The sequence below is a fragment of the Mercenaria mercenaria genome, chromosome 7 (assembly GCF_021730395.1).
Source record: "Mercenaria mercenaria strain notata chromosome 7, MADL_Memer_1, whole genome shotgun sequence".
NCBI lineage: Eukaryota > Metazoa > Mollusca > Bivalvia > Venerida > Veneridae > Mercenaria > Mercenaria mercenaria.
Genome location: NC_069367.1, coordinates 74,137,888 through 74,282,066, shown reverse-complemented (window position 1 = coordinate 74,282,066; position 144,179 = coordinate 74,137,888). Strand labels below are relative to the sequence as shown.

The 144,179-nt window shown below is 35.7% G+C and overlaps 3 protein-coding genes and 1 non-coding gene across 4 annotated transcripts; 2 read left to right on the top strand and 2 right to left on the bottom strand.

Moving 5' to 3' along the window:
• Positions 1 to 79,361: 79,361 nt before the first annotated feature.
• Positions 79,362 to 80,323, bottom strand: LOC123553915 (MKRN2 opposite strand protein-like). The gene has a single exon (XM_045343661.2). It carries the CDS (start codon positions 80,321 to 80,323, stop codon positions 79,667 to 79,669), a length of 657 nt encoding a protein of 218 aa, XP_045199596.2. The 3' UTR covers positions 79,362 to 79,666.
• Positions 80,324 to 80,462: 139 nt separating this feature from the next.
• On the bottom strand, positions 80,463 to 90,900 carry LOC123553916 (mediator of RNA polymerase II transcription subunit 11-like). Its single transcript, XM_045343662.2, has 3 exons — positions 90,743 to 90,900; positions 86,472 to 86,612; positions 80,463 to 80,666 (listed from the first exon to the last, which is right to left on the bottom strand). The coding sequence occupies exons 1-3, from the start codon at positions 90,825 to 90,827 to the stop codon at positions 80,473 to 80,475; spliced, it is 420 nt and encodes a 139-aa protein (XP_045199597.1). The 5' UTR covers positions 90,828 to 90,900; the 3' UTR covers positions 80,463 to 80,472.
• Positions 90,901 to 100,827: 9,927 nt separating this feature from the next.
• On the top strand, positions 100,828 to 141,440 carry LOC123553917 (very long-chain specific acyl-CoA dehydrogenase, mitochondrial-like). The gene is made up of 18 exons (XM_045343663.2): positions 100,828 to 100,982; positions 103,039 to 103,090; positions 103,449 to 103,512; positions 104,521 to 104,585; positions 105,336 to 105,444; positions 108,410 to 108,504; positions 110,083 to 110,214; positions 112,971 to 113,084; positions 113,928 to 114,013; positions 115,885 to 115,979; positions 117,315 to 117,523; positions 123,320 to 123,406; positions 123,844 to 123,906; positions 125,596 to 125,795; positions 127,682 to 127,763; positions 134,789 to 134,861; positions 135,231 to 135,379; positions 139,939 to 141,440. Exons 1-18 carry the CDS (start codon positions 100,909 to 100,911, stop codon positions 140,074 to 140,076), a joined length of 1,887 nt encoding a protein of 628 aa, XP_045199598.2. The 5' UTR covers positions 100,828 to 100,908; the 3' UTR covers positions 140,077 to 141,440.
• Positions 118,321 to 118,393, top strand: Trnas-uga (transfer RNA serine (anticodon UGA)). Its single transcript has one exon. It is a non-coding gene; the product is annotated as a tRNA-Ser (tRNA).
• Positions 141,441 to 144,179: the final 2,739 nt, after the last annotated feature.

Genomic DNA, 144,179 nt, shown 5'->3' with positions numbered 1-144,179 from the left:
GCAACTGACAGAACTTCGGATAAAACTTAACTCAGCAGCAAATCAAAAGTAGTCATTCGTGTCCAGCAGTATGCAGAAGTCAGGTTCAAAACACAAGGTTATCCTTTGTTTTCCACCCTTTTCTCATTATTCCGAGCTCCTTAACTTGAGCCGTGCCATGAGAAAACCAACATAGTGGCTTTGCGACTAGCATGGATCCAGACCAGCCTGCGCATCCGCGCAGTCTGATCAGGATCCATGCTGTTCTCTAACAGTTTCTTTAATTGCAATAGACTTTGAAAGCGAACAGCATGGATCCTGACCAGACTGCGTGGATGCGCAGACTGGTCTGGATCCATGCTGGTCGCATAACCCACTATGTTGGTTTTCCCATGGCAAGGCTAACTTGTATTTCAGTTCTTGTCAGTAACAGATGCTACAGTTTGATACTCTGACATTTAAACTTAACAAAATAGATCCCCATGACGTAAAATTCTAAGGATTGCTGTAAATGCATAATCCAGGCTTTCACATGTTGAAACAGCCAGATTTTCGTTGAACGAAGATCTGTGATCATTTGTACTAGCTTTCAAAACCTAAAGCTGTCTTTTTGAAAAAATTATTAAAAACAGACGTTTTAATTGTGTTTGCAGACAAAAAAGTTTTTAAATATTAAGTGGTTATTGTTTCCTACAAGTAATTTATATATAGAAGTTATTTTATTACCCAAGTGAATTAAGATAAGCGAATTTTGTACAAATATTTTCTGTTGTGTCTATTTCTATTTTAATGTGAATACAGAAATACTGTATTCTTTTAATTTCTTTTCAGTTGTCATATAGTTTGCCACAACATGCATAAAATATAGAAACAAGAAATATCTGCAAGTGCTAATTTTCCAAAGGCTCGTTTAAAGAGAAGGCTCAAAAATAAGGCTCGCAAGTATGAGAAAGAGGCATATTTCATGTTATTGTTTGGGAATTTTAAGAGCTAGTTCAATGAAGTTTGTTTTTTTAAATTTGGAGGGCATATCAATTTTTAGGAAGTGTCTAGCAGTATGGATCCATACCTCTACACAAGACTGTTAGGGGTTGTCTAGGGGTACGGACCTCATTTCCCCCACACATATTGGGATTATTTACATCTTAAATTTTGTTGAAAATGAAAAATCAAAGAACTTGACTTCAAAAATATTCACCTAAAACTTGAATCTAAATGGTTTACAGTTATCAGCAACTGCTTGGTTGTTTTGATCTTCTTTCAAAAAGTAAATAACCAAGGAACTCAAAATGAACATATTGTTCTGTGCCAATAACTTTAGATGATAAAGAATTAATGAGCTTATTGAATGCTTGAATTAATTATACAGGAAATCAAGTGGAAAAAATCCAAATTAATTTTTTAAAAACAAACTTTATGACATTATAAGGCATATGCACCATTTGTGTTATTATGTCTCAATAAATAATTGACACAGAGCAATTAGTTGTTACAATTTAGTAAAAGGAACTGCATGTTTGTGAAATCTTTGTAATGGCTATCAAATGAAAACATAAATGCCCTAATTATTCTCGAACAAGTGTGCCACACCCGTCGAGAGCTTGTTAGAAGTTTTTGTTACAGAACTGCACATAACATTCAAATATCATGACTGTAGCGTCAAAAATATGAAAACAAGGGCTATTGTTGAAAACAATGGATGCTGCCCAAACTCCATATTTGTCAGTGGATGTATAGCTAAGAATTTTAGTCTTAGTAGGTCTCTAGTCCAGGTACCAACACAACAAGTCTTGAGATTGTAGGTCAAAGCAATGCTCCTGACAAAGTTGTCATTCTTGTATCTGACTTTTGACCTGGTTCTTGCACACAACACTCTGTCTCATGATGGTTAACAATTGTGCCAAAGTATATCAAAATCCCCCCATGCATGAAGAAGAAATGCTCCAAACAATGTCATTCTAAAATCTGGACTTTGATCTCTGAGTGTGATCTTGACCTTAGACCTAGGGACCTGGTTCTTGCACATGACACTCCGTCTCCTGGTGGTGAAGATTTGTGCCATCTTACATCAAAATCCCTCCATGCATGAAGAAGAAATGCTCCGGACAAAGTCATTCTTGAATCTGAACTCTGACCTCTAAATGTGACCTTGACCTTAGACCAGGGACCTGGATTTTGCGCATGACACTCCGTCTCCTTGTGGTGAACATTTGTGCCAAGTTAAATCAAAATCCTTCCATGCATAAAGAATAAATGCTCTGGACAGTCATTCTTGTATCTAACTTTTGGTCTCTAAGTGTGACCTTGACCTTAGACCTAGTTCATGCGCACGACACTCCATCTCATGGTGGTGAACATTTGTGCCAAATTGCATCAAAATCCCTCCATGCATAAAGATTAAATGCTCTGGACAAAGTCATTCATGTATATGACCTTTGGCTTCTAAGTGTGACCTTGACCTTAAGCCTAGGGACCTAGTTCTTGCGCAATACACTGCGTCTCATGGTGGTAAACATTTGTGAAAAGTTACATCAAAATCCCTGCATGCATGAAGAAGAAATGCTCCAGACAAAGTTGTCATTCTTATATCTGATCTTTGACCTCTGTGACCTTGACCTATCTACAGACCTGGTTCCTGCACATGACACTCCGTCTTATGGCGGTGAACAATTGTGCCAAGTTACATCAAAATCCCTCCATGCATGAAGAAGAAATACTCAGTACAAAGTCATTCTTGAATTTGACCTTTGATCTCTAAGTATGACCTTGACCTTAGACCTTTTTTTTTGCAAATGACACTCCTCATAAAATTGAACATTTTTGCCAAGTTACATCAAAATCCTTCAATGCATGAAGAAGGAATGTTCTGGACAAAGTTTGTGAATAAAGCCTGCTCACCAAGAGCATTCCCATAATACGTCCTGTCTTTCAGACAGGCTTATAAAAAGGTCTGTCACAAGATAGTTGAATATTATTTTGTTCAATTCCTCGTGATAGATCAAAGTTTGGTGATCCTCAGTTATTTACATTTCAAAGAATAATGTCAACAATTGAGTGAATGCTAGTATCTGTGAACAATTAAGATTCAAGTTTTAGGTGAATATTATTTAACGTCCATTCTACAGATAGAGGAGCAACTCCAATTTAAACATGTCAGCGCAGTTCAGCTTTTCGTACTTTTTGGTATTATCATTATTTTGCTTTCAAAATGAAGGAGGCATGTTTTATACTGTCTAAAATCGCACTGAAATGTCCACTAGAGATAACTAATTTTCGAAATCAGATGTTAAACACATGCACATGAGGTCAAAAATCTATGTCGGCAATCTAGGGTTAAATTAAATTGCATGGTACTGAAATTTAGATATCGGGACAATTACTAAACTGTTATACTCAAATGATTAGTTAATGATATATATCTTGAACAAAATATCGCCTTTTTCAATATGTGTCAATCATGTGTATATTGATCGCATACCTTTTGTGTCGACAATTTGGACAACAGATACGTTACAACATCTACTCACTTCAAATACTCAGGTGCGTAATGCATGTTCTGGAATGACTATTGACAGTTTGAATGTTTAATGATATGATTATCAAAATAACATTTATTTATTAACGAAATAAACATATTGTAGAAAATAAAATAAGATGATGTTCAACTGCCACCGTGTTTCAATTTGTTTTTAACAGATACGTTACGAAGTGTTTCATTCAGCATACATTTATATTGCATTTATCTAGAAACGTTACTGGACAGTGTAGTGGAACATGTGTTTAACTTTGTATCCGAGTTAAAGTATTTATCTTTTAGTCCAGATTTCATATTTTTTCACTTGAGAAAACATATTAAAAACAGATACGTTACAAACAACAGATATGTTATACGTCTGTGCTATAAAAGTGTAAAAATGTTTGAATTATAAATCATCACCTTAACTTAAAGTTTTAGAAAATAGTTGATTACAGTTTTATTATTGATATCTGGAGTTAATAAGACATCATAAATATTGAATAAAACAGATATCTTACAATTTCTATTTTTTATGTTAGATGTTCAAATAAAAGTTTTTCTATACAAAACATAAACATTTTAAGTTATATTACTTTATTTCAAATAGAATCATATCAAAATATATGAAATATAAAGCAAATGTAACGCCAATTAAGCAATTTAAAAATGCGACAGATACGTTTATACGAAATGGGTAGACTATTTTCACCAAAAAGACTGTATTTTCAGATATATCTAAGAACCAACAGTTATATTGTTCATATAGTATGTTCCCCTCATCAATTCTAGTAGGTTAATCTGCATGACGATATAGATCTTATTTCATAATCCAATATGAAGTGCATTTTATGACAACTGATATTTGTGTAAATTACGTTAGTTTTTCCATACAATTTGATTTATTTTTTCGATCATAATATATAATTAACTTCATTTCTTATAAAACTATAAGGAGTATTTAGTCTGAACAGGTAAATAACAGACACAAATATTGTTATGTGTTATATTAAAATATTCTTTTGAATGAAAATTCGCACCGTAACGTATCTGTCGCTGATTTACAGCTATCTTTGTAAAATCAATGAAATAACGAAAAACTGTAGATAGTTAACTAAAATATTTAATATGTGTACTCTAAAGGCATGAAACAACTAAATAAAACCAAATCTGATTATATTTGGGAACATCAGATGTGGGGACATTTTTGCTGTCCAAGTTGCTCCTCTATCTGTAGAATGGACGTTAAATGGTAATTAATGTTTCATTTTCAATAAAAATAAAGATGTAAATTACCCTAAATATCTGGGAAAAGGAGGTCCATACCCCTGGACAACCCCTAACAGGCTTGTCTAGAGGTACAGATCCGTACCTCTAGAATCAGTTTCTAGATGTACTGATTCGTAACCCTGGACACTTACTAATTTTTAATTAATTTCTGATTAATTTTTAATTACAAGACAGACACATGCCTAGATACTCTAGCTGGTGGGAAATTTTATTTGAAACAAGAGCCGTCTCCGTAGGATGACACATGCCCCCGATGGCACTTTGAATGAATAGTTATGGCCGATGTTAGAGTTTAGGACCTTTGACCTACGGAGCTGGATCTTGCGCGCGACACATCGTCTTACTGTGTCACACATTCATGCATAGTTATTTTAAAATCCATGCATGAATGACAAAGATATGGACTGGACATGCCCATCAATGCACTATCATGAAAAATGATCTTTAACGTCTAAGTGTGACCTTGACCTTTGAGCTACGGACCTGGGTCTTGCGCACTGCACGTCGTCTTACTGTGGTACACATTCATGCCAAGTTATTTGAAAATCCATCCATCGATGACAAAGATATGGACCGGACACGCCCATCAATGCACTATCCTTTAACGTCTAAGTGTGACCTTGACCTTTGAGCTACGGACCTGGGTCTTGCGCACTGCACGTCGTCTTACTGTGGTACACATTCATGCCAAGTTATTTGAAAATCTATCCATCGATGACAAAGATATGGACCAGACACGCCCATCAATGCACTATCCTTTAACGTCTAAGTGTGACCTTGACCTTTGAGCTACGGACCTGGGTCTTGCGCACTGCACATCGTCTTACTGTGGTACACATTCATGCCAAGTTATTTGAAAATCCATCCATCGATGACAAAGATATGGACCGGACACGCCCATCAATGCACTATCCTTTAACGTCTAAGTGTGACCTTGACCTTTGAGCTACGGACCTGGGTCTTGCGCACTGCACGTCGTCTTACTGTGGTACACATTCATGCCAAGTTATTTGAAAATCCATCCATCGATGACAAAGATATGGACCGGACACGAAAATTGCGGACAGACCGACAGACAGACAGACGGTTCAAAAACTATATGCCTCCCTTTGGGGGCATAAAAAATTTATTTTAAATCAGATGGTAGGATAAATAGAACATTAGGTTTTCATATATGTGTTTTGAGTGTTATATTTCATTCATTTTTCATCAAATAAAAAGTTTGTTTCTTAATCTCTTGTTTGAGATGTCTTTTAAACACAATTTTTGACGACGGTCAGACGGACGCAGGCATGACACAGCGTGATCACAACAGCTCACCGTGAGCATTGCTTAGGTGATCTAAAAACTAAAACCTTTGCAATTTAAATCTAAAATTCATGATTACTTTAAAAACAACTAGAGATGCTTTTGAGAAAAGCGCATGTCTCCCTGAACTGCCTAATCATCTAAATAGTAAGTCAGTATATACATACTGCTTACTAACTACAAATATACCTTGGAAGAGTAAAAAGGCCAATTTTCGGAAATTTAAGGGCCATAATTCTGAAGTGCCTGGGCCAATTTGGCTAGTTATCTAACTTGGCTGAGGACTTATGGTCAAACACAATTTGTTCAAGTTTATAGAAGATCAGATGAGAAATGTTCAACTTCGAGCGCGGACCAGAGTAAAAAGGCCAATTTTCAGTAATTCAAGGGCCATAATTCAGAAGTGCCTTGGCTGATTTGGCTGTTTATCAAACTTGGCCGAGGACTTGCAGTCAAACACATTTTGTAAAAGTTTGTGGAAGAATGGATGAGAAATGTTTGACTTAGAGTGCGGACAAGAGTTAAAAGTCGATTTTCGGTAATTCAAGGGCCATTATTCCGAAGTGCCTGGGCCGATTTGGCTAGTTATTGCACCTGGCTGAGGACTTATGGTCAAACACATTTTTTGATGTCTGGTGAAGATTGGATGATAAATCTTTGACTTAGAGTGTGGACAAAAGTAAAAAGGCCGATTTTCGGTAATTCAAGGACCATAATTCCAAAGTGCCTGTGTTGATTTGGCTAATAATCAAACCTGGCCGAGGACTTATGGTCAAACCCTTTTTGTTCAAGGTTGGTGAAAATCGGATGAGATTTAGGACTTAGAGTGCGGAAAAGATTTGTGACAGACAGACAGACACACACACTGACAGGAGTAAATCATATGTCTCCCACACCACTGTGTGGTGGGAGACACAATAATTTTGAAATAAAAAATTATATCTAATGCATATGACTTTTTTTTTTTTTTACCTAATGGGTATTCATGAGACTTTCTTGATACTGTTTGTTCGTTTTGATGAAGTTCCGACACATGTGGGTTTGAAGAACATTTCCCCATGTTTCAAATAACACTTGTGGGGCCTCCGCTGAACCTTCCTGAAATATTTAAATTATATGTACAACAAATGCATCACAAGCCTTTTGGAGCCATTATCAATTCCTCAAAATATTTTGTTTAAAAATATACTGCAAAAATTTAAGGTAACTGACCCTTGATGACAATCAGCAATTTCTGCTAAATTACATACTGCTAAATAATGTATTCTGCTAAATCATGTACTTTGCGAAGTCATGTAACCTGCTAAATTATTTAGAATGCAAAATTACATATCCTGCTAAATCAAATATTCTGCTAATTTATGCATGCTGCTAAATTACATATTCAGCTGAATTACATACTACACAACATTACATATTCTGCTATTTAAAATTTAGATATTCTATGGCTGTTATGGAAAGTTATGGCATATACTTCTATGAGCTACATTAACAACTGAAGAATGCCAAAATAGTATCCGACTGTAAGTAGCTGAATGGAAATTGACAACTGTTATTACAGTTCTACTACATGTACCTCCATTGATACATGTAAAACAAGGCAGTCCGAAAGACAGCTATATCCCCCACCACTGTTATGGATCGTGAAAGGGTTGATGGTATTGGGTAGAACAATTAAACATCTGAGTTATGACCTTGACCTTAAGCTGGCACAGGTGAAATTTGAATCTTGATGAGGTGATCAACTGACCTAAGTTTCATGAAAATCCTTCAAGGGGTTTAGAAGATATAGAGCGGACACAAAATGGAAGGCTCAAACATTTGACGCCGAGTTTAGACCTTGACCTTGAGCCAACATGGCTAACTCATAAGTTCTGCACATCATCTTGATGAGGTGACAATTTAACCCAAATTTCATGAAAATCCTTCAAGAGGTTTGGAGATTCAGAGCGAACATAAAATGGAAGGCTCAAACCTTTGACCATGGCTTGTGACCTTGACCTTGAGCTGACATGGTTGATTCATAGGTTCTGCGTATCGTCTTGATGTGGCAATCACTTGACCCAAGTTTCATGATTATCCTTCAAGGGGTTTAGGAGATACAGTGTGGACATGAAATGTTACGAACGGACAGACAGATGGATGGATGGAGACCATTCCTATAACCCCCCACCACTCGTGGCGGGGGATTAACAAACACTGCATTTGTTTTCTTGTATATTCTATTTTTTGAAATAGTTGGCCAAAAAGTGGAATTTCAATGCAGATCAATCATACCACAACCATTTAGTCAATATGATTATCTTCCTTTTGTAAGTTAATATCTTTAACCCTTACCATGCTGGACACAACTGATTCTGCCTTTGTGACCAATGCAGATCATGATCAGCCTGCACATCTGTTCGCCATTCAGTCAGTATCTTTTTGGTATGCATCCCTTTTAACTCCAAACTGAAAGATGGACAAGTTCATTATAAAGAAATTTAGCAGGGTAAGGGTTAAAAATATCAAATTACAGTACAACCTCTGTTATAGACCTTTGAAGATCTAGTTAGTGACAGTCTCTTAAGTCAGATATTTTCTTTCCCATTCTACAACAAGATTTTTTATAGGTGGGGATGGTTATTTTGTCAGACATTTTTTTTAATTTTAGGGTGTAACGCTACACAGATACAATTTAATCATAGTTCAAATGGTGACTTTCTAGAGGTGGAGGAAGACCCCATCCATCTAAAGAGCATAATGATATGTAGTAGTGTGTATATAATGTATATAATTAATCTATGGTATCGATTGTCCGATTAGCTCAGTTGGTAGAGCATCTGACTTGCAAGCAGAAGGTCGCAGGTTCGAGTCCTGTATCGAGCTGCACATTTTTCCACTCCTATTACATTGGTGCCATGAGTGTGGTGACTAGCCTTGGAATCCTAGAGCTAGGGTGAAGCAATGGCTGTGTTAGTCAAAAGAATCTGAGTTTGAGAGAGGAGAGAGGAATGTAGCAGTGTGTATATAATGTATATAATTAGTCTATGATATCAATTGTCCGATTAGCTCAGTTGGTAGAGCATCTGACTTGCAAGCAGAAGGTCGCAGGTTCGAGTCCTGTATTGGGCTGCACATTTTTCTGCTCCTATTACAGATACAATATAGTATATATATTTTAACCTTTTTTCAAAGAAATCATGTGAGTAAACTTACAGGTTTTTTTAACTGTAACAGTTTATGTTTGTCAAAGTAAACCTATCATATTCATTTGTTTTGTGACTCTACTTTAATGCAAACAGTTGTTCCTTTCCTACACAAACCTATCTATAATTTCCTGGGAAAAGTACCAAAATGGACCTATTCAAAAGAAATAACTGAATTTAAAAGAATTTTTCACCAGAAAGGATGAAAATGACCATACAAAATGGGCTTTTCTTGTCTGGCAGCACTAAATTTTATAATAATTCTAACAGGAATCCTTAAGCACTTAATCTGCAAGGGTCTATCAAAACTTTGTCCCCATGGCCAGTATAACCTACCTTGTCATATTTGTTGTTATCATTCAGCCTCATTCTCATCTTGTGTTTGTATGTTTTCACCTCCTTTGGGGAGATCTTCACAACATATATTTGTCTCTGACCTTTCATCAAGACTTTGGCAGGCTTCAGAGAATGCACTAGAATTGAAATCAAAATAAACTGTATGCATGCACTTTATATATCAAACTGAACAAAGGCACAATCAACATCAAAGATTATGATGTTTTAAACCTAAACATACGTTTTTTTTCCAAGGTCAATTTTAAACTTTTTCAGCCTATTTTCTGCTAATGCCAATCAAAATATCCACACTGGGGGTGATGTTTAAACATTTTATAGACAAATCAAGGCCCCCACATGACTAAATTATGTCCGACAGACAGTAAATGATGCAGTTAAAGGTTCATCACTTTTTAGACTTTAATTTCATATGCAATTAATTAAGGCTGATATTGATCAAAGCTATATATACTCCTAAAATCATAAATTCTAACACGACCCATTCCATTTTCCTATTAAACAAAGAAGGCTGAAAACTGTGTCATTAAACAACAATTCATTTTTCTGACATCACAATTATGTCATAGCGTCTAACAACATAGCTGTGCACTGGTAAAGAAACCAACAGGAAACAGGCAAACATTTAATGAATGACGTCAAGGATGTACTTTAAAATCCTTGGTAATGTGTTAGAATCAAATTAATATATCTCAAAATCATTGCTGCACCCTCGTGATATAATTCCTTTGCATCTGAACTCCAAACAATGATTTTATTCAGCGACAAACCATTAAATGAGATATATTATTTCTTAAATAAAAACAGAATTATTTCAGTACTACATGCGTACCTTACTTTGATGAATCTCTCTCACGTTCAAACAATATCGGAGTTGTTCCTGTGCTTGTCATTAATATAGTCCTGTAGGTGGATTCTTTAGCATTTACAGCTGGGAATACGAGGCTGTCCGAGTCAAGGCTGTATTTTGGTAAGAAAGTCTCAAGTCTCGTTATCTGGCATAAAAGTATGACCTGAAATTCAAACAAGAAACTTCAGAGATTAACTTGTTACTGAGATATTTTACTTAACCAAACAAGTGAATGAAGTATTGCCATGCAATACAAAGTCCCCTACTGGAAGGCATCTTCTTTTTTCTACAGCAGTATAACATAATGAACTGATATCTGTCAATGATGTATAAACAGTATTGTACTATATATATACATTATGTTATAACAAAACACTTTGATTAAAATTTGCATATATAAAAGTCTACAGTTGGTTTCATATGCAGTTGTTTTGGCCAATTATAAAACAAGAGGGTCATCATGACCCTGAATCGCTCACCTGACTATATTGAACCACATGTTTCAAATGGCAAACTGATGCTAAAATATTAGAAAGTAGATCAGTAGGTCACATCTATGGTCACTGAAAGACAGTTTTTTAAAACTGTACATGTCATCCAATCTTAACTAGAGTGGTCACAAGCAAAAGTTTATGCATGTACACATGGACCACGTAGACCTACTGACCTAGTTTTTGACTGCAGTTGACCCAGTTTCAAACCTGACCTACGTATCATCAAGGTGAACATTCTAACCAATTTTCATGAAGATCCGTTGAAAGGTATGGCCTCTAGAGAGGTCACAAGGTTTCTCTATTTTTAGACCTACTGACCTAGTTTTTGATAGCATGTGACCCAGTTTCGAAATTGACCTAGATATCATCAAGATGAACATTCTGACCAATTTTCATGAATATCCATTGAAAAATATGGCCTCTAGGAAGGTCACAAGGATTTTCTATTTTTAGACCTACTGACCTAGTTTTGGACCGCACTTGACCCAGTTTCAAATTTGACCTAGATATCATCAAGATTAACATTATGACCAATTTTCATGAAGATCCATTGAAAAATATGGCCTCTAGGGAGGTCACAATGTTTTTCTGATTTTAGACCTACTGACCTAGTTTTTTGACGCGCGTGACCCAGTTTCAAATTTGGCCTAGATATCATCAAGTTGAACAATATGACCAATTTTCATGAAGATCCATTGAAAAGTATGGACTCTAGAGAGGTCACAAGGTTTTTCTATTTTTAAACCTACTGACCTAGTTTTTGACCGCACATGACCCAGTTTCGAACTTGACCTAGATATCATCAAGGTTAACATTATGACCAATTTTCATGAAGATCCATTGAAAAATATGGCCTCTAGGGAGGTCACAAGGTTTTTCCATTATTCAGGGTTCCCACTCTTTTCCGTGGAAATAATTCAAGGACTTTTAAAGGACTTTTCCAGGACATTTTCACAAAATTCAAGGACTAATAGAGCGCCTCGTGGTTCAAAGGTAGAGCGCCCAAACCTGATCCAGACTTTGTAGGTTCAAGTCCCGTCAGAAGTGAAATTTTTTCACTGCCTCTAAGATCTTTAACAGGTGCTATAACTTTAAGAAAATAAGCTAGAGCTATCCCTAAAGGGGATGAATACTTCTGCCTCGCTCACTGTCACTTGGTTAAAGTAGTACTGTTTAAGAGACATAATGGAAAATATCTAGATCCGAGTTATCTCCCCTATGCTAGATTATCTTGTAACATTCTCATGTCATACACTACCAGTCTGTAAAGTTTCAACAAAACCCTTCAAATAGTTTACAGTTAGGTTCACAAGAATTATGGACAGACATAAATGGACAGATAGACAGACTCATATATACCCCCTTTGAACTTCATCGGTGGGGGTATAATACATTTAAATTTAACTAGACTAAACAAGAAACGCGGCAATGCCACGAAACCAGGTTTTCAACACTTCTCATAAGAATAAAAAAGTATACTGAATCACAGTGCACCACTTTAAAGCACAACCCTAACTCTAACCTAACCCTAACCCTAACCCTATTTTTAGTAACAATGACCTTGACCTTGATCCCAGAAACCCCAAAATCAATCCCAAGCTACAACTTTATATAAGTTTTCTATACACCAAGTTTCATCATGATAGCTTATTCCTAAGTTAAGTTATTGACCGGAAACCCTTTTTCTATTTTAAGTAACAGTGACCTTGACCTTGACCCCAGAAACCCCAAAATCAATCCCAGCCTTTGTCTTGATATAAGTTACATACATACCAAGTTTTATTCAAATATCTTTACCGAAACAAAAGTTATTGACCGGAAACCCTTTTTCTATTTTAAGTAACAGTGACCTTGACCTTGACCCCAGAAACCCCAAAATCAATCCCAGCCTTTGTCTTGATATAAGCTACAAACATACCAAGTTTTATTCAAATATCTTTACTGAAACAAAAGTTATTGACCGGAAACACCAGTTTGACGCCGCCGCCCGCCCATCCGCCCGCCCGCCCGACCAACGACATACCCCAATCTAATAACTCGGTTTTCATTGAAAACCTGGTTAAAAACAGGACTCAATTTTTACCAAGCGTTTAAGACTTTTCAAAGTTGTCAGTAGGTTGCTTTTTAGACTGACTTCTTGTGCTGATAAGTATCGCTTCACCTTGTAATTCAATTTTAAGGGTGTCCTGCAATTTGTCAGATGTGTTTCAGTCAGATTATAAGCATGGACAATGCAGTCATCTGACAATATCGATTTATTGTCAATTTTCAGACTTTTGAGGTTGTTTGCCAATTTCTCTTCTTTGTAGGAAAGAAATCATTTTTCAAAGTGTGCCACGTTTTTCTTTCATCTTAATCACCAGACACTTTACAAAGAAAGACAACTCCGTATAGACTAAGTAGGTGTTACACCACTAAATCTCAACTGATGTGAAGAGTTGAAGATGCGAATTATGAGAACAGGGATAGCAATGCCGGTGTTCCTCTATTTAAATATGTTTGTTTTTTATGTACACTGGCAATATTGTGAGCATACAGAAAGAACAAAATTCCCGACTTTTTCCAGGTTTTTTGCTCTTTCTTTAAAATTCAAGTACTTTCAAGGCCTTGAAAATGAAATGAAAAATTCAAGGACTTTTCCAGTTTTCCAGGAAGTATGGGAACCCTGATTATTTGACCTACTGACCTAGTTTTTGATCGCACGTGACCCAGTTTCGAACTTGACCTAGATATCATCAAGGTGAACATTCTGACCAATTTTCATGAAGATCCATTGAAAAGTATGGCCTCTAAGGAGGTCACAAGGTTTTTCTATTATTTGACCTACTGACCTAGTTTTTGACTGCATGTGACCCAGTTTCAAACTTGACCTAGATATCATCAAGGTGAACATTCTGACCAACTTTCATAAAGATCCCATGAAAAATGTGACCTCTAGAGTGGTCAAAAGCAAAAGTTTACGCACGGACACACTGACGCACGATGCGCGACCACAAAAGCTCACCTTGTCACTTTGTGACTGGTGAGCTAAAAGCTTTCATATATTAAGTTATTTATAGTAACAACAAAGGAAAACTACTTTTGAGAAAAGCGCATGTCTCCCACAACCACCTTATCATCTAAATAGTAAGTCAGTCTGCGCTTTCTTGGACCAAAAATGTACCCTATACTACTTCTGCATGCGCTTTCTTGCACCCAAAACGTACCCTATACTACTAATAAAAGTAATATAGGGTACGTTTTGGGTGCATAAAAGCATGCGCTCTGAGGATTTTTAACTCAAGGGCCATAATTCTGAAGTGCCTGGGCCGATTTGGCTAGTTATCGAACATGGCCGAGGTCTTATGATCAGACACATTTTATTCAAGTTTGGTGAAGATCGGGTGAGAAATGTTCGACTTAGAGTGTGGACAAGCTTTATGACAGACACACAGGAGTAAATCAATAATCAATCCTAAAAAAAAACAAGAGGGCCATGAAGGCCCTGTATCGCTCACCTAGGCAGACATTACAAATCTGATACCACATGCCAAATATCAAGGTTCTAGCTATTATTGATTCAGAGAAGAAGATTTTCAAAGTTTCTTATATATAAGCCTATAGTATGTACATGTCAGACACAGGCATGACCATTTTATTGTCCTTAGGGCAATAATTTGGACAATCATGGTAGAGAATCAAACCCTTATATCACATGCCAAATACATGTATCAAAGCTCTAGAGAAAAGAATTTTTAAAGTCTGATAGCTGAAAACCTATTTTCAACCAAACAGACCCATATATTCAACTAGAGATGCTTTTGAGAAAAGCGCATGTCTCTCACAACTGCCCCTATGAAAAATGTTAGTTTCTCTAGATGTTTTAGACGAGTGGATCCAATTAGATGGTCTGGATGAGCGGATCCAATCAGTAATTCAAGGGCCATAAATCAAAAGTGCCTGGGCGGATTTGGCTAGTAATCGAACTTGGGTAAGGTCTTATGGCCAAACACATTTTGTTCAAGTTTGGTGAAGCTTGGATGAGAAATGTTCGACTTAGAGAGCGGACAAGAGTAAACAGACGGATATTTTCGGTAATTCAAGGGCCGTAACTCTAAAATGCCTGGACGAGTTTTAGACGAGTGGATCCAATTAGATGGTCTGGATGAGTGGATCCAATCAGTAATTCAAGGGCCATAAATCAAAAGTGCCTGGGCGGATTTGGCTAGTAATCGAACTTGGGTAAGGTCTTATGGTCAAACACATCGATTTTTCGATAATTCAAGGGCCGTAACTCCAAAATGCCTGGACCGATTTGGCTAGTTATTGAACTCGGCCGAGGTCTTATGGTCAAACACATTTTGTTCAAGTTTGGTGAAGATCGGATGAGAAAAGTTCGATTAAGAGTGCGGACGTGAGTAAAAAGGCCAATTTTTTTATAATTCAAGGGCCGTAACTCAAAAACGCCTGGACCGATTTGGCTAGTTATCGAACTTGGTCGAGGTCTTATGGTCAAACACATTTTGTTTAAGTTTGGTGAAGATTGGATGAGAAATATTCGAATTAGAGTGCAGACAAGAGTAAAAAGACCGATTTTTGGTAATTCAAGGGCCATAACTCCAAGACGCCTGGACCGATTTGGCTAGTTATCAAACTTGGCCAAGGTCTTATGGTCAAACACATTTTGTTCAAGTTTGGTGAAAATCGGATGAGAAATGTTCGACTTAGAGTGCGGACAAGCTTTGTGACAGACACACAGACAGACAGAAACACACACAGACTGGAGTAAATCAATATGTCTCCCACACCACTGTGTGGTGGGAGACATAATGAACCAGAGCCATTTAACAACTTTGAAAAAGGGCTACCCATAGATCATTTGTGTAAAATTTCATCAAAATACATTCAGTAGTTTTGGAGGAGATTTTGTTTAAAGAAATTGTTGGTGAAAAGTGACCACGCCCTCTGGCGGTCATGTTTTATGACGAATCAGAAAATTTTGAACAGTATTTGTAGAAGGTCACACAAAGACAATTTGTTTGAAATTATTTCAAAATCAAACTAACAGTTTTATACAAGAAGATTTTCTAAGTTTCTACTATATACATAAAGGGAAAAGTGACCTCGCCCCTGGCAGCCATGTTTTTTGACGAATAGGAATAATTTGAATTATCTTGGTAGCGGGTCACACAGGTACCATTGTGTAAAATTATTTTAAAACCAGACTAGCAGTTTCACACAAGAAGTTACCACTATATACATATAGGGAAAAATGACCATGCCCTCTGACGGCCATGTTCTTTGATAAATCAGAATAATTTGAACAATCTTGGTAGAAAGTCACACCAGGACCATTTGTGTAAAATTATTCTAAAATTGGGCCTGCAGTTTCACGCAAGAAGATTTTTAAAGTTTCCACTATATACATATAAGGAAAAGTGACAATGCCCTCTGGCGGCCATGTTTTTTGACGAATCAAAATAATTTGAAAAATCTTGGTAGAGGGTGACATAAGGAGCATTTGTGTGAAATTATTTCAAAATCGGACCATCGGTTTAGGAGAAGATGTGATTTGAAAATTTTTCTATTTTTAGCTCTTGCAGGCTTTCAAGCACTATTTGACAAAAAATTAAGACTATTTTTGCCAAAAATAAGGGCTACATTAGGACTAAATGCCCACGGGCAACATGTCGAACCAGCCCTTTGACCATAATAAATTATATAGTGTTGCTTTTCATCATCACCAGACCCTAATCGTCATGGCAACGTGCATAACGCCAAGAGGGGGTAGGTATGGGAGAGGGGCCTCTGTCTGTGTTGGGAAGAGTAGAGTCTCCATCTGAAAGTTTTTGATATACAGGTATGAAATGGTGACCACTGGTGTATTTTCTGGTCTAAATGCTGAAGTATTGGAGGGGTACTCTTCTCAATTCAGGGGGGTCAGGGTCTCCCCCTGGAAAATTTTGAAATACAGGCATGAAATGGTGGGCGCTGGTGTATTTTTGTTCTATATTTGAGTTACAGGAGGGTGTACTCACTGTCCCCTAATTTTAGGGAGGTCAGGGGTCAGCCTCACCCGTCCCCTCTCCCCCCCCCCCACCCCCCGGACAATTCTGAAAGACAGGTATGCAATGCTGGATTGTTGTACATTTTTTGGTCTAAATTTTGGTGTGTGGGAGGGGATATCCCTATAATTTTAGGGGGGTGAGGGGACTCTCCATCTGGAAATTTTTTAAATAAAGGTATGACATGGTGGTCTCTGATGCATTTTTTATCTAAATTTTGAGGTACTAGAGGGGTACTCCCCTCATTTAAAGCTATGGAATGGTGGCCTCTCTTGCGTTTTTGGGCCTAAAGTTTGAGAAAGTTGGGTGCAACTTTACAAAAGATTAGGGACAATTTGAAAAAAAAAAAGGGGGCTTTTTTAGGAATCTGGCCCCCACGACAGAGAGATCAGTAATCAGATACAGGCTTGTCCGGCTAACGAGCCTACAGCCTGGTTCTTTAACGTGCCCAGTGTATAGCACTGATACATGCAAGGATTGCCTGGGTTCCTGACCAGTACACCTCTAGTTGGGTGGGAAACACTGAAAAGCGTTTCTGAACATTCCCGAGTAGCTGCCGGGGATTGAAACCCCAACCTCAGGATTGGAAGGCCAGTGTGCAAACCACTGAGCTATCCGTCCACCCATGACACGTTGGCTCATCATGGGGAACATATGTGCCAAGTAATATTAAAATCCCTTCATGGATGGCAGAGTTATGGACCGGACAGAAAAAAAAGGGCCATGATGGCCCTATATCGCTCACCTGAGTAGAGTTGTTTGCTAGAACAAATTTCTTAGCTAAAGCTTTAAAAACAAGAAAATTAGGAGAGTGGGTCAAGGTAAAGACTATGCAAGATTACTTTTGAAATCTGTAAAAAAATATTACAGGTGATCCAAATCCTTTTGCTGTAGCTTAGAAAACAAGAAAGTTGGTCAGTAGGTCACACTGATGATCACTGAAAGTCTGTTTAAAGATTGGCATGCAAAAATATACGTCATCCAAATTTCAAAGCTGTATCTTAAAAAACAAGAAAGTAGGTCAGTAGGTCAAATTCAAGGTTACTGAAAATCAGTTTTAAGATTGGTGTGCAAAACTGTACATGTCATCCAAATTTCAAGGCTGTATCTTAAACAAAAGGGTCATGGATCGCTCACCTGAGTAATATGAGCTACATGTTTCAAATGTCAAACTGATGATAAAATATTAAGAAAGTCAGTAGGTCACACTCATGGTCAATGAAATTCAGTTTTACGAATTGTGTTGGCAAAACTGTGCATGTCATCAAAATTTCAAGGCTGTATCTTAAACAAGAGGGCCATGATGGCCCTATATCGCTCACCTGTTATCATTGCACTTAAGGACAAGTCTTCAAGGTCAAAAGATCATAATAGAAATCAATCAAAAGAATTATGAGAAAATATAGTTGAAATTTTCTTTAAGTAACTTTAAAAACAAGATTTGAAAACTTTTTGTAGAGGTCCACTAGGCAATGCTACATGTCAAATATCTAAGCTCTTCTGGTTTATTTTTAGAAAATTTTGAAGATTTTTCTATGTACAATCAAGTAACCCCATGGGGCAGGGTCAATTTGACCCCAGGGGTCATGATTTGAATAAACTTTGTAAAAGTCTAATAGGCAATGCTACATGTCAAATATCTAAGATCTAGGCCTTCTGGTTTATTTTTAGAATTTTTTTTTAAGATTTTCCTATGTAAAATCAAGTGATCCCTAGGGGCGGAGTCAATTTTGACCCCGGGGGACAAGGTTTGAACAAATTTTGTAGAGGTCCACTAGGCAATGCTACATGTCAAATATCTAGTCTCCAGGCCTTCTGGTTTATTTTTAGAAAATTTTTGAAGATTTTCCTATGTAAAATCAAGTGACCCCTGGGGCGGGGTCAATTTTGACCCAGGGGGTCATGATATGAACAAATTTTGTAGAGGTCCACTAGGTAATGCTACATGTGAAATATCTAAGCTCTAGGCCTTCTGGTTTATTTTTAGAAAACTTTTGAAGATTTTCTTATGTAAAGTCAAGTGACCCCTAGGGCGGGGTCAATTTTGACCCCCGGGTCATAATTTGAACAACTTTAGTAGAAGTCCACTAGGCAATGCTACATGTCAAATATCTAAGCTCTAGGGCTTCTGGTTTTTGAGAAGAAGATTTTTTAAATATTTTCCTATGTAAAATCAAGTGACCCCTGGGGCGGGGTCAATTGTGACCCCGGGGGCCATGATTTGAACAGATTTTGTAGAGGTCCACTAGGCAATGCTACATGTGAAATATCTAAGCTCTAGGCCTTCTGGTTTATTTTTAGAAATTTTTTGAAGATTTTCCTATGTAAAATCAAGTGACCCCTGGGGCGGGGTCAATTTTGACCCCGGGGTCATGATTTGAACAATTTTAGTAGAGGTCCACTAGGCAATGCTACATGTCAAATATCTAAGCTCTAAGGCTTCTGGTTTTTGAGAAGAAGATTTTTTAAGATTTTCTTATGTAAAGTCAAGTGACCCCTGGGGCGGGGTCAATTTTGACCTCGGGGTCATGATTTGACCAAATTTGGTAGAGGTCCACTAGGCAATGCTTCACACCAAATATCTAAGCTCTAGGGCTTCTGGTTTTTGAGAAGAAGATTTTTAAAGTTTTTCCTTTTGGTTGCCATGGCAACCAGTGTTCTGCATGGAATTCAACTCTTTGAACAATTTTGAAAGGGGGCCATCCAAGGAACATCCCTGTGAAGTTTCATCAAAATTGGCCTGTTGGTTTAGGAGGAGATGTTGTTTGAAGGAAAGTGTGGACGGACGACGGACGGACGTACAACGGACGGACGGACGGACGGACGCCGGACGGTGAGCGATCACAATACCTCACCCTGAGCACTTTGTGCTCAGGTGAGCTAAAAATAAGAAAGTAGGTAAGTAGGTCAAGGTCACAGTCAAGTGACATCATATTACTTGGGGTCATCAGGTAATTATAATTAAACAGTCTTGGAAATAGGATCAGATGATTTTTTAAGTATTTTTCCTATATAACTCACATAATAACTAAGTGACCCCAGGGCGGGGCCTCTTTCAATCCCAGGGGCATAATTTGAACAATTTTGGTAGAGGACTACTAGACAATGCATCATACGAAATATCAAAATCCTAGGTCGTATGGTTTCAGACAAGAAGATTTTTAAAGCTTTTTCCTATGTAAGTCTATATAAAACTTGGGACCCCCAGGGTAGGGCCTCTTTTCACCCAATAGGTACAATTTGAATAATTTTGGTTGAGGACCATAAGACAATGCTACACACCAAATATCAAAGGTCTAAGTATTGTGGTTTCAAAAGATTTTTAAACTTTTTTTCCTATAGAAGTCTATGTAAAACTTGGGACCCCTGGGGTGGGGCCATATTTGACCCTAGGGGGATAATTTGAACTATCTTGGTAGAGGACCACTAGATGATGCTACATACCAAATATCAAAGCCCTAGGCCATGTGGTTTTGTACAAGAAGATTTTCAATGTTTTCTCTATATAAGTCTATATAAACCATGTGACCCCAGGGCGGGGCCATATTTGACCCTAGGGGGATAATTTGAACAATTTTTGTAGAGGACCACTAGATGATGCTACACACCAGATAGCAAAGCCCTAGGCCCTGTGGTTTTGGACAAGAAGATTTTTAAAGTTTTTCCTTTTGGTTGCCATGGCAACCAGAGTTCTGCATGGAATTCAATTCTTTGAACAAATATGAAAGGGGCCACCCAAGGATCATTCCTGTGAAGTTTGGTGTAATTCTGCCCAGTGGTTTTCAAGAAGAAGATTTTTTTAGAAATTGTTGACGCACGACGGACATCAAGCAGTTACAATAGCTCACCTTGTCACTTCGTGACAGGTGAGCTAAAAACAAGAAAGTAGGTCAGTAGGTCAAGGTTACAGTCAAGTGACCCCTAATTACTGGAGGTCATAAGGTAGTTATAATAAAACAGTCTAGGAAATATGATCAGATAATTTTTTAATTATTATTTCCTAAATAACTCATATAAAAACTAATTGTGACCCTCAGTGTGGGGCCTCTTTTCACCCAGGGGTATAATTTAAACAATCTTGTTAGAGAGCCATTAGGCAATGCTACATACTGAATATCAAACACCTAGGCCTTGAACTTTCAGTCAAGAAGATTTTAAAAAGTTTTTTCCTATGTAAGTCTATGTAAAACTTAGGACCCCCAGGGCAGGGCCTTTTTTACCCAGACGCATCATTTGAACAATCTTGGTAAAGGACCACTAGGCAATGCAACATACCAAAAATCCAAAGCCTAGACGTTGCAGTTTCAGACAAGAGCTTTTAATTTATTTTCTTGTATAAGTCTATGTAAAACTTGAAACCCCCGGGGTGGGGCCTCTTTTCATCCCTGGGGCATAATTTGAACAATCTTGGTAGAGAACCACAAGGCAATGCTACAAACCAAACATCAAAGGCCTAGGTCTTGTGGTTTCAGACAAGAATATTTTCTTAAAAATTTCCTATTTAAGTCTATGTTAAACTTGAGACCCATGGGATGACCCCGGGGTGGGGCTTCTTCACCCCAGGGGCATAATTTGAACAATTTTGGTAGGGAACCAAAAGGCAATGCTACATACCAAATATCAAAGGCCTAGGTCTTTTGGTTTTAGACAAGATTTTTTAAAGTTTTTTCCTATACAAGTCTATGTAAAACTTAAGACCCCGGGGATGGGGCCTCTTTTCACCCCAGGGGCATAATTTGAACAATCTTTATAGAGGACCATTAGATGATGTCACATGCCAAATATTGAGACCCTATGCCTTGTGGTTTCAGACAAGAAGATTTTCAAAGTTTTCCCTATATAAGTCTATATAAACCATGTGACCCCCAGGCGGGGCCATATTTGACCCTAGGGGAATAATTTGAACAATCTTGGTAGAGGACCGCTAGATGATGCTACATACCAAATATAAAAGCCCTATGACCTGTGGTTTTGAAGGAGAAGATTTTTTCCTTTTGGTTGCCATGGCAACCAGAGTTCTGTATGGAATTCAATTCTTTGAACAATTTTTAAAGAAGACCATCCAAGGAACATCCCTGTGAAGTTTCATCAAAATTGGCCTGATGGTTTAGGAGATGTTGTTTAAAGGAAAGTGAGGACGGCCGGACGCTGGACGGTGAGCGATCACAATAGCTCACCCTGAGCCTTTGGCTCAGGTGAGCTAAAAAGCCCTGCAGAGTAGACGAACTCTATTAATTTTGGGGTCACTCTGCCAAAGGTCAAGGTCACAGGGGCCTGAAGATGGGAAACCATTTCTGATCAATAACTGGAAAACCACTCGAATATTGAAACTTCATAGCATGATTGGACATGCCGAGAAGATGATGTCTAATGATTATGGGACCACTATTAAAGATCAAGGGCACAGGGGCCAGAACATGGAAATCCATTTCCATTCAGTAACTTGAGAACCATTTGACCTAGGACCTTCAGACTTCATAGGGTAATGGGACTTACAGAGTAGATGATCCTTATTGTTTTTGGGGGCCACTCCATCAAAGGTCAAGGGGCCATGTGTTCGTCACACTTCATTTTCGATGAATAATTGGAGAACCATTTGACCTAGAACATTCAAACTTCATAGGGTGATAGGACTTACAGAGTGATGACCCCTATTATTTTTTGGGCTCAGGATCGAAGGTCAAGGTCACAGGGGCCTTAACATGGAAAACCATTTCTGATAAACTAGAACTGTCACAGGAGTGACTCATACCCCCACCATACTTTCTTGTCATAAGAATGGCAACCATAAGAAATCTTAAAAATACTTAGTCTTTGGAGTACTTCATCCTGGGCTTCCACATATAAGTAATACTAGTATAATACTAGTATAGAAATACTAGTAAATACAAAAAATCTCTAATATTAGAGATACACTAAAAGTGAATACAAAAAAAAGTCGTACCGACCCATGTTACCACAGAAAAATGTATTTACTTCTTACATAGGACTTATAATAAAAAAGTTAGAAAAATACCTAAAATATTGAAAATCTAAAAATAGGATTTCTAAAAATAGACTAATTCCTGGAATTTAAGGGGAAGAAACTCAGTACAAAAGTTAGAAAAAGGTTACTTCCCTTTGGCTCTAAGCCAATCAGAATGAGATATACCGGTAGTGAAAATACATCAAAATTATCCTTAAATTCTAGGTAAAAGGGGACACAATTCAAGAAAAATTGGTGTCAGAGTTATGCACCTTGTGTCACATGATGTGGGTGATGAGGTGGAACATCTATTTTAAGTCTGAATCAAATCCATTCAGTAGTAACTGAGATATAGTGAAAATACATCAAAATTAACCTTAAATTCTAAGTAAAAAGGGACATAATTCATGAAAAATTGGTGTCAGAGTTATGCACCTTGTGTCACATGATGTGGGTGATGAGGTGGAACATCTATTTTAAGTCTGAATCAAATCCATTTTGTAATAACTGAGATATAGTATAAATACATCAAAATCAACCTTAAATTTAAAGTAAAAGGGGACATAATTCATAAAAAATTTATGTCAGAGTTAAGCACCTTATGTCACATGATCTGGGTGATGAGGTGGAACAATATTTTAAGTCTGAATCAAATCCATTTAATAATAACTGAGATATAGTGAAAATACAACAAAATTAACCTTAAATTCTAAGTAAAAGGGGACATAATTCATGAAAACTTGGTGTCAGAGTTATGCACCTTGTGTCACATGATGTGGGCACATGATGTGGGTGATGAGGTGGAACATCTATTTTAAGTTTGAATCAAATCCATTCAGTAGTAACTGAGATATAGTGAAAATACATCAAAATCAACCTTAAATTCTAAGTAAAAAGGGGCATAATTCATAAAAAATTGGTGTCAGAGTTATGCACCTTGTGTCACATGATGTGGGTGATAAGGTGGAACATGTATTTTAAGTTTGAATCAAATCCATTTGGTAATAACTGAGATAATAGATTTCGGGACGCGACGGGACGGGACGTGACAAAACTGACTCCTATATACCCCCCTCAAACATGTTTGGTGGGGGTATAATAACTTAAGAAACATTTGACCAAGAATGTTATAAATTTATAGGATGATTAGACATGTAGGGTAGATGACCCTACTGATTTTTGGGTCGCTTGATCAAAGGTCAAGGCCACAGGAACCAAAACATGGAAAATGGCTTGAGAACCATTTGACCCAGACCCTTAAAATATCATAGGATGATAGGACTTACAAGAGTAGATGACCCTTATCGTTTAAAGGGTCAGGTGAGCTAAGGTCAAGGTCACAAGACCCTGAACATGGAAAACTCTTTCCCACCAATAAGTGAGAACCACTTGACCCAAAATGTTGAAACTTCATAGGATGATTAGATATGCAGAGTAGATGACCCCTAGAGGTTTTGGGGCCACTCCACTAAAGGTCAAGGGGCCAGAACATGGAAAACCATTTCCAGTCCATAACTTGAGCATTACTAGGCCCAGAATGTTGAAACTACATATGATGATTGGACATGCCGAGTAGATGATCCCTATTGCAGCCAACCATCAGTGTCCGACTTTCTCTGCATTCCCCTATTGACTTCTTGCCTATTAAAACTATGCATTGGGGGAGACATAAGCTTTTCTACAAAAGCATCTTCTATTAAAATTATGTAACCTAAGTAAGATTTGTAAAGATTTATGAATATGAAAATACCTGTACATGTGTGAGACACCAGGGTGGGTACTGTGTGGTACTTTCTACAAGTTTAAAATCTCTAAGACTCTTGTAGCATTCAAGTTCAGCACCAAATAACTGGTTAGGAGCATTCTGGAATGAAAACATCAACATTTTATTAGTCTAAAACACTTGGAATCACATAAGATATATATCTAAATACAAGTGTAGTTTAATTCCCAATACATTTAGTGTGATAAAACTGCATACAGGAATTGATTTTTAATTCTTATGAAATCAACTGCCTTAAATTGTAATACTCAAATGTCTGTGTTTGTAAACATGCTTTGTTGTTGTCATACGAGACTCAATGGCATGTAAAGAATGATCCTCAGAATGATCCCTGTTCAAACAACTGCAGTTAGTGGACAACTTGGTTGTTTCATGACTAATTTGTATGAAAAACTATATCAACTAAAATAAGTTAAAGAGGAATTATGCGCAAATACCAAACTCTTCCTGTTACCAGTATGAAATAATAAATTTCCAAATACAGATAACTCGCCAGTAGCGGGTCACTATCTAAACTTTTAGCATATAGCGAAGAATGTTTAGACTTGCATAATATCTAAACTTACTAACACTTAAAACTATTGCTCACATTCATATCTATGTTTGATTTATTTGAATCATTCTTTTATGTCTGAAGTTATGATGAAATATTTATACCGGTCTGATTTATCAATAGGGGGTCACTTTTGCCAATAGGGGGTCACCTAGTTTATCATATTTTCTATCCATTTAAAATAGTCTTTTTCTGACAAAACATGACTGTGGTATTAGAAATAAACATTTCAAGACAGAATATAATGAGAGACAGTATGTTTACATTTCAAACAGGAGATATTAAGTCAAAGAATATAGCACTAGTTTTCACAGTTGTATTTCTATGCATAATTAGCACCACCTATATCTAAAACTAAAATCAAAATATTGATTCACGGAACCTTATTCATTTATCTAGATTTGCCAGTTCAAACCAGTACAACATTAAATCAACCTTTGATTTGTATTTTTAAGCAAAATGAACAACCTTTTGATTATCCCTGAAATGGGTGATTCTCTATTGGCTGAATGGCCGCCTCTGTTTGATGGCACTTTTTTTCATCGAAGTCAGTCTAAAATTCATAATCATATTATTCCTATGAAAGTGTGCGTTTCACTCTTCAAAATGGTACCAGATTTGTGTGGTTTTATGTAAGAAATTGTGAGGTATGCTAAAAAATATTCTACTTTGAAGAATTCAAGAGTGCTAAAATCCAAGTCAGGAAACATGGTTGCAAGAGTTATCTACTCATGGAACTCAAACTCATTAGATTAGATCCATCTTCTTTTGTCTAATAATTGCTAAATGATAAGTTTATATAACTGGATACTTAAACATTGTATACTTTAATACGTTTAAGAGAGATTCACATTTTATTTTCAAGTGACCCGCTATTGGCAGTGATTCTCTATTGGCGAATTGACTGTATGACTTTTCTTATTTTGACTGGGGCAGTCTTTATAAGAGAAGTCAAACTGCACGCAGGAGTTGCTTCTTTTCAACTTCAGAAATCTTTACCTGTGGATTAGGGAGATCACTGTGTAGAAGATGAAGAAAAGAACTATTATTTTATTAGTCTGATTTCTTTATTTCTAAAGCATCAATTTCAAATAATTATGAGGCATTACTGTTAATTTAACACATTTAAAATGTACAGTAACCTATAATTGCTTTTATAAAACATTCATCAAAAACACACTATGTGCAGTAAGATGCGCATAATGCCACTTTAAGTGAAAGCCTCTTTTTTTGAAATATCACAATTCTGGTACATTTGTAGAAAAGAATCATATTTATTTCAAATGGTATGTCAAGTCAACCTGCTTATACTTAGGAGTTAGGACCAAGAAGTAATATAGTAATAAATTATTATATACTAGTAATTTAAACACTTCAAATCAGTTATACATTATACAAATATTTCTTTAGACATATAACCTCTCTGTCATGTTCAATTAATTAAAACACTTCTATACTATATTTGGGAAATATATTTCAGTTTTGCATGCTTTGTTGGTAAATCAAACACAGTTTTGAGATCAGATGTGAGGTAATCTAATCATGAAGGCCTGAGTGATTAATTACGATGCATCTGAATGAATAATCGCATTTTATTTAAATAAAATCTATTTCCATGCTAACACATTCAAATTGAATGAGGAAGGGATACTAACCTGAAATAAAATGCGGTGTAAGTACAAGGGAATAAACTGGAATATCCACAAGCAGCTATCGCCTGACGGTGTTTTGGCTGGGTTTTACAAATTAATAGGTGATAATAATGGCATATAATAAATAACCCCCATAAAATGAAAAGCAATATTGAAGGAAAAAAGAAGAAATGGACAGGCAGAAAATGTAATTAAAGAAATGAATTGGTGTAAACAAGAAGGCCATGAAGGCCCTGTATCACTCACCTGACCTACTGACCTAAAGATCATCAAGATTAACATTCTGACCAAGTTTCATTAAGATATGGTCATAAATGTAGCCTCTAAAGTGTTAAATAGCTTTTCCTTCGATTTGACCCGTTGACCTAGTTTTTGAGCCAACATGACCCAGATTCAAACTTGATCTAAAGATCATCAAGATTAACATTCTGACTAAGTTTCATGAAGATACAGTCATAAATGTGGCCTCTAGAATGTTAACAAGCTTTTCCTTTGATTAAACCTAGTGACCTAGTTTTTGACCCCACCTGACCCAGATTTGAAACTGACCTATAGATCATTAAGACCAACATTCTGACCAAGTTTCATTAAGATATGGTCATAAATGTGGCTTCTACAGTGTTAACTAGCTTTTCCTCTGATTTGACCTGGTGACCTAGTTTTTAATCCTACATGACCCGGATTCAAACTGGACCTTGAGACTATCAAGATTAACATTCTGACCAAGATTCATGAAGATACAGTCATAAATGTGGCCCCTGCAGTATTAACAAGCTTTACCTTTGATTTGACCTGGTGACCCAGTTTTTGATCCCAGATGATCCAATATTGAATTCATCCAAGATTTTATTGAGGGTAACTTTCTGACCAAGTTTCATTAAGATTGGGCCAAAATTGTGACCTCTAGAGTGTTAACAAGCTTTTCCTTTGATTTGACCTGATGACCTAGTTTCTGATTGTCCAAGATTTTATTGAGGGTAACATTCTGACCAATTTTCATTAAGATTGGGCCAAAATTGTGACCTCTAGAATGTTAACAAGCTTTTCCTTTGATTTGACCTGGTGACCTAGTTTTTAACCCCATATGACCCAATATCAAACTTGTCCAAGATTTTATTGAGAGTAACATTCTGAACAAGTTTCATTAAGATTGTACCAAAATTGTGACCTCTAGAGTGTTAACAAGCTTTTCCTTTGATTTGACCTGGTGACCTAGTTTTTGACCCTAGATAACCCAATATCAAACTCGTCCAAGATTTTATTGAGGGTAACATCCTGACCAAGTTTCATTAAGATTGGGCCAAAATTGTGACCTCTAGAGTGTTAACAGTCAAACTGTTGACGGCGGACGACTGATGGACGGACAACGGACACAGGGTAATCACAAAAGCTCACCTTTGAGCACTTCGTGCTCAGGTGAGCTAAAAACAAAAGTAAACAAGTGGGCCAAAATGGTCCTAGGTCGCTCACCTGAGAAACATACCATAACAGTGTAAGCATGTTTGACCTAGTGATTTCATGGAAATAAATATTCTGGCAAATTTTCATTAAGATTGGACCAAAAATGTGGTCTCTTGAGTTTAAACAAGTATTTTCTTAGATATGACCTAGTGACCTAGTTTTTGAACCCAGATGACCCATTTTCAAACTTGGCCTATATTTTACCAAGGTAATCACTCTGACCAAAATTCATGAAGATCAATTGAAAAATACAGCCTCTATTGCATACACAAGGTTTTTCTTTGATTTGACCTAGTGACCTAGTTTTTGATCCCATATGATCCATTTTCGAACTTGGCCTAGATTTTATCAAAGTAATCTTTCCGACAAAATTTCATGAAGATCAGTTGAAAAATACAGCCTCTATCGCATACACAAGCTAAATGTTGACAGACAGACAGACGCCGGACATCGAGCGATCACAAAAACTCACTTGAGCATTTTCAATGTTTATATCCCTGTGACCTTGACCTTTGACCATGAAATTAATGAAGGTCAGGTACACATCAAGACTAACATACGTATGAAGTTTCAAGGTCCTAGGTGAAATACTTGTCAAAATATTGAACAGAAACGATTTTCAATGTTCAGGTCCCTGTTACCTTGACCTTTGACCCAAGAAATCAATAGGGGTCATGTACACACCAAGACCAACACACTTACAATGTTTCAAGGTCCTAGGTGAAATACTTGTCCAGATATTGAGTGAAAAAAAGGTTAACATGTTCATGTCCCTGTGACCTTGACCTTTGACTCAGTCACCCTGAAATCAATTGGGATCATATACACATCCAGATCAACATACCTATGAAGTTTCAAGGTCCTATGTAAAATGCTTGTCCAGATATTGAGTAGAAATTATTTTCAATGTTCAGGTCCCTGTGAACTTGACCTTTGACCCAATGACCCTGAAATCAATAGGGGTCATGTATGCATCAAGACCAACATACGTATTAAGTTTCAAGGTCCTAGGGGAGATACTTGTCCAGACACTGAGTTTACGAAAAGGTTAACATGTTCAGGTCCCTGTGACCTTGACCTTTGACCCTGAAATCAATAGGGGTCAAGTATACATCAAGATCAACATATCTGTGAAGTTTCAAGGTCCTAGGTGTAATACTTGTACAGATATCGTGCAGAAACCATTTTCAATGTTCAGGTCACTGTGAACTTGACCTTTGACCCAGTAACTCTGAAATCAATAGGGGTCATGTACACATCAAGACCAACGTACCTGTGAAGTTCCAAGGTCCTAGTTGAAATATTTGTACAGATATTGAATATACAAAAAGGTTACTACTGTTTGCAAATCAAATTGCCCTTTTGCCTTTTTTTAAATGGATAGACTTTTACCTTTACGTCACTAAAGCAGCGATGCTGAAGCTATTTTTGGATATCATCAATACAGGTAACTCCGCCCTTTTATAGTATTTTTTTCCAATATGAGTTAAGAATACACTGAATGAACTTGTTTAGATTAGCTGCATGACTGAGAATTTTACAAGATAAAATGCTGATTTAAATACTGTTGGAACAGGTGTTTAACCGGAATGTAACAGATGTACCAGCTCTAATCTTCATTTGAAATTTAAACGAATCTTGCCACAATGCACACTATATTTAGGTAGCGTGGATGTGAAAAAAAAGACACCCTCCTATACATTATGTACAGGCATTTTTCTGCCTAAATTTCAGTACCTTTTGCTGCAGACTTGTATCTCGTGTTTAGCTTTCAACAATAATTATAAAACGCGACTGACTCGTGGTTTAGTTGTTCCTTTTTAGTTTAAAAAAAGCTGGTAATTTCTTACGGAAAATGCGAGTCTTAAGTCTCTATCCTCAATTATTTTGAGAGTTATGTTTGCGATAGAACTTATAAGCTCTGCAGATTTAAGAAATAATGAATATGTGCCTATATTTTATCAGTTAATAAAATATGGGCAGGAGTTCGGATGCGTAATAATTAAATCACGAGTGCGTAGCCAAACGATTGCCCATATTTTATTAACTGATAAAATTATTGGAACATATTCATTTTTTCGATTCTAACCATGCAAATTCTTCACATTTAACAGCACTATATTTTAGCTCGATATGTCATTCAGCTGGTCATATGCTGTTATAAAAACCTCCCCACGAATGGAAAGCGTTGCATAAAATGGAATTTTCCGATATTCAGCAAATTTTATTTAAAGTATTAAGTAGTTACTGCTGTAAAAATGTTATTTTCAATAACATCTAAGGTCGGATATAGAGATCAAAAGTAAATACTTCATTCAAAGTTTATATATGCAGTTTCTAAAAATAGTGCACGTCACCTACATGATGGCACTGAAACATACACGCCAGAACATTGCAGCAGCATATAAACACGTAACGCCCAATGTCAGTTAAAAGAGCATTTTCATATTTTTGCTGTCCCAAGCCTTTATTTTTAAAAGTATGCTACACATGGTGTCAGCTTGAGCATTTAATTGCAGAACAAGACCAAGTTTATCAGTATATATTGTTTTTACCAAATTAAAAACTGATTTTAATGAAATATTTAACAAAAAGTATTCCAAACAAGAGCTGTCTGATGACAGCGCGCTCGACTATTCGAAGCATTGATTGAAGAATGGGGTCAAAATATTTCCACGGATATTCAGACAAAAGAAATAAATAGATTAGACAAACAATGTTCCTGTATTTCTTTGATTTTGATTTTGAATGTGACATTTTCAGTGTCCTGGCTGTGGGGCTATTGTAAGTACGAGGTCAACTGAGTATAAATTGGTTATTTATGACACCGTTCTATCCCATGATTAAAGAAATAATGTTTGGAAAACATACTAATATTCTTGTATAGACTGTAATTGTGATAACTTGATTTTCATAATTATGTAATACTTGGGTGTCCCTGAATCTCACGTAAGGTACATTAACATATTTTGTGCCCGTGAGTCTCGTATAATGTAATGTCATTTAAACATGGATTATACGTATATGACATTTGCTTTGGTGATATTGAATGTCCACAATAGTTAAAGGAGTAATTCTTTTTCAATCAGGACAGTGAGAAGTCAACAATTTCAAAAGTTCAATTGTTGCGTTCATTTTACGTAAGATATGTTAACATTGAAGCAGCTGGATACAAAAGAATAGCATATATAGCATAATTCAGAACAGTGTTTCTTCATAGTCTGTGTTATTTTAAAAAGATATAAACTTGTACGATTAAATAACAATGCATGGACGTTATATTTTCATTGAAAACCGAATTGTTAGTAAGATACGTTAAAGTAAGATATGTTAATATATTTGTTGAGAATCGTTTTCATTTGCCGTAAAATCCAATATTTGGCTTCCATCACAGCTTATACCCTTAAAGAGTGTTATTACATCCAACAGAAGTATGCGCTGACGTATGATCTTCAAAGTTTTACAAGCGGGAGCATTTAAATTTCGGTATTTTATGGAGGCAATAAACGCACAGGTACGAAGGTAAGTTATCATGTTAGACTTAGTTATCATGTTAGACTTATTCTTTTTGCATTTCATGGCAGTATGTACCTTATATCTTATTCACAATTGCATTTTTAAAATCAGGCATGAGTTTTGGTGAAGAAAATGTGAAGAAACAAGTTTAACGTATCTTGCTTAAATTTAACGTATATTACACATGGTATCCAATATGTATTACATAATTTTTAGAATATTTAGCTAGGTTGATAAGTAAATACATGTTTATTAAATCTCTGAAGGATTAAATTCATACATTAAATTAAATAAAGATAGTTTCATTGGTTATAAAAGAGGGCTTTATTGCTGGTATACCTTAACGTATCTTACAATAATTGTGTTAACGTATCTTACTTTTATCAGAACTTTGCAGAAGGGACAGCCTTAGAAATAACCTGAAATGCTGAGATTGGCAGCATATGAAAAAAAGAAATCTGAAGTTAGAAAAAAAGAAAACTGTCCATGAAGAGAACCTATAGTTTTTCAAAGAAGAGCAAGTACATATACTGTCACACTGAGGAAGTATAATGTTTGAGAAAAGCACAACGGAGTATATCACGACTCAAAATCAAGTTACAGTTACAAAGCTGGTCTTGAACACGACCAAAGTGCCAACAAAAAAGAGGAATTAGCATGATGAACACGGAGACCACATTGGGAAAGGAAGGCAGATGAAATGAACGATGTCCCAATTAATATAGTTAGTTAGAAGAAGAACAATAAACAGACCGATGATATTTTAATGCAAAATAATTATGTCCCTAAGCGAAATTCCAAGGTTGAACAGTTCCATTTTAGGAGAACAGGATGAGAATAAAAGAAACAGAAAATGAAGAGGGTGCGAAGGTATCTTTATAGAGGGATGTAAGCATAAATATAAATTTAAACTATTTAAATGGCCACCTAAACCAGAAGTCAATTTTGCATAAATTGTTCGCAGTATATAAAATACCTTGCACTGCAAGACAAGATGAAGAGACAGTTCAAGTTTCATGATAAAATACTACTCATACTATCAATATATGGTAATAAATTGGTCATTTACTTTGAAATACACTTGTATTCATTTTACAACAAAATATTCTTTAAAAATTAAGATGGTGGTTACTGCGTAAGATACGTTAACATAAGTTGAGCTCGGAACATTGTAATATATTGTTCTATACGAAGTTCAATGCCGGACTTTTAACAATGCCTGAGCCATAACATGGTGTAGAAATAATGTACTTAAGGATTAATATATGGTTCTATGAGATATATCAATGTTTTGTTAATTCTGAAATGATGTGTAAGATACGTTAACAAGTTCTTTTCATGGCTTATTATGTATCATTTATTAGACTTCTAGAACTTTGATTTGCCGTGGCAAAGTCACGTTGTGATGAATCACTCATTTCATGTGTTCTTTTGGCATAAAATATTTCCTTACCCTATGTCATAGTCTTTGGTAAGATACGTTAAAGAGCGTATATTTTATCTTAAGGAAAATTATAAACTAACTGGCACATAAAGCAACAGTCGATTTCTTTGTGAATGGAAAAATAGTTAATTGATGTAAAGTCGTTGTTAACTTTGAATAAACTTAATTTTTTGTGAGTAGATCATAAACCGTTAAAACGACAGACAACAAAGAATTAGGCCAGCATTTTTTAATTTTCTGGTTTACGGGAGCGCCGACCCTGTTTTTTGACAAAACAAAATAAAAATAAAAGTCATTTTCAGTACTTTTATTTTCATTTTACCCGCCGACCGTCCGTAATTGCTGCTGCCAAAAATAAAAGTTTAACTGTATGGTAGAGGTTTTTAATCTAGATCAGTAGACGCATGAAAAATGGCGGCCTGCATAAATGTAAATTGTGTGAAATTAATTGGAAAAATATACAAGTTTACAGACAATAATCTTTGGAATGAATTGGCAGAGATAACAAGTGTTGTAAAGAAATTGGATCTGAGTAGAAATTACGGCACCTAAAGCCCAACATTAGGAGTAATCACCTACGAAAAATGGCCTTCACTATCAGTACAGATGTTGAAAAATCTGGCGTATCACATGTACAAGATTTGTTGTCTGTATATTATAATTGGACAACGATCGAATTCATGTGGGACTGTCAGAAAAATACCACAATTGATAAAAAGGAAAGAAACCAAAGAAATGGCAAAATGGGAGAGCAAAAGTGAGTATCAACTTGCTAAACATATTTTTTTTACTTTGATGTCTTGAGCCCAAGTTGAGGGTTAGAGAAGAAAAAATACTAATAACACATTTTCAGTAGTTCTGTTCAAAACAAAGTGCAATTTCAATGTAAAATGACATGTCCCTGCAAATGCTTGACAATGATACATGTGATAAAAGATTCAAACTAGTCAAAATGATTGGACCGTCAGATTAACGGTTGTTTAATATTTGTGACAGGCAATCTAATCCAGTGGAGATATTGGACATATATAAAAGATTATCTCAATATTTCCTAGGATCAAGTTCTAGCCAGGTACTATAACTCAAAAGATAATTATAAAACATGAAACTCCGAGCAATATATTGTCATGTTCACTTAATAAAGTATATCAACAAAATCTGTAAGAAGACCCTTTGAAAGTATGTTTGGGACAAACATTCAGACACTATATGCCACATGTGTCTTTGACACTGAGGAACACATAATGACATATCCAGTAATAAATTTTTTTTTCGGACTCATAACGTATTAATTCCAAGTCCCATCTCAGTGAAGGGTCTTATAAATCTCTGATAATGTTGTCTGAACATCGGCCAATAAGGTTGTTATTTTGTACACATTTTAGCTGAACCAAAATTCAGATTGTTTTGGCTTGTCGTACAATATAGGTGGCACTGACAGTCAGCAAAATATAAAACAATATTCAAGCCACTGAAACTTAACCAAAGCAATTTAATTTTAAAGCCAGTGTTACTGAGTGTGCATAATATTTATCAATTCATAATTTTTCATATCTAGTATGACAATGCCTGTCTTTTAAGACTCCATCTCCAGCCAGTCAATATGCATATATGCAGGATGCAGACCTAAAGTAGTCATTGCATATACCCATTTTAAAGCAGTTTTTATTCATGTTTAAATAATAAACATTATGCAGTGGTCTTAAGATATGATAATGTCAACTGTGATATATGTATATTTAATAATGAAAAATGTTTCCACAAGTCTATTTTTACTTCAAAATAGATACATACAAAAACACAAATAGTGCATATCCTTGGTGTAGACTTGAAAATGGCATTATTCATACAAGCTACACATGAAGAAAACAACAGTATACTGAGATGATGAGATATAAACCAGTTCAGAATAGGTCATTTGTGAGTGTGTATGCAATTTAAGCTTGCAAGCTTTCGTTTTCTGTGGTTTACAAAAAATAAAAAAATTGTATCCTTTTGGATGTTTTATTTTTATTTATTTGGTCGACTGCTCAAAATTGGGACTTTTATTTTTATTTTTATTTGTCCCCCCCGACTCTTAATTTTTTGAAAAATCTCCCGTAAACCAGAAAATAAAAAAATGTTGGCCTTATATTCTTATTTCTTTTATTTATTCATCAATTTTAAGAGTCTGACAGAAATTTAAATCAAAAGTCATATGGAATCACATACCATGGAAATGTTACCATGTATGATATGAACTAAATTTAATAATGTGTTTAATCAAAGGCCTGAATGGCCTGAGTCGGCTAATGATTGATGTACTGACAGTATAGTCTACCAGTTTCAGTTTGTTTTTAGTTTTTTTTCTTAAAATTTCATAACACAGCTCGATATTTACCCAAAATATTATATCCGGATACGATTACACTTTTCTCCAGTTTGAACAATATATTTTACAAATTGTGATGATACGAAGACATTTAGCAGCAATTGGCAGTATCTGACATTGAAGTTTACGGTTAAATTACCTCTTATTTAAACCTTTTCATAAAAAAGTTGTTTCGTTTCGCCAAACATAGACGATCTACTTTCGATTTCAAAAACTACAAGAAAATACAATTTAATGTTTCGCCGATTTGTTTATTTCTCGAAAATAAGAATTAAAATCATTTTTAATATCAGTAGTAACTAAACAAACCAGTAAGAGCTTCTTCTTCCGATAATTTATCCGTTTACTGACTGCAAAATTCAACCCACGCAAAGTTTATAGAAATCATACGATGCGTGTTTACGTTCAATGTGGGAGAATTAAGGCTGATCGGCTATGTTACCTAACGCATCCAGACGATTCAGATTTTGTTTTTAAAAAAGCATTGTGTGCGTTTCTGTAATTTTATATACGTTTTTATACGCTTAGAAATTATTAGACATGCGTATTTGCATTATTTCTATACGTAATTTACGCTAATACGCATCTTATCTGGAGCCCTGCTGGAACTATTTTTTGTCTTTCGCTGGATGTTACCCAAGCTTTGTAAGCCTGCGCAATTCTTAAAATGCACATTTATGCTTAATGAGTTACATTCGAGAATTGCACAATTACAAGTCATAAATATGACAGATTACATCGTATATTGGTCATAGCAAAGGGAATTGACACAACTTAACTTCATTCATGCAGTGAACTGTTTGAAGTTTGAGAAATCTAATGGAACTACATCCCTTCACTGTGTTATTTGGTCCATTTAGAGAATCGTTGGATAGCAAGGACTCGTCAAAAGGCTTTCAGCCTTTAGCCGACTCAAAAATGAAAATCTTTGTTATACCTTTAAGATGATTTATAGAATATTTAACGTTTCTTACAATGGGAACTATATATGTTTGTTTCAGTAACAGTCATGAGTTAGTGATTGCACAGACAGGGCCCCCACATGTGTTTTATTAACGTTCAAGGGTTATTTCTTCAGTTTGTTTTAATAAAATTCGAGAAAATACAAGTTGATTTTCATTCAATACTTAAAATGAAAATGTCCTTTTAACTGACATTTGGCGGTAAACACTTGAGTCTGGAAGATTGGAACATGAATTATAATTTATTTACTGTCAAAGTAGAATCTAGTTGACATTTGTGGTGCCTACAACGCAAAAATTGTAAACTGCACACACGACCAGACATAGATGCACTGGTGTTGAAGTTGAAACTTACCGGGCTGAAACGTTTTCTTACGGTAAAAGTATAAACAAATAAATTCATCAGTTAGAAATTGTTTGTTTCAGAAAATTTGATGTACTTTTTATTACTACTACATAGCACTGAAAAAGTCGAGTATTTAGTCGGTATATAACAGAAGCAGAGTAGAATCTCACAGTCGTGTTACAATCATAGGGTGGAATGGAAGAGCTATATTTTATCGTAGATTCATGTATAGGCGATTTCACTATATGTTTATATAGCAACTGCTGCGGATCATGTTAGAATCAATGATACAGTACATCTGCCTTTCAATAAAACAAATTTATTCGATAATAACTGTCATAAACAAACAAGAGGGCCATGATGGCCCTATATCGCTCACCTGTTATCATTGCACTTGAGGACAAGAAGGTCCTCAGAAAAAATATCTAAGTCCAAAGGACAGGAACAACAAAGGGAAGAAATTTAACCAAAAAGAAAAAAAATTCTTACAAGGTATAGATATGTCAAAATATACCTAAAAATTGGAGGTACCATCCATGTTGTACCACAGAAAAGTGGTCTCGGTTTTTCCCTATGGCCAATAATAAAAAAGTTACTAAAAATAAGCTATTTATAGTAACGTAAATGTGAAGTAATTAAAAAGAAAATATTATAAGTGAACAAAAGAAGGATCTGCCAAATAAATCTGTTGACATAAATGAAATTTCAGATCAGTATCTTCATTAGTTACGGAGATATACCCATTTTAATTTGAAACAAGAGCCATGTTACACATGGCTAATCCCCCCGCCGGGCATATTATAACTGAAGACTAAAGTTCCTGGCAAGTTAGTGTCTGAAAGTATTAATTTTGGGGAAAGCTTTGAAGAACCGTTTAGTTGTGGTCCGCATCAGGGGGTTTTAAAGATGTGGAAGAAAGAATAAGTCAGTTAAAAGTGAGGTGGTTTACTGCTAAATTTTATTAATTTTCATGAACAGTATAGCTATGATGTTTTTCTATATGGCTACTGTAAAAAGAAGGAATGGAAAGCTAACAGGGAACAAGAGTGCCAGAATGTCACAATATACGCCCGTCACAGCAAATTTCTTTACTCTAGCAGCTGTATTTGCAAATGGAATGTTAATTTTGTTTAGTAATCATTGTGTCTTTTGTTTTTTTTTAAGTCCACAAAAAAACTCCTTACCAGGTAAAGATACCTTATATATAATAAAATACACCTAAAATTGGAGAGTAACATCTATGTTGTACCACAGAAAAGTGGTCTTGTTTTTTCCTTACGGTCAATTATAAAAATGTTACAATATAAGTTATTTATAGTAACAACTAAGGGAAGTTAATCTTACAAAAAAAAAAAAAAAATTGCAAGTCCACACAAAAATTTTATCAGGTAGAGATTGGTCAAAATACACCTCAAAATTGGATTAAGCATGCATGTTGTACTACAGAAAAGTGGTCTCGAATTTTCCCTACGACTAGTTTTTTTTTTTTTTTTTTTTTTTTTTTTTTTTTTTTTTTTTTTAATTTTTTGGATTTAACGTCGCACCGACACATGATAGGTCATATGGCGACTTTCCAGCTTTAATGGTGGAGGAAGACCCCAGGTGCCCCTCCGTGCATTATTTCATCACGGACGGGCACCTGGGTAGAACCACCGACCTTCTGTAAGCCAGCTGGATGGCTTCCTCCCTACGACTAGTAATGAAAAAGTTACAATAAAAGCTATTTAAAGTAACAACAAAGGGAAGTAATTCTAAAGAAGGGAACTGCGCATGACACTTCGTCTCATGATGGTGTATAAGTGTGCCAAGTTACATCAAAATCCCTCCACGCATGAAGAATAAATGCTTCAGACGAAGTCATTCTTGTATCTGACCTTTGGCCTCTAAGTGTGACCTTGACCTTAGACCTAGTGACCTGGATCTTGTGTATGACACTCCATCTCGTGGTGGTGAACATTTGTGCCAAGTTATATCAAAATCCCTCTATGCATGAAGAAGAAATGCTCCGGACAAGGTTTTCATTTTTGTATCCTTTGACCTCTAAGTGTGACCTTGACCTTAGACCTAGGGACCTAGTTCTTGCGCAAGACACTCCGCCTCGTGGTGGTAAACATTTGTGCCAAGATATATCAAAATCCCTCCATGCAAGAAGAAGATATGCTCCGGACAAATTTTTTTAAGAAAATATGATAAAGGGGAATAACTCAAAAAATAGGCAAGGTAGAGTTATTGTTCTTGCACACTGCACTTCCTCCCAATGTGTTCTATCAGTGTATGAAGTTTGAAGAAAATCCCTCCAGTACTTTTGGAGTTATGCTCCGGACAAATTTTTTAAAGAAAATATGATAAAGCGGAATAACTCAACAAGAGCTGTCCGTAAGACAGCCAAGCTCGACTATTCGAAATATTGTCACAGAAGCTGGAAATTATTACCCAAAATGTTAAATATCAAAAGAGTTCTAAGTTCAAAAGGGGACATATCAGAGTTATGGGACTTGATGCTATCAACTAGTTTTATAACCCCGAAGAAACATGTTAAGTTTCAATTCAATATCTGCATTAGTTTTGGGGATAGTAACTTGCATGTAAAACTTTAACCAGAATTTTGTAAGTCCAAAAGGGGCATAATTTGCTCAAAATACATGTTAAGAGTTATGGAACTTGACCCAGTGAGGTTGGTTATTGACCTAGAAAAAGAATAAATAAGTTTCAAAGCTATATGCCTTTTGGTAATAGCTGTATGTACTTGCATGCAAAACTTTAACCAGGATTTTCTAAGTCCAAAGGGGGGCATAATTTGCCCAAAATACAAGTCAGAGTTATGGGACTTGGTGCTATCAACTAGTTTTATAACCCCGAAGACACATGTGAAGTTTCAATTTAATATCTGTAGTAGTTTTGGAGATAGTTACTTGCATGTAAAACTTTAACCAGGATTTTCTAAGTCCAAAAGGGGGCATAATTTGGCCAAAATACATGTCAGAGTTATGGGACTTGACCCAGTGAGGTAGGTAATTGATCTAGAAAAAGAAAAAATAAGTTTCAAATCTATATGCCTTTTAGTAATAGCTGTATGTACTTGCATGCAAAACTTTAACCAGAATTTTCTAAGTCCAAAAGGGGGCATAATTTGGCCAAAATACATGCCAGAGTTATGGGACTTGACCCAGTGAGGTAGTTAATTCATCTAGAAAAAGAAAAAATAGGTTTCAAATCTATATGCCTTTTAGTAATAGCTGTATGTACTTGCACGCAAAACTTTAACCAGAATTTTCTAAGTCCAAAGGGGGGCATAATTTGGCCAAAATGAAGGTCAGAGTTATGGGACTTGGTGCTATCAACTAGTTTTATAACCCCAAAGACACATGTCGTCACCTTGGCGCAAAAAGTGAATAAGTCCTTCTTTAAGTCAATGCAGTTATCCACTTCTTGCGTTGAGGTGACGATGTGAAGTTTCAATTCAATATCTGCATTAGTTTTGGAGATAGTAACTTGCATGTAAAACTTTAACCAGAATTTTGTAAGTCCAAAAGGGGGCATAATTTGCTCAAAATACATGTTAGAGTTATGGAACTTGACCCAGTGAGGTTGGTAATTGACCTAGAAAAAGAATAAATAAGTTTCAAATCTATATGCCTTTAAATGATAGCTGTATGTACTTGCATGCAAAAACTTAACCAAGGTGTGACGCCGACGCCGACGCCAGGGTGAGTAGAATAGCTAGACTATTCTTTGAATAGTCGAGCTAAAAAATAGGCAAGGTAGAGTTATTGTTCTTGCACACTGCACTTCCTCCCAATGTGTTCTATCAGTGTATGAAGTTTGAAGTAAATCCCTCCAGTACTTTTGGAGTTATGCTCCGGACAAAGATCGTTGCGGACGCACGGAGAGCATTTCTAATATCCCCTTCGCCATTGGCAGGGGGATAAATAAAGGGAGGTAATTTGACATAAAATCAGTACATAGTTATCTACCCTGATTGTCTCAGTCCAACTAATAACAATAATGAAATTTCAAATAAGTCCTGTAAGTATTTACTGATATAAATCCATATTTATTACAATCAGTGGAGGTAATCAGATATAAAATAACTCTGGAACCTACAATTGAATCTGATTTGTCATGGAATCCAAGATTTATTGTTGTTGAAGATATTTTGGAAGTTTGTATCAAATAAAACCATAAATGAAATCTCTATATGGCTGCAAAAGCCAAAATAGCCAATTTTGGACCTTTAAGGGGCCATAACTCTGGAACCTATGATGGAATCTGGCCAGTTCCATAAAGGAACCAAGATCTTATGGTGATACAAGTTGTGTGCAAGTTTGGTTAAAATCAAATCATAAATGAAGCTGTTATTGTGCAGACAAGGTCAAAATAGCCAATTCTGGCCCTTTCAGGGGCCATAACTCTGGACCCCATTAAGGAATCTGGCCGGTTCAAGAAAGGAACCGAGATCTTATGATGACACAAGTTTTGTGCGAGTTTGATTAAATTCAAATCATAAATGAAGCTGCTATTGTGCAGACAAGGTCAAAATAGCTAATTCCGGCCCTATCAGGGCCCATAACTCTGGAACCCATTATGGGATCTGGCCGGTTCAAGACAGGAACGAAGATCTTATGGTGACACAAGTTTTGTGCAAGTTTGATTAAAATCAAATCATAAACTAGAGATGCTTTTGAGAAAAGCGCATGTCTCCCACAACTGCCCCTATGAAAAATGTTAGTTTCTCTAGATGTTTTAAACGAGTGGATCCAATTAGATGGTCTGGATGAGTGGATCCAATCAGTAATTCAAGGGCCATCAATCAAAAGTGCCTGGGCGGATTTGGCTAGTTATCGAACTTGGGTAAGGTCTTATGGCCAAACACATTTTGTTCAAGTTTGGTGAAGATCGGATGAGAAATGTTCGACTTAGAGAGCGGACAAGAGTAAACAGACGGATTTTTTCGGTAATTCAAGGGCCGTAACTCTAAAATGCCTGGACCGATTTGGCTAGTTATCGAACTTGGCCCAGGTCTCATGGTCAAACACATTTTGTTCAAGTTTGGTGAAGATCGGATGAGAAATGTTCGACTTAGAGTGCGGACAAGAGTAAAAAAGGCCGATTTTTCGATAATTCAAGGGCCGTAACTCCAAAATGCCTGGACCGATTTTGCTAGTTATCGAACTTGGCCCAGGTCTCATGGTCAAACACATTTTGTTCAAGTTTGGTGAAGATCGGATGAGAAATGTTTGATTAAGAGTGCGGACATGAGTAAAAAGGCCAATTTTTCGATAATTCAAGGGCCGTAACTCCAAAATGCCTGGACCGATTTGGCTAGTTATCGAACTTGGCCGAGGTCTCATGGTCAAACACATTTTGTTCAAGTTTGGTGAAGATCGGATGAGAAATGTTTGATTAAGAGTGCGGACATGAGTAAAAAGGCCAATTTTTCGATAATTCAAGGGCCGTAACTCCAAAATGCCTGGACCGATTTGGCTAGTTATCGAACTTGGCCGAGGTCTCATGGTCAAACACATTTTGTTTAAGTTTGGTGAAGATTGGATGAGAAATATTCGAATTAGAGTGCGGACAAGAGTAAAAAGACCGATTTTTGGTAATTCAAGGGCCATAACTCCAAGACGCCTGGACCGATTTGGCTACTTATCGAACTTGGCCGAGGTCTTATGGTCAAACACATTTTGTTCAAGTTTGGTGAAAATCGGATGAGAAATGTTCGACTTAGAGTGCGGACAAGCTTTGTGACAGACACACACACACAGACACACGGACACACAGACAGACTGGAGTAAATCAATATGTCTCCCACACCACTGTGTGGTGGGAGACATAATGAAGCTGCTACTGTGCAGACAATGTCAAAATAGCTAATTTTGACCCCTTCAGGGGCCATAACTCTGGAACCCATAACGGAATCTTGCCAGTTCCAGATAGGAACCAAGATCTTATGGTGATACAAGTTGTATGCAAGTTTGGTAAAAATCAAATCATAAATAAAGCTGCTATTGTGCAGACAACGTCAAAATAGCTAATTTTGGCCCTTTCAGGGGCCATAACTCTGGAACACATAATGGAATCTGGCCAGTTCCAGAAAGGAACCAAGATCTTATGGTGATACAAGTTGAGTGCAAGTTTGTTAAAAATCAAATCATAAATAAAGCTGCTATTGTGCAGACAAGCTCAAAATAGCTAATTTTGGCCCTTTCAGGGGCCATAACTCTGGAACCCAAAATGGGATCTGGCCAGTTCAAGAAAGGAACTGAGATCTTATGGTGATACAAGTTGTGTGCAAGTTTGGTTAAAATAAAATCATAAATGAAACCACTATCGTGCAGACAAGAAATTGTTGACAGATGGACGCACGGACTGACGACGGACGAAGGGTGATCACAAAAGCTCACCTTGTCACTATGTGACAGGTGAGCTAAAAATGCTGTTCCCATTCGTAGTTGAAATATTCTGTATTCTCTACTTTTAAAACAACATATGCATTCTTTACAATGTATGCAAGTACGGCGATACAGGGCTTGACATTTCAAAGATAGAGTCAGAGGGCACGCACTTTCAGTGTCAAGATGAAGACAAGAGGGCCATGATGGCCCTATATCGCTCACCTGAGTACCATTGCTCAAAATGATATGATCAAGTTTTGATATAGAGCACATAGGCATACACATTAAATATCATCAGGATTAAACATTTTCTTGTAACAGTCCCTTTTGACCTAGTCAGGGCCAATTTCAATACCAAGTTTGAGGGTCCTAAGCTCAAATGCTGCATTTTTGTACTAACATAACTATTCCTTAACCTGGAAGACTTAAATAACATTTAAAACCAATCTCATTAGATGCTGCTGAGATATATTCGTTCACATAAAATAAAGGGAGGTAATTTGTAATAAATTCAGACAAAAGTTATCTACCTTGATTGTCCCGAGTCCATCTGATGGCACAAATGACATTTCAAATCAGTATCTTCATTGGACCCCATTATGGGATCTGGCCGATTCAAGAAAGGAACCAAGATCTTATGGTGACACAAGTTTTGTGCAAGTTTGTGCAAGGTCAAAATAGCTAATTCTGGCCCTATCAGGGGCCATAACTGTGGAACCCATAATGGAATCTGGCCAGTTCAGGAAAGGAACTAAGATCTTGTGGTGATACAAGTTGTGTGCAAGTTTGGTTAAAACAAGAGCTCGTCGAACACGAAATGCCCCCCTTGTTGCATTCAGTAATTGCACAAGGAACAGAAATTATATGCTCACTGTAAACAAAAGTTCTACCATTCTGGTTTAATCTGACCTTGACCTTTAACCTATTAACCTAACAAGAGATTACAGAGAGATCTTTGCACCATCCATTGAGCCATTTTTGAATGTTCCAAATTTCAAGACTAGCTCAAGGTCAAAATCAAGGTCAACTTTCATTTCGGAACAAAACAAAGTGTCTGTGGTCCAAATTTGAAAGCTGTGGCTTGAGAAATGTGAAAGTAGGTCACTAGATCAATTTCAAGGTCAAAGTTCATTTGGGTAGACAGAACTATGCATGTGCTTCGAATTTGGAGGCTGTAGCTTGAGAAATGTGAAAGTAGGTAATAGGTAAAAATCAATGTCAAATTTCAATTCAGAACACAAAATTAAATATGCATGCAGTCCAAATTTGGAGCCTGTAGCTTCAGAAATGTGAAAGTAGGTCACTAGGTCAATCTCAAGATCAAAGTTCATTTTGGTACACAAAACGATGCATGTGGTTCAAATTTGAAGGCTGTAGGTTGAGAAATGTGAAAGTAGGTCACTAGGTCAAAATCAAGATCAAATTTTATTTCGGAACACAAAACTATGCAAGTGGTCTAAATTTGAAGCTTGTACCTTCAGAAATGTGAAAGTAGGTCACTAGGTCAATCTCAAGATCAAAGTTCATTTCAGTACACAAAACTATGCATGTGGTTCAAATTTGAAGGCTGTAGGTTGAGAAATGTGAAAGTAGGTCACTAGGTCAAAATCAAGGTCAAATTTTATTTTGGAACAAAAAACTATGCATGTGGTCCAAATCTGAAGCATGTACTTTCAAAAATGTGAAAGTAGGTCACTAGGTCAATAACAAGGTCAAAGTTTTTTTCGGTACACAAACCTATGCATGTGGTCAAAACTTGAAGGCTGTAGCTACAGAAATGTGAAAGTAGGTCACTAGGTCAAGATCAAGGTCAACTCATGTCAAGGTTCATCTTGCCACTCAAAACTATACTTGTGGTCCAAATTTGAATGATGTGAGTTATGGACATGAAGATTCTAAGCTTTTCCCTATATAAGTCTATATGAACCATGTGACTCTTGGGGCAGGGCCATATTTGACCCTAGAGGGATAATTTGAACTAACTTGGTAGAGAACCACTAGATGATGCTACATTACAAAATATCAAAGCCATAGTCTTTGTGGTTTCGACAAGAAGATTTTCAATGTTTCTCTCTATATAAGTCTATGTAAACCATGTGACCCCCAGGGCGGAGCCATATTTGACCCTAGGGGAATAATTTGAACAATCTTAGTAGAGGACAACTAGATGATTTCATATACAAAATATCAAACCCTGTGGTTTTGGACAAGAGGTTTTTCAAAGTTTTTTCCTATATAAGTCTACATAAACCATGTGACCCCCGGGGTGAGGCCATATTTGACCACAGGGAAATAATCTGAACAATCTTGCTAGAGGACCACTAGATTGTGCTTCATACCAAATATCAAAGCCCTAGGCCCTATGGTTTTGGACAAGAAGATCAGAAACTGTTTAACTGTTCCCGGCCAATGTGACCTTGACCTTTGACCTAATGACCTCAAAATCAATAGGAGTCATCTGCTGGTCATGGCCAACCTAACTATCAACTTTCCTGACACTAGGCCCAAGCGTTCTTGAGTTATTGCCCGGAAACCATTTTACTGTTCCTGGTCACTGTGACCTTGACCTTTGACATACTGATCTCAAAATCAATAGGGGTCATTTGCTGGTCATGACCAATCTCCCTATCAACTTTTGTGACCCTAGGCCTAAGCATTCTTGAGTTATCATCCGGAAACCGTTTAACTGTTCAGGGTCACTGTGACCTTGACCTTTAATATACTGACCTCAAAATCAATAGGGGTCATCTGCTGGTCATGATCAACCTCCCTATCAACTTTCATGATCCTAGGCCCAAGGGTTCTTGAGTTATCATCCGGAAACCGCTTTACTATTCAGGGTCACTGTGACCTTGATCTTTGACATACAGACCTCAAAATCAATAGGGGTCATCTGCTGGTGATGACCAACCTCCCTATCAACTTTCATGATCCTAGGCCCAAGAGTTCTTGAGTTATCATCCAGAAACGGATTGGTCTACATTCCGACCGACCAACAGACCGACCGACCTACCGACAGACATCTGCAAAACAATATACCCCTCCTTCTTCGAAGGGGGGCAAAATAAAATCATAAAAGAAGCTGCTATTGTGCAGACAAGGTCAAAATAGCTAATTCTGGCACTTTCAGGGGCCATAATTTTGGAACCCATAACAGGATCTGGCCAGATCAAGAAAGGAATCGAGATCTTATGGTGATACAAGTTGTGTGCAAGTTTGGTTAAAATAAAATCATAAATGAAACCACTATCGTGCAGACAAGAAATTGTTGATGCACGGACTGACGACGGCCGACGGGTGATCACAAAAGCTCACCTTGTCACTATGTACGCATTCAACTCTTTCACGACAAGGTGAATGAATATTTTATTGCGGATAGGGCGGGGTTAACCTGTCAAGATTACTTCAAAAATAGCTTCAGCTTCACCGTTTTTGTGATGTAAACATGAAACTCTATCGATTTCAAAAAAGTTGAAGGGGCAATTTGATCTGCACACAGTAGTAACATGAGACTCATCATTCCATCTATCTGCCCATCCGCCCGGATAGACCTAATCTACAATCCGTATTTTTCTTAGAAAACCCGGCTAAAAAGTAGGTCATTTTGCGAAACATTCTAATTGACATGACAATACATGGTAAAATCCTTTGTTTATATAAAAGAACAACTTAAATGTGTTGTAAGAGAGAGAAGGGACATAATCTTATAAAACTTGAATAGCTTCAGGAGTTAGCTCCCATGAACAAAACATAGGATCAGAATGCAGACGATGTAAATTTCATCCATGATTGTTATAACTAGAGCTATCACTAAAGGTGAAGAATGTACCCCCCGCATGCACTGACACAGTACGTTGCAATTTGACGCACACAAGATTGCATAATTATGTGGACTGTATGTATATAGACTGTATGTATACAGTATAGTAACAAAAAACAAAGTCCCATAACTATGCAGAATATTTATCTAAAAGAATGTAACATGCACCATGCACAACTAGGGTTGGTACTGATCACTTGTGTGAAGTTTCATTAAATTGTGTGCAAGGGTTTGGTAGATTAGGCACGCATAAGATTGCATATGCAGACTGTATGTACATAATATGTTAACAAGAAACAAAGTCCCATAACTCTGCAATTTTTGTCGCTGAAAGAACCTAACATGCCCCATGCACAACTACTGTTGTTACTGATCACTTGTGTGAAGTTTCATTAAACTGTGTCAAGGGGATGAGGAGAGATGGTGCGCACAAGATTGTGTCTATGTATATGGTATAGTAACAAAAAAACAAAGTCCCATAACTCTGCAATTTTTTTTTCTAAAAGAACCTAACATGCCCCATGCATAACTACTGTTGGTACTGATCACTTGTGTGAAGTTTCATTAAATTGTGTCAAGGGGATGAGGAGAGATGGTGCGCACAAGATTGTGTCTATGTATATAGTATAGTAAGTAGCAAAAAAACAAAGTCCCATAACTCTGCAAATTTTTTTTCCAAAAGAACCTAACATGCCCCATGCACAACTACTGTTGGTACTGATCACTTGTGTGAAGTTTCATTAAATTCTGTCAAGGGGATAAGGAGAGATGGTGCGCACAAGATTGCGTCTACGGACAGACGGACAGGTGCCCCCCTCCTGCCACTGTAACATGGTTTTATGACTCAGGTTAAATAATTTTTAAGATGCCTGCAACACAACCTTTTAAGAACCTTATCTGTATTTTTCACTTAGTTAGCCATAACTCTGGCCTAGCTGAGCAAACTCGTGACACAACATTAAAATGACCAATTTTTTACTAAGTCAGGGGCCGTAACTCCTACATGACTGAATGAATCCGGACGCGAAACCCCAGGTGCACAACTACACATGCTGACCAACATTCCTGTAAAGTTTTGTGACTCTACGTCAAATACTTTTGGAGCTAGGCGCGACACAACACTAAAATGACCAATTCTTACAATGTCAGGGGCCATAACTCCTACATAACTGAATGAATCCAGACGCGAAACCCCAGGTGCACAACTACACATGCTGGCCAACATTCCTGTAAAGTTTTGTGACTCTACATCAAATACTTTTGGAGCTAGGTGCGACACAACATTCTCGGAAGGACGAACGGACAGACAAGAGCAAAAAGTAACTGTAAATGAATTTTTTTTCAAGCCTACTAAATATTTTCAATAAGTTTGTCAGTACCTATCTGTTACATTTCAAAAGAGTACACTTCAAAACAAGATATCACAGAGTGATCTTGGCGCCCACAAGAGGGCCATTTGAGCAATTTTTGAATGTTCTATTTACTAAATATATAAGCTAAGGGAAGAGTCACAAAATTTTTGCTCTGACATTTTTGTCATTTATACTGGATTATAAGAGGATATTATTCAAGAAAAATATATGCTGATGGAGCTAAAGATGAGAGTAACTATAATATAATTCTTAAATTTGGATATTTGAATTTATTTCTGCAAGAAATCATGATTTTGTGAAAATTGTTTTATACTTAATTAGAAAATATTTTCATGAACAAAGGATTACAGGCTGTAAAAGTGGAAATGTTGGAATGTAAATAATCAGTTGTAACAACATCATAAGGCTTAAACTGTGTGAAAACATTACTTTGTAAATCAAAGAACAATGGCTACAAATACCTCTGCAGAATTTGAAGGTTTTACAGAACAAGACATAAGTATGGATTATATAGATAGCAATAATGGAACACTTTATGACCTTAAATTCTCTGATAAGACAAATTGCTTCACTGTTGTTTTCTTCAAAAAACAAACATTCAGTGAAATGGCACATCTGTTAAAAGAAATGTACACATTTACAACAAACAAAAACAACACGGCATTGACAGCTTATGATAAGATCTCTGAACAAAAGGTTACTATAACCATGTACAACAACTCAAAAATGCTAATTCAAGGAGCTGGATGTAAAATTTGGAGATTTTCTGTCTTCCGAAAATTGGCTGAAAAATTAGCGCTATAAATATCTGAAACTCCGCAGAAGCTCTCAAAAAACAAACTACATACACCACAATCTCAGATCAAAAAGTCTGGAAGTGCATCTAGCCTATTCAGCTCACTGAAACAAAAATTACGCAGCCCTATATCACAAATGGGAAACTCCACATTAAACTACCTGACAGCTGCAAATACAGCTCCTACATCAGCTAAGAAAGCAAAAAGCAAAGATCCAGCTGTACAAAATCCTACAAAAGACACAGAAAATGATGAAACAAAACTAAAGGAATTGTATGTTAGTTCATATGAAAATAAAGATAAGAATTCTAAACAGGAAGACAACAGTCTCAACAGTCCAGTTTCTGCTAACAAACAGTGCTTAGATCAGGTGACAATTGAGTAACAGCTTGAACTTGCAGATCCATACGAAAATATTATTTATAATGTGGAAGAAAATGAAACTAGAACTGTAATAACATTTCTGTCAAAACCTATCTTTGAAAGTTTTGTATTTAAGATGAAAGCTGACTTTGGATTGACAGAAAATAGTAACCTATGCTGTACTACTCATGTCCATACACTGAAATGCTCCATCAGTATCAACCAACAAAATGATACAGTGACAGTGTCTGGCGTTGGACATAAACTATGGAGGCAACAAAACTTTGTACAAGTTTCAAGAAACCTTTTGAGAATGTTTTTCAACCAACTAAGTACTCCAGCTGCTACAAAGGTGCAGAATGAATATCCCCTTAATGTAGCATATGAACATGAAAACAGACTTGTAAATTGCTCATCAATTCTCACAAGTACACCTGTTGTGACATCCAAAGCTAACAGAGCACACAACACCATGGATTCAAATGTCGCTGATGAAGAAACTTCACCACAAATTAATCAATTGATTAGAGTTATCAGCAGGTTAGAAACCCAGGTACACGAACTCAAGTGTGAATTTAATAAAATCATTAACATTTCACAACCTCCTAAAGTATTACAACAGCATCAGTCTGATGATTCCACACACACAGCAGAGACAGGAAACAATCTACTTACAGAAACTAACTGGCCCGGTCTTCCTAAACCAGTAAAACCTGCTACTGAACAAGTTGTTACTTTAGCAAAGATAGTAAAATCTACACCTCAGACACCCTTACTCAAGCCAACAACAACTCAACCGCAGAAACAAACTGAGCCTAAAGCTGCTTCAGTGGAGCCTATCACAGTTTCAGTTCAAACTTCGCAAACACCTGCAACTGTAAATCCTATGCCATCACATAGACCTTCATCACATACACTAAATCTGTCAGATAAGCAGCAGAATCCTACTAATCAATCTGAAGACCCAGCACTTCTGCCAACATCCTCTGACAACAATAGAGGGGAAAAACAGAAAAGATCATTGAATGCTAGAACTTTACTCATTGGGTCATCAATACTATATGAAATTAATCCAAAAGGATTGAAACAAAATGTTCATAAATACTCAAAGAGTGGTGCAACCACTGACTCCATATATGAAGACATCCACCTATTCGACTTGAAGATTTTCACAAAAACAATTATATACATTGGTGGAAATGATGCATCAAAAAATGTCGACCCAGAGTACTTTGAAGAGAAATACAGTCATTTGATTGAATATATAAAAGAGGCAAATGCAAACTGTGAAATGATTCTATGTTTTGTATGTCCACGTGGTGACACAGACGTGAGGGAAAACAATGAAATGATATGCCACTTGGCTGCTCATTATGGACTCCAAACCATTGATCTCTTCAGTTCATTTTTGGACAGAAACAGATTGCCAATTAAGAGATATTACACAATCAAGGATGAAATTCATCTATCAAACTCTGGTGTGAAACGGTTACTTGGAACTATAAACAGAACTGTGTCTATAGTTCAAGACTTCAATTCCTCAGTCTTTGAGCAAAGGATGCAATGGAAAACTGGATATAATCAGTACGCTCAACAGAGATCAAATGGGTGGCCACAGACAAAACAATGTTCTATCTGTAGCAGATCAAATCATTCTACACAACAGTGTAGATTTAAGCAAAGGAACCTGGGATTCTTAGGCAAATGCTACTTTTGCCATATGACTGGACACAAACAAAATCAATGTTGGAATAAGAATAAGTTAGGATATAGGCCATAGTGCCAATCAAATTCCATGCATAACTGCGGAAAATAGGTATTCAGTGTTAAGAGATTTATGTGACAATTATGAGTTTTCACTCTTACATTGCAAATACTCTGATGAAGAAATTGAAAATAGTACTGATAATACTGTTTCCCATTCTCAAGATAGTGTAAATAATGATTCTGTAATAACAAACAAAAGTACAACAGAATCTGATCTAAAACTTGGAAAGAAAGGACTGAATATTGGTCATATTAATATACAAGGTTACAATAGCATGTATAAATATAGTGAAATTGAGTTAATGTTAACTTCTTCAGGTAACAATATTCATGTTTTGGGGATCAGTGAAACAAAGTTTTCTTCAGATGTTATGAAAAATTCGTACAAAATTGAAGGATATAAAACCCCCTACAGAAAAGATAACACAAACAGAAATGGAGGTGGTCTCCTTGTATATGTAGCAAACAGTGTAAATGCTAAATGTAGGGAAGATCTAGAAGTTTCAGATATAGAATGTGTTGTTTTAGAAATAGCACGTAAAAATAGTAAACTTTTTCTTATACGTCAGATGTATAGACATCCTAGTTGTTGGGTAGAATGGAAAGATAGATTTGAAAATTTCATAGAAAATCTCCTGTTAGAGCAAAAAGAAGTTATAATTTTAGGAGACATGAATAGGGACCTCTTAAATGATCATATTTGCAATGAATGGTTAGACTTTACTATTTCTCTTGGTCTAGACCAATTAATACAAGAAGCTACTAGAGTTAATAACAGGTCGAAAACTTTGATAGATCACATATACTCCAATAAGCCAGAAAACATTTCATGTACCAAAGTACCACACTTAAGCATCAGTGATCACTATCCAATTTTCTGTAAAAGAAAATTTACATCTTCATCTCAAAATAAACACAAGTATATTAGGTACAGATGTTTTAAAAATTTTCAAGAACAACTATTTTGTCATGATCTAAGAACAGAATCTTGGGATGAGGTATACTGGCAAAACAATCCAGATGATATGTTAAATAAATGGATGGATATTTTCCTTCACATAGTGAATAAACATTCACCAGTAGAAACTAAGAGGGTTAAACTTAAGCATCAGCCAGACTGGTTCACTCCAGAAATTCTTCAAGAAATAAACAAAAGGGACAGCTATAAGCAATGCAAAATGACAGACCAATATAAATGTTCTAGAAACAAAGTTTTAAGATTAATTCGTAATGCACGGAAGCAAACATACAAACATAAAGTAAGCCAGGGTAAAGATAATCCTAGTACAATTTGGAAACTATTTAAAGAGCATGGTGCATCAAAAAATCATAATGATCAAAACACAATTCACAGTATTATTAAAGATGGAATCACATATTCAGAGAAGGCCAAATTTTCTGATATTTTTAATGACTTCTTTGTAAATGTAGCTGCAAATATTAAAGACCCAATTCCATTGTCCAGTTTTGACTACCTGCAACATGAAGTTAATCGGAAAGTCCCTTTGGACACTCATTTTCAAATACCAGACATCTCTGTTCAGTTTATTCAAAATTACTTAAAAAATATAAATGTCACAAAAGCAACAGGGCTTGACAATATAGGACCCAGATTGTTAAAAATAGCAAGTTCATATATCGCACCGGAAATTGCTTTTATCATAAACTGCAGTTTTAAGTCTAAAATATTCCCTTCTATTTGGAAAGAGGCAAAAGTCCATGATTCTTTTGCTCAGTATCTGGAAGTGTTTCAGTTACTCCACTCAAAGCAGAGCGGATTCCGCAAAGGTCACTCTACAGAAACAGCCCTACTACATATGATAGACAACTGGGTAAAAGCTCTAGATACAGGGAAGTTAGTAGGTGCAGTCATGATTGACTTTAGAAAAGCTTTTGATTTAGTTGATCACAAGCTGTTGCTGAAGAAATTAAGAATATATAAATGTTCAGATGAAACTATTGAATGGTTTCAGTCATATTTAACAGACAGGAATCAAGTAGTCTGTGTTGATAATGTTGTATCTTGCCAACAAAAAGTAACATGTGGGGTACCCCAGGGCTCAATACTTGGTCCCTTACTATTCCTTCTATTTATTAATGATCTTCCGCTCTTAATTTCTGATAATATTAAATCAGTTGATCTACATGCTGATGACACTACATTATACACAGTTGATCTATATGCTGATGACACTACATTATACGATGTACATACATGTAAAGCTACTTTACAGTCAAACCTGATGCAAGCATTGCAAAAATTAGAGCATTGGTGCAAATATAATGGAATGCAATTGAATACTTCCAAAACCAAAGTTTTACTTATTACAACCCCTCAGAGAAGACGACATGTTTCAGAAAATCCTTTATCTCTTCAGTATCGTAATGTAAATCTTGAAATAAGCAATGGAGAGAAATTACTTGGCATTCATATTGAGAATACAATGAAATGGGACACCCATGTTAGATATGTAACAAGGAAAATATCCTCATACCTTTGGCTGCTCTCAAAAATTCAATCATTTCTTGATTTAAAACACAAAATAATGTTTTATAACGCATATATTCAATCACATATTGATTACTGTAGTATTATATGGTCAAATACAACACATTCTAATGTCAGTAAAATTATTCGCCTTCAAAAACGTGCATGTAAACTGATTTTTGGACAAAACTATACAACCTTTGAAGATGCCATGAAAGAAATAAATCAGCTTCCTTTCCTAGATAAAGTTAAATTCAATAAAGCTGTAGTTATGTTTAAAATTGTAAATAGAAATTTTCCAATGTCTATATGTAAAGACTTTGAACTTAAAGATGCAGATGATGTTAATCAATCCATTGTTTTAAGATCAGACTGTGGTCCTACTTTCAAAGTACCAAAACCAAATACAGAACTTTTCAAAGGAAGCTTATTGTATTCAGGGCCTGTTGTGTGGAATGATTTACCAGGTGATATAAGAAATTGTTCATCTCTGGAAATCTTCAAACACAAGACAAAAGCATTCTTTATGCAATAAATCAAAGTACCTCTGATGCATAGCTAATAGTTTGTTTAATTAAATTGAAAGGTTTGATTGCTAATTTGGATTAAATTTCTTTCAATACTTTTGTATGGCTTTAATACACCATTTGAATGATATGAAATTTAAAGCAATCTGTTAATCTTTTTCTTTATATAAAGTTATATACATACATATGTATGTATTGGTGTATTGGTGTTAGTATTTTAGTTTCCATTATGTGAATGTGTGTATGAATTTTGTTCTTCTGTCTTATGTACATAAAATGTGTTGTTTCTTTGTTTTGTATGTACCATGTAAAATTGTGTAGAGGGCCCCAAGGTAGATTAGTATAATACTATGCTAATTGGGCAACCCTCTGTAAATAAAGACTTTACTTACTTACTTACTTACTTCTATATTTCAAGACTAGCTCAAGGTCAAAATCAAGGTCAAAGTTCATTTCGGTACACAAAACTGTGCATGTGGTTCAAATTTGAAAGCTATAGCTTGAGAAATGTGAAAGTAGGTCACTAGGTCAATTTCAAAGTCAAAGTTCAATTCAGTAAACAAAACTAAGCACATGCTTCAAATTTGGAGGTTGTAGCTTGAGAAATGTGAAAGTAGGTCACTAGGTCAATCTCAGGATCAAAGTTCATTTTGGTACACAAAACTATGCATGTGGTTCAAATTTGAAGGCTGTAGCTTGAGAAATGTGAAAGTTGGTCACTAGGTCAAAATCAAGGTCAAATTTCATTTCGGAACACAAAACTATGCATGTGGTTCAAATCAGTATCTTCAAAAATGTGTAAGTAGGTTGCTAGGTCAATCTCAAGGTCAAAGTTCATTTCGGTACACAAACCTATGCATGTTGTCCATATCTGAAGGCTGTAGCTACAGAAATGTGAAAGTAGGTCACTAGGTCAAGATTAAGGTCAACTCATATCAAGGTTCATCTAGCCACTCAAAACTATACATGTGGTCAAAATTTGAATGTTATAGGTTATGGACAAGAAGGTTTTTAAAGTTTTTCCCTATATAAGTCTATATAAACCATGTGACCTGCAGGGCGGAGCCACATTTGACCCTAGGGGGATTAATCAAACAAACTTGATAGAGAACCACTTGATGGTGCTACATTGCAAATATCAGAGCCCTAGGCTTTGTGGTTTTGGACAAGAAGATTTTCAAAGTTTTTCCCTATATAAGTCTATGTAAATTATCACAAGAGGGCCAAGATGGCCCTAGGTTGCTCACCTGTGTAACACACCATTACTGTGGAAACATGTTTTACCATGTGATTTCATGGAGACAAATATTCTGACCAATTTTCTTTAAGATTGGACCAAAAAGCCCGGCCTCTTTGATTTGACCTAGTTACCTATTTTTCCCCCACATCACCCATGAACTTGTCCAAAATTTCATTGAAAACAAACATTCTGACCAAGTTTCGGGAAGATTGAAGAAAAAAAGTGGCTTCTAGTGTGTTTACAAGCTTTTCCTATGATCTGACCTAGTGACCTAGATTCTGACCCCACATGACCCAGATTTGAAAATTGTCCCTAATTCATGAGAACAAACATTCTGACCAACTTTTATGAAGATAGAATAAACAAGAGCGGTCAGTGGACAGCGCGCTCGACTATTCTCAGTGCTTGACAGTATAATATAAGCTATGAGTAAAACTTTAACATTACAATAAGCATATTCTAAGTCGAAAAGGGGCCATAATTCAGTCAAAATGCTTAAAAGAGTTGCCTCCTCCTTTTTACAGGCTGGGGTCATGATGGTAAAAAGGTATGCAAAATATGAAAGCAATATCTCAATGGATTTTGAAAATATATGGGGTGGTACACAAACTTTAACATTTGTGTGACGCTCAAGCTCACGCCGGGGCGAGTAGGAAAGCTCCCCTACTCTTCAAATAGTCGAGCTAAAAATGTGCCCGCTAGGATGTAAACAAGCTTATTCTTTTATTTGACCTGGTGACCTAGTTTTTGACCCCACATGACCCAGATAAAAATTCCTACGATATTTCATGCAGACAAACATTCTGACCAAGTTTCATGCACATCAAATGAACAAGAGTGTTAGCAAGGTTTTCCTTTGATTTGACCTGTTTACCTTGTTTTTGACCCCATATGACCCAGTTTCAAACTTGGCCTAGGAATCATCAAGATAAACATTCTGATCAAGTTTCATGAAGATAGGATCATAATGTGGCCTGAAGAATATTAACAAGTTTTTGCTTTAATTTGACCTTATACTCTGACCCAATATGACCCAGTTTCAAACCTGGCCTAGGTATCATCAAGATAAACATTCTGATCAAGTTTCAAGAAGGTAGGGTCATAAATGTGACCTCTAGCTTGCTAACAAGCTTTTCCTTTGATCTGACCTGATGACCTAGTTTTTGAACCAACGTAATCCAGTTTGGATCCAGGCCTAGAGATCATCATGATAATCATTCAGTGCAAGTTTGTATAAAATCAAAGCATAAATGAAACCACTATATGGCTGAAAGGGCCAAAATAGAATATTTTGCCACATTCAGGGGCAGTAACTCTAGAACCCATAATGGAATCTAGCCAATTTTCATAAGGAACTGAGATCTTATTGTGACTTAAGTTGTGTGTAAGTATGATTAAAATCACACATAAAATGTCACTTCTATCATGTTCACAAGGTAAAAATTACCAAATTTTGGCTCTTTCAGGGGGTCAATCTGGGGCCATAACTCTAGAACGTATGACTGGATCTGACAGATTCATCATGGAATCCAAGATTTATTATTATTGAAGATATTTTGCAAGTTTGTATAAAAATAACTGTAAATGAAGTCTATATGACTGCAAAAGGCAAAATTTTAGCCCCTTAAGGGGCCATACCTCTGGAACCCAAAATGAGATCTGGCCAGTTTTCTAAAGGAACTGAGATACTATGCCAATACAAGTTTGATTATAGCTGATTGCAAAATGTTGTCTCTATCGTGTTCACAAGCCAAAAATAGCCAATTTTTGTCCTTTAAGGGACCATAACTCTGTAATACATGATGGGATCTGGCCAGTTTTCAAAAGGAATCGAGATATTACACCAATACAAGTTGTCTGCAAGTTTGATTAAAGTTGATTACAAAATGTGGTCTCTATCATGTTCACAAGCCAAAAATGGTAAAATCTGGCCCTTTAAGGTGATAAAACTCTGGAACCCATAATGGGATCTGGCCAGTTTTCGAAAGGAACCGAGATATTATGCCAATATAAGTTGTGTGCAAGTTTGATAAAAATCAAATACAAAATGTGGTCTCTATCGTGTTCACAAGGAAATTGTGAATGGACGGACGATGGACGGACGAAAGGTATTCAGACTTAAAATAGTTGTTCCACCTTATCACCCACATCATATGACACAAGGTCCATAACTCTGGCACCAATTTTTCATGAATTATGCCCCTTTTACTTAGAATAATAAAAAGTTATTTTTAATGCATTTCACTTTATCTTAAGTTATTACAAAATGGATTTGATTCACATGACTCCAGCTTCATCAAATGTGCCCAGTTTCACTATCCAGCATTGAAATAGTCGAGCGCGCTGTCTCCTGTGACAGCTCTTGTTGTACAAGTATTAGAAAATTTGAGTTTCTTGGTTAAACTTTTTTGTATAGGTCCACCTTTTCTCAAAAACTGTAAGAGGTACAACTTTGAAACTTTGCACATTTGTGTATCATCATTAGGTGATAATGTAGGAAAAGAACCATAACTCTAACTTGCATTTTGTCAAAATTTTGGCCCTTTTTGTACTTAGAAAATCTTAACTATAACTCTTTCTTACATATTGTCCAACACTTGCAGACGAGCGATGGCACCAGTAGGTGGTGCTCTTGTTATATTTTGAAAAAAAGAGGATGTATTAAGTGATGTCACCTGAGTCTGTCCCTCTGTCATATTTCATGTCTGGAGCAAAACACAATGACCATTCAAGGTATTGACTTTAAAGAGCACATGAACCATTGCATTACACTTGCTTTAAAACAACATTTTGGACATGTTTCCTGCATCATTTTAACAGATCTATACTACCTTTCAAATTTATTCTTGGTAGAGTGTGAAGAATCAGTTGGGTGTCAATGGCCTTTATCAACATAATAACACATGTTTCAGATACAGTAACTGAATAAATGGAAATAAAACAGATTTTTGGTTAGCATTTTTTGCACGAGTGGAATTTTTTTAGGGGAAATAATGAACAAACTTTTTATGCCTCCAAAGGGAGGCATATTAGTTTTCAACTGTCCGTCCATTCGTTCGTTTGTTCGTTCGTTAGTTAGTTCGTTAGTCACAATGTTAACTTTTTGCATGAAGGCACTTTACTCACGAACCACTGCACACTTTTTATGCCCCTGAAGGGAGGCATATTAGTTTTCAACTGTCCGTCCATTCGTTCATTTGTTCGTTAGTTAGTTCGTTAGTCACAACGTTAACTTTTTGCATGAAGGCACTTTACTCACAAACCACTGCACCCAGGACCTTCAAACTTCACATGCTGATAGTACTTATTGAGTACAACACCCCTAATGACTTTGGGGTCACCAGGTCAAAGATCAAGGTCACAGGGGCCAACGTTAACTTTTTGCATGAAGGCACTTTACTCGCGAACCACTGCACCCAGGACCTTTAAACTTCACGTGGTGATAGTACTCATTGAGTACACTACCCCTACTGACTTTGGGGTCACCAGGTCAAGGTCAAAGGGGCCAACGTTAACTTTTTGCATGAAGGCTTTTTACTCGCGAACCACTGCACCCAGGACCTTCAAACTTCACATGCTGATAGTACTTATTGAGTACACCACTCCTACTGACTTTGGGGTCAAAGGTCAAGGTCACAGGGGCCAACGTTAACTTTTGCATGAAGGCACTTTACTCGCGAACCACTTCACCCAGGACCTTTAAACTTTACATGCTGATAGTACTTTATGAGTACACCAACTCTACTGACTTTGGGGTCACCAGGTCAAAGGTCAAGGTCACAGGGGCCAACGTTAACTTTTTGCATGAAGGCATTTTACTCGCGAACCACTTCACCCAGGACCTTCAAACTTCTCATGCTGATAGTACTTATTGAGTACACCAGCCCTACTGACTTTGGGGTCACCAGGTCAAAGGTCAAGGTGCTGCGGGGGCATTTGTCACCATTAGTGACAGCTCTTGTTCTATCTGACAAAACTAAATGTTTCTCAGAAGTAGTTGAGAAGTGCTTAGACTTGGAAATCAGCAGATATTCCACAATGATGGGAGCAAATCTTTTCCAGTGTGTAGTCACTTACACAGCAATAAATTCATCACAATAGTTAAATCTGCTGTTTTTGTTCCTAGATAATTCAATACTGATCCAATATTGGACACAGTGATATCACAGTATTTGACAGCAGGCAACTAACTGCTACAGTCCCATCAGTCTTTAGTATTCATTCAGTTCACTTCAAAATTATTGATCATGCTACATATCTTTGCTATGTTATTGTTTACCTTTATATGTAATTTCTCATTGTATATTTTCTTAAACATTGCACAGGGAAGACTGGGCATGCCCAACTGTGTTGCCTATTGAAATAAAGACATTATTATGGTCATCATTTATTATTATTATTATAAAGTGATAAATTATGCATGTTACTTTCATACTTTCATGAATTATATAATGGACTTAGCTCTTTGTCCTCAGTTCTGTTATTATTTTGGTTTTGAATAGTATGGGGGGAGGAGGGGGTATAATTAAAAGTGTAATTTACAAAGACAAGAAAATTATTTTATTCACTGTGTGTTTGTTCTTTTGTTTCTGTACAGAAAGCCGAGGTCATGGTCTAAAGACATCTCCCACAAGACTTCTATCAACAGAGAAAGCTGGAGTGACGGCACTGCTAGCTGGATGGGTTGTACATGGATGTCGATAGTGGACCAGTCTCCCGAGCCCAATACCATGCTGCTCTAGATCTACCTGAATACATGTATTTTATCATGCTGATTGTTGATTCTGTAAAATCAGATCCAAAATAGATATGCAAATTCTCATAAATACTTTAGAATTCAGAATTTCCAAATCTAAATTTCATGGCCTTGCAAAATAAGTTTTGCCAAATCCCCTAAATTTCAAGGCCATGAAATTAAAGAAATTTCTTCACAATTCAGATGAGGTTTAAGTATTGATGGATGGTCCAGCATACATCATCCTGGTCAACATTTTTAGCTAGACTATACGAAGTTTATGGAGAGCTGCATTATATCCTAAACAACCCAATGTCTGTTCGGAGTCCACACCTTGGTTAAAGTTTTGACGCACTTTCACTTTATCTCTGTTATTACTTGATGGATTTGCTTCAAACATCATATGAGATAAGGGCCATAACTCTTGTACCAATATTTCATGAATTATCCGACCTTTTTAGTTAGAAATTTGATTTCCTGCAAGTGCATCATGCCCAGATACGAAACAAATGCAGTAGCTTAAACAGCCATCTACTTGATATTGCACAATGTACTTGCGGCAATTTGAGTGAAGATGCTCAACAGTAAAAAATACTTTTATAGGCCTGTCTGACAGATGGGACTTATTATGGGAATGCCCCTGGCAAGCAGCGTGCACAAACTTTGTCCAGAGCATTTCTTTGTGCATGGAGAGATTTTGATGAACATGGCACAAATGTTCACCATCATGAGACAGAGTGTCATGTGTTAGAATCTGAATCCTAGGTCTAAGGTCAAGGTCACACTTAGAGGTCAAAGGTCAAATTCAAGACTGACATTGTCCGAAGCATTTCTTCTTCATGCATGGAGGGATTTTGATGTAACTTGGCATAAATATTCACCACTATTAGACGGAGTGTCTTGTGCAAGAACCAGATCCCTAGGTCTAAGGTCAAGATCACACTTACAGGCCAGAGAAAGTTTAAATTAAAAAATTACTGTCTGGAGCATTTCATCTTCATGCAGGAGGGATTTTGATGTAACTTTGGATGAATGTTCACATCATAAGATGGAGTGTTATGCGCATGAACCAGGTCCTAGGTCTCAGGTCAAGGTCACACTTTGAGGTAAAATGTCAAATTCAAGAATGACTTTGTCCTGAGCATTTATTCTTCATGCATGGAGGGATTTTGATGTAACTTGACACAAATGTTCACCACTAGGAGAAGGAGTGTCATGTGCAAGAACCAGGTCCCTTGGTGGTCAAGGTGTGACTTAGAGGTCAAAGGTCAAATTCAAGAATGACTTTGTCTGGAGCATTTCTTCATCATGCATGGAGAGATTTTGATGTAATCTGGCACAAATGTTCACCACCATGAGACGTAGTGTCATTTTGCAAGAACTAGGTCTAAGGTCAAGGTCACACTTAGATGCCAAAGCTCAGATACAAGAATGACATTGTCTAGAGCATTTCTTCTTCATGCATGGAGGCTAGCACAAATGTTCACCACCATGAGACAGAGTGTTGTATGCAAGAACAAGGTCCCAAGGTCAAAGGTCTAGGTCATACTTAAGAGACCCAAGGTCAGATAAGGAATGACTTTGTCCAGAGCATTTCTTCTTCATGCATGCAGTGATTTTGATGTAACTTAGCACAAATGTTCTCCATGATGAGACGGAGTGTCATGCGCAAGAACCAGGTCCATAGTTTCATAGTTTAGAATTGCTTCCCTTTGATGTTACTATAAACAGCTAAATGTTCATTCAATCACAAGGGTGTGTCGTGTCAATCACCCGGATCTCTTGGGTCAAGGTCACAATTTAACATATCAGTGTTACGATTTTTTTCATATGTCCGGTCCATATCTTTTTGGCACATGGAGGGATTTTAAAATAAGTTTGCACAAATGTTCATCTAATCCCAAGGGTGTGTCATGTCAATGAACCGGATCTCTTAGGTCAAGGTCAAGGTCACAATTTTACATATCGATTTTCTGAATGCAGACCTTATTTTTAGCTCACCTGTCACTTTTGTGATCACCCTTTGTCCGTCCGTGCGTCAACAATTTCTTGTCTGCACGATAATGGTTTCGTTTATGATTTTATTTTAACCAAACTTGCACACAACTTGTATCACCATAAGATCTCGGTTCCTTCTTGAACTGGCCAGATCCCATTATAGGTTCCAGAGTTATGGCCCCTGAAAGGGCCCAAATTAGCTATTTTGACCTTGTCTGCGCAATAGCAGCTTTATTTATAATTTTATTTTTACCAAACTGGCACACAACTTGTATCACCATAAGATCTTGGTTCCTTTCTTAAACTGGTCAGATTCCATCATGGGTTCCAGAGTTATGGCCCCTGAAAGGGCCAGAATTAGCTGTTTTGACCTTGTCTGCACAATAGCAGCTTCATTTATGATTTTATTTTAACCAAACTTGCACACAACTTGTATCACCATATGATCTTCCTTTCTTGAACTGGCCAGATTCCATTATGGGTTCCAGAGTGATGGCCCCTGAAAGGGCCAAAATTAGCTATTTTGACCTTGTCTGCACAATAGCAGCTTCATTTATGATTTGAATTTAATCAAACTTGCACAAAACTTGTGTCACTATAAGATCTTGGTTCCTTTCTTGAACCAGCCAGATCCCATAATGGATTCCAGAGTTATGGCCCATGAAAGGGCCAAAATTAGCTATTTTGACCTTGTCTGCACAATAGCAGCTTCATTTATGATTTGATTTTAACTAAATTTGCACACAACTTGTATCACCACAAGATCTTGGTTCCTTTCTTGAACTGGCCAGATTTTGGCTTTTGCAGCCAAAAGATACTTATAGAGACTTCATTTATGGTTTGATTTGATACAAACTTCCAAAATATCTTCAACAACAATAAATCTTTCATGACGAATATGTCAGATCCAATCGTAGGTTCCCGAGTTATTTTATATATGATTACCTCCCCTGATTGTAATCAAAATGGATTTATATCAGTAAGTACTTATAGGACTTATTTGAAATTTCATTATTGTCATTAGTTGGACTGAGCCAATGAGGGTAGATAACTATGGACTGATTTTATGTCAAATTACCTCCCTTTATTTCAAATTAAAATGGGTATATCTCCGTAACTAATGAAGATACTGATCTGAAATTTCATTTATTTCAACAGATGGACTTGGACAATCAGTGAAGATACATATTGACTGAATTGATGACAAATTACCTCCCTTTATTTTTTATCTAAATGAATACACTTCAGCAGCTTCTAATGAGATTGGTTTATTTATGTCTTCCATGGGATGAAATAGCGGTATTAGATAACTCTTGATTGAACATTTATCGATATAAATACTTTACTAATATATTGTTGTTAGGCTTGTACTTTGTATCTCCTACGTGCATATACCAATGCATGATTACTTCCCCTGATTTTAATAAAAATGGATATATCTCAGTAAATATTTATAGAACTCATTTGAAATTTCATTATTGTCTTTAGTTGGACTGAGGCTCCCTTTGTTTTAAATTAAAATGGGTGTATCTCAGTAACCAATGAAGATACTGATTTGAAATGTCATTTGTGCCATCAGATGGACTTGGACAATCAGGGTAGATAACTTTTGACTGTATTTATGACAAATTACCTCCCTTTATTTTATGTAAACGAATATATATCAGCAGCATCTAATGAGATTGGTTTTAAATCTTATTTAAGTCTTCCAGGGTAAGGAATAGTCATGTTAGTACAAAAATGCAGCATTTGAGCCTAGGACCCTCAAACTTGGTATGGAAATTGGCCCTGACTAGGTCAAAAGGGACTGTTACAAGAAAATGTTTATCCTGATGATATTTAATGTGTATGCCTATGTGCTCTATGTCAAAACTTGATAATATCATTTCGAGCAATGGTACTCGGGTGAGCAATACAGGGCCATCATGGCCCTCTTGTTTCATGATTTCGTTAGTAATTGCCCTGTAGTTACTCCTTAATTGCTTCTTGACACAGTTCATACTTGGTGGCCTCAATAGGGAGAGCATTGGTCTACAGATCGCAGGGTCATGAGTAAGATCCTTGGGCGGGGCGTATGTTCTCCGTGACAATTTGATAAAAGACATTGTGTCTGAAGTCATTCATCCTCCACCACTGATTAATATGGGGAAGTTGGTAGTTACTTGCGGAGAACAGGTTTGTACTGGTACAGAATCCAGGAACACTGGTTAGGTTAACTGCCCGCCGTTACATGACTGAAATACTGTTGAAAAACGGTGTTAAACCCAAAACAAACAAACAAATCATACTTGGTGGCTGATATCAATTCAGCGAATTTGGTGGTATATACTTGTATTCATTCTTGTGAGAGAACCAATGTACCATAATTATTATGTTGTGTAATAGTATGAATAAAATATTGAGGATCAGTTTTGCTTTAATTTTGATTTCTTTAGTTTCATTCAAAGTCTTTCTATCAATTCTAAATCTTTAGCTTACTTTAAATTCTTTGGTTTCATTAAAAGTCTTTCTTTCAATTCTGATTTTTTAGCTTACTTTAAATTCTTTGGTTTAATTAAAAGTCTTTCTTTCGATTCTGATATTATTTAAATTCTTTAAATTCTTTGCTTTCATTCAAAGTCTTTCTATCAATTCTAAATCTTTATCTTACTTTAAATTCTTTAGTTTCATTGAAAGTCTTCCTTTTAATTCTCAATCTTTAGCTTACTTTTACTTCTTTGGTTTCATTGGCAGACTTGAAATTATTTGGTTTCATTAAAAATCTTTTGAATTTGATTCTTTGTGTCCCTTTAAATTCTTTGGTTTCATCAAAAGTCTTTCTTTCAGTTTGGAATTTTAAATTCTTTAGTTTCATTGAAAGTCGTTCTTTCAATTCTGAATCTTTAGCTTACTTTGAATTTTTTGGTTTAATTGAAAGTATTTCTTTTGAATTAGCATTTTTGTGTCTCTTTAAATTCTATAGTTTCATTAAAAGTCGTTCTTTCAATTCTGAATCTTTAGCTTACTTTGAATTTTTTGGTTTAATTGTTTCTTTTGAATTAGCATCTTTGTGTCCCTTTAAATTCTTTGGTTTCATTAAAACTCTTGCTCTTTCAATTCGAAATCTTTAGCTTACTTAAAAATATTTGGTTTCATTAAAAGTCTTTCTTTTGAATTAACTTCTTTGAGTCCCTTTAAATTCTTTGGTTTCATTAAAACTCATCATTTCAATTCTAAATCTTTAGTTTATTTTAAAATATTTGGTTTCATTAAAAGTCTTTTTTTTGAATTAGCTTCTTTGAGTCCCTTTAAATTCTTTGGTTTTATTAAAACTCCACATTTCAATTCTAAATCTTTAGTTTATTTTAAAATATTTGGTTTCATTAAAAGTCTTTCTTTTGAATTAGCATCTTTATGTCCCTTTTATTTCTTTGGTTTCATTAAAAGTCTTCCTTTCAATTTTAAATCTTTAGCTTACTTTAAACTCTTTAGTTCCATTGAAAGTTGTTCTTTCAATTCTGCTTACTTTGAATTCTTTGCTTTCATTAAAAGTCTTGCTTTTGAATTAGCATCTCTATGTTCCTTTAATTACTTTGGTTTCATTAAAAGTCTTAAAATTCTGAATCTTTAGCTTACTTTGAATTCTTTGGCTTCATTAAAAATCTTTCTTTCAATTCTGAATCTTAAGCTTACTTTGAACTGTTTGGCTTCATTAAAAGTCTTGCTTTCAATTCTGAATAACTTTGCCTAAAAGTTCGCCATAATGACATGACATGTCATGCGCAAGACCCAGACCCCTTAGGTCAAGGTCACACTTAGAATGAAGGGATTTAGAAATTACTTTGCAGAAGTATTCCCTATAATGAGAGGACATGTCATGCAAGATCCAGACCCCTTGCTCCAAGATCAAGGTTACCTTTGTTTCAAGATCACACATAAAATGAAGGTATTTAGAAATTACTTTGCATAAGTATTCCCTATAATGAGACAACATGTCATGCAAGACCCAGACCCTTGCCCTTAGGTCAAGGTCACACTTAGAATGAAGGGATTTTGAAATTACTTTGCATAAGTATTCCCTATAATGAGACGACATGTCATGCAAGATCCAGACCCCTTGCTCCAAAGTCAAATGTTACCTTTGTTTCATTGAGAGTCTTTCTTTTCAATTTGAATCTTTTTGACCTTTAAAAATTTTTCTCATTTTATATCTTTGACTTACTTTAAATTCTTTTGTTTCATTAAAAGTATTTTTATGCCCCCACCCCACCCCTAAAGGCGGGCATATAAAAAACCTCATCTTTGTGTCCCTTTAAATTCTTTGGTTTCATTAAAAATCTTTCTTTCAATTCTGAATCTTTAGCTTACTTTAAACTCTTTAGTTCCATTGAAAGTTGTTCTTTCAATTCTGAATCTTTAGCTTACTTTGGTTTCATTAAAAGTCTTGCTTTTGAATTAGCATCTATGTCCCTTTAATTACTTTGGTTTCATTTAAATAAATTCTGAATCTTTAGCTTACTTTGAATTCTTTGGCTTCATTGAAATTCTTTCTTTTGAATAAGCATCTTTGTGTCCCTTTAAATTCTTTGGTTTCATTAAAAGTCTTTCTTTCAATTCTAAATCTTTTGCTTACTTTTAATTCTTTGGTTTCATTAAAAGTCTTTCTTTTAATTCTGAATCTTTAGCTTACTTTGAACTCTTTGGCTTCATTAAAAGTCTTGCTTTTGAATTAGTATCTCTATGTCCCTTTAATTACTTTGGTTTCATTAAAAGTCTTTAAATTCAGAATCTTCAGCTTACTTTGAATTCTTTGGCTCCATTAAAACTTCCTTTTGAATAAGCATCTTTGTGTCCCTTTAAATTCTTTGGTTTCATTAAAAGTCTACCTTTCAATTCTAAATCTTTGGCTTACTTTAAATTCTTTGGTTTCATTAAAAGTCTTTCTTTCAATTCTTAATCTTTAGCTTACTTTGAACTCTTTGGCTTCATTAAAAGTCTTTCTTTCAATTCTGAATAACTTGGCATAAAAGTTTGCCATAATGACATGACATGTCATGCGCAAGACCCAGACCCTAGCCCTTAGGTCAAGGTCACACTTAGAATGAAGGGATTTTGAAATTACTTTGCATAAGTATTCCCTATAATGAGACGACATGTCATGCAAGATCCAGACCCCTTGCTCCAAGGTCAAGGTTACCTTTGTTTTATTCAAAGTCTTTCTTTTCAATTTGAATCTTTTTGACCTTTAAAAATCTTTTTCGTTTTTCTCATTTTATATCTTTGGCTTACTACACCTAAAGGCGGGCATATAAAAAACCTCATCTTTGTGCCCCTTTAAATTCTTTGGTTTCATTGAAAGTCTATCTTTTCTAAATTTCTTAAATCTTTGGCTTAACTTTTTAAACTTCTTTGGATTTCATTAAAATGTCTTTCTATTTAATTCTGAATTCTTTAGCTTACTGATTGAAACTCTTTGGCTTCATTAAAAGTCTTGCTTGATTAGATATTAGTTATCTCTTTGTACCCTATTAAACTTACACTTTGGGTTTCATTAAAAGTCCTTTAAACTTTCAGAATCTTTCATGCTTCCATAATCTTGCTTTGAATTCTTTGGCTCAATTAAAAACTCTTTCTTTGAACTAAACATCTTTGTGTCCCTTTAAATTCTTTGGTTTCATTAATCTTTCAGTTCTAATTCTTTGGTTTCATTAAAAGTCTTTCTTTCAATTTCTCATCTTTAGCTTACTTTGAACTCTTTGGCTTCATTAAAAGTCTTTCTTTTTTCAATTCTGAAAAACTTGCCATAAAAGTTCCCCATAATGACATGACATGTCATGCGCAAGACCCAGACCCTAGCCCTTATGTCAAGGTCACACTTAGAATGAAGGGATTTTGAAATTACTTTGCATAAGTATTCCCTATAATGAGACGACATGTCATGCAAGATCCAGACCCCTTGCTCCAAGGTCAAGGTTACCTTTGTTTTATTCAAAGTCTTTCTTTTCAATTTGAATCTTTTTGACCTTTAAAAATCTTTTTCGTTTTTCTCATTTTATATCTTTGGCTTACTTTAAATTCTTTTGTTTCATTAAAAGTATTTTTATGCCCCCCACCCCACCCCTAAAGGCGGGCATATAAAAAACCTCATCTTTGTGCCCCTTTAAATGCTTTGGTTTCGTTAAAAATCTTTCTTTCAATTCTGAATCTTTAGCTTACTTTAAACTCATTAGTTCCATTGAAAGTTGTTCTTTCAATTCTGAATCTTTAGCTTGCTTTGAATTCTTTGGTTTCATTAAAAGTCTTGCTTTTGAATTAGCATCTCTATGTCCCTTTAATTACTTTGGTTTCATTTAAATTCTGAATCTTAGCTTACTTTGAATTCTTTGGCCCCTTTTTTGAATAAACTTTCCTTTCTTTGTTGAATAAGCACATCTATTTGGTGTCCCATTTTAAATTCTTGTTGGTTTTTCATTCTAAAATGTATTTTAATATGCCCCAACCCAACCCTATACACCACTAATGAAGGAGTCGGCCATATAAAAAACTCTCCATCTTTGTTGCAACCCAATTTGAATCTTTTGACTAAAATCTTTTCGTTTTTCATTATAATCTTTGCTTACAATTTTTCATGAAGTATTTTATAACCCCTAAGGCCTATAAACTTGCCATTTGTTCCATTGAAAGCTTTTTCTTTCAATTCATTTTAATCTTTAGCTTGACTTTGGTTTCATTAAAAGTCTTGCTTTTGAATTAGCATCTCTATGTCCCTTTAATTACTTTGGTTTCATTTAAAGTCTTTAAATTCTGAATCTTTAGCTTACTTTGAATTCTTCGGCTTCATTAAAACTCTTTCTTTTGAATAAGCATCTTTGTGTCCCTTTAAATTCTTTGGTTTCATTAAAAGTCTATCTTTCAATTCTAAATCTTTTGCTTACTTTAAATTCTTTGGTTTCATTAAAAGTCTTTCTTTCAATTCTGAATCTTAATCTTACTTTGGATTCATTAAAAGTCTTTCTTTCAATTCTGAATAACTTGGCTTGAAAGTTCGCCATAATGAGATGACATGTCATGCGCAAGACCCAGACCTTAGGTCAAGGTCACACTTAGAATGAAGGGATTTTGAATTTACTTTCTTTTCAATTTGAATCTTTTTGACCTATAAAAATCTTTTTCTTTTTTCTCATTTTATATCTTTGGCTTACTTTAAATTCTTTTGTTTCATTGAAAGTATTTTTATGCCCCCCACCCCACCCCTAAAGGCGAGCATATAAAAAAACCTCGGCCCATTTGTTCAAAACTTTAACAGGCGATTAAGCTAACGGCCGATTATAGAGTTATATTTCAACATCTTGGAAGATTTAGAAAAAGAAATATGTGAGTTAAATATTGTGAACACTTAAGTCTTTACAGTAAAATAAAAACCCCATACTAATGTTTCCCACCAAGACTTATATTTTGAATCAAAATTTAACAGGCAGTTAGTTTAACAGACGATTAAAGTTTGAACAACTGGGCCCTCATCTTTGTGTCCCTTTAAATTCTTTGGTTTCATTAAAAATCTTTCTTTCAATTCTGAATCTTTAGCTTACTTTGAATTCTTTGGTTTCATTGAAAGTCTTTCTTTCAGTTCTGAATCCTATGCTTACTTTAAATTCTTTGGTTTCATTAAAAGTCTTTCAATTATGAAGCTTTAGCTTACTTTAAATTCTTTGGTTTCATTAAAAGTCTTTCAATTCTGAATCTTTAGGTTACTTTAAATTTTTTGGTTTTATTAAAAGTCTTTCTTTCAATTCTGAATAACTTTGCATGAAAGTTCGCCATAATGAGATGACATGTCATGCGCAAGACCCAGACCCGATCTCTTAGGTCAAGGTCACACTTAGAATAAAGGGATTTTGAAATTACTTTGCATAAATATTCCCCATAACAGGACGATGTGTCATGCAAGATCCAGACCCCTTGCATTAAGGTCAAGGTTACCTTTGTTTCATTCAAAGTCTTTCTTTTCAATTTGAATCTTTTTGACCTTTAAAAATCTTTTTTCATTTTTCTCATTTTATGTCTTTGGCTTACTTTAAATTCTTTTGTTTCATTAAAAGTATTTTTATGCCCCCCACACCCCACCTCCAAAGGCAGGCATATAAAAATCCCTCTGTCGTTCCTTGTGTTTGTGTAAATTCTTTTCCGGGCTGTAACTCTGCCATCCATAAACTAAAGGGATTTTGAAATAACTTTGTATAAAAGTTCACCATAATGTGACTACATATCATGCGCAAGACCTAGACCCCTAGCTCCATGGTCAAGGTCACACTTAAAGGTTAACAGGGTCAGTGAAAGGATTTTGAAATTACTTTGCTTAAATATTCTCCATAATGAGATGACGTGTCAAGCACAAGACCAGACGCCTAGCACTATGGTCAAGGTCACAATTAGAGGTTAAATGTTAACATGGTCTTTTCCTTGTAAGGTCAATAACACTGCCATCGATGAAGGAATGGCATAAATGTTCCCTATATTGAGATGAGGTGTCATGCGCAAAATCCAGACCCCTTGCTCCAAGGTCAAGGTTACCTTTGGAGAAAAGAACTTTTTTGTCTGGTCAAACAATGAATTCTGGCATATTTTGCACAGACAACTGTAGCATTCTTGGGGGCATTTGTCACTAATAGTGACAGCTCTTGTTGTAATTTTGAATCTTTGGCTCAGTTAAAATACTTCGGTTTCATTCAGTCGTCCTTTTGAATTGAATCTTTGTGTCCCTTTAAAACCTTTGGTTTCATATTAAATATTTCTTTCAATTTTTAGTCTTAGGCTTACTTTAATTTCTTTGGTTTCATTAAAAGTCTTTCTTTTGAATTTGAATCATTGTGTCCCTTTCAAATCATTGGTTTCATTTTAAATAATTGTTTTCTCATCTTTATATTTTTATGCCCCCACTTTGTGGGGGGGGGGCATATAGATTTGCCCTTGTCCGTCTGTCCGTCCTTCCAAGAATGTTGTGTCGCGCCTAGCTCCAAAAGTATTTGACGTAGCGTCACAAAACTTTACAGAAATGTTGGTCAGCATGTGTAGTTGTGCACCTGGGGTTTCGCATCCGGATTCATTCAGTCATGTAGAAGTTATGGCCCCTGACTTCGTAAAAATTGGTCATTTTAGTGTTGTGTCGCGCCTAGCTCCAAAAGTATATGACTTAGAGTCACAAAACTTTACAGGAGTGTTGGTCAGCATGTGTAGTTGTGCACCTGGGGTTTCGCGTCCAGATTCATCCAGTCATGTAGGAGTTATGGCCCCTGACTTAGTAAAAAATTGGTCATTTTAATGTTGTGTCGTGCATAGCTCCAAAAGAATTTGACCTAGAGTCACCAAAGTTCACAGGAATGTTGGTCAGCATGTGCAGTTGTGCACCTGGGTTTCGCGTCCGGATTCATTCAGTCTTGTAGGAGTTATAGCCCCTGACTTAGTTAAACTCATGGTAGTTCCAAAAGTATTTGACCTAGAGTCACCAAAGTTTACAGGAATGTTGGTCAGCATGTGCAGTTGTGCACCTGGGGTTTCGCATCCGGATTCATTCAGTCGTGTAGGAGTTATGGCCCCTGACCTAGTTAAAAATTTGTCATTTGAATGTTGTGTTGTGCGTAGCTCCAAAAGTATTTGACCTAGAGTCACCAAAGTTTACAGGAATGTTGGTCACTGGGGTTTCGCGTCCGGATTCATTCAGTATTGTAGGAGTTATGGCCCCTGACCTGGGAAAAAATTGTCATTTTAATGTCATGTAGTGGGGGCATCTGTGTCCAATGGACACATTTCTAGTTTTGTTTTGTTAAAGGTTTTTCTTCTAATTTTAAATCTTTGTCCCTTTTCAAAGTCTTTCTTTTCAATTTGAATTAATCGTATATAGGTTTTTGTTTCTCAAAGTTTGCTTTTAATATATTTATACAGGACCATTTTTGTGCTTCACATGCCAATTGCCTTTTGTTTCCATTGCGTATGTTAAGAGATTCACCTGGCAGGATTACTTTTATTTACACTGTCCCGTGACTTTGGAACACTGAGGTTGGGTGCGTACCATAAACCTGTTTAAGCTTCCAAGTGGTGTTTTTGCCAGCGGTGCCCCACTGTGTTCCTTTATTATCCCCCCGCCAAAGGCGAAGGGGATATTAGAAATGCTCTCCGTCCATGCGTGTGTCCGTCCGTCCGAGGGATTTTCTTCAAACTTTATACACTGATAGAACACATTGGGAGGAAGTGCAGTATGCAAGAACTATAACTCTACCTTGCCTATTTTTAGCTCACCTGAGCAATGCTCAGGTGAGTTTTTCTGATCGCTCGATGTCCGGTGTCTGTCGTCCGTCGTCTGTCGTCTGTCAACATTTAGCTTGTGTATGCAATAGAGGCTGTATTTTTCAATTAATCTTCATGAATATTGGTCAGAATGATAACCTTGATGAAATCTAGGCCGAGTTCGAAAATGGGTCATCTCGGGTCAAAAACTAGGTCACTAGGTCAAATCAAAGAAAAACCTTGTGTATGCGATAGAGGCTGTATTTTTCATTTAATCTTTATGAATATTGGTCAGAATGATAACTTTGATGAAATCTAGGCCGAGTTCGAAAATGGGTCATCTCGGGTCAAAAACTAGGTCACTAGGTCAAATCAAAGAAAAACCTTGTGTATGCAATAGAGGCGGTATTTTTCAATTAATCTTCATGAATATTGGTCAGAATGATAACCTTGATGAAATCTAGGCCGAGTTCGAAAATGGGACATCTCGGGTCAAAAACTAGGTCACTAGGTCAAATCAAAGAAAAACCTTGTGTATGCAATAGAGGCTGTATTTTTCAATTGATCTTCATGAATTTTGGTCAGAATGATTGCCTTGATGAAATCTAGGCCGAGTTCGTAAATGGGTCATCTCGGGTAAAAAACTAGGTCACTAGGTCAAATCAAAGAAAAACCTTGTGTATGCGATAGAAGCTGTATTTTTTAATTGATCTTCATGAATTTTGGTCAGAATGATTGCCTTGATGAAATCTAGGCCAAGTTCGAAAATGGGTCATCTGGGGGGTCAAAAACTAGGTCACTAGGTTAAATCAAAGAAAAACCTTGTGTATGCGATAGAGGCGGTATTTTTCAATTGATCTTCATGAATTTTGGTCAGAATGATTACCTTGAAGAAATCTAGGCCGAGTTCGAAAATGGTCATCTTGGGTCAAAAACTGGTCACTAGGTCATATCACGTAAAAACCTTGTGTATGCGATAGAGGCTGTATTTTTCAATTGATCTTCATGAATTTTGTTCAGAATGATTACCTTGATGAAATTTAGACCAAGTTCGAAAATGGGTCATCTCGGGTCAAAAACTAGGTCACTAAGGTCAAATCAAAGAAAACCTGTGTATGCAATAGACGGGGTTTTTTCACTGATCTTCATGAAATTAGCCAGAATGATAACCTGTTAAATCAGGCCGAGTTCGAAAATGGTCATCTGGGGTCAAAAACTAGGTCACTATGTTCAAATCAAAGAAACCTTGTGTATGCAATGAGGATGTATTTTTCAATTGATCTTCATGAATTGGTCAGAGTGATTGCCTTGATGAAATCTAGGTCGATTTTGAATATGGGTTATCTGAGGTCCAAAAATAGGTCACTAGTCAAATTAAAGAAAAATCTTATGTTGCGATAGAGATGTTTTTTTCATGATTGTTATGAATTATGGTCAGGTGATTGCCTAATAAAATCTAGGTCGATTTTGAATATGGGTCATCGGAGGTCAAAAACTAGGTCACTTGTCAAATCAAAGAAAAAACATCTGTATGTGATATAGAGGCTGTATTTTTCAGTTGATTTCATGAATTTTGGTCAGAATGATTTGCCTTGATAAAATCTAGGTCGAGTTTGAACATGGGTCCATCTAGGGTCAAAACTAGGTCATTCTAAGAAAATGCTTGTTTTATCGCAGAGACCCAGTTATTTTGGTCCAAGTTTAATGAAAATTGGTACAGAATATTTGTTTCCATGATCACTAGGTCAAACAAGTTTTACACTGTTATGGAGTGTTTCTTAGGTGAGCTACCTAGGGCCATCTTGGCCCTCTTGTTTGAGTTATTCCCCTTTATCATATTTTCTTAAAAACTTTTGTCCGGAGCATATCTTCTTCATGCATGGAGGGATTTTGATATTTTTTGGCACAAATGTTTACCAACACGAGGCGGAGTGTCATGCGCAAGAACCAGGTCCCTAGGTCTAAGGTCAAGGTCACACTTAGAGGTCAAAGGATACAAGAATGAAAACCTTGTCCGGAGCATTTCTTTTTCATGCATAGAGGGATTTTGATATAACTTGGCACAAATGTTCACCACCACGAGACGGATTGTCATGCGCAAGATCCAGGTCCCTAGGTCTAAGGTTAAGGTGACACTTAGAGGCCAAAGGTCAGATACAAGAATGACTTTATCCGAAGCATTTCTTCTTCACGCATGGAGGGATTTTGATGTAACTTGGCACAATTATACACCATCATGAGACGAAGTGTCATGCACAGTTCCCTTCTTTATAATTACTTCCCTTTGTTGTTACTTTAAACAGTTTTTATTGTAACTTTTTCATTACTAGTCGTAGGGAAAAATTGAGACCACTTTTCTATAGTACAACATGCATGCTACATCCAATTTTGAGGTGTATTTTGACCAATCTCTACCTGGTAAAAATTTTTGTGTGGACTTACAATTTTTTTTTTTTTTTTGAATTAACTTCCCTTAGTTGTTACTATAAATAACTTATATTGTAACATTTTTATAATTGACCGTAGGGAAAAAACAAGACCACTTTTCTGTGGTAGAACATACATGTTACTTTCCAATTTTAGGTGTATTTTAAGGTATCTCTACCTGGTAAGGAGTTTTTTTGTGGACTTAGAAAAACAAAAGACTTACAATGATTACTAAACAACCACAAAATTAAAATTCCATTTGCAAATACAGCTGCTAAAGTAAAGAAATTTGCTGTGACGGGCGTATATTGTGACATTCTGGCACTCTTGTTCCCTGTTAGCTTTCCATTCCTTCTTTTTACAGTAGCCATATAGAAAAACATCATAGCTATACTGTTCATGAAAATTAATAAAATTTAGCAGTAAACCACCTCACCACTGACTGATTCTTTCTTCCACATCTTTAAAACCCCTGATGTGGACCACAACTAAACGGTTCTTCAAAGCTTTCCCCAAAATTAATTCTTTCAGACACTAACTTGCCAGGAACTTTAGCCTTCAATTATAATATGCCCGGCAGGGGGATTAGCCACGTCTAACATGGCTCTTGTTTGTTTTGTTGTTTGCTTTGTATGCGAGTGTGTGTGTTAGAAGTGTGCACATCTGCATACTGTGGTTTTCGTTTTGGGGAGGCTGTGTTTTTAGAACATAGCATTCCCTGTTTGATATTTATCCTTGTTTTGTTTGCTTACCAGCAGTGTCATACCAAAGTCTTAACATAATCCTAACAATAGCACCTTTGCTTGTTACCACGACCATGACATATTGCCGAATCACTAGAATATTTGTTAATTACAATATGTTAATCTCATACATTTCCTTGGTTCAGAATACAGTATTTTTCCGAAGTAATTATATATCACTTCAAGACATTCATAAAATGTAATGAAATTGTTTACATAGAACGTAAATAACATGACTATGCCATTAGTAACATTGTAACTGGTATCAGAATGAAACTTTTTGAGAAAAGTACTAAAAATGCACTGAACCTTACCCTACGATTTTATTTACATTTTCCCTGGATTCGAATTATGTGACCAACATTCCTGAATAACTACAACAGCTTTGCTTATCAACAAAGACCGGTATGTTCTAAAAAATATGTAGCAGTTTTATATCTAAGTGATTTCCTCCAGCATGTTTTAAAAAACCAATATTTATGAAAAACTCACCTTTTCGTGTAGTGCCGCCATCTTTGTTATTTGGGTAAGGTTCAGTGCAATCCCCACCCCCCTTGAAACTGCTGGCCCGATTTTAAAATGATTTCATATAAATGGTCCATGTGTGACCCTCTACCAAGATTGTTCAAATTATTCTGATTCGTCAAAAAACAATCTTGCCAGGGGGTGTGGTCATGTCTTCCCTATATGTGTATATTTCTAATTTTAAAAATGTTCTTATCAGAAACAGCAGACCCAATTTTCAATTCATTTTCAGAAACTGCTGGCCCTTTCCAAAGATTGCTCAAATATACTGTTTTATAATAATTTCACAGACAATTTTGTTGCATAATTATCTTCCAAAACTGTTGAAGCAAGCAGTGAATCTCAGGTGAGCAACCTAGGGCCATCATGGCTCCCTTGTTGAAGTTACAGCATAGAAATTTGGACCTCGTGTATAATTTTTGATACAGATTTCAATACTCCTCTTGAATAGTCTGAATCATGACCTACTGACCTATTTTTTTTTGTTTTTGAAGGTACAGCATAGAAATTTGGACCACGTGTATAACTTTTGATACAGATTTCAATACTCATCTTTAATATTCTTAACCCTGACCTACTTTGTTTTTGAAACTACAGCACAGGGATTTGGACCACCTGTATAATTTTTGATAAAGATTTCAATAGTGGTCTTTAAAAGCCTTAATCATGACTTACTGACCTAGTTTCTTGTTTTTGAAGGTACAGCATAGAACAACTTCTTTTCATTAACTGCTCGATGGACCTTCAGCAAACTTGGTGTGTAGCATCATTATAAGGTCATCAGAGTATAAAATAGAGGAAATTTTGTCGGGGGCGTCTCAAACTGACTGTTAATATCACGAGACTGCCGATTCAAGGTGACCGTTAAGGCAGGTTAGACTGTACTAAGATTATGCCAAAAATTAACCAGAGAAATAACGGGGATCTACCAAAAATTGTACGGTTAAATAGTCTGTCTGTGGCATTTACCAGCATCAATTTTACCAAGAATACAATACAAATTTTAATTAAAGTTGGTGCATATATGTCACAGGCTGAACAAATGTGCAGTCAGTCTGGGGCCTGTGACCCCTTGCTCCCGACTGCCAGACACATATTCTCCCATTTCATGACCAAGTCCGTACTGGAACATACTAGCCCCGCTCATGCATCCTTGAGTTCTGGAGTTACACAATAATTAAGACTGACCAAGCAAGCATGCCACAGCCCTATGTTGGGCAGCAAGTATCACAGGTGGCTAGGGGTCCAGTAGTCAATATACCTGTACTATGATCTGTGTGTGAATTTCAGTTTAAGTTGTTTTTCATCACAAAAAGCAAGGTTTGAAATGCTTTATTCAACGTTTTTAAAAATACGAGTAAAAAATATGTGATTTCATGAAAATATTTGAGTTTAGCTACTTTTTGAACAGTCAAAAGATAATGAAAGGAATAAAATCATTATAATCAACTGTAATTACAATGAAACAATAACTGCTTCTAGCTAGATAATTTGACTGCTCATTAATTGCAAATTCCAATCAAGGTGCCAAAATATTATAACATGCGCCACTTCACAAAATGCGTACATGTAGAGTGCGTATAATGATGTTTTACTATCCAAATCATAGACAAACTAGAGCAGTTTTTGAGAAAAGCGCACGTCTCCCACAACTGCCTTATCATCTAGATTGGCATTTCTTCTCCATTATGTATCGGAGTCAACCATGCATCAAAACCTGTATCACTGGCATCAGTATTTTCGGTTCAAGGGCCATAATTCCGAAGTGCCTGGGCCGAATTGGCTTGTTATCGATCTGGGCCGAGGACTTATTGGCAAACACATTTTGTTCAAGTTTGGTGAAGATAGGATGAGAAATGTTCAACTTCAGAGTGCGGACAAGATTGACGGACGGACACGCACAGACAGGAGTAAATCAATATGTCTCCCACCACAGTGGTGTGGGAGACATAATTATTGGTAGCAGTCAAAATTCCAGATGTTAGAACAAACAAATATGTAGAATTTTCAATTTTCGCCACTTGTGATTTTTATTTCCAATGGATCGAAAATTTGCAATTTAGCTAAAGTAGTGAACGATAGCATAGGCCCGATAACTTATTTTTTCTGCCCATATTGTTAAAAAAGGTCTGAATTATTTTTTTCCCTAAATGCTAGATTATCATTTTATATATTTTCAAGTACCCAAACATTCCCAGACTTATTTCCAACCTATAGTTACGCAATTTAAAGATATGTGAAGGACAATTAGATTATAGCAGCAGATTCACTGAGGTTTATTTAATATTATGATTGGCCTTTTATGGATGTCAATAGAAGGCTTGTAATTTCATGCTTATACAGGTATAAGCATGTATATTTCATTCTTATATTAATGATAAAAGGTGTAAAAATTCAGAACACATCAAGCTATTCACAAAATACGTTCAACTGTACCTGTAAAAGCAAGTATTAGACTAGCTCCTAGACTATGTAGCTCCTAGACTATGTAGCTCCTAGACTGTGTAGCTCCTAGACTGTGTAGCTCCTAGACAGTGTATCTCCTAGACTGTGTAGCTCCTAGACTGTGTAGCTCCTAGACTATGTAGCTCCTAGACTGTGTAGCTCCTAGACTGTGTAGCTCCTAGTAGCTACTAGACTGTGTAGCTCCTAGACTATGTAGCTCCCAGACTATGATATATGTTCGTTTTTTTTAATTTTTATTTTAAAAAGCTTTGAATATAGCCGTCCAATATCATGGTCTTAGAATCAACCTCTGAGAAAATCTGTAAAATAGACTGGCATTTGTAGCTACTACATAAAATAAAAAGAAAAATTATAAAAATCTAAACTTTTGTGACAATTTTTTATTATCAGTCTATTGGCTAGTGTAAGCAAATATGCGAGTTTTAACATGTACATTTACTTACAGCATGCGATTTTAAGTTATCTGAAAATTTCAGCTGATACTTGTTATGTATAACAATTTTATATGCACACAATATGTCATACATATATGAAATAGCAACCTGTCTTACATATGTGACAGTTTGTCTACATTTTGTTAAATTAGAGACTGAACCTCAGCTAACAACATCAAGTGTCAAGCATCATTTGCTTCATGTTATTTCTGATATCAACGGAGTTTTTCCTTACTGTCCTGCATTCTGAATTACAACCTGAGATTCCTCTATCTGTTTATACAGAGTTATATATTTTCCTGCTCTACGTGTTGCAGGTAGTATCATCTTCTCACAGAATACAGACTTATCAACAAGACAAGAATATTGCCTATCTAATTCAAAACATTGTAAAAAATGTAAAACAAAATCGAAACAATTCTGTGAGTTCTCGTCATAACACTCTTTCTTCCAAAGTTTTTCATTAGCAAATTGTTCAAGACTGTGGTCCCATTTGTTTTCAAGTTGTTCATGTTCATCAAGTATTTTAATACTAAGACAATGTGTCCAGGTTTTATCACCTACAGTAACACCCCGCTCATCAAACTCGTACACATTTCCACTTGAATCTGTCAATCCAATATGGAGGTTTGAGTTATTGGAAAAGTCGTACAGAAAATGCCCTATAGTAGGTTTAATCACCAGACTGCACTGTGTAATATCAGCCTCAGTAAATGGAGACTCAATAATGTACGGAGGGATCCTTAATCTTGACTGAGTCAAATCCTGCCCACACAGGGGGCAGATTATTGGAACTATAAAACAAAGAATGTTCTGTTTACGGTCACAATGCTGAAAACATCGTATCTCTCCTAATTCCATCCTTAATTTCTTCCATATAAAAAACATGCAAGTAAAATAATTTAACAATAATTCCTTCAAGTTGCTTCAGTCCATTATACCTCCAGTTTTGACAATTTCTATTGTCCTGACAAGTGCCCTCAGAGAAGTATTTTCACAAAAGATCTAGCACAAATTTTAATATGAGGTTAAGATCTTTAGTTTCCTGCAGAACCTGGTCCTTGTGCCATTGGAGGTAGTGAATAGCTTTTTGAAAGCTGTAGATGTTTAGGTCTATTTTCAGCATGTATCTTTTCTAATTCTTCAAGACGACTCTGCACATGAGCTTTACGATGGTATGCCATTAACAAATCTTTCTGGGCTGCGTAACAAGAGCCTTCATGTGGCTGACCTGAAATACATTAAAATGTTAAATAACGTGAAACTTAAACTTGAGGATGTTCTATATCTTGCCTATATAATAACAAAAAAGGTTCAAAATACAATTAGCTTTTTGATTAAACAACAAGAATCTAAAGGTGGTTCTTTGCCACTTGTCATTTCAATTAATTGTACACCAATGATGAAAAAATCTAACAATAGGGCCATGATGGCCCTATATCGCTCACCTGAGTTTCACAGCTCAAACGTCTCATTGGGGCTATGGTTTTTGTCAAATCCATTAATTTAACTATTTTGGAAGCGGGTCACACAACGAACAGTTTAATGAAATTATTCTTAAATCAAACAACTTCAGACGAGATTATTTGTCAGGGTTCTATAAATATAAGCAAAGCACATTGCAGCTATCAGGATGGCTATCCTAGGTAGAAGTTCACCCAAGGAACAGATCCATCAAGCAGTTCATGAGAAGAAGTTGTTTAAAGGTGTTTTAGCTCTAACAACCTAGCTTTGATAGTTTAGTAGAAAAGTTAACCTAAACAAAACTTAACCAAGAAATCTGATATTTTCTAAGTCCAAAAGGGGCCATAATTCTTGCAAAAAGCTGGATGGAGTTATGTTTCTTGCTGTACAGAGTCAGCTTTTGATGGTCAACAAGTGTTGCAAGTTTTAAAGCAATAGCTTTGATAGTTTAAAAGAAAAGCCGACCTAAACACAAAACTTAACCAAGAAATCTGATTTTTTAAGTCCAAAAGTGGTCATAATTCTTGCAAAAAGCAGGATGGAGTTATATTTCTTACTGTACAGAGTCAACTTTTGATGGTGAACAGGTGTTGCAAGTTTTAAAGCAATAGCTTCGAAAGTTTAGGAGAAAAGTTAACCTAAACATAAAACAACCAAGAAATCTGATATTTTCTAAGTCCAAAAGAGGCCATCATTCTTGCAAAAAGCAGGATAGAGTTATGTTTCTTGCTGTACAGAGTAAGCTATTGACGGTGAACAAGTGTTGCAAGTTTTAAAGCAATAGGTTTGATAGTTTAGGAGAAAAGCTGACCTAAACATAAAACTGAACCAGGCAACGCAGATGCAGGCAACGATAACTCATTTTTTCTCTCCAAAAAATCAGATGAGCTAAAAAGGGCCAAAATTTAACCAAATATCTTTGACATAGTTACATACCCTTGACTACACATGGAGATCAAGACCATAAACAAGTGCTCAAAGTTTCAAAGCCACAAGTCAAATAGTTTTGAAAACAAGAGGACCATGATGGTCCTGAATCGCTCACCTCTTCCCACATGACCCAGTTTTGAGTATGACATCGTTTTTGACCAACTTTCATGAAGATCCCATGAAAAATGTGATCTCTAGAGTGGTCACAATGTTTTTCTATTTTTAGACCTACTGACCTAGTTTTTGAAGGCACGTGACCCAGTTTCGAACTTGACCTAGATATCATCAAGATGAACATTCTGACCAACTTTCATAAAGATCCCATGAAAAATGTGACCTCTAGAGTGGTCACAAGGTTTTTCTATTTTTAGACCTACTGACCTAGTTTTTGACCGCACGTGACCAAGTTTCGAACTTGACCTAGATATCATCAAGATGAACATTCTGACCAACATTCATGAAGATCCCATGAAAAATGTGACCTCTAGAGTGGTCACAAGGTTTTTCTATTTTTAGACCTACTGACCTAGTTTTTGAAGGCACATGACCAAGTTTCGAACTTGACCTAGATATCATCAAGATGAACATTCTGACCAATTTTCATGAAGATCCCATGAAAAATGTGACCTCTAGAGTGGTCACAAGGTTTTTCTATTTTTAGACCTACTGACCTAGTTTTTGACCGCACGTGACCCAGTTTCGAACTTGACCTAGATATCATCAAGATGAACATTCTGACCAACTTTCATGAAGATCCCATGAAAAATGTGACCTCTAGAGTGGTCATAAGGTTTTTCTATTTTTAGACCTACTGACCTAGTTTTTGACCGCACGTGACCCAGTTTCGAACTTGACCTAGATATCATCAAGATGAACATTCTGACCAACTTTCATGAAGATCCCATGAAAAATGTGACCTCTAGAGTGGTCACAAGGTTTTTCTATTTTTAGACCTACTGACCTAGTTTTTGAAGGCACTTGACCCAGTTTCGAACTTGACCTAGATATCATCAAGATGAACAATCTGACCAACTTTCATGAAGATCCCATGAAAAATGTGACCTCTACATGGTTCATACACATTCTTTCAGACAAAATTCCCTGACATGAAAGCATTTTTCCCTGACTTTTTGGTTCGGTACGATACAAACTAAGTCACCTAGTATGACTTTTGTTATCTTAAAATGTGCACATTTAGTGGTTCAATTTTAAATGAAAAATAGAATGTTGGCCTCCACCGCCCCTACAGCCAACCCTTACCTCCTTTTTTGACAAACATTTACATTGTTTAATATTTTGTTTGTTTATTCCAAATCAATTGGATATGGAGCTGGTGATTATACAAAACACACTGGCAAGCAAAATGACATGAATTATCATGCATTAAAAAGTAATCAAATACACTGTTTCAAACAAACAAATGCTTTTATGTTATGACCAATAGACAATAAAGCAATTACTTTTGGAAACCTGAACATATTAGCCAAATCGAACTGTTTTTCTGAACATAGCTTTACTAAATTACATTAACATGGAATTGTCATTCTGATTACCAATTAAAAAGAGTAACATATATAGGATATATACCATGCAAAACACCTTGGTAGCAAAAGCATGTCTAACATCAGCATAGGCAACTAACATCTCACTGATTACCTGATTTATAATGTAGGTACTTTGCCGGCCAATTAATTACTTTAATTAAGAACTCCAGTGTGACAGAATAATATTGGCGGTGTTTTTTTTTTTTCTGTGGGATGTATCGTGGATGTTCTCCGGACCGTTTAGGTAGGGATTGGCCCAATCATCCGGGACGGTTTGCATGCTGTGATGCATGTCGCAGACATCATACCGTTTAATTCTGTCTGTTCAAAATGTAAGATATCTTCTGTTCTATTCTCCTCTGACCTGTGTCTTTGATAGGTCAGTTAATGTTTTATGATATTGTATTTTGTTTCATGTTTTGATCTGCCTACCTTCCAATTTAAAATGCTTGGTATCTTATTACCGTAATGTAATTTTAATTTCTTCTATAATAGTTCAATTCCCATTTTTTATTGAACATTATATAAATGTTTTTATGTAAAGCACTTTTGAACGTATTTTTATATGAAAAGAGTGCTATATAAATGTGGTATATAATAATAATAATAATAATGTCTTTAAGGTATTGTAGATAATATTATGTTCAATTTTATATATCGCACATAAAATAAGCCCTGCATAATTAAGTGACAGTATTGCATACTATTATATACAAGCAAGCTGATCAGCCCCATATCCAGCACAACAGCATAAAAACCACTAAATGTTCACAAAATGTTAACAGAGTTGTACAGGTTAAACAACTAGCTATAATACACGTGGTTAGATTGAATTAACTAGTACTATAACAAAGGCAATGAATCTATAGGATAAGGATTCTATATAAAACAGCTATTAAGCACTGAAATATTTCATATTTACAAGCACAGGTTGCCACTGAACAAGACAACAATACAAAGGATTTAGGAAGTGTTCAGTTTCTCTTGCAGTGATGATATCTTAGCATCTAGCTCAGTAAGATCTTTTTTCATATCTGTTGCCTTTGCCCGGAAAGCATTTGACTTGGAAAGTAATTCAATTTTCCTTTTCTTTTCAGCCTCCAGAGCTTAAAATTATGCTTTAATTGTTGTAAGTGTGATAGCTTTCATGAAAAAGGAAATATTTGAAGAAACTGCCTTAACCTTTACAAATTGTTGCCTAACCAGATCAGAAAATTCCCTGACACTTTCCTGACATTTTCCAAATTTCAAAATTTCCCTGACATTTTGTAAAATTCCCTGACAATTCCCTGACCTTGAAAAAAATTTTTTTTTCCCTGACTTTTCCCTGACGCGTATGAACCCTGCTCTAGAGTGGTCACAAGGTTTTTCTATTTTTAGACCTACTGACCTAGTTTTTGATGGCACGTGACCCAGTTTCGAACTTGACCTAGATATGATCAAGATGAACATTCTGACCAACTTTCATGAAGATCCCATGAAAAATGTGACCTCTAGAGTGGTCACAAGGTTTTTCTATTTTTAGACCTACTGACCTAGTTTTTAACTGCATGTGACCCAGTTTCGAACTTGACCTAGATATCATCAAGATGAACATTCTGACCAACTTTTATGAAGATCACATGAAAAATGTGACCTCTAGAGTGGTCACAAGGTTTTTCTATTTTTAGACCTACTGACCTAGTTTTTGACCGCACGTGACCCAGTTTCGAACTTGACCTAGATATCATCAAGATGAACATTCTGACCAATTTTCATAAAGATCCCATGAAAAATGTGACCTCTAGAGTGGTCACAAGCAAAAAGTTTACGGACGGACGCACGGACGGACGCGCGGACGGACGGGCGGACGATGGACACTGCGCGATCACAAAAGCTCACCTTGTCACTTTGTGACAGGTGAGCTAAAAAACGTGGACTTTAAAGAAAACTGAATCAATTTCCAAGTCTAAAAAGGGCCATAATTCAGCCAAAATAGTTGAAAGAGTAATGTACTCTTGCCTACAAACGGAGATCATGATGATAAACGAGTGTTCAAAGTTTTAAAGCTACATGTCAAATACTTTTGACAAAACGCTGACTTGTACGAAAACTGAACCAATCTCCGTCCAAAACAAGGGCCATACCATAATTCAGCCAAAACAGTCAACAGAATTATGTACTCTTGCTTGCAGATGGAAATTATGATGATAAGCAAGTGTTCAAAGTTTCAAAGCCACATGTCTAATAGTTTTGACAAAACATGGACTTGTACGAAAATTGTACCAATTTCCAAGTCCAAAAAGGGCCATAATTCAGTCAAAATAGTTGACAGAGTTATGTACTCTTGCTAACAGATGGACTGTTATAATAAACAAGTAATAAAAGTTTCAAAGCCATATGTCAAACGGTTTACACAAAATATGAACTGGTTTGAAAAACTTTACCAATATTTGTAAGTTAAAAAGGGGTCATAATGGAGTTATGTACTCTTGCGTAAAACTGGACATGGTGATGGTACATAAGTGTTGAAAGTTTCAAGCTTTATCTCAGAAGGTTTTGTATAAATGTGGACTGGTACGAAAAACTTACCAAGGTGTGATGCCGACGCCAACGCCGACGTGAGTAGGATAGCTCTACTAAGTCTTATTCTTCGAATAGTCGAGCTAGTAACAACATTGTTTAATAATAATAATGCAGGTTTTTAGTCAACAGATAATCCATCTTTAGTTACCAATATGACCTATGATCAGAAGAGATTGCTAAGTAAGCACCCATTTACTATCCTTGAGATATTTATTTTACTAGAAAACACACTGTCTTTCTAGATTCACTTTTCTCTTTTGAGAAACTATTTTACTATTTCTCTCTAACCTGCATGCCTGTAAAAAATCTGGGTTAGATACTGAATCTGTTTGACAGGTTTCTTACCAGCAGAAACCTTGGTTAATTTATACTCGTCTATTTTAGCTAAATAGTTATAAAAGCTTCATGCTTATTTGAACACTTCCTGGAAAAAACCAGTACTGGTGTCATATGAGAAAGACATGGTTTTGACGCCAGAGGGACTCAAACCAACAAACCTCAGTTAGTGTGGCCTAGAATTGACAGCTTCATACCTGTAGAAACTTGTGTTAGATACTGAATCTGTTTCATAAGACCTGCTTCAACACTTTCTAGAGTTTTGATAAAGCCGGTAGTGTGTGTCTCGACTGTTTTCATCTGGGGTTTCTCCTTGGCCAGTTCTTCTAATGCTTTCCCTGAAAAGGAAAACAAGTTCAACATTAACATTGACAAAACTGCTGCATTGTTGAATTTATTGTCAGCTAAAAATGACAATCGGCTTAGTCTGTATGGTAATTTTCCAGTTACACGTATATTCCAACCTCATACTGCTTGAACAACTCCCTCAGGTCACTGTTAAATCACTATAACTGAGCCGCGCCATGAGAAAATGTTAGAATTGCTCGAACACAGACAGCTGGAACTCTAGAACCTTCTGACAATTATTATAGTGATGATAATACCTTTTCACTCGAATAACAAAAGGTACAAGTAAAATCTCGATTTGCATATTTCTACAGCACAAATCTTTAACATCTCGTGAAACTTGTATTTTAAGGAATGTTCAGTTGTCATTAAGGTAGTTCTGCACGTTTGGTAAACCGGAAGTGGTGGCGTAACGTCATTTATCCGAAAAATGTAGAATAAGGTCTGGATTTGACGTACAGAAATAAAAATCATTTTATGAATTAATGGCAACCCTTGAGTAAATTTATTACAATGGCACCGTTACTATCTTTCTAAAGTTAGAATATATTAAAACATCTGACACGTTAAATAATTCAAAATAATGTCTAAAACTTAGCTTGAAATGTGTAGTTCACTTTAAGCAAGGTCAAATATCTCAAAAATAAGCGCACAGATCTATACATTTTATTTCACCACATTATAGACCATATGTTTATTTACGACTGTGAGAAGTTTCATTAAAACCTACACTGTAAAAAATTTCTATTCGCAAAAATGTTATGAAAGTTGTGATTTTCCTATAGACTACCATTATGAAAAATTGCGTGAGGTCCAACTTTTTCAAATCAGTCTAGCAAAAAATCAAGCACACGACCCTATCGTTCTAATATGTTATCCACTATAAATAAAGTCGTTATTATTATTATTATTATTATTGTTATTATTGTTCTTAAATTTTATTTGCTGAGTTTTCTGAGTATATTCTGAAGTTTTGATCTGAAGTTTTGACCTGAAGTGCATATCGCTTATCTCACACTAGCGATATTTTAACATAGCACCATGCAGTAAATACAGGAACTTTTGACAGCGACATCAGCTTCGTTGTTTTTGTGTATTAGCTAAAGAAAGGTGATTTTCATTTCTTTTTAACTAACACAACCATTTTTAAAATCTTTTTTTTTTTTTCATAATTCACCATAAATTCATGTTTACAGTAAATGATAGTTATAAGTTATAGGAATTCCTTTGAAATAACTTGTAGATTTCCTGTAAATTTCAGTGTATTTCGATTTGATTAAGGGTGCGCCATTTTATATACTTCTGTCCCCAGTATTAAAATATTCTGAAGTGGGTATAAGAAATATGCAAGTTTTCATAGAATAATTTTCTCATTTTCTACATAAAAACACAAGCAGAGGACGCGATTAGTTGTCTGTAATAGATTTTCAAAATCTTGATTGATTAAACACCAATCTTACTACTTTACCCCTTATGTGCGCCAAAACCCATGCCGCAAGGATATGAACTTCAGACATAAAAGATTGATTCAAATAAATCAAAACATTTATTAGTCCAAATGACAGGATGTTTCGGGTTTTCATTGGGGATTTCCTAACAGAAATATGCGGAATAAGTTTGGACGTGATGGAGACAGCGACAGTAAAAAGTTATCACGCTGTCCCGAAATGTCCTATTGGACTAGACTCGTTTTACCTATGCTCGACCAGATTTACAAGTATTTTTTTCGGAACAAATTAAAAACTGACAAGGTTGTGGAAAACGTTTAGTTTCTGAATTGACCTACTTTTATTGGTAAATTTCCACCCAAGCGTTTGGCTGACATTGATCAGGATAAAATATAGCGCAGTTCATACTATAGGGTGTAAAACACTAAATTTTAAAGTGACATTTTCCTATGCTCGACCAGACCGATTTCTTTTTTCAGAGGTAATTATAAAATCAAGCAAACAAATATTTTTATAGTCAAAACTTCATATTTCAGTGTTCGAAATTCGCGGTAGTCCGACAGCCCGTTGCTACCAAATTTCAGCTCGGGCTACCGCGATTTTCAGCAGGTACAAGCCCGACCAGGCTACTGAATTTCTAATTTGTTTAAAAAATCATGCTAATTAAACGAATACTGCATCCAGACTGAGAAACGCTTATGGAATTATTGTTGGTTTTGCTCTCATGTGTTGACAATCAAACACAGTGTCAAAGACGTAACGCAGCGCTAATTGGCTGAATACAATCACCTCTAGCATAACGAATTATTTCATTAGCTTTCTTACTTCTCACGAAAATCTCACAAGTACCTGCAGTAGGCGGAGCTTAAATTATGCTATCAGCCTGTGTGTAAATGTGTATTCAGCACTCGTTATTACATCTTTCAAATTGTCAACAGTCCGAGTTGCAGTAATTGGTAAGTGCAGATCCTAAAAAATCGGCGTAACAGTTTAGATTTTGTTTTGGCATGGAGTGTCATGTCCGATGCTTTTGGACTCTGACGATGCTGATCTGGACTGGAGTGTTTAGAGTTTAATTTTTTCAAAAACATGGCAAACATGTACTGTATGTCTTTTTTATAACTTCAAACATGCATAGAGATGTCTGTAAAACAAAATGTTATATGGTGCAAAAATTATGTATTTTAAGGTATTAAAGTTCGGGCTAGTGAAATTGGTGTCGGGCTTGGAAAATTTCCAGTCTGGTAGCCCGAACGGGCTAGTGGATTCAAATCTGAATTTCGTACACTGATATTTTCTAGTTCTGTTTTCAGATTTTAAAATCAATAAGTTTCAGACTTTCAAACAAGAGATAGAAACACCTACCTGAAAAGCGGGCAAAAGGAACTTTGGTAAATGGTGTGTCTGCAGTATACATCAAGTAATTTAACAAGAAATCGAACTGTTTTAACAATCAAACAAACCTAAAAACTTCAAAAAGTCAAATGTCCATAATCATTTTATCCAACTTGTCTTATGGCGCGGTGAATCTTTTTATCTCAAGCGTCTACATGACGCAACTTATGAAGGCGCCATTTTTGTTTTGACCTTTCGAGAGGTGGGCGTGTTTGTTTACATCTTAAATTTTACTTTCAAGTCGATAGTTTACAGATATAAGCTTATGTCAAATTATCAATAAAGGTTAGAAGACTATAAAATACGTTGTTCCAGTACTGTTCTTAAAGAATTCGGGAAAGACGCATCATTTTCAAGAGGAGATTCACGGTAAGTATTTTCACAGATGCAAAGAAGCTGTCGTCTGTAAACAAACAAGCCCCTTAAAGATCTAGATCAAATATGTATGATGTCATACAAGGATGCTGGGAAGGAAATAAATGAACAAAAACCGTGAATTCAAAGGTTTATTTCAATAAACATGTACATTTATAAATAGTGGTCGAGCACTTGGCTGGTCGAGCATAGGTAAACAGGCTGGGCACATCTCCCAATCGGGGTAAATTACCTCATTCGGGGTAATATACCCCGATCGGGGTACAATTAGAACAATAGAAAAGCATAACAAAATTGATATTTCTTTTTTCTTTAAAGTGCTAACATAAATATTTTTACTAAAGCTTTATATCATCATTACAAATATGCCTATGTACCATTTTATCAATTTTGCATATGTTAAAAAATGGTGAAAATCTGAAATTTTTACAACAAAAATCTGTTAAAAAATTATCATATTATCAACTGTTTATATCATACGAAGTTGACCTGAGAATATGAGCATTAGCACTTCCTTAATAAAAAAGTTATCAAAAATTTTGTACTTTTCTTTTGTTCTTGTTTTACCCCGATCGGGGTATATTACCCCAAACGAGGTAATTTACCCCGATTGGGAGATGTGCCCAGCCTGGTAAAATGACTCTAGCCAAATGAGTTAGGCTAAACATTTATATGAATGCAAGCAATAGTTGTAAGTGTTAGTAAGTTTAGATATCATGAAAGTCTAAACACTCTTCACTACATGATAAAAGTGTAGATAGTGATCCGATATTGGCGAGTTATCTGTAGAAACAGTTACGCGAGTACGAAAAGTACTGAGCACGAACTGCCAACTTCAACTCCGCTGCATTTTTCTTGGTTAAAATTATAACATTCAGAAACATATATTCTGCCATTTAAACCTGAATTAAGAATGGCTGTTGATATTTCTTTTTCAATGCCTTCTAGCTGTTGTAATCTTTCCATTGGCGAAATTGAGGACGCCATATCTGCATTTTTTCGAGGACTAAAATCCGGTATTGGGTCGTCCGGTATCGGGACCAGTCCTAAAGTGCGAAAATAAGGTTAATTTCACGAAAATAAGACATGTTTACGAAAATCGGCTTATTTTTTTATTTTATTTATATTTTTTTTTGGAACCACGTTTAAGGCCCGTTTATCATGTTTATTTGTCTACTCTACATCATATTTACATTTATACAATATTATAATTTTAAATGCATTACAGCTAATTACATGACTCAATACGTATATAAAAAAATTCCATCTGAAACTGAAACTGAAACTGGTTTATTTGCTTAAACGCCTATTTCTACATTTAAAACATATTCAATGGCGTTTTACAATACAAGTTGAAATAAAATATTAAATATAAAATATTTTAAATAAGATTAATTAAAACGAATCAAAATAGCAATTATTAATTTAAAGTCAATGATAATACTATATTTTAAAATATTACTAACATACAATTATCACAGACAAACATTAAATTTCTATCACTGTCACCAGCATCATTGTTTAAAACTCAGTCAAAACTTAGAATAATGCAAAGTAGTCTCTGAAGAAATGCGTTTTCAACCTTTTCCTAAAGCAGTCAATTAAAGAACTTTGTCTGATGTTCAACGGCAAATTGTTCCACAACTTTGGCCCTATAGTACTAAAGCTTCTATCACTAAAAGTTTTTCGCTTGTTGAAAGGGACGATGTAACAGTCAACTGATGACTCCGAGGATCTGAGGGAGCGCTGGGGATTTTCGGTGTTAAGAGTTCAATCAAATATGCAGGCGCATTTCCAACATGGCAATTGAACATGTACGTCAAGATCTTAAAGTTTATTCTGGCTTTGATCGGCAGCCAGTGCAAATCGTAGAGTGCCTGCTTAGAACTGTCTCTTCTTCTACGATTCAGAACTAACTTCGCACACATATTTTGAATGCGTTGCAGTTTTGCGATGTCACAATCAGAAATACCGTATAAAATAACATTACAGTAGTCTAAATGCGAAATAACCAGCAATAGCACTAAGGTTTCAGTTGCATCCTGAGTCAAATATTTGCGAATGTTTTTGATTCGGAAAAAATTCAACATTGCCGTTCTACACTTTATTTTTATATGCTCTTTGAAAGTTAAAGTTTCGTCCAAATAGGCCCCCAAATATCTGATGTTACTCTGTCTCTTGATTTTATCACCACAAATATCTATCTCGTGAATGTTTAACTTATTCAACTGAGGGGCACTTCCAAAGGCAATATGTTCAGTTTTTGAGGAATTCATTTTTAGTTTGTTACTGTTCATCCACTCATTTGAATCTGTAACAAACTCCTCTAGTTCACCAATGGATTTAGCCTCGATGGATGGTTCGGGCTTAAAACGTGTGCTTGCGGTGTGGTCGTCGGCAAAGCCAAAGACGGAAATGGACGGGGGAACAATGTCAAAAATCGTTCCTGCGTACGTGAGATAGAGCCACGGCCCTAAACAGCTTCCCTGGGGGACACTACACGTAAGCTCACGTGCTGATGACACTGTTTGATTCACACTCACGCGGCAGCTCCGTGGCCTCAGATATGAGTTCAACCAGTCCAATGCAACACCAGAGACACCATACTGGCATTTCAAAACGTCCAAAAGAATATCGTGATCTACCGTATCAAAAGCTGCACTAAGGTCTAATGCTATCAATGCAGTCACTTCTTGATGTTCCATAGCGTCCAAGATGTCATTGATAAGTCTCAATAAAGCCGATTCGCACGAATGATGTTGCCTGTATGCGGACTGATTTTTTGGAAGGAGATTATGTTCATTTACATGTTTATTAAGTAAATACAGTGCTGCTTTCTCTATCAATTTGGACAAGAATGATAAGTTGCTCACTGGCCTATAGTTTGAGAATATAAGTTCGAGACCAGCTTTCTTTAACAGAGGTCTAACTATTGCCTGTTTCCACTGCACTGGGAAGACTCCTTGAGTCAATGAAAGATTCACTAGTCTAGTTATAATTGGGAGGAGCTCGTTTAAATATGACTTCAACACTTTTGTTGGAATAACATCAATTTCACACGACTTTGTTTGTAACTGGTTAATGAGTTTTCTAACTTCATCCTCACTAAGTTCATCAAATTTTCCAAATTCCGGCACATTTCTCATTGATGGTTTATAGTTTTCAAAATCTTTTAAGCTGTCCCGTATTTTCTGAGTCTTTTCCATGGAAAAGTCAGCAAATTTGTCAGCTAGCGTATTTTCATTTTCAACAACAGGCATCAGTGTATACAATTTCACCTGCAATTTAGATGAGCCTTTATGTGGATTAAAATGAAAAAGGATGAAAAAAAAAAGAGTTGATCAGAGAAAAAAGTAAGTAACGGCTTTGGTAGTATACATCGTTTGTCCAAATTAAATTTTCAACACTAATATGAAATTTCTCCAATCATTGTTGAAACTGTCAAGAGAAGCGTTTTGAAATGCCCTATACTTTTCGATTTTCAATATGTTGGACAGTTTTTGTTTAAAGATTAGTATGTTTTACATATCCAAAGATCTAAATCAGTTACACCAGTAGTGTTACACAAATGTTAAACTTTAGAATGGAATACACTCCAATATAGAAGGTTACACAGTTCATTAGTAATATTTTTTTAAAATAAGGACCCAGACAGTTGCAGTCGACCAATCTCATCTTATTCCAACAAGAAACCTAAATTACTTAATCCCAATGTCTCACACTCAGTACTTTTCTAACTCCTACTGCCCAAGGACCGTATGGCTGGAACTCCCTACCAACTTACGTCAAATCTAGCCCCAGTCTCATTATCTTTAGAGAGAGACTGGCGGTGGTCAGTATGTAATTCTGTTGCTCCTGTCGTATTTTAACTGTAGCATACTGTCTTTTTTAGCTTTTATTCTTTTAACATTGTAACATATCATTTCTTTAACAACTGTTTCTCTGACAGCGTCGCCCAGTGATAGTCGGAAATCGACGGTTGGGTGAAAGATGTAGATGTAGATGTTTTTTTCCCTTTTACAACTGTATATGTAATATTGGAAAACAAGAGAATGAATGATATTATTTTATTTCTTGAATGAAAAAATGATAGAAATTTATCTTGAGTAACATCTGTACCAATTTCAATTAGCCATTCAAACAATTCGTTCCAAAATATTTGTGTTTGGCAGCTCCAAAACATATGTTCTATACTCTCTATTTCCATATTGCAAAAGTCACAGAGACTGGACTCATTTAATCTGCAGTTAAAAAGAAACTTATTTGTTGCAATATTTCTGTGCAAAAAAAAATGTAATGAAAATTTTGCTTAGTGTTATCTTTACAGATAACAAAGACATTCTTATATATTTCGTGCCAGTTAAAAAATTTGGTGACTTTGGTTTTACATTTTGAATTATTCGCCTTTTCTGTTTCTGTATTTGTGATAGTTTATTGTTTAAAGGGTATGACTCAGTTTTTTCTAGAATTTCATACATTTTTATTTTGTTGGATATGAAAGTTTTGAAATTATTTGTGCTCATATTATAAATGTCTTTAATATGATTTATGTTTTTACTTTTCCATAGCGTGAACAAAAGTGGAGAGTTATTGATCTTTATATATGAATTTTGCCAAACAATTTGTTCTAATATGTTTTGTGGACTTTAAACTTCAGTTTACTCCATGCAACTAATAGGTCATTTATGAATTTCTTTTTAAGCTTGAATTTTAATATGTCTTTTGTATATAGGCCTATATTGTATTTGAATAGACATATCCCTCCTAAATTCTGCAATTGCTTCTTTATTATTACTTTCCACAGTCCATTATTTGAATCGCTTGTTATTCTTTTAATCCAACTTGATTTTGATTAGTTTAAAAATATTGGTACGTCAATCATATTCAAGCCCCCATTTTCAAATTCTTGTATTATTATATCGCTTTTAACTTATCCGCCCCATGTGGTTCTGGGACGATCTGTGTATGAAAAGAATTGGAACCACTGCCTTACCCTTGCATGATCGTAAGAGGCGACTAATAGGGTCTTAACACTTGGTTTTGCAGTAACTCTGTGATTCCAGCAGGTTTGCAAATTTTGATTCCATACCTCATGTTTTTATTTCGATGTAAATGAGATGTGGAACCAAAATTTGTAGTCCTGTTTGGCGCCATAGAACCTGTACTGTGTTGGTGTGCCGTAAAACCCAAATAAATAAATTTAACTTATCCCTTTTTGAGTTCCATATGAATTCATAACAACTTTAAGTAATTCGTTTTATTATTTCATCCGAAGGATTAGGTAAAACAGAAAACAAAAAGGTCTACTTTGGAAGAATTAGTGATTTCAATACCGAAATGTTACCTATAGTTGTAAGGTGTCTAGCTTTCCATTTATTTATGTCCATTTGAAATTGTAATAATCTATTATCATAATTTAGTCTAAGTATTTCATCAGTCTGTGAATGAAAAGTTACACCCAGAGTTTTTTGCACTTTCTGGGGTCCATGTTATGTTTCTATATTTTTTTTCTACAGTATACTAAGTCATGTTGGTTTCGGAGCGAGCCTATCCTAAGATCTATACATTGATCATAGTTGAGTTTAAGACCTGAGATAAACGAAAATTGTTTTTCGTATTTATCGTTTCTTTAAAACTGTTATCAGAACCGTCTAATAGCAGAGTGGCATCGTCTGCAAACATGCTGTTTTTACCTCTATATCAAATATCTTAAAACCTTTAATATTCTTATTTTCTCTAATGGCTATAGAGAGTAGTTCAATAGATAAAAATAAATATATAAGGGGACAAAGGAAGCCTTGTGTGACCCCACGTTTAATAATAAAGGCATTGGACAAAAATCCATTATACAGTATACAGATTGTTGGGTTTTTAAAAAGTACATTTACCCAAGTTTTCAAATTTGGACCAAAATTAAAAAGATCCACAATTTATCGATAAACGTGTGATTTAAGTATCGAAAGCTTTTTCAAAGTCAGCAAAGAATAAAACGCTAGGCTTATCATTTTGTTCTGCATACATTATTACATCATATATCAATGTTATGTTTTCAACAATGCATCTTCCTTTGACAAAACCCGTTTGACTGTTATCAATTAAAATATTTAACATTGATTTTATTCTGTTAGCAATTAGTTTAGTTAATATTTTGTAGTCAACATTTAACAAACTTATATGTCTCCAGTTTGACAACAGTGATAAATCTTTATTTGGTTTTGGGATTAATGTTATCAAACTTTGTGCTTGCAACTGGCTTAAAATCAGCTATATCTTTTATTTATTATTGTTTTATATTATTATATAAAGCCTATCAATTCACACTTACAAACGGAAAAAATCTTGCCCCAATAATAAGAAAAAAGACAGCAAATTACCTGTGGCAAATTCGGTTACGAAAATATCTTTATAAACCTGTGCGAAAATAAACTATAAATTATTTATTTTGCTCCTATATTAACTTTATTTTTTATTTCTCTAATGATCATATTATATGTACATACTTATATACGAAAAGTAATTGATTTTGCACCAGTTATGATGAAATAAACAGCATAGTTTTGTTCCCATTGTGTCAAAAGCAGTAACGTAAATAACTTTATAATTGCGAAAACAAGCCATATATTGTGTTTTTTTTTCAAAGGCCTTTGACAAGGTCTTTCACTTAAAGACGCGCCACAAAATAACTGTATTATTTTGTATTTCCATGATGGTAATTATACATGCTTTGCATGAACAAAATGAGAAATACCAAGTATCTAGTTACAAATTGACAGTGACATATGTATAAGGCCAAGACAATGTAATATATTATTAAATTAATGTAGTAGTATGCACAGTACTTGATGTATGGAGATGAGTTTAGACCACACCTTGTTTCTACAGTGTAAGATAGTTATTATTCTATGTATTTAAAACTATACTGAATGTGAATGACTGAATAAGTTTGCTGATCAAGTTTTGAAAACACATTAATTCAGGGAGGGCCTAAATTGTCCACCTGTCATCTTGTAGAATAGCTGTATTATACCAGTATTATCAGCATGATTTGCACGAAGTTCATGTGGAAGGAAAAAGTAGGTCACTAGGTCGTGGTGGGTCTTTAAGGCTTTCAGCTTTCTGGGAAACCGTACCCAGCATGTGAACCTGGATGGCACTACTTCGGATACAGCCCCAGTCCAGTCTGGTATTCCCCAAGGAAGTGTTCTTGGTCATCTGCTATTCCTTCTTTTCATTAATGACCTGCCTAATTACATCACCGCAGGATCAACAGTTAGGTTATTCACTGATGACTGTGTGCTCTAACATAGGATTAGGTCAACGGAAGATGCACAAGCATTGCAAAGGGATCTGGATGCGCTACAGCAATGGAAAAAAAGGATTGGCTGGTGGAATTTCACCCTCAGAAGTGCCAAATAATGCACGTTACCAACAAACGGAAACCAATCAGAAATCGATATACCATCCATGGCCACATTTTAGAAGAAGTGAACTCTGCAAACTATTTAGGCATCAACATTCATAAGACTCTCAGGTGGAACCATCATATTAACATTATTACAAAGAAAGCAAACAATACCAGATCATTAGTTTTCTGGCTTCGAGCGGTCGCCCTTCTTAAAGATGGGCACAACGTTCGCATCCTTCCAATCTGATGGTACTTCTCCAGAGGCTATGGATTGCTGATAGATTGCAGCGAGTACTGGGGCTATGACATCAGAATTCTTCTTAAGGATGGAGATAGGAATTTTGTCAGGTCCAGTTGCTTTCTTTTCATTGAGACGTTTAATACATTTGTCCACCCCTTTGATGGTTACATATATGTTTTCCATTGGACAATGTGGTGAGTTGCCTTTATCAGGTGTTGTGGCGCTGGTTTCCCGTGTGAATACAGAGGTGAACTGCTCATTCAACATGTCAGTTTTCTCTCTTGGTGTGTCTGCTATTTTCCCATTTTGCTCGGACATTAACTACCAGAAGTCGTTTTTCCCAGACACCATCAGGTTATAGAACAGCCTTCCCCAAACAATGATAAGCTGTCCCTCATTAGACAGCTTCAGGAGGGAATTGCAGTCTGTAGAGCTTCGCTAAATTCGTACTTGACAGTTTTCAGAGACACTGTAATAGCAGAGCTACCGGCGCCGCAAAGCGGCGCCGACAGCGTCGCATTACGGTTAGACGTGTGAAAAAGAAAATGAATAGAGAGATCTAACTGTGTATACTATCGAGTTGAAAATTCGTGGTACTTTTTGGCATCGGTGTTGTTCGGATTTTTTCATGTGTACTATGTACATAGTAATTAATCAGTAAAGACGTCAGTAGACGCTTACTGTTTACGGTTGACAAAAGCGTCCCGCTTACTGCTTTGAATATTGAATAAAAATGTAAATGAGCGTTTGATAATAAGAAATTAGTGCTAAATACATTTTCTACGAAGAAAAAAGAAATAAAATACAATAATTTCATTTTGAAAAGACTTTCGTCACGCTGCCATTACTGAACTTAATTATATATACTTATGTTTGTCCCGATGACGTCATAACTCCACAGTGGTGTAGTGGTTAGCGAGTCCGCGTTGAAATCCAGAAGTCGTGAGTTCGAACCTCAACTGGACCAGATTTTTTTTAATTTCTTTTTTATTTCAGTCTTCTTTTTTGTATTATTATAAGTTTTGAAAATATTGTATAGCTAAAGTCATTCATGTGAAATTTAACAAGTGTTTAGTTTTGATGTCAGGTTCCAATGCAGTGCTTGTGCAGTAGTCAGTAGACATAACTTTAAAAAAAATAGCTTTAGGATCATAATATACAGGCATTGAACTGTGAAAAGCAAATAATGCTCTTCTCCCCGTTCACATATATTTCGTCCGTTAGCTTTAAAATCACTTACCAGAGTTTATAAAAATAAAAATAAAACTATTGGCGATGAATTATCAATAAACATCAAAAAGGTTCTTACTGCCATCCCTATTCCTTAGTGCTAAAAGATTAACCATAAAAACGCCATAGATTGTGAACTTAAAAGTTCTGTAAATAAACAGGTGTTTTCGAGAATTTCGGCAAACACTGTTTTTCTCTAGGTAAAATTCTGATCATTAACTTTTAAAAATTGCTAGTCTTTTGGGTTTAAAACAAGCTTTGTACAGTAATGTAAATGATTGTAATTTTCCCATACCAGGCGTCTATTATAGCAGTATTTTTGACTAGAAGTTGGACACATTCTTCAATCCAAAAAGAACCAAAATTTGCCAATAATGACATTTAAAAGAATTACAATAGTCATTTCCAGGATTACGTAAATTCTAATTTCTATTAACTTTGGAACTGGAACATTAACTTTTTACATTAAGTCCTCATTGCCAAACATTTACACGCAAAGAGACAGAATTCCTTTTGCTGTTGGTGTAATGAGATTCTGTTAGGTTTGAAATTTTCAAGATTCAAGCTTTTCAATTTGAAGGAGTTATCATTTGTGACTGGTTTCCAGTATGATAATAATTTATGTAAATTTTTTTGATGCAGTACGTTTTAATAACAATAACAGAAGTTATTCAATTACGTTTTGTTTTTCTTTATCTTGGTGCCAGTTTTCATCTATATCGAACTTTCTTTTGATTATATATAGAATATCTTTCGAGTTTTCCCATGTCAAGAATTAATCTTGATGCAGTCTAAAACGTGCATTCAGAAATCATGAATTATCATTAATACTTATAATTTTAATAGATCTTATAGAACATAAACTTCCAAAACGAATCCATAATTCCAGATTATTCCAACAACACTCCTTTAATTTTTAAGGGCACTGGTGATTTTTCAAAGGAGCTCTGCCTTTTAGGTAGCACCTAATTTCATATTATAGTATATTTTATCAAGTTACGCATGCACCTGTAAAAATTTCTTGCACCACGCAAGCGCCAATACAAGTACATGTATATGCAAGATGACTGGTATCTGTACTGGTTGGGAACCATTTTCCGGACACATTTTCATATTTCGGCTCCATTAATTCTTAAAAAAATATTTGACATAAATGAAGTCCATACTGCACAAACTTCAGCCCCTTCTGCATCCGATGTTGTAATCAGCATCGCGTTGTGACGTAAAATATGGGTTCCGTGGGGCCTCAAATGGGGTCACTAAAATGAGGTATTTTTCCCGTCAGGTAAACCAATTTCCGGACAAATATACACGTAATTAAACTATTTCTACACATTTTTTAATCATTCATCTCTTCAAAATTGCACTTGAAACATAACCCGACGTTCAATAGCAGCTACGAAAGCAAACCGAGGTTGACTATAAAAAACTCGAATTTCGTCTAACACGAATCCTTGATAATTCCAATAGAAATAGAATAAAATTAGTGCAAAAATCGACAGCCCTGCATTTTACGTAACATTTAGCGTGAAATTAAAAGTAGAACAAGTTATCAGCAGACAATCATTATGTAGTTTGATTATTTCTTCCACACTTGATATCTCAGCAGGTGTGAACTACCGCGCATGCGCAATGCTATCTTCATGCCCCGTTAAGACAGAAAGTTGTTTCGTAAACGCAGGTGAGTTATCATCAAAAACCCAAACATTATACAGCCTTATAAAATAATGGTTTGTTGCAGACATGAAGAACAGACATCTAAATGTTCTAGATAAAACAATAACATGAATAACAACGAAATAAAGCGGATATTGCATGTGTCCGGAAACTGGTCCTGTCCGGAAAATGGTTCCTAACCAGTACTTAAAAGAAGAAGAATAAAAAGAAGAGGAAGATTTGTTGGTTGAAAAGAAAATTTGTTTGGAATAAAACTTTCATAATCTTCAGAGTTAAATTTCATCATTCATTGTACCAAAATCGTTTATTTTTGTTTATAAACATGTGGCAATATTGCCTCTACATTAAGGGAAAATATAAAGAAAAAGCTTATTTTCGTGAACATTTCTTGTTTTCGCGAAAATAACGCTATTTTCGCACTTTAGGCCCACCCCAGCCACTAACCCGGAAATGACGTAATCCTAATTGTTCTACTCGGTGTCTCGGTGACTGACAGATCACTTACTTACGAAAAGATGTTTCGATCTTCTCTTAGAGTTACATCTGCGCTGAAAAATACAAAAGTGCGGGCACAGATACTTCAGAAATGGTAATTTTTATTTCTCATAAGACTTTATCGTCGATTTATGTCTGAAAGAGTGGCATTTTTTGAACGTTATTATTCCTAACCCCGTTGAACGTTATTGAAAGTGAACCCGTTAGGTTTCGTAACTGATCAAATTTTAAAAGTAAAAGAAAGCGTAATTGTTGCAATCACCTGAAGGCAATATCCGGGAATCTTCCCCTCTGTGTACGGAATGAGCAAAAATAATAAAGGGAGGTAAAAAAATATTATACGTTGATTTAGAAACCTTTCTGTATGTCATAATTCAATATCTATAAGTTTAAGACACTCTTAGGGGTGGTGGTCAGGGATTGAGGTGGATATAATATACTTCATTCCGTAGAGGGGAAGATAACCGGATATTGCCCACCTTAATATGAAATAAGGTGAAATTTAAAAGAAAAAACAACAGTGACCAATAAACAGATCAGAAACTTCACTTAGATATAGGGGGCCTCTAATAGGCTCTATGGCCGAGTGATTAAGGTTGCTGACTTCAAATCACTTGCCCCTCACCGATGTGGATTCGAGCCTCACTCGGGGTGATGAATTCCTCTTGTGAGGAAGCCATCCAGCTGGCTTTTCGGAAGTCAGTGGTTCTACCCATGTGCCCGCTGAAATAATGCACGGAGGGGCACCTGGGGTCTTCCTCCACCATCAAATCTGGGAAGTTGCCATATAACCTAGGTAATTGCTGGTCAAAGTTATGACTAGTTGTCATAAAGTTGCCTTTATTATGTTTTTTTGTAAATATTGTATTTATGATTAAGGAATTCAGGTGTCGGCTGTTCGTACCAACACTCGGGGAAAATACGGTGTTGTTATTGCATTTTAGGAAGAGTATGTTTTATTAACAAAATTAGTAACATTTATGATGAACAAAAATTGCCCTGAATGCAATATTAGTTTGTTACGATTCTTAGACTGCGTTTAACTGAAATCTTGATGTGTGAAAACTTGGCAAGTGTGCTAAACATTCTATTACAGTTACAGTTTGAGAAGAAAAGAAACATGTTAATCATAATCATTTGAAACATACTGTATTGAAAATTGAAGGTTTTGTCAATGTATCTTTTGCAACCATAAGTTGCCCATAACACTTTTCACCAGTGTGATCCCTAGTTTTACATGATCTGACAGGTTGTACGTTTTTGAAAGTTAATTGAATAACAAATTTTATCTCATTTTACCTTTGTTCTGCTTATCTGATCCAGTGTAATATAATGTGTATTTGGTAATGTTGGTATGTGTTATCAGTAACTTATTTGTGTTTTTGGTGAGCTAAACATAAATACCAGTACTTGGTTATTACTGATAAACTTTTCATATGAACACTTTCATATTACTGACAGCCACTACAAATCTTGATTTGCTGTTATCTCAGTAAAAAATCACATGCTCAAAGTTTATTTTGTGCTCACTATCAATACAGACAACTATGTAAACAAGGAGGCTGAGTTTCAACTATTAATGACATCCTGGACGTACTGAGTACAGTACAACCCGATTTTAGCAAACAACTACATGTTCTTTTACAGTGCTCACATTTTCACATGTTGGAAAGATTTCATTGCAGCTTAAAAATAGTGAGTCCCCTTATGTAGTTGTTTTAAAAAAATGTTTTATTTTGTGTGATATAATTAGTATACTGGTAACTCCTGTGCAAAAGTACAAAATGATTGTGTACATGCTTGTATGACTGTGAATCTGAGAAATGATAAAAAACTTAACTGTTTTCTAATATCTACATTCCTATAGTTTTGAAACCCTTGTGAGGTCAATTTTCAGTGGTCGAAATATAGTTACTGTCTTCCTTTCAGTTTGATGTTTTCTGTGTCCCATGTAATTTTGAGACATGTGTATGAAAATTATTGGAACCACTGCCTTGGAGGTTCATGACCGTAAGAGGCAACTTACTGGTTTTATTGCGTCTCTGTGATTCTGATTTGATGTACCCCACATTGTCATATGTTAATGTAAATAAAATGTGAAACCAAATTGTTTAGTTGTATTTTGTACTATAACCTGTACTGTGTTTCAGGCAAGAATGTTTGGCTGTCACTCAAACCAGAAATGTTAGTGAGGAGTCCAAGGTATGATGTCTTAATACTCCTGTAATATTTCAACTTCTAAACAATACGGTAATCTGAAATTACAAGTCATACTTTAAATAAAGTATTCCTTACGTTCATCAGTAGACTAGCCACAAGACTGATAAAGAATTTGTCACAAAATTGCAGATTTTTAAAAACAAATCAATCTGTTTTAGTGATTTTGGCGGAGAACCAAGTGTAATATTATCAGTCTATGATATTGGGCATAAGATTTAGTTTATTATTCACAATTGTAAAAATTACACTGTAAAAATTAAATTTAAAAAATGATATACAGTAGTAGTTCCTCAGTTTTTGAAACATATTTTCAAATAAGTAATGTTGTCTTGTATTGCAGTCCTTTGGTTTGAACCTGTTTAGAGGCCAAGGTCAAGCTGAACAAGTGTTCCCTTTTCCAGAAGGTAAAATGACTTTTTTGACTTGTATATCTGTTCATTAGCTAAACTGTTTGAATTTTTTCAAGTAGTAACGCTTTCCTTGAAATCATTGTTACCAACATTTTGTATGCCAGCAGGTTTCTCTAAAACTAGTTGGTAAAATACTTTAAAAGTTCGAGGAGCATGATATCAGGAAATAATTTACTGATTGTTTTCAAACTCCCCAGCAGTCTCTGGCATCATGAAAGACTCCTGAACCATATGCTGTATCTCTGATATACAGTATACAAGATAATGGATTATGCTCAGTTTCTATCTAAGGGAATTTTGCTTATGTTTTTGCAAGCTAGTATTTCAAATTAAGTCTGATGTACTTTATCTTCAAATTTGTGTTTGCTGTGTCTAACATTTGTGTAATGAAAAAACAGAATGATTAAGAAGATAGTAATATACACTAAACATATGCTTAGAAAATGTTTAATAAATGACCTTAAAATATGTGAAATAGTGAAGTTGTAAATGAAGAACATTAATCCAGAACAGTAGAATATTATTGATAACTGGTGACGACTGTGTTCCACATTTATGAATACACAGTTCTGTTTTCACAGAGAATCTGATCGGAAAACTCTGATACACAGTTTATTAAGGTTTTTCTGATTTTCAAAAAAAAACTATGAGGTATAAACGTCACAGCTTTGAAACTTTGCACACTTGTTTATCATCATTAGGTGACTATGTAAGCCAAGAACCATAACTCTTACCTGCATTTAACAGAATTATGGCCCTCTTTGTACTTAGAAATTCTGAACAATAACACTTTTCTTACATACTGACCAGCTCTAGCAGACGAGTGATGGCATCCATAGGTGGTGTTCTTGTTCCACTTGTTAAGTCAAGGCTGTCAACTTACATACAGACATTTCTGTCACCTTTTCTCTCACTTATTTCTCAATTTCTCAACAACAAATGCCTCAGTGTTACACAAGTTTTCAGACATACAGTTTATAACAAAATTATTTCATGTTTCAGTTCTAAATGAAGAGCAGAAGGAAAATCTACAGATGTTTGCTGACCAGACAGCCAAATTCTTTGAGGTTAGATCATTTAGTAAATTAGGCTGGCAGATTTTCATATCATATATGAAAATAGACTGCACGAATTATGCAGTACCATCTTAGTAGAGTTTCTTGGCCAGGAAGACCGAAGTTGTTTCTTCAGATATTAAAGTAACTGAAGTTGAAAAGGATGTGCCTGTATTGTGATAGCTCCTCAAAGGAATCTGAAAAAGATTTTTACATTATAAAATGTGCAAAATTGGTATACACATGTTGTACATATGAATGTTTTGGCAGTTTGTCATTGGCTGTAGAACCTTTGTTCTGATTTGAAATCTAAACCTCACCGTATAGATGATTTTTATGTCACCATTGTTGAAGACCTTGGAAGCATATAATGTTTGAAATGTTCATCTGTTATTCTAAATTGTGTGGTAAACTCATAAAATTTAAATGGAACTTGATACACATCATCATTTAAAAGTGAAAATGCACATACATGTAGTGATATGGTTATTATTGTTGTTGAGTTATATAAATGTCCCGTTTTGATCTTACCAGTATTACTACTACATCTTTACCTTGTGTTTACAACTCTTACATTCACCACCTAACACGGATGAAACCAAATATACATCATCAGCATCAAATGGACATGCTATACTCTTGGGAGTTTTCTGTCCAATTATTTTTGCTTGAGTAAGCCCCTTTTGACTTTATATTTTATTCTTAGTATCAGGGGGAATCATCATACACTGTTGATATCACTCTTGTTTTTTTCTGATGTAGGAACAAAATGATGCCTCAAAGAATGACCTATTGGAGAAGGTGGATGATGACACCATGGAAGGACTGAAAGCTCTCGGTGCATTTGGACTTCAAGTCCCAACTGACCTTGGTAAAATATAGTGATTGTAATTCAAAGAGACATCCTTAGTTCTCTTGAAGATGATGGTGCCAGTTTATAAAACAAAGAAACAATTTTATCTTATTACAAAAAATAGTTTTGTTGGCATTCCTCCATATTTTATTAGCTCACCTGTTACATAGTGACAAGGTGAGCTTTTGTGATCACCCTTCGTCCGTAGTCTGTCCGTGCGTCAACAATTTCTTGTCTGCGCGATAGTGGTTTCATTTATGATTTTATTTTAACCAAACTTGCACACAACTTGTATCACCATAAGATCTCAGTTCCTTTTTTGAACTGGCCAGATCCCATGATGGGTTCCAGAGTTATGGCCCCTGAAAGGGCCAAAATTAGCTATTTTGACCTTGTCTGCACAATAGCAGCTTTATTTATGATTTGATTTTAACCAAACTTGCACACAACTAGTATCACCATAAGATCTTGGTTCCTTTTTTGAACTGGCCAGATTCCATTATGGGTTCCAGAGTTACATTGTATGGCCCCTGAAAGGGCCTGAATTAGCTATTTTGACCTTGTCTGCACTATAGCAACTTCATTTATGATTTTATTTTAACCGAACTTGCACAAAACTTGTATCACCATAAGATCTTGGTTCCTTTCTTAAATGGTGAGATTCCATTATGGATTCCAGAGTTATGGCCCCTGATACGGTCAGAATTAGCTATTTTGACCTTGTCTGCACAATAGCAGCTTCATTTATGATTTGAATTTAATCAAACTTGCACAAAACTTGTGTCCCCATAAGATCTGGATTCCTTTCTTGAACCGGCCAGATCCCATAATGGGTTCCAGAGTTATGGCCCCTGAAAGGGCCAAAATTAGCTATTTTGACCTTGTCTGCACAATAGCAGCTTCATTTATGATTTGATTTTAACCAAACTTGCACACAACTTGTATCACCACAAGATCTTGCTTCCTTTCTTGAACTGGCGAGATTCCTTCATGGGTTCCAGAGTTATGGCCCCTTAAAGGTCCAAAATTGGCTATTTTGGCTTTTGCAGCCATATAGATACTTCATTTATGGTTTTAATTTGATACAAACTTCCAAAATATCTTCAACAACAATAAATCTTGGATTCCATGACAGTCAGATCCAATTGTAGGTTCCAGAGTTATTTTAAATCTGATTACCTCCCCTAATTGTAATCAAAATGGATTTATATCAGTAAGTACTTATAGGACTTATTTGAAATTTCGTTATTGTTATTAGTTGGACTGAGACAATCAGGGTAGATAACTGGACTGATTTTATGTCAAATTACCTCCCTTTGTTTAAAATTAAAATGGGTATATCTCTATAACTAATGAAGATACTGATCTGAAATTTCATTTATGTCAACAGATTTATTTGGCAGACCCTTCTTTTGTTCACTTACAATATTTTTTTTTTTTAATTACTTCCCTTTTACGTTACTATAAATAGCTTATTTTTAGTAACTTTTTTTATTATTGGCCGTAGGGAAAAACCGAGACCACTTTTCTGTGGTACAACATGGATGGTACCTCCAATTTTTAGGTGTATTTTGACATATCTATACCTTGTAAGAATTTTTTTTCTTTTTGGTTAAATCTTCCCTTTGTTGTTCCTGTCCTTTCGACTTAGATATTTTTTCTGAGGACTTTCTTGTCCTCAAGTGCAATGATAACAGGTGAGCGATATAGGGCCATCATGGCCCTCTTGTTTTAAATGTTCCTAAATTACATGTAGTCTATATATATTTAAAGTCATCTTTTGACCTATAAAGGTGACAGTGTGACATTAAACCCAACAAAAACAAGAAAAATCATTATACTGTTGTCAGTCAGCAGCTGCCTATAGCAGGTAGCAGTATTGCAGTTGGGGATGCACTTTGACTGGCTGCCTAAGGAAACTACCTGCTTAACACAGGTCAGTGTCACTGCTAAGACATGTTTAGCTGTATACCACTTATACTTGTACAATTATACATTGCCCCTATGTTTGTAGATATACAAATAACTCAATACTCTGCATACATATAGAAAACAGTCACCACTTGCATCTCCATGCAGTTGTTAAAAATGATCTGGCAGAAGGCAGTCAAGCTAATGAATTTATTCTCACAGTATTTAGAAAAAAAGAGAAAGATCTTGTTACTTAACATTGTTTACAACATTGTAGACCAGGTCTTAAGATGTGCTTTATCATTTAAGTAAAAATGAATTTCAAATTTAGCCAGTGAACAGCTTATTACATAAAGTTTTTAGACACTTGTCACTTGTCTGGTGGAAAACATGGGTTAAAATGCACTAGTATAAGCAGTGTGACAAGTTAGTTCCATTTATCAACACACTGTACTTTTAGACATAGTAAGATTACATTATTCATTCTTAACTGAAAGGTGACCATATAGTGTTCAAAATTTGATGATGGGTAATAGTTTACTGTAAAGTCTGTTGTATGAGCCAACATAAAACCTCCCAGTTTATTGGTAAACTTGGACTGCACAAATCTATTCCAAAGTACAATTTATAAATGGTCACCATTAAAAAATGCCAAAACCTGCATTCAAGGCAATTTCAGATTTTTTTTTATGCTGAAATAATGAACCTGCCAAAATAGTGCACTTCATTTAATTCTGGCAGAAAGTTATTGATTTGCTTCTCCTGAAAATGTTAGTCATTTTAATGGGAACAACTTAACATGCATGCATATATTAAAAATATATTACACCTTCTGTTGGTCACTGCAGGGGTCTGCAACTGTTATGGGGAAAAATCTTTATTTCAAGTGGATTTTAGGGGACTATAGCAGGATTTGAAAGAAATTGTCCAATGGGAAGGGGCCCGTAAACAGCTCCTGCTGCTACAGAATGGAAGAAAAAGCTCGGCCTACTGTAAAATATTTTCCAATTAAATACAATGTACAGTACAAGAATGCTATCCACTTAACTGTAGTTGTATTATATGTTTATAGATGGTCTTGGCTTGACAAACACACAATATGCAAGGCTTGTAGAGATTGTTGGAGCACATGACCTTGGAGTTGGCATTGTTCTAGGAGCTCATCAGGTTTGTGACTTGGTCTTAGAGAATGTAGAATTACAGCCTAATTCCAATAAAAAAGAGTATAATTTATATAATTTAAGTAGCAGAAGGTTTGTAACTTGAGAAGGAATAGTAGATACATCTTAATTTTCAGTTAATTTTAATTTTTTTTTAATATTTCAAAACTGGACCATATGCATGGTGCAATGTCTTTGGTAATGCCTTCAAATGAAATAGTAAAATTACAGTTTTTATGCCCCCGAAGGGAGGCATATAGTTTTTGAACCGTCTGTCGGTCTGTCAGTCTGTCGATCTGTCCGCAATTTTCGTGTCCGGTCCATATCTTTGTCATCGATGGATGGATTTTCAAAAAACTTGGCATGAATGTGTACCACAGTAAGACGACGTGCAGTGCGCAAGACCCAGGTCCGTAGCTCAAAGGTCAAGGTCACACTTAGACGTTAAAGGATAGTGCATTGATGGGCGTGTCTGGTCCATATCTTTGTCATCGATGGATGGATTTTCAAATAACTTGGCATGAATGTGTACCACAGTAAGACGACGTGTCACACGCAAGACCCAGGTCTGTAGCTCAAAGGTCAAGGTCACACTTAGACGTTAAAGATCATTTTTCATGATAGTGCATTGATGGGCATGTCCGGTCCATATCTTTGTCATTCATGCATGGATTTTAAAATAACTATGCATGAATGTGTGACACAGTAAGACGATGTGTCGCGCGCAAGACCCAGCTCCGTAGGTCAAAGGTCCTAAACTCTAACATCGGCCATAACTATTCATTCAAAGTGCCATCGGGGGCATGTGTCATCCTATGGAGACAGCTCTTGTTTTAGCTTCGAATAGTCTGAGCTATATCGTACTCACCCTGGCGTTGGCGTTGGTGTCACCTCTTGGTGAAAATTTTGCTTGCAAATACGTATAGCTGACATTTAAAGGCATATAGCTTTGAAACTCGTTTTTTTTCTAGGTCAGTTACCAACCTCATTGGGTCAAGTCCCATAACTTTTCATGTGTCTTCAGGGTTATAAAACTAGGTGAAAGCAACAAGTCACATAACTCTAGCATTTATTTTGGCCAAGTTATGCCCCCTTTTGGACTTAAAAAATCCTGGTTAAAGTTGTGCATGCAAGTTACCATCTTAAAAACCAATGCAAATATTAAATTGAAACCACATGTTTCTTTGGGTTTATAAAACTAGGCCATACGATGAAGTCCCATAACTCTAGACTTGTATTTTGCAAAATAATGTCGCCTTTAGCATTGCCTATCTTACAGACAGCTGTTGTTTAAAGATAATAATATATCTAAAATCAAACCTTGCCCCATTATACCCCAGTCACACATACGACGCAGATAGCTACGTCCATCTACGGATAGAAACTTAGTAATCTGTATCGATCCGTACCTGAGCTGTACGGATTGGTACAGATTACTACTTCAAGGTACGGCTCAGGTACGGATCGATACGGATTACTACGTTTCTGTCCCTGGCTAGACATAGCTATCCGCGCCGTATATGTGACTGGGGTATAAATGTTTGAATCCAAATAACTTTGTAATTGTTACTTTTTTTCTTTTCAGTCAATTGGTTTCAAGGGTATCATATTATTTGGCACACCGGAGCAGAAAAGTAAATACCTCCCTAAACTTGCTGTGGGAGAAAATATAGCTGCCTTCTGCCTTACTGAGCCTGCCAGTGGCTCGGATGCCAGTGTAAGTTAGTCTTGTACAATTACACAGAAATGTTAGGAAAGACAATACTTATTGTATGCTCCTCTAATGAAAAAGAATATAGTTGTCCCTTTGTGTCACACTGGCCTTGTCCAGAAAATACCTCCAATAGTACTAAAGGGACATTAAGTAAATTTCGAATATAGATAGATGGCAACAGGGAAAAGTACAGAGCACAAACTTTCTTATTCTTTATATATTTTGCAATTGTGTTTCAATATATCTTGTTGATATTGCCCTTTGTAGTGTGTTTTAATACTAACCGGGGACTTATTTGTGAATTTAGTGGTTTGGTCAATCCAAGAAATTAAATCCCAACTTGGTATAATATCCATTTTTATCTTAATTTAAAATACGTAGATACATTTCCCCTACAAAATTTAATAGCTGTTTGGCCATATTCATGATATTTTATTTAAAAGAAATTCAGTATGTCCATAGTGTTGTGTCCTTCATGTGTTTGTTTGTTTTTGGGTTTAACGCCATTTTTAGCTCACCTGATTTTTTGAAAAAAAATGATGAGTTATTATCACTTGATTGGCGTCGGTGTTGCCTGATTAAGTTTTATGTTTAGGTCAGCTTTTCTCCTAAACTACCAAAGGTATTGCTTTGAAACTTGCAACACTTGTTCACCATCAATAGCTGACCCTGTACAGCAAGAAACATAACTCCATCCTGCTTTTTGCAATAATTATGGCCCCTTTTGGACTTAGAAAATATCAGATTTCTTGGTTAAGTTTTATGTTTAGGTAAACTTTTCTCCTAAACTATCAAAGCTATTGCTTTAAAACTTGCAACAATTGTTCACCATCATTAGCTGACCCTGTACAGCAAGAAACATAACTCTGTCCTGCTTTTTGCAAGAATTATGGCCTCTTTTGGACTTAGGAAATATCAGATTTATTGGTTAAGTTTTATGTTAGGTAAAAGTTTCTCCTAAACTATCAAAGCTATTGCTTTGAAACTTGCAACAGTTGATTATCATCAAAAACAGACTCTGTATAGCAAGAAACATAACTCCATCCAGCATTTTGCAAGAATTATGGCCCTTTTTGGACTTAGAAAATCATTGGTAGGACAATATTTCTATTATACAGAGTCAAAAAAATCAGATGAGCGTCTGCACCCGCAAGGCGGTGCTCTTGTTCAACAGTATTTCAGTCATGTAATGGCGGGCAGTTAACCTAACCAGTGTTCCTGGATTCTGTGCCAGTACAAACCTGTTCTCCGCAAGTAACTGCCAACTTCCCCACATAAATCAGAGGTGGAGGACTAATGATATCAGACACAATGTCGTTTATCAAATAGTCACGGAGAACATTCGCCCGCCCGAGGATGGAACTCACGACCCCGCGATCTGTAGACCAATGCTCTACCTACTGAGCTAAGCGGGTGGGCTTGTTTTGTCCTTTAAGCTTAGATGGTGTAAGTTAAAGTTTATAAAGAAACTTTTTTCATTTCCTTTTTCACTTCGAAAGCAGATGATTTGAAGGGCAAGATAGAACTAAGATAATTTTTATCTTGACTATTTGAAGAAAAGTGAAAGCTTTTCACTCACTTTGATGTTGTTGTTGGCAATGACACTCTGTGGTTAAAGTTACGCATGCAGGGTAATGTCATTTGTTGGATTCAAACTTCACACAAGGCTTCTTTGTCATCAGACCTACTAAAATAACCAAATAAAATAACTCTTGGTTGATTTGATTTTTATACAAATTATGGACCATTTTCAACCTAAAAGGTTTGATTACATTAAAGGTTTGTGTTCATTTAACTTTCAAGTTGTATCTCAGTAACAACGATATATATTGGACTGAAACTTCAAACAAGATATTTTTATTATCCAACAGTCATTCATAACCAAGTTATAGAACTCTTAGTTAAAACTGATTCAAAATATGGTCCGTATTTGACTTGAAAAGTTTGGTTGAAGTTTTACATGCAAGTTGTTACCTTTGCCATAAAATTTTCATTTGTAAAATACTGTAACAAAATAACTGTTTTACATCAGTCTGTCAAGATATGGCCTTTTTATGCCCCCAGCATCTACTGATGCGGGAGGCATATAGTGATTGTCCTGTCCGTCCGTACAAGGTTAACCAAATGAGACCATTTCGTCTAGCATCAATACCCCTTACTGGAATGACTTGATACTAATGCAGATGTAACCTGTGACCATTCCTCATCTTCAGACATCATCTGACCTCAGTTTTACCTTGACCTAGTTTTGGACTTAGGTGCAAAATCTATCGACAAGGCTGCTACTGGGGGCATCAGGCGTTTATTGAACGCAGCTTCTTGTTTGAAAAAATAGACAAATTTCAAATGCGCTGTCTTATGGAGAACTATTATTTCTCAGAAGATCAGTCTTCTATAACTGAGTAATTAATTATGACCATCTGAAATTCAGTGTTTAACGCAGTCAGTAGTACTCAGTAATCAGTAGTTATGTCACAACTGTAAACATCCTACCAACTGTTTTAATGTAAAGGTCCATTTTGTAGCCCGTATTTCCATACCAGTAGTTACTGACTAAGACGGATAATACCACAGTAAGTATAGAAGTATATGTATAACATATATAACAACATAATATTACAGTTTACATGTCTAACATTAATTCTACACATTTTAGCAAAGGTAATGTGATTGCTTCTCTAATGCAACTTTGCACCACCCAACAAAAAAAGTCACCTCGAATGAATTTTGATTAACATATTTGATTATTATGTTTTCAGTCAATAAAGACGAGAGCTGTTCTGTCAGATGATGGGAAACATTACATTCTGAATGGCAGCAAAATATGGATCAGTAATGGAGGCCTTGCTGAAATATTTACTGTTTTTGCCCAGGTATGTTGTGCCACTACATTCATACTGTCTTTAAAGATACATGCTTTTGAAGAGAAAAAAGTGGTTATTTTTTTGAAAGGTTGTCTATTTATTCATTGTAATATGTGATTATACAATTGAAATTTCTGTTCAGAGATGTTTTGTAGTACAGGTTTTGTAGTACAGATTTTGTTTTGTAGTACAGGTTTTGTTTTGTAGTACAGGTTTTATAGTACAGGTTTTGTTTTGAAGTACAGGTTTTGTTTTGTAGTACAGGTTTTATAGTACAGGTTTTGTTTTGTAGTACAGGTTTTGTTGATTCTTAAGGTGAGTTATTTGTGCCCTGTAAAGCTTTGGGTTAGAGTTTGTGCACTTAAAACCTTACTGCAAAAGCAAACCAAAAACATGTTTCTCATGTAGCTATTCCCTCTCTGTTCTGTGTTTGTTTTGGAAGTTATGTGTTAGGTGCAGAGAACACATCACCCTGGAAGACTTGCAGGGTTTAGTGAACATTTTGTATAAATGGAATATCGTACAAAAACATATATCGTGGCCTCAACGCGAAACTAGTCTATCTGCTTCTATTTCTATATACACATAGACTAGTTTCGCGTTGAGGCCACGATATGTAGGTAATCCCATAGTAGATTTTCAACTTGAAGATCATATCAAATATATGTGTACCTTGAAAGTACTAGCCACAGTTTGCCTGTGCATTCATGGAGCTTGGAAATGAACAACAACTGAAAGCTGAAACCACAATAAACTCACCGTTTTCTCGGTTGTCTGAGTTACTAGCCCTTACACAATCTTATATTTTTGAAGATTTTTGCATGACCTTACATACATGATAATTGGTTACAGACTCCAGTGAAAGATGCAAAGACAGGGGAGACAAAAGACAAAGTGACGGCCTTTATTGTGGAGAGAAGTTTTGGTGGTGTAACTAAGTAAGTATGATACTCACAGTGTATTGAAGTGTTCTCAATACAATGAGATAGATTTTTCAAAATCTTTCTGCCATTTAGTAATGCCTGTAACATGTCTGTAAGAAAATTACTTTAAAAAATATCCACCCTAATGTGCAATTCTTGTAGAAGACAAAAATTACAGGAGTCGATTTTTGAACCATTTTTATTTTTCATGATGAATTCTTGATTCTGACTAGGTTAATTTATTTCAATATTTTACAGGTAAATACCCCTGAGGTGTGGTTAGAAGGGAAATTTTCATAATTGAAAAAGCTTAAAACTTTAGTCTTTGTCGAGCTCACTTACAGTGAGATCGACTTAGTCGCCACTTTGACGGGTCGGTGTATGTGGGTGCGTCCATCCGATTTTGTCTGGGCCATAACTTTGATGTGCATGGACCAATCTTGTTTATATTTGGCATGAATGCAGGGCCTCCGCTGTCGATCGCCAATGTCACCATTTGTGATAATTTTAAGAATTTGGCGCTAAATTTTGCGAACTGGCGAAAATATGTGGTGCATAGTTTTTTTTACTCGGCATTTGTTTTTTCAGTAGTTATATAAGTGGCCCAAGAATTGGTTCCCGATACACGTTTACCTAGACGCTGGTAATGAATAAAATCGATAACCAGTCTAGGCGGTGTATTTGACAATTCGACTATTGAAGTTGGTTGACACTTTGGGAAGATAATTGGCTAATAATGTGTGAATTGATGATTAATCAGTAATCAAAACATTTGCCAGCTTGTATGTTTGACCTCTGCCGAGAATTCACCAAAATTAACGCCGATTACGGTGTACTTTATGTGTTGCGATTTTTACAAAAAAAGATCGACATGTTTGTGGCATGCAGTTGTATGACTGACGAATTTTAAATAAGTACGAAAGATACATTTAATTTGTTATGTTTTGCAAGATAATTTTGTAATTGCTCAGTTTTCATAAAAGATTTTAACGATGGATCCAAAAACAAAAACACATCGGCCTCAGTTTGTATCCTGGACCTGGTTAATTTCTTTGAAATGTTCAGAAACTGGAAGATATCACTTGCTACCATGGCTTCTTAAAAATCATTAGACGAATGTTCAACTCGACCTTTTAGAATAGAAAAAAATCTGAATTTTCCTTTCCAAAAATAAATGAGTCCTGAATATTGGTAATTCTGACATGGATAGAATCTGATATGATTCTTAAATTAGAGAATGATTTGTGTCATTTGTATCCAGCTACAAATTGAATTTACTTCTACAATAAACTAATAAACCTTCAAAAGTTGTTATTATTCCTAATGAAATTATTTACAATATTTTATTTCTCTATGCACACTATGACAGCCAACTAAGAGAAGTAAAAGTGGCTCAGAACTTTGGCTCAAAAATGGCTCTAAAGTGGCTCCAACTTTTTCAAATTGGCGAAAAGGTTGGCGACAAGTATGAAAAACCCAGAGGAGGCCCTGTGAATGTTTACCTCAATGAGAAGGAGTGTCATGCCCAAACCCCATGTTCCTATCTCAAAGGTCAAGGTCACAGTTGGACATCAGAGGTCAAATTGAAGTTTGTCTAGAGCATTTCTTCTTCATGCATGGTGGGATTTTGATGTAACTTGGCATGAATGCTCACCATTATGAGACGGAGTGTCATGCAAAAGAACCAGGTCCCTACCTCTAAGGTCAAGGTCACAGACAGCTGGCGGGCTCGACATTCTGCCAGTAGGCATACTTGTTTTTACCTATTTATAGAGAGGCACCAGTCAACAGAGGACACCTTTTGGTTTAAAATTGCTGTAAAGTGCAGGCATAATGCTGATCTGAAAGGGAGATTGCATATATATACTTACAAATTCCTATTTCAGTGGTCCTCCAGAGAAGAAGATGGGTATCAAATGTTCAAATACTGCTGAAGTCTACTTCGAGGATGTGAAAATACCTGTGGAAAATGTTCTAGGAGGTATGGTTGTCACAGCTTGTAATGTAATACCAAGGTTTATAATTTTTCTATTTTGGTATTTCTTTCGGATAATTAAGATTTTAACTGTACATTTCAAAAGTCAGACAAAACTTGTCAACTTTGCAGTAGCTTCGGGGTGTAAAACAGCCGTTAATATCCAAGTTTAATTACCAGGTGGACAGGAAGTGAAATAATGTGTCTGCTGTGTTTTCCTGTATAATCCTTTATAAACTCAGTATACTCTGTGATCAGGGGAGGCTGCCCAAATGGCGGGCTGAGGGACTTGTTCCCGCTCTCAAGAGCTGAAACTTAATAAGCTTTGTTAAGAGCTAGTTTGAAATAAATTTATAATTAAGAAATGTTGTTAAATAGATCAGTAAACAGAACTGTTTTAAAAGACTTATTGAACATTGGTTATATTCATGAAATTAGACTGAACATTTATAAGTTACTGTGCATTGCTCTTCGTAGAAAATAAATGTTAGAACTGTTGTAATGTGTTGTGTTCAAGACAGGCTTCAGGTACAACGTGCTACGTTACAAGCTGTTGTCACCTTAAATTACCATGGAGGAACTACAACAGTCACATTCTTGCTGTCTAAGTTATATTTCTAGCTCATTTGATTTTTGAAAAAAATCCACAAGGTATTGTCATCACTTAATTGTTTGCATTGGCAGGGGTTAAGATTTTTATGTCCACATTTTCTCTCAAACTGTATTGGCTATACCTTTGAAGCTTTTGAAACTTGTTTATCATCATTAGATGATTGAGTGGACCAGGAAACATAACTCTCACATGCATTTTGTCAGATTTGTGTAGAATATTTGAATATCTAGGTTAAAATTTTTGTTTAGGTCCACTTCTTAAAAACTGTTAAAGCTTTAGCCTTGAAACTTTTCACATGTTTATCATTGTTAGATGAGTAAGTAGGCCAAGAACCATAACTCTTTCGTGTATTTTGTCAGATTTCTGCCTTTTTGTACGTAGAAAATTTGAATATCTGAGTTAAATTTTTTGTTTAAATCCACTTCGAATTTCTGAGTTAAATTTTTTGTTTAAATCCACTTCTCATATAAGAGCTATAGCTTTGAACCTTTGCATATTTGTTTATCATCATTAGATGAGAATGTAGATCAAGAACCATAATTTTCACATAAATTTTGTCAGAATTGTGGCCCTTTTGTACTTAAAAAATTTGAATTGCTTGGTTAAAAAATTTTTTTGTATGTATTATCTTTTCAACAGTATTTGTTCTTGAACTGCTTGATAAAAAGGATGTAATTGATTTGTGTGAAAACATTGTTTTATGTTGATAATCAATTCTGATTTAACAGGGGAAGGTGGTGGTTTTAAGGTAGCGATGAACATTTTGAACAATGGAAGATTTGGTATGGTTGCTGCTCTCTCGGGAACAATGAAATACTGTATACAGAAGGCAGTGGACCATGCAGCTACACGGGTACAGTTTGGCAGCCATATACACTCATTTGGAGCAATTCAGGAAAAGTTATCTCAGATGGCTATCAAACATTATGTAGCAGAGGTAAATACTTGGTGCTGTTATTACTGTTGATCCCATATCAGAAGTGTTTCTTGATAAAATTCCCTGTAAATTAACCTTTTCAGATCAACAACCACTGTACAACACATTTTATTCTTCCCATTTATATTCACTGGATAGGTGGCATTGTACTGTTATTTTTTATGCCATACGGTGTCAAAGACCCAGGAGGCATATAGCGTTTGAAGTATTTGCTTGTCCTACATTCTGTAGCAGTGTGTATATAATGTATATAATTAGTCTGTCATATCGGTTAGCTCAGTAGGTAGAGCGTTGGTCTACGGATCGCGGGGTCGTGAGTTAGATCCTCGGGCTGGGCGTATGTTCTCCGTGACTATTTGATAAACAACATTTTGTCTGAAATCATTAGTCCTCCACCTCTGATTCATGTGGGGAAGTTGGCAGTTACTTGCGGAGAACAGGTTTGTACTGGTACAGAATCCAGGAACACTGGTTAGGTTAACTGCCCACCATTACATGACTGAAATACTGTTGAAAAACGGTGTTAAACCCAAAACAAAGAAACTGTCATATCGGTTAGTTGGTAGAGCATCTGACTTTCAAGCAGAAGGTTGCAGGTTTGAGTCCTGTATTGGGCTGCACATTTTTCCGCTCCTATTACATTAGTGCTGTGAGTGTGGTGACTGACCTTGGAATCCTAGAGCTAGGGTGAAGCAATGGCTGGGTTAGTCAAAAGAATCTGAGTTCGTCTTTGAAAAAAGGAGGGAGGAATGTAGCAGTGCGTATATAATGTATATAATTGGTCTGTCATATCGGTTGTCTGATTAGCTGAGTTGGTAGAGCATCTGACTTGAAAGCAGAAGGTCGTAGGTTCGAGTCCTGTATTGGGCTGAACATTTTTCGCTCCTATTTCAATTACATCTGTTTGTCCCTCCCGGCAGTTTGTCACACTTTCTTATGTATTCAACTCCTACAGCAATCATCCAATACAAATGAAACTTTGTATCCATTATCAGCATGAAGTAGACATGCAGATAGCGTTAGGACTTACATGTCAATTTTTTTAGCTCACCTGAGCACAAAGTGCTCAAGGTGAGTTATTGTGACCGGTCATTGTCAGGCATGGTCTGTCGTTCGGCGTGTGTTGTCCATCAACATTAGCCTTGTTAACACTCTAGAGGCCACAGTTGTGACCCAGTCTTTATGAAACTTGGTCAGAATGTTTGTCTTAATGATCTTTAGGTCAGTTTTGAAACTGGGTTATGTGGTATCAAAAACTAGGTCAGTAGGCCAGATCAAAGGAAAATCTTGTAAACACTCTGAGTCCACATTTATGACTCTATCTTCATGAACCATGGTCAGAATGTTTGTCTTGATGACCTTTAAGTCATCATTTTGATCATGTTGGGTCAAAAACTAGGTCACCCGGTCAAATCAAAGGAAAAGCTTGTCTATACTCTTGAGGCCACATTTATGACCCTATCTTCATGAAACTTCGTCAGAATGTTTGTCTTGATGACCTCAAGGTCAAGTTTGAAACTGGGCCATGTGGGGTCGAAAACTAGGTCACCTGCTCAAATCACATGAAAAGCTTGTTAACACTCTAGAGACCATATTTATTACCCTATCTTCATGAAACTTGGTCAGAATGTTGATCTTGATGATTCCTAGGCAAGATCAAAACTGGGTCATGTGGGGTCAAAAACTAGGTCACCCGGTCAAAACAAAGGAAAATCTTGTTAACACTGCAGAGGCCACATTTCCGACCCAGTCTTCATGAAACTTGGTCAGAATATTTATCTTGATGATTCCAAGGCCATGTTTGAATCTGGGTGATGTTTATTCAAAAACTATGTCACTCTCTCAATTCAAAGAAAAAGCTTGTTAACACTGTAGGGGCCACATCTCTGTCAGAATGTTTATCTTGATGATTCCTAGGCCAAGTTTGAAACTGGGTCATGTGGGGTCAAAAACTAGGTCACCCACTCAAATCTCCTGTCTTTATGAAAGTTGATCAGAATGTTTATTTTGATAATCCCTTGGTCAAGTTCAAATCTGGGTCATGTGGGGTCAAAAACTAGGTCATCTGCTCAAATCACATGAAAAGCTCTAGAGGCTACATTTATGATCCTGTCTTCATGAACCTTTGTCAGAATGTTTATTTTGATGATCTCTATGCCATGTTTGAATCTGGGTCATGTGGGGTCAAAAACTAGGTCACCCGGTCAAATCGCAGGAAAAGCCTGTTAACACTAGAGGCTGTAGGCTCAATTACTTAGGTGAGTGATCCAGGGTCACCCATTCTCGCATACCAGAGGTTTACCGTGGTTCGCCGGATGAACCTCTGGCACATTTCGCCGATATTTATGGTTTGGTTACATTACAGGTAAAACGTTTCAGCCAATCAGCGTCGTTTCGCGACAAATCGTAGCGAACCAATCAAAATCGTCCGTGAAAAGCGTGACCGCGTCCTTTCCATATTATCGAGGGAATACGATGCCCATTTACGACGAATATTATTTCTTGATGTAAATCTCTTAACGTCGAATTACAGGAATAAATCTTTATTTATCGCAATCATGGAATACAGCTTTATCCATCGTAAGCAAGTATCTGGTTTACATATTTTTTGAAGTTTCGATTCGGAGTTTCAAATAATGGCGAACAATGATTGGCTGAAACCACTCATGATAGTAATTACGAGTGCGCATGCTCACCAAGTAAACGATGGAAATAAATCAGAGGTTCGTCTCAGGATTTTGACGGACCTCTGATGGATGAGAATGAGGGTCACCATGATCTCTTGTTTTTTTTTTAATTTGCTCCTTTTTGACTTAAAATTTATGCTATCAGCAGACTGTCTTATATTCCTATATTTTTTCTATACTTTGAGGTCATGTCCTGTATTATTTGAAAACTTCCTATATTCCTATTATTTTTCATGTATTTTTGAAAATATTCCTGTGCATCACTGAAAAGTGGTTTCAACATCATTTTATCTGTTTATTATTTAAGTTTTTTTCCATTTGCTGTCAAGGAGACACCAGCTTGTGCTGAATAATGCATGGAGGGGCACCTGGGGTCTTTCTGCACCATCAAAAGCTGGAAAGCCGCTGTATGACCTATGATTCTGTCAGTGTGACGTGAAACCAAACAAACAAAATAAAATTGTTTGATCTGCTGTCTCTGCACTCAGTTTTTTATTTGCAATTTATACTGAAATCAAAAACTATCTTGAACCAATTTAAGTTATCTGTATCTAGTTGTAGAGAAATACTGTTACATTTAGCAGTACATATTGTACAGATTCTGTTTCTTTCATTTGGAAGTGAGTATGTGTTTTGTAAGAATGTCAATGTAAATAATGTATTTTCCTGGTCAATAATATTGAATAAAGGAAACAAAGATCTTATATATTAGCCACTGTGGGGAAAAAGGTTTTCTTTTGAAATTTTATTTCATTTGACAGAGTGAAGTATGACACAGTGAGACAGTTTTCTTAAATTAAAATGGGAGAACCATTGAGGTTGTTAATAAGTTAAATTGCTATTATCATTAAAGCATGATTGTTAATCTATAACTAGCTTACTTAGAGTAATTTAACTGTACATATTCTATAACATGATGTTTTCAATTAATGGGAGGGTTTTGAATATACAAGAGCTACTTAGTTACAGCCTGAGATGTTAACTTTGTTAGGTTATGGTCCCATGTGGTTCATGGACAGCATCTTGTGTATGAAAAGAATTGGAACTACTGACTTAACCTTGTGTGATTGTAATAGTCAACTGGTAGGGTCTGAACACATGGTTTTGCTGTATCTCTGTGATTCCAGCAGTTAAGAAAAGTTTTGATTCAGTACCTTATATCTTTATTTGAGCCGTGCCATGAGAAAACCAACATAGTGGGTATGCGACCAGCATGGATCCAGACCAGCCTGCGCATCCGCGCAGTCTGGTCAGACTCCATGCTGTTCGCTTTTAAAGCCTATTGGAATTGGAGAAACTGTTAGCGAACAGCATGGAGCCTGACCAGACTGCGCGGATGCGCAGGCTGGTCTGGATCCATGCTGGTCGCATACCCACTATGTTGGTTTTCCCATGGCACGGCTCATTTATATGTTAATGAGATGTGAAACCCGAGATTGTGGTCTTGTTTGGCACCATATTACCTGTACTGTGTTAGTGCAGTGTAAAACCTAAATCAAATTAAATCTAAGGGTATGTTTGTACAAACTATAAAATTGTCATTTCGGATTACTCTAGTACATATACAAATTGTTAGGTTCAGCTATGATTGCTTTTTAAAAGTAATATAAAGCAAGTAAGCATCCAGATGATTGTTATGGTAATTGGTCTTTTCCAATCAGGGGAACAAGCAGTTTAAAGCTTGAATGATGAAAATTAGTGAACGGTGAGACTCAGTGAGTTGTGTACAAATAAAAGGTAACAAGTATTTTTACAATATGTACAAATTAAATTTATGGCATAGAAATTCCTATATCTTTATTGATATTAGTCAGAAACTCTATATTTTGTTTTTAAATTCCTATATATAATCCTATATTTTCACAAAAATGTGGTTGATAGCCTGTATCAGGTATTTTCATGGAGGCACGTATCATACAATTTGTATTATTCTTGTTCTAGCTATATTTCAAACAATCGTACCGAATTCACGATATTCTTCTGCATTAGATACTACAAAAATCAGGTTTAATGCTGTAATTTGCATGTTGCAGCATTAAATTACAGAACTTTAATTTGGTACAGAAAATGCTCGAGGCTGCTGACAATTAATAGCTGGGAAAAAAACCTGGATATAAAATATTTTGAATTAACAATAATTTATAGCAGGTTTGATTGAGTGAAAAACATGAATTCAGCATCTTAATGACTGATTTTGCTGCATTTAATTGAATTTAAGTGGAAGCATTATTTTAATTTGGCTGTGTTCTTGGTTATGGAAAACTGTAATTTGAGTAGTCACTATGAAAAATAAAGATTCTATTATTTCATAGTAAAAAAAGCCACCAATCTCTTCTACAGTAAGGTATTTTTTGCAGCCTGAGTCAGTGTTAGCTCACCTGAGCACAGTGTGTTCAAGGTGAGTTGTTGTGATTGACTTGTGTCTGTCTTTGTCATTTGTCAACAGTTTTTCTGTTGACACTATAGAGTTCACAGTTTTTTCCTAACCTTAAAGAACCTTTTTTTTACTTTATTTTGTCAATTTTTAGAAAGACCTAAATAACACCTAAGGGGTTACATTTTCTGCATGATTTTCATAAATATTTGTCAGAATAATTTAGCATAATATTGAAACTGGGTCAGCAGAGGTCAAAAACTAGGACACTTAGTAAATTCATTGAAAAGAAATCATTGAAAAACCTTACGTGCATATTAGAGGCCACATTTATACCTGATCTTCTTGAAAGGTTGTGAGAATGTCTTTCTTTCTAAAGTCTAGGTGAAGTTCAAAACTCTGTAAAGTAGAAAAAAAAGTAGGCCACTTTGTCAAGTAATTGAAAAAAAAGCTTTGTTAATGTTCTACCGGATTAAAATAAAGCATGGTCAGAATGTTCGTCCTCATAGTGGTACTCAACCTCCTTTGATCTAAACCACTGGGTGTATACTGCCCCACTTTGCAGAGCTCTTGTTTTATTTTCAAATAAAATTTCTCATGATAAAATTACATGATGAATCACAGGACAAGCAGACATGAAAAATTAAATATAGCTTTTCCAGAACACAGTTACTTTTTCTGGAAGTTTTTTGTGGTGTTATTTTGTTATGAATAGACTAAGTTGTATTGTTTCAGTCAATGGCCTACATGATCTCAGCAAATATGGACCAAGGTTTCAAAGATTTCCAGATTGAAGCTGCTATTGGGAAGATCTATGCATCGGTAAGATGTCTTAAATACATCTTCAATGTTGCATTTATATAGGCATGTTTCCAGAATTATATCTATACTAGTTTTACAGAATGTAAGAAATAGTTTTACTTGCTAGTTATTTTAAAGAAAAAGTTTTATAAGAGTGATGAGTTATAGGCAGTATTAATAAGTAAAACCAGAGTGCAAACAGCAGTGGTATAATCTTCATTTGAGTACATGCAGTGGTTTTAATTCATTGATATAAGGAAGCTGTTGAACCATGTTTGCACTGACACAGCAATATGCCTTAATGCTAGATGTTTGAAATCAAGCAAAAAAGAAATGACATTGTATGTTGGTATTTTAAAGGAAGGGGCCTGGTTCTGTGTTTATTTACTGTATGTTGGTATATTTTATAGGAAAGTGTATGGTTCTGTGTTTATTTACTGGATGTTGATATATTTTAGGAAGGTGCCTGGTTCTGTGCTGATGAAGCTATCCAGATTCTTGGGGGAATGGGATTTATGAGGGTAAGGCAGTTAAAAGATTGTCGGGAAATAGCTCATGAGTTAATGTTTTTTGTTATACTATATCCAACGTAAAGTAAAGATTCTTGTATCTTGTATCTAACACATAATGTTTGATACAGACACTTGTCTAATACAAAGTTTATAGCACAGCATTTCTTCACAATGAATAACACAAAGTATGCTTCTTTATACTTCACCATTCAAAATATAGTGTTACCCCTGTCTCTATGTGTGTGTGTGTGTATGTTCATTAGTTTGTCCATGTTCGTGTCTGTATATTCAAAAATTGTGTCCGGAATAGAACTTCATTTTAGAATTTCAAAATAATTTAACACATAGAACAACAGTAACTAGAGGATGTTTTATATACAAAGCCCATATCCCTAAATCAAAGATTTAGGTAACAGGTTCAGAGTATTTTTCATCTGGTTAATATTTTATGTATGCATGAGATCGATATTTAAATAACTTGGTGCAAACTTTCATCATAATTTGATGATGTGCCAAGTGAAAGACCCAGAACCCTAGCTCAAATTTACAGATAAAAGTTTATATGTCATTTTTTTTTTGTCTGGTCTATAATTTTGCTATGCATGATATTCAAATAGTTTGGAACAAACCTTCATCTTAACAAAGGGGTTTTTCATTAAAAAATGATTCCTGACTCAAAAGTGAAAGCCTCACAAAGAATTGACTTCTTTTTTGATGTTTAATCTATAACATTTTTACATGTGGTAAGTTGGCAAAATATTCTCCATAATAAGACAATGTATCATGTGTAAGATTCAGACACTTTGCTCAAAAGTCATGGTCACACCCGAGGTCAGATATTTTAAGTAATTTTATCTTGTCTGGTGTACAACTCTTTACACATTGATATTCAGATAGTTTAGCACAACATTCACTAAAACAAGATGCCATGTTTCTTACATGACTCTGGGTCCTAGCTCAAGTCAGTTTCACAAGGTTCAGTCTTTTTATCAAAGTGCCGTTACTAAAAGGAATGCATGTATGTGTCCTAACATTACATAGAAGGGGCATCTGCATCCTATTAGCGAAACAACTGATGGTTTGTACAAAACAGATTTTACTGTTTCGCCTACCGACCACATTAAAGGCCCTATTTAGTTCATAATCACACTCAACAATCCTTGTGGCAAGACCAACAAACTTACCAATATACTGACCTATATATAGATGACCTTGAACCTCATATTACTTCCACATACTGACCTAATACATATCACCTTGACTCTCGTATGACCATCAGCTTCAAACATTTTACCTAAAACCAAATTTTACCATTTTGCCCACAGCCCTTATAAATGCCCTGATTTAGTTCATACTCACACTCAACAAACCTTGTGGTAAGACCTACAAACTGACCTATGTATATATAGATGACCTTGACCTTAATGTGATCTTCACCTTTAAACTGAAAACCTCAACAAACAACATCTTTGGGCATCAATTTGTGTTTTGAAAATGTAGCTCCTTGTTCTAGTTTGGAGATGACATTGTCTGTTTATCATAGAGGTATACTTCTCTATACACAAAATTAAAACATGATTCTGTCTGGTAAATACAAATACAGAAGAGTAGAAATTATGTGGTAAATTACATTTCATTTCTCAAGTCCAGATATGAAATAGCTTTGTAGTCCTAATTTTTCACTCTGTTTGATTTTAGGATTGTGGAATTGAGCGGGTGATGAGAGATTTGAGAATATTTCGTATATTTGAGGGAACCAATGACATTCTCCGTCTGTTCATTGCACTTACTGGCATGCAGTACGCAGGTGCTCATCTGAAAGAAGTACAAAAAGCGATGAAGAATCCTATGGCAAACATTGGGACTGTGGCCAGCTTTGCTTCTAAAATGGCTGTCAGGTATATAACCTGTTAAATGTTGTTTGAAAATATAGTATGACCTTTCTCTTAATGACTTATCTGAGAAGCAAATACTTCCTTATTAAGACAAACTTTTTGTTTTTCACTGTACTTCAAATGTTAAGTAAATCATGCTCCCCAGAGCAACAACCTCTTTACAACAACCACATTTTGTCCCAGTAGTATTTACTATAATGCAACAACCTCTGCACAATGACCTCATTTATATCCCAGTGATGTTTCCTCAAGAACAACCTCTACACAATGAGCACATTTATATCCCAGTGATGTATCCTCAAGCAACAACCTCTGCGCAATGAGCACATTTATATCACAGTGATGTTTCCTCAAGCAACAACCTCTACACAATGAGCACATTTATATCCCAGTGATGTATCCTCAAGCAACAACCTCTCCACGATGAGCACATTTATATCCCAGTGATGTATCCTCAAGCAACAACCTCTGCGCAATGAGCACATTTATATCACAGTGATGTTTCCTCAAGCAACAACCTCTACACAATGACCACATTTATATCCCAGTGATGTATCCTCAAGCAACAACCTCTGCGCAATGAGCACATTTATATCCCGGTGATGTTTCCTCAAGCAACAACCTCTGCGCAATGAGCACATTTACATCCCGGTGATGTTTCCTCAAGCAACAACCTCTACACAATGACCACATTTATATCTCAGTGATGTTTCCTCAAGCAACAACCTCTGCGCAATGAGCACATTTATATCCCAGTGATGTTTCCTCAAGCAACAACCTCTGCGCAATGAGCACATTTATATCCCGGTAATGTTTCCTCAAGCAACAACCTCTGCACAATGACCTCATTTATATCCCAGTGATGTTTCCTCAAGCAACAACCTCTGCGCAATGACCACATTTATATCCCGGTGATGTTTCCTCAAGCAACAACCTCCGCGCAATGACCACATTTACATCCCGGTGATGTTTCCTCAAGCAACAACCTCCGCGCAATGACCACGTTTACATCCCGGTGATGTTTCCTCAAGCAACAACCTCTGCGCAATGACCTCATTTATATCCCAGTGATGTTTCCTCAAGCAGCAACCTCTCCACGATGAGCACATTTATATCCCAGTGATGTTTCCTCGAGCAACAACCTCTGCGCAATGACCACATTTATATCCCAGTGATGTTTCCTCGAGCAACAGCTTCTGCACAATGACCACATTTATATCCCAGTGGTGTTTCCTCAAGCAACAACCTCTGTGCAATGACCACATTTATATCTCAGTGATGTTTCCTCAAACAACAACCTCTACACAATGACCACATTTATATCTCAGTGATGTTTCCTCAAGCAACAACCTCTACACAATGAGCACATTTATATCCCAGTGATGTTTCCTCAAGCAACAACCTCTACACAATGAGCACATTTATATCCCAGTGATGTTTCCTCAAGCAACAACCTCTATACATCAAGCACATTTTTATCCCAGGGGTGTTTGTTTAAAGAGGTTGCACTGAAAAGAGTTACAGATCTCTGCTGGTATATAAATCTGTTCTTGCTTTTGACAGATATTGAGCAGTATAACCATCTGTAGTCTGAAATATATTTACCAAAGACATTTTTATCATTATTATCCATTTTTATTGCCATTGAATAAAATCTCCCTGATAACTACTGGTGGATATTCTTAGTATTTCTGTCAGCACAAGTATTGTCTTTATTTCAACAACGGCAGATGACTAAGCTGGAGTATTCTCCTCGATGTTTATTGTTCCACTAAAATCAGTGTTATTTTTCCTATAACCTTTATTTCAAATGGAGAACTGTTAATTATTCAAGTGGAAATGGAAGTGATAAAGTTTTATTAGTTAGTGTCTTTTCTTGTATATTTCAGGAAGATGGGAGGCAGCACAGGGAATGTGTCACTTCACACTCACCCATCAGTACACTCAGATCTAAGCACTGCTGCTAAAGAGGTACTAGAAATATTTATAGACTGTACATGTATACATGTGTTCAGTAGGATGTTTGATAGACACTTGTCTCTGAACATTACTGTCAAACTGTGCCCATATTCATCAGTATTTGAAATGTGAATCTTTGAAGGCTACATCTTCTTCTCTTTCATTGTTAAATCAGCATAAATTTTAATGAAACTTCTCAAGAATGTGCATTCTAGAGCTACAGACAGTCCAACAGAAATTTCGTAAGTATAAATTTGCTCTCAACAAAGTTATGGCAACTTTATTATTTGCAGTTTTTAAGTCTGTCTACTGTTCAGACTTTAAAACGTTGGTGAATACAGGCCCTGTATAACTATATCTTCAAAAACAGGAAAATTGTTTGAGACTGTAACTTGAACCCATAACCTATGAATACAGTTCAGTGCTCTACCTACAGAGTCACCAGGCAGCTTATACATTTCCCCAAGATTACAAATCAGTTTTGTAATCTTGACACTATATACAATCAAATATGTGATAAAGATGTCACTGTTGTAGATGTCAGTGGTCCACAATTTCTTTAAAGAACATTTCCTTATCCTCGAACTCAGTTTCAACCAAACTGCTCAGGAATATTCCTTATTTGGTCCTTTATCAAATTCCTTCAAATCTAAATCATCCATGCAAAATTCTGGGTGCCAAGGCAGCCAAAACCGTAATCTTAAAAAATCTCAGAAACTACATGTCAGACTTCAAAATGCAGGTAAACCTTAGTCCTTGCTATCCAGCGATTCTCTAAGTCTAAATGGACCAAATAACACAGTGAAGGGATGTAGTTCCATTAGATTTCTCAAACTTCAAACAGTTCACTGCATGAATGAAGTTAAGTTGTGTGAATTCCCTTTGTTATGACCAATATACGATGTAATCTGTCATATTTATGACTTGTAATTGTGCAATACTCGAATGTAACTCATTAAGCATAAATGTGCATTTTATGAATTGCGCAGGCTTACAAAGCTTGCGTAACATCCAGCGAAAGAAAAAAAGTAGTTCCACAGGGCTCCAGATAAGATGCGTATTAGCGTAAATTACGTATAGAAATAATGCAAATACGCATGTCTAATAATTTCTAAGCGTATAAAAACGTATATAAAATTACAGAAATGCACACAATGCTTTTTTAAAAACAAAATCTGAATCGTCTGGATGCGTTAGGTAACATAGCCGATCCCGATCAGCCTTAATTCTCCCACATTGAACGTATACACGCATCGTATGATTTCTATAAACTTTGCGTGGGTTTCTACACACACGCATGAATTTTGCAGTCAGTAAACGGATAAATTATCGGAAGAAGAAGCTCTTACTGGTTTGTTTAGTTACTACTGATATTAAAAATGATTTTAATTCTTAATTTTCGAGAAATAAACAAATCGGCGAAACATTAAATTGTATTTTCTTGTAGTTTTTGAAATCGAAAGTAGATCGTCTATGTTTGGCTGCTTTCACGAAACGAAACAATTTTTTTATGAAAAGATTTAAATAAGTGGTAATTTAACCGTAAACTTCAATGTCAGATACTGCCAATTGCTGCTAAATGTCTTCGTATCACACAATTTGTAAAATATATTGTGGAAAATGGAGAAAAGTGTAATCGTATCCGGATATAATATTTTGGGTAAATATCGAGCTGTGTTATGAAATTTTAACATTCATGTAACATACATGATAGATATTATTGTAACAGAAATGATTCTAGAATTTATTTTTATTACACCTACATATAATCTATGTCAGACTGGTATTCTAGTCCTGAGGCATGATCTGAAAGTAAAAAGATGAAGTGACAGTCATACTTTGGATATTGTAATACTAGAAAGAATCTAGATCATAACCTTTCTGGAATTTTGACTGGTTTGGATAATTTGCTTACGATTCAGGTTCGCAAAAAAATGAAACCGTCACCCATTCTGCTTTTCATGATGACACATGGCTTGATTTTTGCAGTCAGTAAGCGGATAAATTATCCCAAGAAAGAGCTCTTACTGATTTGTTTAATTACTCCTGATTTTAAAAATGATTTTATTTCTTATTTTTTGAGAAATAAACAAATCGGCGAAACATTAAATTGTATTTTCTTGTAGTTTTTGAAATCCAAAGTAGATCGTCTATGTTAGAGTGCTTTGACAAAACGAAACAATTTTTTTTATGAAATGATTTAAATAATTTCACCGTAAACTTCAATGTCAGATACTGCCAATTGCTGCTAAACTGTCTTCATATCATCACAATTTGTAAAACATATTGTTGAAACTGGAGATTTTGGCGGTATAAAAGAAAGTGTAATCATATCCGGATATAATATTTTGGGTAAATATCGAGCTGTGTTATGAAATTTAAACATTAAAGTAACAGACATGATAGATATTATTGTAACAGAAATGATTCTAGAATTTGTTTTTATAATACATACATAGAATCAATATCAGACTTATATTCTAGTGCTGAGGCATGACCTGAAAGTAAAAATATAAAGTGACAGTCATTCATACTTTGAATATTGTAATACTAAAAAGAATCTAGAGGTAATATTTAGAAATTGAAACATAAAATTTTCAGTTAGAAATCGCACCAAAGGCTGTATCAAGGGTCTACATTTTCAAAATTTCCTTGTGGTGATACCCCAAACCCTAATTGCAGGAGGGGGTATCCTCCTACACCCTCCCCCCATATTGCCACTTTACAGTTTGATACATTTGCCCTTTTACCACCTGCCACAATGCCCATTTCAAAATCTGACTTCAGTTCAAAGCGGGAAGGAACACCCCTCCCCAAACCCACCCTGCTACTGACCACATAAAAATGGCTCAAACATTTTTTCAGCCCAGTCTGGGCCTGTCTGTCTACATGAATCAAAACGAATAATTGAAAGTACATAGACTTGGGGACTACTGACATGGTTTTGAAGGGGTTAACAGGTCTGAAATAGAATAAGTGATGGTTTTAACTAAAAAAGAACTGCATTTATTAATATTGGTTATCTTTTCCGAAATTGGTAGCTAGTCCGAGTAACTTCTCTTAGTTTCGAATGCGCAATTTTCCTGTCAGTGTAAACATTCATGACACTATATATTGACACTCGGCAACATTTACATATCTTTAAACGCAAAAGTAAGTATACTTTAAATTCACATCCCTTATAATATGATTGAACAATACCTAGCGTGTGACACAGTTATTGCCAGGCCCCTTATCTGTAAAATATCTGAACAGTTCTTTCGTCCGTCCGTTACAAATTGTATGTGGCAATCCGCGCTATAAAATTTCAATATATAAATTTTCATATTCAAATTTCATCATCTGCCAATATATACCAGCCGATAATTGCCTGTTTTGGTAATGTTGGAGGCAAATGTTTACTGGAAAAATATTTATAGTCATGGGCAGTATCTTAGTGTCACCTGTCAAATTGTAGTTTGTACTATCAACATTTTTAGCTCGACAATTGAAGAATAGTCTAGCTATTCTACTCACCCTGGCGTCGGCGTCACACCTTGGTTAAGTTTTTGCATGCAAGTACATACAGCCATCAATTAAAGGCATATAGCTTTGAAACTTATTTTTTCTTTTTCTAGGTCAGTTACCAACCTCTCTGGGTCAAGTCCCATAACTCTGACATGTATTTTGAGCAAATTATGCCCCCTTTTGGACTTAGAAAATTTTGGTTAAAGTTTTACATGCAAGTTACTATCTCCAAAACTAATGTAGATATTGATTTGAAACTTCACATGTGTCTTCGGGGTTATAAAACTAGTTGATAGCAGCAAGTCCCATAACTCTGACTTTCATTTTAGCCAAATTATGCACCCTTTTGGACTTAGAAAATTCTGGTTTAAGTTTTGCATGCAAGTACATACAGCTGTTTTTAAAAGGCATATAGATTTGAAACTTACTTTTTCTTTTTCTAGATCAGTTACCAACCTCACTGGGTCAAGACCCATAACTCTGACATGTATTTTGAGCAAATTATGCCCCCTTTTGGACTTAGAAAATTTTGGTTAAAGTTTTACATGCAAGTTACTATCTCCAAAACTGATGCAGATATTGATTTGAAACTTCACATGTGTCTTCGGGGTTATAAAACTAGTTGATAGCAGCAAGTCCCATAACTCTGACTTTCATTTTGGCCAAGTTATGCCCCCTTTTAGACTTAGAAAATTCTGGTTAAAGTTTTGCGTGCAAGTACATACAGCTATTTTTAAAAGGCATATAGATTTGAAACTTACTTTTTCTTTTTCTAGATCAATTACCAACCTCACTGGGCCAAGTCCCATAACTCTGACATGTTTTTGAGCAAATTATGCCCCCTTTTAGACTTAGAAAATTTTGGTTAAAATTTTACATGCAAGTTAATATCTCCAAAACTAATGCAAATATTGATTTGAAACTTCACATGTGTCTTCGGGGTTATAAAACTAGTTGATAGCAGCAAGTCCCATAACTCTGACTTTCATTTTGGCCAAATTATGCCCCCTTTTGGACTTAGCAAATTCTGGTTAAAGTTTTGCATGCAAGTACATACAGCTATTTCTAAAAGGCATATAGATTTGAAACTTATTTTTTCTTTTTCTAGATCAATTACTAACCTCACTGGATCAAGTCCCATAACTCTGGCATGTATTTTGAGCAAATTATGCCCCCTTTTGGACTTTGAAAATTCTGGTTAAAGTTTTACATGCAAGTTTCTATCTCCAAAACTAATGCAGATATTGAATTGAAACTTCACATGTGCCTTCGAGGTTATAAAACTAGTAAAGAGCAGCAAGTCCCATAACTGATATGCATTTTGGTCAAATTATTCCCCCTTTTGAACTTAAAACTCTTTTGATATTTAACCTTTTTGGGTAATATTTTCCTGCTTCTGGGACAATATTTCGAATAGTCGAGCTTGGCTGTCTTACGGACAGCTCTTGTTATTTTTGCAAACCACTCTTCAATTTTAGAGAAATATACTGGGTTTAAATACTTTTATAATGTCAATCAAAGTTTTACTAGGCATCGATTGAATGTCCATTTCATCTATTGTAACAAAATCTCTGTTCAGTTGGGGAAAAAAACTAAAACCAAACTGAAACTGGTAGACTATACTACCAGTACATCAATCATTAGCCGACTCTCAGGCCCTTCAGGCCTTTGATGATTTGTTAAAACCATCTGGCTGCCAGGGGTGAGGTTGTTTCCTCTATATGCCCATTAGGAAAACCTTGAAAATCTTCTCTTTTGACATTGCTTGCCAGATGTTAAAATAATTTCTCACAAATTCATTTAAGCAATATTGCCTTTAAAAAAAATACTGCAACCAGGGGAAGTAGGCTAGTTATCTTATGATATGGCTATATGGAAAACTGAAAATCTCCACCGAAAATACTAGCCTGATTTCAAAATAATTTTATTGAAATGTCTCTTTGGTGATTCCTTTAGGCAATGTTGATTACCCTAGCCAGTAGATGGATGGGCTAGTTTTTTCTTCATGGCTGTAAGGAAATATTAAAAACCTTGCCCTCAGAAACAGCCAGCTCTTTCTTAAAATAATTTTACGGCAATGTTCCCTGAGTGACCTTGTATCAAATACCTTCAAACTAACTTGATTACATTAGTTTAAAAATATGGTTGTCATGGAGAAGGGTTAGTTTGCCATGTATTGCTATATGGAAATCTTTGAAAATCTTCTCCTGAACCAGCTTGCAGGATTTCCAAAATAATTTTACTGAAATTTCGCTTTCCACTACCAAAATTCTTCAGGCCACGTTATTTTTTCTTTAAAAAAAATGTTTGCCAGGAGGCTGGGCTAGTTTTCTGTTTGTGGCTACATGGAAGTCTATAAAAAAAAATAAAACAGCTAGTCAGATTTTGAAATAATACATTCAGTAGTGGAGCCTCTACTGAAATAGTTCAGGCCAACTGTAAAACTGAAACGAGCAATCTAGGGCCATCATAGCTCTCTTGTTTGGTTACTAGCAAGTAATATTGAACTTCCAACACACTACAGTCTTAACGCCCACCTCTCAGCTATTATCTTTCCTACAAAGTAAAATTTATAGTAAAGTTGATGTCCCCAGAGCAACATCCTCTCAACAATCCTACCATGATCCTTAAGAATGGTTGCTCCAGAAGGGTTCTACTGTTCTTTAGTTCGAGAATGTAGGCAGAAGACGAAAATGTAAAATTGTATGCCACATTTCAGGATGTGCACCAAAGCATGGCTGAATTAACAATGGCTTCAGTATTATTGTTTAGCATTGGTTTTCCAGTTAATACTGAATTGCACGGAAATTCTCCATATTGATTGAACATCATGCAGGATTGAGAGACAATTAGAATGCACCTGTAATATAACTTCATCAATTTACTTTTGAAATAGAACTCCCAGAAATGATTAGACGTTGAGCAAATTGGAAAATCAATTATCAGGGGCAGAAAATCAATTTTTGTTTTGCTTCTTAACTGATTAATGGTCGAAATGAAAGGATAATTTATATTTTTTGTTCAGTTTAGCTTAAGGATAGAAAGAGTTTGTACTTTACATAAGTTTGACTGAATAGTTTTAAATACTGCTGTTCTGATCTGTTGCTATATGGAGCTTAGTGGTAAATTCCGTGATTTATTGCATGTACAAGTAAAATGCATATGAACTGCAAAATTAGGTTAGATGAGAATTGTTTAAATTTCATTTGATTTAGACAGTTTGAGTACTCTCCTTGAAATGAATAATAAAAATCTTACTTATTATAACTGGGCAAGTTGAATAACTCTGTCTGGCTCTGTAAGAAAGTAGGTCTTGTATTAGAAATAGTTCTGGTAATTTCTTTGTATCTTGTCTACCATAGATGCTCCGGTAGCTGTGATAATTTTGATAATTATTATGCACCATTAAACAAAGTCTACAGATATAAGTGCCATAATTATACACATACATTTTATCGTAATAAAATTTTGCCCATTCTCACTGGTAAAAGGGGTATTTTAGTCTAAGCTAAATCTTTCTTGTATTGCAGGCTTCCAAATCTATAGAAGATTTTGGTGGAACTGTGGAACAGTTGTTGATCAAATATGGCAAGAAGATTATGAGTAAGTAAAGATTATTTCAATTACTGATAGATCAGAATAGTATGTTAAAGAGTAATCTGGAAAGAAAATTACTGTTTTGGGCTTTAATATGTGGCAGTTTTTTCATTACACTTATGTAAGGTTGATAGATCCTTATATCAACCTGACACAAAATGTAACAATTGTTTTATTATTAAACCTAACAACTTAAAAATTACTTGAGGAAAGTGTAAATAAATCCATATATTTGCCATGCTAAGTCATTTTTTCAGTGTTTTGGTATTCACCTGTGTACAATGTCACATTGTTGTGATGTCACAGTGTTATGACATGACGGAGGCCATTGTCTGTTTTTGCTCTGAAATATTTGATAATAATTGTATATTACAGATGAGCAGATGGTATTAAACAGAGTGTCGGAGGCTGCTATTGATATATATGGTATGGTGTCTGTGTTGTCCCGGGCATCAAGATCCCTAAATAACCAATACTCGAGTGCGGCCTCGGAGTCGGCCATGTGCCAGGTGTTCTGTTCACAGGTATATATGATTTGTTTCATTATTAATGCAGCTGATTCAGCTCACAGAGGGTATGAAGAACTTCAGTATCTTCAATTTGATATGACGTATCTAACAGTTGAAAATACAAAAAAAAAATATAATTGATTTTTTTCCAGGGGTGTTACTCATTTTGAAATTTAGTTTTTATACACACTGCAGGGTTACTTCATATGTCAATAAGATTATACAAAGGCCAGTTTTTCAAAACAGTTTGCAATGTATTCTCAGAGGACAAAAGTTTTTAGCCATAAATGCAGGGTTTTTTTTCCTTCTTTATAAAGTACCCCTAAAAGGACCTTTTCCCAGTTGAAAAATGCAATCTTTTTTCCCAATTATCATCCAAAAATTCCCCAAATGACCAAATTAAGTTTGCATTTTGATGATTGCAAAAGGAAAACTTAGTTACATTGACATTCACCATGATTTAACCATTCAAACAGTTCCCTTGATGATATTTAATTTACATGGAATTAAAGGAAGAAGCATTCTGAATGATGTTATTAATTAACTATAAAAATTCCCAATCTGAGTAAAAAAAACTGCTAATTTTCCCAATTTATCTGGTACCGGACCTTTTCCCAAAAGGGCAAAAAAAATCACTGAAATGTGAATGAGTACCTTAACATTGCATTTATTCATATATGTGTAATTTACACCGATTGATACCTTAAATAATGTAATAATGCTGGAGAGTCAGTGTTTAGTGGATTAAAGTTGTTAGCTCTCAAGTCAGCTCAGAGTTTGTAGGTTTATATATTTTTTCAAGTTTAAAAAGCTGAGTTTTGAGACCAGTCTGAAACTATGGTATTTGGTTGGTTGATTCTGAACACAATCTAAAAATTAAGCAATGGCAAGGCTGCATTCTGAAATTACAGCATTTGATTGGTTGATGCTGATTATTATTTAAAAATTAACCAGTGGCAAGTCTACATTATGAGACTGACAACCAAATTCAGTTGTTGTTTTTTACGTCAGAATCTGCTTGAATTCAAAATTATACATCCTTGTAATAATCATTATTAGACTTAAAAACTGCAAATATTCAAGTTTGTAGCATATTTATACTGATGGAATATTGATGTGCAGTCTTTAGCTGCCAGCTGCACATTCATGTAGTTCCATTATAATCTGAGCTAAATTGACAGTGACATTGATTTTAACCATAATTTTGCAGTTTGACATCTCTGGCTGAATTTCAGACTTATAACTTTAATAAAAATGAGCTAAGCACTTACTTTTCCAGGGAGTGGACTCCAGGGAGTTTCTTGACATCTAAATTAGATAAGTCATAAACTAATTGTCTGTCTAGCAGTCAGTCTAGGTAGATGTGTGTGGTTTAGTACCTACTAAAAGGATATGACAATTAAAGATCAATAGCAATCTGTTACTGTTGTTGAAAAATGCTGAGGGCAGCAAAATCTAGAAGCATCTTAAAGTCCATCTGATGCCAAAGGAAGGGTTAGGGTAATCAAACTGTCCTTCTGTTGAGTACTTTGTTAGTTCATCTCCCCCTCGGAAGCTAATTCTGTCATAGCTAAAACTTTAATACAAATTCAGGAATAACAGTGAAACTTACAAATGTTTAGGAGAATGAGAAGTTGTGCCTCGCAAGAGTAAGGTCTGTACCTCTATGGTCAGAGATAAACAGCCCATCTCTAAATCTTAACCAATATGCAAGGGGCAATTTGCCTCTCAAAATAGACATATGAATGATCAGTATACTAGATTTACTTTCATCTTTTTTTTTTTTTTTTTTAGCTCACCTGTCACAAAGTGATAAGGTGAGCTTTTGTGATCGCGTGGCATCCATCGTCCGTGCGTGCGTCTGTGCGTTAACTTTTGCTTGTGACCACTCTAGAGGTCACATTTTTCATGGGATCTTTATGATAGTTGGTCAGAATGTTCATCTTAATGATATCTAGGTCAAGTTCGAAACTGGGTCACGTGCGGTCAAAAACTAGGTCAGTAGGTCTAAAAATAGAAAAACCTTGTGACCTTGTGGCCTCTCTAGAGGCCATATTTTTCATGAGATCTTCATGAAAATTGGTCAGAATGTTCACCTTGATGATTTCTAGGTCAGGTTTGAAACTGGGTCACGTGGAGTCAAAAACTAGGTCAGTAGGTCTAAAAATAGAAAAACCTTGTGATCTCTCTAGAGGCCATATTTCTCAATGGATCTTCATGAAAATTGGTCAGAATGTTCATCTTGATGATATCTAGGCCAAGTTCGAAACTGGGTCACGTGCGGTCAAAAACTAGGTCAGTAGGTCTAAAAATAGAAAAACTTTGTGACCTCTCTAGAGGCCATATTTCTCAATGGATCTTCATGAAAATTGGTCAGAATGTTCATCTTGATGATATCTAGGTCAAGTTCGAAACTGGGTCATGTGGGGTCAAAAACTAGGTCAGTAGGTCTAAAAATAGAAAAACCTTGTGACCTCTCTAGAGGCCATATTTCTCAATGGATCTGCATGAAAATTGGTCAGAATGATCACCTTGATGATATCTAGGTCATATTTGAAACTGGGTCACGTGCGGTTAAAAACTAGGTCAGTAGGTCTGAAAATAGAAAAACTTTGTGACCTCTCTAGAGGCCATATTTTTCATGGGATCTTTGTGAAAATTAATCAGAATGTTCATCTTGATGATATCTACGTCAGATTCGAAACTGGGTCACGTGCGGTCAATAACTAGGTCAGTAGATCTAAAAATAGAAAAACCTTGTGACCTCTCTAGAGGCCATATTTTTCAAGAGATCTTCATGAAAATTGATCAGAATGGTCATCTTGATGATATCTAGTTCAAGTTCGAAACTGGGTCACGTGTGGTCAAAAACCAGGTCAGTAGGTCTATAAATAGAAAAACATTGTGACGTCTCTAGAGGCCATATTTTTCTATGGATCTTCATGAAAATTGGTGAGAGCATTCAGCTTGATAATATCTAGGTCAAGTTCTTAACTGGGCCATGTGCGGTCAAAAACTAGGTCAGTAGGTCAAAAAATAGAAAAACCTTGTGACCTCTCTAGAGGCCATATTTTTCATGAGATCTTCATGAAAATTGGTGAGAATGTTCACCTTAATGATATCTAGGTCAGGTTCATAAGTGGGTCACGTGCCTTCAAAAACTAGGTCATTAGGTCAAATAATAGAAAAACCTTGATACCTCTCTAGAGGTCATATTTTTCAATGGATCTTCATGAAAAATGGTCAGAATTTTTTATCTTGATGATATCTAGGTCACATGTACTCAAAAACTAGGTCACTATGTCAAATAATAGAAATAATGATGTCATACTCAGTTCAACACTGGGGCATGTGGGGATAGGTGAGCGATTCAGGACCATCATGGTCCTCTTGTTTAAAGTAAGGTTGACTTTGTGCTCGAGCATCTTTCTCACATGCTGACGGCTTTGGTTCAATCTCTAGTCATGTCATACAAGAGACTTTACAGAAATAGTACTAGTAGCTTCTCTTCTTCAAGAGGATAGTGCTGGGACTGGTAAGACTGTTGTCAGTGCTGGGACTGGTCAGACCATTGTCAGTGCTGGGACTGGTCAGACCATTGTCAGTGCTGGGACTGGTCAGACCATTGTCAGGATAATGTGACATGGTAGGGTTTTGTGTCTTGTGTCCAGGCTGTGGTAGACAGCAAGTAGACATCTTTTTTTATGCCCCCCAAGGGAGGCATATAGTTTTTGAACAGTCTGTCAGTCTGCCGGTCTGTCCGCAATTTTCGTGTCCGGTCCAAATCTTTGTCATCCATGGATGGATTTTCAAATAACTTGGCATGAATGTGTACCACAGTAAGACGACGTGTCGCGTGCAAGACCCAGGTCCGTAGCTCAAAGGTCAAGGTCACACTTAGACGTTAAAGGTCATTTTTCATGATAGTGCATTCGTGTCCGGTCCATATCTTTGTCATCCATGGATGGATTTTCAAATAACTCGGCATGAATGTGTACCACAGTAAGACGACGAGTCGTGCGCAAGACCCAGGTCCGTAGCTCAAAGGTCAAGGTCACACTTAGACGTTAAAGGTCATATTTCATGATAGTGCATTGATGGGCGTGTCCGGTCCATATCTTTGTCATTCATGCATGGATTTTAAAATTATTGGGCATGAATGTGTACCACAGTAAGACGACGTGTCACGCGCAAGACCTGGGTCCGTAGGTCAAAGGTCTTCAACTCTAACATCAGCCATAACTATTCATTCAAAGTGCCATCTGGGGGCATGTGTCATCCTATGGAGACAGCTCTTGTTTAACTTGAGATATTATACTTCTATCTCAGGCAGCTGTACGAGTAGATACCAACCTGAAATTGGCACTTTCTGTAATTTGAGATATTATACATATATTGCAGGCGGCTGTACGAGTAGATACCAACCTGAAATTGGCTCTTTCCAACAAAGACAAGAAAATTTTCCAGCAGATGTAACTTGAGATATTATACATATATTGCAGGTGGCTGTACGAGTAGATACCAACCTAAAATCGTCACTTTCTGTAATTTGAGATATTATACATATATTGCAGGCGGCTGTACGAGTAGATACCAACCTGAAATTGGCTCTTTCCGACAAAGACAAGAAAATTTTCCAGCAGATGTCAACAATTTCCGAGGATGTCATCAAACATGGTGGCACTGTTCAAGAACATCCTCTAGGATTTTAACGTTGCTTTACGAATCTAGGACATTTTGTAGAAACATAGAATGAATCTTATATTACAAAGAAACTGTGATTTTTTTTTCTTCATTTTATTATTTTGAGAAAAGGTTGTTATAAGCTGTATACTGTAAAGACATAAATTTTCAAGAGAGAGACACACTTTCGAAGTTGCATCAATCCAAATAATAAAAAAATGAGAAACAAGTACATTTCCAAATTTTAACACCTTTTATATTTCAAATCCACAAAGTCTCCATAAATTATCCATTTTTAAGGAAACCACAAAATTTAGTGCTCGCAAAATGTAAGGATTTGACAGTATTTTTTTTTTAAATTTCATTTCACCTCTGTATAACTAATATACCGGTGCCCCTTTAAATTAGGATATGCATAATTAAATAGCAGGAGATATTGTATTTAAATGCTGATGAGACTTTGAAATTTGAAGTTTTTTCCATCAGTGTTAAACAGTAACGCTTGGGGAGGGGGGAAGGTTGGGGAAACAGAATGCTACCATATACCCTAAGATTTTGATATTTAGTGTAATTGAAATTTAACTTGTCAAAGTTCAAGTTATCTTATAGTGTTATCTGTAATTGTATGTTTGAACAAAACTTAAAAACAGAAAAAGGATCAGTAGCTAAGTGCCATTACACTTGAATGATTGTTTTTTTCCTTCAGTTTTTTGCTGATTTTATGAAATACTGAATCGAAACATCTTCAGCATGGGAACCAAATTCACTAATAAAATGATGTTAAATATTTTATATTGAAAGTTGATTTTCTTCATTATTTCAAAATCATATGATCTTTTCTAATATACCGATTTATCTTAAAAAACATAAGCCATTAAAATTGTAGGAAAGTTCCCCTTCTAAGTATCAAAAGGGACCGCATAAATTGCTCAAGTGAGCCCAGGTGATTGAACTAGTAACCATGACCAGCAGGAAAGGTTTACCATACACGACTAAATATTTTAGTCATGTTTTTCATACATGTATGTGTACATGTAGTAAGTGTCTATACATAGAAATAACCATCTGCAAAATTTTTTCAGAAAACGCATAATTATATGTAAATTGTAATGTTCTGAAATCTGACACAACAAACACTGAAAAAATGAAGGAAATCCTACATGTACACATACAAGTATGAAATCACAGCCTTTATGTCAACTCGAGTACCTCATATATATAGTTTGTCTCACGTCTCATTACACATGCATACTATATGTATATTTTGAACAATTGGTGATTTTGCCATATAGTATAAGAGTGATATGTTATGAATGTAAAATTGTATATTAACTGTTTCTTGTTTTGTTTTTGTCTCATTGCTGTTTCTTTAGTAAAATTTGTTTACATAGTATTATTACATTATATTTACGGTATTTAGTGGGAGTGAAAGACATCGATATGAGCTTGGGCCTCCACTGCCAAGGGTTAAGGCCGCTGGCTTCAAAACAGTTACTGATACTGGTTTGAAACCTTGCTTTGGGTGTAGAATGAAGCCATCCAGCTGGTTTACAGGGGATGATAATTCTTCTACCCAGGTGCCAGCCCATGCCTAAAACAATGACTGGAGGGGCACCTGGGGTCTTCAGCCATCGTTAAAAACTTCGAAAGTCACAATGAGACCTGAATTGTGCTGGTGTGACTGTAAACTGAACAAATACCACCAAAAAAACCCCCACAGATTTGAGCTAGGAAAGATTTCCTTGAAAATGAAAACAAAAGTAGATTTACAGATTTCTTCTGATTTTTGGTATTTTGAATGTTCTTACATTTTCCTTCCGATTATGTTGGTGTTCAAGGCATATCTAATACAAAATTTTTTAGCTGTTACACAATAATGAAATATTTTCTATTTCATATCTAAGTATATTTATGACCAATTTGATGGATACATTCCCTGTTTATGCATATTTTAAAAAAAATAGGTGTAGTTTTTGTCATAAGAATTTCTGTGTTTTTGATTGCCTTTTTACTCAATTTTATTACCTTTGTATCTGTGCAATACACTGGTTTTCATACAGAGAAATGATTGCTTTATAATGTTGAGGCTGTAGAGCAAAAAGTGGCTTGTAACATAAAGACAAAGGGGGTTTGTTCTGTTTTAATAGGTATCAGTATTTTATCCGCTTTTCTATTTTCTTTGTCATAACTAATTTGTTTAACTATAATATAGTTGTATAAGTGAATAAAAAGTACTTAAGCTAAGAAGTATCTATATATCATAATTATTGTATTTAAGTTACTTACATAATTATAATGCAGGATCATTGTGACTTTATCATTATGTAAAAAATACAGTATCTGAATATGAAAGTCCAGTTATTTTAATTAAATTTTGGTATTTAGACAATACAGTTGTTAGAGTATGATCAAAGGATTCACTTACTGCTAAATCAGAAAAAATCAGCATTAAATTTTGCTAATTTCGCTTTTCTGCTTTATTTTGCAACAATTAATTCTTGGAAAATTACCTTTTCCCCAATTAATGGCTTACCAAAAAAATTAACCTTTACATTTGCGATGATTTTGTATTTTTGGGCAGTTTTGATCTTAAGAGGTAGGTTACCTTCATATTTGTATGTGCGCATGTCCAACCGGAAGCTAACGTGACGATTTACGACGACGTTTACGACAAACTAAATGTGTTTGTTTATTCATTCTTCTTAAAACAAATCATGAAGCTGTTTTCGATCTGATGCTTTATGGTTGAATAATGCAGAAATAATTATTAAATTGCCGCAGAAACGCTTCAAAACAATGTTGCCTTAAAATGACGTCATTGACGCCATGACGTTTACGTGTCAGTTACCGCGCAAATTAATAGCTTTTATCTTGAAAGTACGTAATTCTGTGCATTTTCTTTTATTTTAACTATTTTCAAATAACTATTATTTGCTGAAATATTTTTTATGAGTCTTTTGCTGTGAATAATAATCAATATTTTTGCCTCTTTTATGTAGTTATATTGAAATGTTATGCGGAATGTAAGAAAATGGATGATGGTAACCAATGTTATTTGGAATATAGTAGGGTGAAAGGTTACTTGTTACGGCCATTTTCAAATAAAAAATCTAGCAGTTTGATTTGTAATACCTATTTTTCAGGTTCCGTTGATAATTTGTTACTTATATACTAAAACTAAGATCTTAAATTGTTCAAATTTCAGTAGAAAATTGTGGTTTCTTGAACTGAATTGATGTTACCATGGAAACGAAGCCCGTGACCTATGTTTCTAAATGTAAAATTCCAAAGCGTTGACACTGGTCTATTTAAGAAACACAGCTTCGGCTTTTTATTTTCATTTCAACAATATCCATGAGAATAATAGCAGCATGCTGAACGATTTTTCCATGAAAAATACCGGACGAGGGGTACTTCTGTAAGTATTCTAAGCTGTGAAGTTTGTTTGAATAAATGCAAATAACACGAAATATAAACTTACGTTAGAAATAATACGTTTTAAAGCTACATTAACTAGAAAGATAATCTTATTCAATATCTTTTTATAAGAAATTACGACAAAAAGCAAGATATAAGCTATTTTAAACATATCTGTTGCCATGGTTACTTTAAACTTTAAGAAAAAAAGGGCACCATGTAAAGTGCTTGGTATTTTGCTAATAATATTACCCAAATATTCCATGTTGGTCATTAACAGAATGGCGCTGAAGCCGTCGAAAACCCATATTTTTATACATAGTTGTTTAAAAATGAATGAAAATGCGTTACCATGGAAACACGAGCCCCGCGACATATACATTTTAAGCTTATATTAGAAAGCTAACGTGCATACTAGTAAAATTATCAATTATGCAGACTTCTACGGATATCAATGAAACTAAAATACACTGAAAAGTGTTAAATATCCGTATTTTCCTTCTTCTTTCAATATGAAATACCTTTGGAGGGTCATGATCTTCAAACCTGGATAAAAATTGAATTCGAAGAGACAGAGACAAACGAAAATGAGATTTTAGCCGTTAAAACTTCATATAACACGAACTACAAAATAATGCTGCGGTTCAACTAATTTGAATTTACCCTTGTAACAAGGTAACCTACCTCCTTAAGAAAATATCTTTTGTTAAATGTA

What these genes read in the sequence shown, in the direction of transcription:
- LOC123553916 (XM_045343662.2), bottom strand. Translation starts at nt 90,827, where the DNA reads ATGGCGTCCTCAATTTCGCCAATGGAAAGATTACAACAGCTAGAAGGC. An exon ending in AACAGCCATTCTTAATTCAG is followed by an intron (nt 86,613 to 90,742) that starts GTTTAAATGGCA and finishes TTTCCTTTTCAG; the next exon opens with GGAAAGCATTAGAAGAACTG. An exon ending in TCTAACACAAGTTTCTACAG is followed by an intron (nt 80,667 to 86,471) that starts GTATGAAGCTGT and finishes AATGTATTTCAG; the next exon opens with GTCAGCCACATGAAGGCTCT.
- LOC123553915 (XM_045343661.2), bottom strand. Translation starts at nt 80,323, where the DNA reads ATGTTTTTTATATGGAAGAAATTAAGGATGGAATTAGGAGAGATACGA.
- LOC123553917 (XM_045343663.2), top strand. Translation starts at nt 100,909, where the DNA reads ATGTTTCGATCTTCTCTTAGAGTTACATCTGCGCTGAAAAATACAAAA. An exon ending in CCAGTGGCTCGGATGCCAGT is followed by an intron (nt 110,215 to 112,970) that starts GTAAGTTAGTCT and finishes TTATGTTTTCAG; the next exon opens with TCAATAAAGACGAGAGCTGT. An exon ending in GCCAGGTGTTCTGTTCACAG is followed by an intron (nt 135,380 to 139,938) that starts GTATATATGATT and finishes CATATATTGCAG; the next exon opens with GCGGCTGTACGAGTAGATAC.